At 38.5% G+C, this 144179-nt stretch overlaps 3 protein-coding genes and 1 non-coding gene across 11 annotated transcripts; 2 read left to right on the top strand and 2 right to left on the bottom strand.

Annotated features, from left to right (window-relative positions):
• Positions 1-26126: 26126 nt before the first annotated feature.
• On the bottom strand, positions 26127-47728 carry LOC124163085 (isoaspartyl peptidase/L-asparaginase). 2 transcript variants are annotated; one of them, XM_046539872.1, is made up of 8 exons: positions 47511-47728; positions 47186-47381; positions 47030-47107; positions 46629-46854; positions 39099-39229; positions 37184-37294; positions 35257-35377; positions 26127-26568 (listed from the first exon to the last, which is right to left on the bottom strand). In XM_046539872.1, the coding sequence occupies exons 1-8, from the start codon at positions 47631-47633 to the stop codon at positions 26487-26489; spliced, it is 1068 nt and encodes a 355-aa protein (XP_046395828.1). In that variant the 5' UTR covers positions 47634-47728; the 3' UTR covers positions 26127-26486. The 2 variants fall into 2 exon arrangements, with proteins under 2 accessions (XP_046395828.1, XP_046395829.1); XM_046539873.1 differs by having other exon boundaries at positions 47544-47728.
• A 169-nt stretch (positions 47729-47897) lies between these two features.
• LOC124163084 (acid ceramidase-like) lies at positions 47898-52920 on the top strand. The gene is made up of 8 exons (XM_046539871.1): positions 47898-48203; positions 48284-48324; positions 48407-48491; positions 49060-49343; positions 49681-49825; positions 51849-52070; positions 52214-52444; positions 52700-52920. Exons 1-8 carry the CDS (start codon positions 48072-48074, stop codon positions 52787-52789), a joined length of 1230 nt encoding a protein of 409 aa, XP_046395827.1. The 5' UTR covers positions 47898-48071; the 3' UTR covers positions 52790-52920.
• A 492-nt stretch (positions 52921-53412) lies between these two features.
• On the bottom strand, positions 53413-142642 carry LOC124163086 (elongation of very long chain fatty acids protein 4-like). Of its 7 annotated transcripts, none has more exons than XM_046539879.1 (10): positions 142456-142642; positions 97775-97973; positions 59212-59260; positions 56999-57103; positions 56728-56915; positions 56562-56642; positions 55639-55810; positions 54703-54830; positions 54397-54546; positions 53413-53556 (listed from the first exon to the last, which is right to left on the bottom strand). In XM_046539879.1, the coding sequence occupies exons 4-10, from the start codon at positions 57078-57080 to the stop codon at positions 53473-53475; spliced, it is 885 nt and encodes a 294-aa protein (XP_046395835.1). In that variant the 5' UTR covers positions 57081-57103; positions 59212-59260; positions 97775-97973; positions 142456-142642; the 3' UTR covers positions 53413-53472. The 7 variants fall into 7 exon arrangements, with proteins under 7 accessions (XP_046395835.1, XP_046395830.1, XP_046395834.1 ...); XM_046539874.1 differs by having other exon boundaries at positions 56999-57288; positions 97786-97973; XM_046539878.1 differs by having other exon boundaries at positions 97786-97973.
• On the top strand, positions 69330-69402 carry Trnar-ucg. Its single transcript has one exon. It is a non-coding gene; the product is annotated as a tRNA-Arg (tRNA).
• Positions 142643-144179: the final 1537 nt, after the last annotated feature.

Here is a 144179-nt window from a genome sequence, read left to right as displayed (position 1 = left end):
ACCTGCGAGATTGTTAATGAGATTAGTTTATCTTTTAGCTGAATTAAACGAGAGCTTTGAGAGAGTATCGCAGTAAAATACGATTCGGCAATTTCACCCATTTTGAGATTAACTGTTTCAGACAGTTGAATGGGTGAGAAACCAAGGGGTACAAGTAATTTCTCTTTTCTAAACAGAGTTTGGTACATAAATTAGGTAAAGAAAAGAAACAAGTTCAATTAGATATTTAGTAGTGTATTTGATTTTCCACTTGATGTCAGCACTGAACAGAGACTCACTCGTATCCCTTAGCAACCAAGTTTTTGTATTTTTCTTCTAACAATTAACTGTACCTAATTCTTTTTAGAAAAAAAAACTTTTACCCCTTGGCTTCTCAACCCCTCGAATATAATCGCACATTTTCGTCCGACCTAAATTACATAATATCCTTAAAAATCCTGAATATTATATAAAATATCGAAAAGGCTGTATATCCAAGAAAAACAGTTTTCATGGTAACTGCAAAGTGCATCCAAGAAATGTTTGAGTTGCCATAGCTCAGTAACTAAGGAGTTGCGACCCTATGCTTATGGACAAAAAATATTAAAATTATCTCCCCTAACACCTCTTAAAGTATTGCTAATTCTCATGTATTTGAGCATGTGTAGAGATATTTTCTTGGCGGAAATTCTATTCAATCTATCGATTTTTGTAGTGTATTACTTCCAAGTAGCCTAAAAACAACTGCCAATGTTCTCGCCTTGCACGAAAAGAATAAATTTTATAGGATCTTCAATTCAATCAATTTTCACGTGCGTAAAAGAATTTATCCATAAATTTTCCATGTGCAATATATCAGATTCAAAGCTAAGTTTTCTTCCCAATCGCGGGGATCCATAAATTTTATCCGCAAGCTCTAAAAGTGGGTGTTTATTAATTCACAATATTCTTTACATGGTCATCTGTTTTTCCTGCCGTATATGTTGCAAAGAGATCACGACGATCAAGCTACTCGAGTATAGGCCCTAAAGTGGAGAAACAAAAGAGCCGCATCGCAATAAAATGCGAGGAATAAAGAAAGTAATCTTTCCAGTTCATCAGTTATCTGGAGCTATCAAGTCAGATGAAAATTTATTCACCATGTTCAGATAGCTTCCTTCCAGATATGTTAGGCATCGTAGGGTATGAGAATTACTAGACTCCAAGATCATGAAAATGTGAAGGATTCCTGCGGGATAAGGATCCTTTTCAGACTTACATTCTGCGATAAATGGCGAAAATGTAGAGCATTAAATACTGCACTGTCCAGAATTAACCTTCTCATTCCACCAGGGCTTTTTTCCTCTTTTCTCCCACACTTATCCTTTATCCTCGGTTCCATCCCCTTTAACGGTATCATCATCCCACTAAATGAAAACCTATTACTACCTCTTTACCTGATTCATCCACTAATTCTACACTTAATTTCCTTCATCACTCTCTAGAAACCAATTCGAAGATCAATAATTGTCTCCTGTTACCTCCCTTCCGTTTCACTTCCCCAGTTTCTCATCAAACACTCAGCTCAAATGCCTCATTATTTCTCTCGTCTTCTCTCATATTAAACTTCATGATTCAAAATATTCATGTAACCTATAACCAGTACAATCTCTGCGATTCGGCCTTGCGGTAATCCGACATGTCAAGTGATCCGCCGTGTACTTCGGCAAGTATAATTTCGTCTTCTTTAAATAAAAGATTTTTCAATGCATAGTTAGTATTTGTTTTATTATTATGTATGCAGGTGTTCCTTAGTTCATAATTGGGATAAAGTTTTGGTTACGTGGCCCACTGAATCGGGAAAATAAATGTTCTATTACGAGTAATTTGGTTATCTACCTTGACTCACACCCTTAGCAGTAGGTAGAGTTGGCGTCACTATATCCATTTAATTGCAAAATTATACCGTAAAAAGCTTCGTGCGTTATGTTTGTTTCCTGTAAATTTCCAATAATCCGACGTACTCAATAATCCGGCTATTCCACGGCTGTACTACTGAATGTCTAACCTTTATGATGAAATTCAAGTAGTGGGTTTTGTTTTATTTATCTTTATCTATCTTAATTACCCCCGAAAACGGCACAGTAAAGTCTTTACATCGGAAGTTTAAAACAATCCACAACAGATGATCACACACACCCTTGTCCTGGAAGGGGCAACCTATCCAGGCGGGACTCGAACCCGCGACCTTCGGTATGGTAGTCGACGACGTTTCCCCGCCGCCACCGAGGCCGAGTAAAGACATTATGAGCGATAGACCCGATCGTGATATCTTTACTTCACTAGCAGCAAGCGTTGGCCACTAGACCACCACACTCTCCTAATTTTAACTGAAATTATCGATCGGCTCGCATGAATTCAACGCGGGGAACGTGGTGGCAAATTAGGTAAAGCGCTAGATTACTGATCGAAGGTTACCGGGTTTACATCCTTTTCATCCCCTTTGGATTAAAATTTACCCCTTGCTCTGAAATGACGAATCTAGCTCATCATGAACTTCCGGTGTCAAATCGCGCAATAACTAGTGTAGCTCGTCATCAGATTTTCAAAATTATACCACTATTTAGGATAACAATATAAATACTTTGAAAGTTTAACAATGCTGAAGCATCCCTAATGTACATAAATAACTCATATTCTACGAAATAGGAGAGAAGAGAAGCCTCATTAAAACCTTAAAAAGAAGACGGAAGAACCTTATGGGCCACATCTTGAGACATGATGGCCTGATGAAGACAATCGTCGAGGGACAAGTGGATGACAAGAACAGAAAAAGAAAAAGCTCGAACAAAATATATGGAACAGGTAAAGAAGGGTGTGATTGAGAAGAAATACGTAGGTGTGAAAATATTAGCATATGTGGGAATTCAGTGGAGAGCTGCGTCAAACCAGTCTTAAGGCGGTTTTACCGGTACACGGAATTGCGCAGGTTAGAGCTGCATTAATTTCTAAAATGGCGTGGAATTGCGCGAATGCATGAACGAAATTAGAACAGGGGCTATTTTGCCGTCTCGCATCCACGCATTCTCGCATGTGTTCTAGCAATTCACCGCTTTACACGACGCAATTTTGATTGCGCCTTCACACGTACGTCAGACTGCGCAATTCCGTGTACCGTGTAAAACGGCCTTTAGGATGTCAAACCAGTGATGATGATTCCATGAAATATGATGCATTACAAGCTGTACAATGATTTTGTACGAGTACTGAATAGCTGTGTTCTCGATGTATTTAATGTGTTCCTATGCACTAGTTATTTTTTCTCTGGTTATTTTTAAATGAAATGGTAGGAAATGAATTGATATTTTGTAGTTTGTAATCAACGTAGAGCAGTGAAGTAAACATTTATTATTATTTCATATTATAAGGTATGCATAGAGACTGATACTTTCCAATATGAAATAATAATCACTTTTTATTTCATTTTTCTACTTTGATTATAAACAAAAAATATCATTTCATTGCATATCATTCACTTTAAAAAGAACCACGGAAAAAATTAATTGAGGATAGGAGCAAGATATGATATAACAGGGGAGAATCTTGGGGGAGAATTCGGAGCGCGTAAACGAATGATGTGGCAGCGCTATACACCGCTTAACATGAGTAAGAGGAGACGTCAAATCGGTGTAGATTGGATGAATGGGGGTGAAGTGTTTCATCTTTTTATCATTATTATTATTATTTTCGCCACGCCTAACGGCTTGATGGGTGGAGTGGATCTCATTAGCGGATCGAGTTATAACAGACCACTTTGTAAGAGAGTGTTGTTATATGTGCTCAGGGTGAAGGGATTGGGTTGATGGATTGAAAGTGATGTGTACAGCCAGGGTGCGAAGGAGAGAGGAGAGGGGGGAGGGGTGCATGGCAGAGACTGAGAGGCCAGCGCATAACGAGGTCTCTTTCTCTTTCTTTACGGCTCGATAGAGGTCGGTGACCTCGAGAACGACCGAAGGAACTCACAGCGACACGTGCACAACACAAGAAGAAAAAAATATGAAGGATCGAACGCACTGACGCAAACGAAAATGAGTTATTGGTGATCCGAATCTGGACGTACTGCCTTCCTCATATATCGGCCATTTTCAATACAAAGGGTCCTTCGGTAATGCGGCAGATATCGGACCAAAGCACCAGTGGCGCAGCGAGGGGGGGTTTTGGGGGATAAACCCCCCAAGAGCTCAGAGTGATTTTTAATTTTAATCCATTTCCCTTAATTGGATGAATATGACTAATAGAATAGAGTGAGGATTGATAAAACTCCCTCAGAAATCCGTAAAACTCACCATTTTGAACCATTTACCTGAAAATTTTTCTAGGGGATGGCCCCTGCTTACCCTGGCGGTTATTCCACACCCTCATACCCCCCAGTATTAGTTCCGCCTAAAACCCCCCATAACCTTAATTCCTCGCTGCGCCCCTGCAAAGCACTGCTGGAGTACTGGAAATCACTAATAATGACGCCATTAAACGAGAGGAGCTATGTTTTATTGTACGCATACATGTATATAAAATATTGTATAATACACCTTATAAGCACATACACGCAATTGAAGTGATAAAGTAAAGTAAAACTACAATAAATAAAAATTAAACTCACATTACAGTAGTCTTGTTTCGTAGCAATGGTCCACTAAACTATTCGTCCCTGTAAACTCTACTTCCCCTATTTTATGAGTTAAACTAGGCTCAACTGCGAAGTAAACTACTCAAAATTACCATACACATCCAGTACCTACCAATGTATTTTATTTATCCTGTTTAAGATCCTGTATGAGTACTACTTACCTCATTACCTGGCTAGGACATAACTGTGACACCAAAATCAAAACAATTGTTATCTATAAAAAAATATTTTTATATCGTGACATTTTTCCTTATTTACGACAAGTCTTTTAATAAATCACTTTGTTGTAGATGTCACGCTTCAGTGGCCATTACAACATGTAAGTTGCAGTGGCGATTGGGTAGGTATAGAACTAAAATTTATTTACGGGTATCGTTATTCAGCTATCCATTACGTTACTTTATTTGCCGTTTAAGTGAATATACTATGTCTGTATTCATCCTTCCCCATGTTTTCTATAGTTGAGGTTATCCATAACCCTTATCTTCGTATTTAAAAACCAATTTATTCCTACCGTGATAATAAATATTCTCAATTAGAAGTAAAATTCCATCCTCCATGCGCTAGCTTCACACATCCAGTATCTACCAATGTATTTTATTGATCCTGAAAGCTTGAAAGTAGCTTTCCTGATTAATTTATGTACATAATGTCACACCAGCATAGTCTACATTCCTTCAAATGAATTCAAGGAGATACACTCTTTACTGCCCTCCCCAATGGAAGTACAAGGAACGGAAAATAACCATGGTCCTCTAGATAATATGAGATGCCCTGGCATGGTAGGAAGCCGAATCCAGTGAAATGGTCGGGCTCACAGCCACACGCTTGCCATTTGGCATTATGAATTGACGGGTGCAAGAGTTGCATTAGCCAAGGAGGTCTACGCAAATAGCTCCGTTTTCTAAGTAGCTTTAAGGCACTCATATTCGCCATGGGAGGTGGCCCTTAATCTCGACAAGAGCTTGTCCGAAATACATAAGCACAGCATAAGAGCGGTGAGTATTTTCTGAGAAAAAATATCGTCAGTTATTTGCGGAGCTCATTGGAATTTCACTTCAGCCAAAGATTTATTTTAAAGCAGCCATCACATATTCATGGGAAAAACTAAATTAATTGCAGGTTGGCTCAGTTGTTGTTAATAAACCTAGAGCTTCTTTTGAAAAGCATGGTAGAAGAACGGAGTGGCATAGAAAAAGAACATGGTGGCTGTGGCCCTACGGGGTGGAATGGCATTGGAGACTTCAGACAGTTCCCTCAAAAGGTATTTAACGTTCTCATTCCTTGCTTGCGAGTATTCGACAAGCACATATCGTTATTAAGATATCAGCAACTTGAGTTCTTACTTTTGGGCGCAGATTTGGTCCAGAGGGTTGATCTTCAAATTTCCAGGCATGGCTGTAGTGACTAAAGCCCACTTAGCAGTACCTATATTCTACAAAATCTCAGCCGTACAAGCAAACTACAGTGACTGCACAAATGTATACACAAAAAAAATCATTATCACAAAAACTAAGCTTCTTGACATTTGAGATATACCGCATTATATTCCAATCGTCAATGAAAAAACCTCTACCGATAAATAATTGGCGTTGAACTTTAAAGGATGCAAAGCACCATTAAATGAGCATAGAGGAAATTTATTGTTTCAATCATTTATTTTTTTAATTTTTTGGAGCTTGACGCAAGCAGAGCAAATCCATCACCTTATTACATTAGCATGATTGAATACACGGAAGAATTGAGTCTCTAGAGATACCGTTGAGGGATAGATGAAAACAGGTCTAATGGATCGTGGATAAGTAAAACGGAGTAAGTCTGAAAAAAACTGTGATGTAAAAGTAAATGCTAGCACGTTTCATCATGATAAATTTCCTGAAGTTTATCACCGAAATAAATTTGGAAAACCATGAGGACCATTCGTTTAATTTATAAAGAGGGCTACTGAAATTCATCATATTTTTTACCAACGATTTCACACCAATATTTTAGCCAGAATAAAACTGTACTCGGGCTGGAAGCGTGTGATTAAAGGACGATAATACCCCGAATACCTTTCTCAGGGACATTTTTCCGTTGGAAGAAATGGGAGATGTAAACTGCCTGCCTTTAAAATCAGTAATGAAGAGCATGCAATAATTCTGCAATTGCTAATACTGCTGAATATAATTTCATCCATTTATACTTTTTTATTGTGACTTGTTTCATCAGCCACCGTCGTAATTCTCTGAAAATATAATCATTTCTCGTTATTAGTCAACAATCCTCATATTAGATTCACGCAGATCTCCATTCCTCTCCCCTATCCGCTATATAAAAGTTGGAGTAGTTGTAACTCCTCGGGATAATGATGTGGTGGATTACCCTTGCCTTCCACATCGCAGTATTACAGCCGTTAAAGTAAATGTTACCAGGCCCGCAGTGAAATGAGTGTCGCTGTACTGACCGCAGTGGTCAACACCTTCATTCATATGAAGAAGAGCTGCTGCCCTCTCCCCCGGGAGATGGGAGGCATAATTTTTGGCGGCCTCCCATCGGCAAATCCCTCGGCATCTTCACAGGCTCAGTGAATCATTTAGATGGCTTTTCTTACCCAGGGATAGACCCGTATCACTTCGGAATGCCGTCGCTTTTTGTCCTCGACTGCTTATAATAATAATATAATATAATATAACTTTATTCCATTTATATTCAAATATGTATATTACATCAGAAAACACTTTAATAATTGTGGAATAGATAGGTACCCCTTATTGAATAGTTTTGGGGCTACCATCTTACACTTTTTGTACAGGTCTGGTGCGAACATACATGAATAGTAAATTTATTTCTTTGTATTCAGTGGTTTGTTATCTTACCGATTGCATTCACTTGTGATATTTCAAAAATGTACACATGGATAACGAACTTTCTTGCGTAAACGCGTAAGAATTACATACATACAATATACCTTTTATTGAAAACGTTTTTATGTCACCTTTCTTAACAGAAAATCTACTTCCTCATACCTCATAAGCCATTTTTTGACAGCGGATGTAAATATCCATCTTTTTTCCGAGTTTGCCACATTACTTGGCAACATACTAAATAATTTAGACAAGTAAAATCGCTAATATCGCAGCTAACCTTTATATCAAGAGGTTGACCGGCCATCCGAAACCCGGTGGACGCACTCGTTGGCACAAAGCTCTGCCGCAATAATGCAATCAATATCAAATAATTCAGATCTAGAATTTCTTGTACCACGAAGATTGCAGGCGCATTACATCGTCTTCCGGCGACGGCGGCCTGTCAAACCGAAGGTCGCGGATTCGAGTACCGCTGGATCACTTGACCACTGTCCAGGGCATAGCTATTTGTTTCGTACATTGCTAATGGCTCGAGGGGCGCAGCTAAAAATTAAGGCTAGGGGGGTTTTAGGCGCAACCAATACATAGGGGTGTGGGGTATTGCATACCCAGGTGTGAGTTTAGGGGGCCCTCCTCCAGAAAATGTTTAAGAATAATGGTTCAAAATGGCGAGTTTACGACTATCTGAGGGATATTTGATTAATCCTAACCCTATTCTATAAGTAATACTGATCCAATTAAGTAAAGGGGGGTTTTATGTATGTATATATGTACCCCCCCTCGCTGCGCCACTGATGGCTCGAATCCCCTAAAAGAAGTTGTTAAATGTTGAGAAGACTGTTTTATATTGTTTTCAGGGTATTTGCAAATAAATAATTAGAAAACGAGCAAGGCCACTGAGAGATCCACTGAGTGATACCCTGTTATTTTTACCTGCTGATTCAATGCTTAAGCTGCCAAATGAAATTTATGAAAGGCTTAAAAAAAAACCCTTTAAGCTAAGAATGCATTCATTCTTTACGGTTAGAATGGGTTGTGACGCACAAATTAGGGGTTCAAGCATGTCGTGAGGAACGAGGGTCACACCTCCCAAAGAGCCAGGCCCGGAACTAGGGTGGGACAGAGGTCGGCAGATATCAAAAAGTTAATTTTTAAAAAGTTATTGAATTTTTATGATCAAGTTATTTCACAATAATTAAACATTTATAAATTATTAACCCACAATATTAATAATTGAAATTGAATTATAAATAACAAATATTAATGATTCTAAATAGCAAACACGACGCGTAATTTCAACTAGCGCACCTCAAGAAATACCTTACGGAAGCATTATAAATTAGTGGTGGAGGAAAATGATCAAGAAGTGGCGGCAAACTGATCCTTGCCCCCCTGGCAAAACTCTTAGCTCCGGCCCTGCACAGAGCAAACACGCGGAGTTGGCAAAATTTTCGCAAGAACCCTCCCACGCAATTCATTTAGTTTGTGTACCTATTTAGTGCGGAGCTCGTCGAATTAATACGCGTGCTAACGGATAGGCGTGAGATCAGGAAGGAATGTGTGTATGTAGGTACGTAGAAGCGGTACCGCAGACTTCTCAGGGCTCCCGACTTCTCCCACACTCTGCCATGGCCGCTGCATCCCATAATTAGACAGCCGTTGGTGGCGGTTGCTCCTCGCAAGGCCCTCTCCAGGAATAGATTTCCCTTCTTCCCATCTCACCCTCCCTCTGCTTCTCCTCCTTCTGTTCCATGGCCTCGCCATACTCTTTCACCCAACCTCTCAATCTCTTTCCCATCTCCCACCTTCCTCATCCGCAGTCCGAACTGTCATCTACAAACTGTACGATACCCTTCATACTCAAGATACTATGACCAACGCTAGATCACAATTCGGCTACTCCACGGTAAAGATTCGTCACCATGATGAAACAAATAGTTTGCGGCGTTGCTCCGTGAATTTGGTGTCATAGAAATCATGGAAAATTTAGCAGCACTTTCTTTAATTTTTTTAACCTGTAAGTACTATAAGTTTTCCTAAACCGAAAAATATTTCAAAATTTTCAGATTCTTTTCTTACACATTCATCTTCACGACATTTGGGCTAATGTCATTCAGTGGCGGATACAGAAAAAACTCAAGGGAGGGGGGCGCAAAAGATATCTTGAGATACCTTTCCTTTTATCACCATAAAAAAATAATCAAATCACATGCAAAGTTTAAGAAAGTTATATTTAACTGATAATGCACAGATACAAGACAATGCCACCTTATGATATATAAAAAAGTACAGCTGTGGTTCTGCAGTATTTGGTAAGGGGGGTGCGCGTGCCCCCTGCGCCCCCTATATGTATCTGCCACAGATGTTATTATCTCTTTAAATGGTTCTTCATATACTGTAGGTCAAACGGCTTATAAACACACACTATCATGTAATACTGATGGTTTTAAAAGCACGTCAATAATTTATCGTGAAATCTTGAACGAGTGCTTTCGTTTTTTTGCGAGATATTGTTTGCCATTTATCGTGTACGATCTTACGCGACTTGTTATATCACATCATGAGTTTCGCGTTCATTAATTGCACATTGAATTTCACCAGCACGGCCAAGCGGTGCCTAGACCGCTCTGGACCGTTCGCCCGAGGAAGATTAATTGCAGATGTCACAAACGGCTCGCGGACATTTGATAAAGAATTGGCCCACTCCAAATGACGAGATAAATGACCATTCCTTGGCTCATTGATTAGGATGAATCACTGGGTAAGGTTGCCAATCTATTAAACTAATTTATTTTATTGCATAAGCTCTATTCAAGTAATAATTGAGATCAATTGCATTGCATCACCTGTCGCACAGATGGAAATATTTCACGTCTAAGGCCAATTTTTCATATGCCAACCGCAGCATAACTGATTGCGCCAGAATTTGAATGGAATAATAACAATGGTCCCATTTCCTAACTCAAATAAGTGGGAAATAGCATATTTACCTTCCTAAAACTTCCATGCTCTAAATATACTCCCATGTTTCAAAATAATACCATCAGCAACATAGAGATGTAAATTAGCAACTCAGAGATGAGAAATATTGTCTGAACAGAGCTGAATTTTCATGCATTGCGAAGCTAATTTCCAACATTCATTAAATTGAATCTATGATCTTGGGCTACCTACACTTGTAGATATTATCAGCAACCCAGGCCTACAGACAGGGGGACCTCCAGGTCCCCACCACGGTATCTGCTGCCCTTATCGACTCTCTTTTTCATGGTGTAATAAATAACAATTAGCCTGAGAGCAGCTAGGGACTCGAAGGCTACGCGCAAGCCTTAGATCGCTTGAGATATGAGAAAAAACATCTTTCGAGTCGACACGGAGAACACTATGTTGGAACCTCACCCAGTCTCTAGGTCCGCCATAAACAATAAAATAGATATTTTCCCGAACTGAAAGATTTAGGAATTCTTGCTTCCTCCTATAAATACAGGACTTAAATAAATTATACGTCAGGCTGTGGAGTCAAATATCTTCAAAACGTACTTTTTCAAATTCTAATAAAATTAAATCAGGACAGAAAGATATTTCAAGCAAGGCTACAAAGCGAAATCGTGGGGTGTTCGAGGATCTTCCAGATGTAGAGGAGACTACTGGAAATGAAGAATTTTATGCACCCCTAAACGTGCAACCAAAGATCTAGGATTCTACAGTAGGAGAAATTAGAGGAAGGTGTCAAATTGAACAGTGGTAGCTTTTCCTTGAATAGTGGGTGTAATAACGAAATTACCATAGAGATTCACTCTAGTTTCCGCTCTCAGAAAATGTTTTCTGGATACTATACGGTGCTAAATATATTGAATCTGATTGTATTACCAGAATGTGCCACCGCTGACGTATTTCCCTCTTCCGTACCCAATGTTTTATCCTTATTTTAATGCAGTACTTACTGTCGCACGACCATTTCGGTTATAGTAAACTAGCAGGCCACCCGGAGTTGCTCAGGAAGATTAGTACCCAGATAAGTGGAAAATTTGGCACTTGGAATTCATGGTCACTTAGCAGAATATTTTGGGGAAATGAGCAAAGCAACGATGGTATGATGATGGTGTAAATATGTAACAGTAAACAATGTAAAAAACGATTATCCGTGTACCACGCATAGTGTCAGTGGCGTAATCAGGAATTTTGTTGGGGTGAGGGATCCAAAACAAGGGGGAAAATTTTTTGAAAAACAGCGTACTAATTAGTGGGTTTTAAACTAATTTTAAAACTTTTTATAATCGGAAAAACTTCATTTGTCAAAGAAATCTTTCGTAAATTCATGTTTTTCAATATTTTGTTTTCTTTTATGAATGACAGTAATTGTATTTTTACATTTCGGGGGGAGGGGGGTCCGGACCCCCCGGTCAGAGTATACGCCGCTCCACAACATTGATCAGTGTGTGTGTCCGTACTTGCGCAAACCAAAAACGTCGCGTGAACTCATACCCCAGCAAAAAGGTTTTCACTAAAAGAATTAAAAGTTAAATGTAAAGTTCTTTGAGTTATGTTTATACTGTGTGCGATTATTTATCTACTCGGCAGGATGTCCGACCACAGAAGTTGCATGAAGTTACGCAACAAACACTGACGTCATGGCAAAATTAGCAGTGCCGGAACGTACTTTCCTATACTTTTTTTTGCATGTGAAATATTACTCTGTGTATTTTTTATTACTAGTTATTATTTACATTTTATTACAAAAGTGTTTATTTGACTACGAATGCATATATTAGAAATTTTGAAGCAGCAAAATTGATGAAAGTGTTATTTGACTTTATGTATTTTGTTAACCAGTGCCGGAACAGCGTTCCGGCACCATAACACCACTGGTAACAAACGGCAATGAGAAAATGACGCTAAGGACGCGTCGAACACAATCAAAAGTAGCACCACGTGCTTTGAGAGCATGAGATGCACCTACGTACTAACTTTGGTTGCAATCCGTGCAGCCGTATGGAAATGCATAACGGACAGACATCCTCTTTTATATATATATAGTTATACCAAGCTTTAAGAAGAAGCTAAAGTTTTTTGCTGACATGAATTGTTCGATCGAGAATATGGCATTTGTGAAAAATGCCCCCTTGACGTGTTGAGAGACCATCGATTGTGTATTTTCCGGCGATAAAGATAGGGAGATAACATTTGGCTGACCTTTCACCAGGACTTTTTGGCAACGCATCCTATGCCACGCATGGTTGGATCATCCCTCGGCCATTTATTTGGATGAGGTCTTGCCCTCACATTTACGTGCTTATGCGTTCACTTTATGGATCGAGGGAGAAAAATGAGGAGGATTATTTAGGAAAACGGCTGCAAATATTCCACTTGGCCTTTGAAGTCCCCGTTCCTGATCCTTGTATTTTCGAGATTGAATTGATGCGGGGAGGGGGCAAGAAGCGTTTATTTTCATGGAGGGCATACGTTTTTAAATATGATTTGTATCCCCACGTTAACGCAAAACAATCTAAGAAGGGAAGTTTAGTGCTAAGGTATTTTACTAACTAAAAATATTCTTGGCCTTGGAACTGGGTGTTGCCTTGTAATTATTTATTAATTAAATATTCTACGGCTTAAGGTAGGTTCGTATGGAGGAATTAAGAAGCATTCTGGTAGCCTCCAATTCCTATTATTTTTTTCAATTACCTAAATAGAAATATTATTACTTCTGGAGTACCCATTGCACGCTTTTAGATTTTTAAATGACGATATCTATTTTTCGCGATTAAATGAAAAGTGAAAATTGTCAAGCGCGCGAAAACGCGACGGCTAAGTATGCTGAGCTCTGTATCTCATGCATGCATTGGTAATCTCAGATGATGTAAAACTCCAGACTACTCGTATAGCATCTAGGTCAAGGGCGTACCCAGGACCAAAACTGGGAGGGGGGAAGCCATGGTTGTTCAGGTTGTAGGTAGGTATTTAGGCATGGAAAAGGTGAATGAAATCAAAATTTTAAGGAAACTGTAACAGCTCTTTATTAGTTTTTAAAATCATTTGCTAGAAAAAATATTTAAAGATATTTGCGATTTTTGCTTCTAGAGAGGGCAGCTGCCCCCTTCTGCCCCTCGCTGGGTACGCCCATGATCTAGGTCCCTGTGACGTCACGTGGAGTGGCATCGCATGGGCGCCAATCTGGCCTTTTTCAAATGAGGTTAAAGTTGACCATCAACATTCGTCTAAACTGGGATTTCTAAAACCAAATATGTAAGTTGTATATTATGAATACACTAATGGTGGGTAACGAATCGAAATCAATGCCTTTCGTTTTCTTTGATGAAGGAAACTACCCTATTCACAATAGGGCTCTCCTTCATTCTATCTTAAAATCTTATTCTCTTCCTTCCTCTCCCGTTTAGCCGACATTCTACCCTCTAACACTGTATTCAACATATCCTCCCCGCAAAGTACTCGCTCCGTCTTTTCCGCATCTCACCTAGAAGCTGCCTCTCGTCACCTACCATGCCCAGCACTTCGTCGTTTCATCTCCTTTCCGTCCACTTCACTTTGTCCATTCTTCTCCACACCAACTTCTCGAATGTCTCTAGTCTTCTCTCATCCTCTTTCCAAAGTGTCCTTGTTTCTACACCGTAGAGAGCTACACTCCAGGTCAGAATTTTCCCTCTCTTTCTGATGTTTTGCAATAGCGCCCCTAAAAAATTTTTTAAATCAATTCACCGGGAAAATATAAAATCCAACTCTTTATCAGCGGCAATTTTTCAAGGTAAAACCTCAGGCTTAAGGAGTGCACTAGAATAAAGTACGCTTACAGGTCACCTCTTGAGACGCCGAGCCACGGCAGACTTTTGTCCTCCCAAACATCCCCTCGATTTCTAGTGCACCCAACTCCAGCCGCAGGCGATCAGTTTTTTACAGTCGAATTTCCACATTGTTTTCATGAATAGTAAGCATAATACATAAGGTATAATGAATAATGTAACATAAGGTTTCAATTTTTGTCCTTAATACCATACGATTTCGCTTTCTAACCTTGTTTGAAATATCTTATTGTCATTATACCTTATTTATTAAAGTAGGTATGAAAAAGATCGCATTGAAGATATCTGACTCCTTTGTCCAATATCCTTTATTGATCAGAGGAAAAACGAAATCCTAAACCTTTCCGTTCGGCAAAATATCCATTTTATTTTATTGCTTATGTCGGACCTAGAGGCAAAATGAGGTTAGTATAACGTTTAACAGTTTAACATAAAAGGAAATAATACATTAGGTATAACGTCTAACAGTTAAATTTCCACATTGCATTAGGGAAAGCACGTATTTTATGCCGCTATCTTCTGTAAGCATTCAATAACGATTTTAAAAGCTGATACATATCTTTCCAATTTTGCACCATCGGAGAGTCGTATCGAAACGACCTTCAAAATACCTGAAATATCGGCACGTCGTAAAACTTCGCTAAAATCAGCAAGATTACCAGGTGAAGTGTTGAGAGAAGTATCTAAAAGTTCAAAACAACTTCGGCAGTATCTTGACTTATGCTGAGTGAAATCTCCGGGTTATTCTTCTTTATGGAATATTCTTCCATTTCTCTGGGCACAACTAGTCCGGTTACGGCGGTGGTACCTCACATTGACTTCATAACGGTCGAGATTCTCTCATCCCATACCCTCCCATACTTATCCTTACCACGGAGGCGTCGCGAGACGCGTCGTCCGGGCTCTCTTCGCCGGGGCGCCTTCTTTCCCTTTTTTGTCCTCCCCTTCTTGAAGTACATGGCCGAATAAAGCTTGAATCACCCGATGATTTTTCCGTCCCTCAGAATGATGGCTCAAGTGATAGGTTAACAGGGACCAAAAGAGTGATCCCTCGACCCATCATTATCTGAATCACACCGTCATTCCTAAGATCCTTTTTTCCATCACTATCCGCATTTACAAATGTCGTTCAATTAAAATACAAACGTGGCGATAAAATCGCTGTACAAAGCGGCCGTGCGTTCTGATCGGCCGTAGGACGGTGCCAGCGATTGTTTCAGCGACGGAAAAAGGGGCGTGCCTAGTGATTGAAAAAGGGATGGTATTTCCATTCCTGGAGGTGTTTGGTGATAGCTTTCCGGGTTTACACCGCGTTGATTCATGTTTTTGCGGACGACAGTTTCGGGCGCGTTCCAGCTCCCGTCTTCGGGTCCGAATGACCCGAAAAACCCGGAAAACTATCAACAATCAACTCACCGCGGAAGCCTCCGTAATAATCCTGGAGGTGTTTATTTATATTTCGGTATATTTGAGGGAGAATATTATTCTTTCATCTTTTATGATACTTTCATCGGGGAGAATATTATTCTTTTCTTTTCATTCACCATTTTTTGCAATGAATTGGATTTGTTCATTCATTGCAAAAGAAAAGCCCTGACGAACGTGTACAAATATACCGAAAGGTGGGCAAAAATTTGTATTCAAAATTCTTTAAGATCTACTATAGTGCAAGACACTAATCAACGTTAAACATAAGAGGTCAAGAGAAAGGAAAAACTGAATTGAAGTATTTTTAACTGCAGAATAAGTATTGATTGGAAAGATGGCGTGTGTAGCGTGCTTATTTTTGCGTTGCCATTTTGGGAAAGGTCTGGAAAGGATTGAAGAATGGCCGAATCCCTCTGATATTGCCGACTCGAGGGTTGCAGATTGTTGAGAATGTCCAATAAAGATATAAGAAATGCAGAATTATCATCCCCTGTCATCTCTGCCATTTAATCGATCTTTAATATCATTTCCTCCACTTGAATGCCTACTATTCTTGGATTCATTTGACTTGAATGCGCCGCAAAATGAACGTCACTCATTGATTAATATCTACAAGGAAGATCGCAAAGAAATTTTTTCAATCTAAAAAATACAAAATATTATTTTTTAGGGATTTGGCTATTCATCCTCGTTTATTCGCACATTTTTTTATACCGCTGCTTTGTACATGCTTTGTCACGAGGAAAATCCAACTCGCTGTGATCAGAAGAAGTCGGTAGAATAGCCTAAGTGAAGACAGCATTCCTCAAAAAGACGAGTGCTTTCACAGCTAACAATATAAACGTTGAAATTAGGCAGAAATTCACTAGATCTTACGTTTGGAGCATACTTCTTTGAGGTAGTGTACAGGCCCGGAATAAGGGCGGAGCAGAGGGGGTACGTGCCCCGTGCGGCAGATTTCAGTGCCGCGGCAAAACTTCAAAATTTTACTTTGAAAAGTTATCACATTTTTCTTATTAAATTACTTAACGATAATGACTACTTTATAAAATATTAAACAATATTATTAATAAAACGTCTTCGTAGCAAACATGCGGTGTGTAATTTCAAGCATCGCATCTCGAATAAATGAATAGCTTACGAATGTATTATATTTTAGTGTTGGGGAGGAAGAGTGGGGGAATCAGGGGAGGGGAGGTAAACTGATCTCTGCCTCCAGGCCAAACCCTGGTAATGAAGCATGACCATGATAGCAGCAGACAAATCAAAGCTGGAGGCTTTTGAAATGTGGTGTTATAGCAAAATGACTAAGATCAAATGGATATGTCGTTTGAGTAATGTGTAAGTTCTAAGAAGAGAAGTCTTTCAAAAACCTTTGGTAGAAAACGAGACATTTTAGTCAGCCACATCATGGAGCTCGATTAGAATAATAAAAATCATCGTTGAAAGACATATGGTAAGGGAGAACGGGAGAAGCAGGCTATAGATGAGATACAAAGAGTAGGCGGTGAATAATTTATTACAGAAAAATTATGAAGGTGTGCTAAAAGACTTGCCGATAGGAGAATAGGGTACTTTCCTATTAATTTATTACCTAAATCGAAAGATTATTACTCCTGCAGTATGTATTTCACCCTTTCGGACTTTTAAATGACGATATCTATTTTTCGCGATAAAATGAAAAGTGAAAATTTCCAATCGCGCGTAAAACGCGACGGCTAAGTATGAATGCTGGGAAAAGCCCGTGTGACGTCATTCTGGTTCCGGCCGCTGATGTGTGAGGCTGTGAGCGCCGCTACGATGCAGTCTGCTAGCAGGTAGTAGAGTCATATGCTAGCATATAGCGCTTGGCTTAAATAAGGATTGTTAATACCCTATCAAAGGAAGGAAACTTTCCAACCATAGGTAATTATTAAGAGATGTTTCTCTGAGCTGTGTGCCACATGATAATTTCAGACGATTTAAAACTCCTGACTACTCGTATAGCATCTGGGCTCCTGTGACGTCACGTGGAGTGGCATCGTATGGCCGCCAAACTAGCCTTTTTTGAATGAGGTTAAAATTGACCATTAACATTCGTCTAAACTGGGATTTCTAAAACCAAATAATTTGTATATTATGAATACATACTAATCGCAATCAATGAATTTCCTTTTATTTGATAAAGGAAACTACCCTATTGAGTGGAGAGCTACGTCAAACCAATATTAGAATCGATGACTGCTGAGAACAGACGGATCTAATGTCTGAGCCAAAAAGGGAAGGATTCGTTGGCAGAATTAATCACATAAATAATGCCATCCAAATTTCATTTACTTAGAAAATATTCGAATTTATATATAAGATACATTTCGCTGCATTTTTTACGCAAAAACATGCAGTTTAGAAAACATTTCTTAAAATCATAATGGCTTTCCAGAATTTCGTTGACTGTGCTGTTTAATTATTAAGACATCCATAAACCATTTTTTAATTTTGAGGCTTACTGGCAACTATAATACATAATAGATATATAAAAATAAAGACCGATGTATTTCATTCAAACAATACCTGGATTATTGAAAATAAAAATAAAGTATTCACATTTTCTCATAATTTGCATGCATTTTAAAGGCATTTAAATTCAGGCAAAAATTGTTTGCGGGAAAATAAAATGGCTTGCTGAAATAATGACAAATTTGAGATTAAAGTTCTGCGTAGACACCATCAAAACGGCAAAAATCTATTAATTCCAGCACAAAACTAGGTAAAAAATATCAAATTATTACAAATAATGGACTTATTTTTTTAAATCGAGGTACATTCATCTGAATACGGCTTATTGGTGTATATATGTATAGAATAAACTCTTCTTAAAAGAACGGGTATCAGTTAAGTGGGTCAAGTGCATTCATTTTTATCCTCCATAATTTTTACACCCGCGGATTACTGCACGGCTCGGATGACATCATTTTCCCTTACTCATCGCTTATAGAGTGCGGTGGGACTATCCTATGGGATATGTATTTTTTTTCTTTCAGGAACCGCTGGAACAAGTAATTTAATTTGTCCGTCCGGGAGGCGCCAGACTTGAAATGTAGGGCTTCCCTCCTGCGGTTTTACGATATGAGTCAAGAGCTTGCGTTTCAAGTGAACGGCCGCGTCCGAGGTTGACGTAGGCCTCGCCTCGTCGTAAAAAAAAACGTCTTACAAGAACGAAAGAAAATGCGTGAATAGATCTCCATTGTGGCCGGTGACACGCGACGGGTTAACAAAGAATGGAGAAAGAGTTTGACGGCCAATATATTTCGCGCGACGACAGAATAATGTGCTGTCACGTTTCGCCGATTTAAAAAAGTATTAAACATTATAGGGAAAGGGTCTTCAATGATGTAATCGTGGAGCATTTTCCTCAATAAGGTGATATTTTATCTTTCCAATCTGAAAGAAGCGAATTTAATGAGGAAAGTTTTGTGACAAATATATTTCTAAAGAATTTATGGGAATAATTTGCACCCTTCAGACATAACTAAGCACGATTGCGCAAATGGAATCAAGAGTTCGCAATTTTAACATTTTAAGTTAAAGATTTTTAAAGAAATTTAAGAAAAGAAACTTTAAAGCTTAAGTTACGACAAAAAAACATGAAAGAATCAGTTAGTGGTCCACTTATAGGTTCTTTACTGGATAGGCAGTGGCGCAGCTAGGGGAGGGGTCCTGGAGGTTCGGATCCTCCCCCCCCCCTCCCCGAAATATAAATACACAATTACTTTCCTTCATAAAAGAAAACAAAATATTGAAAATCATCAATTTACAAAAGGTTCTTTGACAAAAGTATTTTTCGATTATGAAGAGAGTTCAAATAAATTTAAAACCCTCTACATAGTACCCTGTTATTTAAAAAAAATTTCCCCCCTGGTTTTTGACCCCCCTCATTCCCCCGAAAAAAATTTCTGGCTAGCGCACCGTTGACTGGTACTCATCGACATTATTAGATACTTGGCTAAAACAGCTGTATGATAAATACCTTAGAATAAGCTTAATTCACATATGTGGGAATTGTATACGCTCAACAGCTTGGTTTTTCATCAATAGCATTAATAGTATTTGAAAAAATATTTCTGAAATTAAATTAAATAGCTAATAGGTCGTCAAATGAATTCAATTTCTGAGTATTTTCCTTAAAAATCTCTCGATTAGTATGTATATACTATCCTTTTTTTATGTTTCCTCAAGCGTGGGGGCAATTAAATGAATTGCAAAATGAATTAATTACTTAGAGTTTAAACGCAGTTTAAAGTAAAGTTTGGCATGAACAGTGGCGTAGGTAGGAATTTTTGGGGGGGGGGGATTCAAAACCAGGGGGAAAAATCTTTGAGAAGCATCGTACTAAGTAGAGGGTTTTTTATTTTCACACTCTTCATAACCAACAAAAACTTCATTTGTCAAATAAATATTTTGTCAATTCATGATTTTTTCAATACTTCGTTTTCTTTTGTTGCGCAAATTAAGTGTGCTTTTATATTTCGGGGGGGATCTGGACCCCACCCCCTTCGTTGCGCCACTGGCGATGAAAATATTCACGTAAAATTTCCCCAATATACTTTCTTAGGAATAAAATGGGAGACATAATTAGGCGGAGTGATGAGTTAGAGCATGGAAAAATTCGAGCAAATGAAAGGGACTACATTCTTATTTTGAAAATGGGACTAAATTTTGTTTTGGTAACGAATCAATAACGACGACTTTGAAGCTAAAAATCACCGGTTCCACTAGGGTCCAGCGGTGGTACCAATGCCAGCGTATGCCTTCACTAACTTACTTTGGGATGAAACCTCCAGAGAGTTCTCACGTTGATTTTTATTGAGCCTAATTAGGAAAACAAATGAGCAAAAACCGGGTGTAAAGGCCGGGTAACACTAAAATAACACGTACAAGTTCATGTACGTTTTCGTAAATGATTTTGGTGGACCGCAACGGAACATGTACGAATGCATGAACCAAATTAGAACAGGTCTATTTTCTGTGCATGCATTCGCACAAGTTGGGTGGTTACACGGTGCATTTTTTCTTTCATTCTCGCCAGGCGCGCAGCAAGGAATTAAGGGTTGGGGGGGGGGGGGTTTAGGAGCAACTAATACTGGGGGTTATGAAATACGGGAGGTGCGGGTACCCTCCCCCAGAAAATTTTTAAGATAAATGGTTCATAATGGTGAGTTTTACAGCTGTCTGAGGGATATTTTATTAATTATTACACTATTCTATCATTAATATTTATCCAATCAAGTAAAATGGATTAAATTTTACAATTTCTCTGAGTTCTGGGGGGAGGGTTTATTTACTGATTATCGCGTTAATACATTTAGACATTAACTCTTACGTGTTAATGTATCGTGTAGCCAGGTCTTAACGGTCAGTCAGAGACGCGTAGAAATGCTCCGAAATACGATCTCGAAGGGAGAGCGGCTAACTTTCTCTACGGACTACGCCCATGCATATCGTCAGCCAAAAATGCCTAGTCTTCCTTTTTTCACTTATTTCTTTACAATTTTCCCATCGAAGTGGGCTGACAAGGCTTTCGGAGGCGGGTGCGGTTTCAAAACCACGTGCCTCGCGTATCGGGTCTCGGCAAGTGTGAAGACTCCCACTGGAGCGCCGGAACGAATTGAGATAACATCGACTTGAGAGGATATCAACTTTAAAGGCCGTTTTACACGGGGCACGGAATTACGCAGATTAGCACAGAATTAATTTCTAAAATGGCGTAGAATTGCGAGAATGCATGAACGAAGTTAGAACAGGGTCTGTTTTGTCATCCCACGTCCACGCATTCTCGCTTGCGTTCTAGTAATTCAACGCTTAAAGGCCGTTTTACACGGGGCACGGACTTTTATTTTCGTTTCGTAATTTTTCATCCTGTTTTTATTAATAGTTAATTTGTTTCCTTTTATTAAAGCTTAATTTTCTGAGAAAAAATATATTTGTATGTATGGTAACTCTAAAGGCCATTTTACACGGGGCACGGAATTGCGCAGGTTAGAGCTACATTAATTTCTAATGTGTCGTGGAATTGCGCGAATGCATGAACGAAATTAGAACAGGGGATATTTTGCCATCTCACGTCCACGCATTCTCGCATGTGTTCTAGAAATTCACCGCTAAGGCACCATAAATATATTACACAGTTGGCACCTTACACGACGCAATTTTGATTGCGCCTTCACACGTACGTCAGACTGCGCAATTCCGTGTACCGTGTAAAACGGCCTTTACACGACGCAATTTTGACTGCGCCTTCGTACACACATTAGATCGTGCAAGTTCGTGCCCCGTGTAAAACGGCCTTAAGGCTCTGACAGCAATTTAGTTATTCTTCTCGGTGAAAGTTTAATGCTCGACATAAAAGCCGTTTTACACTGGGCACGTAATTGCGCAGGTTAGAACAGCATTATTTCTCATTATGGAGTGAAAGATCGCGAATGCACAAACGAAATTATAACGGGCTCTTTTTCCATCTCATGTATATGCATGAAAATGGATGGAAGTCCATGTATTTTCGCATGTGTTCTAGAAATTCACCGCTTTCCACAGAAATTTTGACTGCGCCTTCGTATACACGTCAGATTATTTTATTAATTATAATTGTGCCCCGTGTAAAACGACCCTAAGACTACCCACAATACCGATCAAGAATTTCCATAAGCTTTTTCGATGACCAAGTCTCGTTATCAAGAGTTTCTCTTCCAAAGTAAGGCAATATCAACGTTTTATTTTAGGATTTTTTTTTCGCTTCGTTGATATTTTCTATTTCCTCGGAATGTATCGATCGTGTGAAGATGGTCGTAGCCAGTCGTAGCGATTAAAGTTGGTTTAAAAACACAGAGAATTTTCGAATCCAAGGGTAGCAACCCACTTATCTTCAATCCGATAAGTAATATCAACAGGGATACACCAGACTCATATTCTTAGCAGACGCCTACAAGAAAAAAAAAACAATCGCAGCAGTTTGAAGAAAGACAATACGTAGTTCGACGAGTTCACCCGGGATACTACTTCATGCTGAAATCGTGTAACTGCAGGGCATGACAAAAGGACCAATTACGTCGCTAGTCCTCTAAAGGTTTAAATGAGCACCTCACCACTTTCTCTCCGATTTATAATGAAGAAATATATCGGAAATCGATATATCGGAGCCATCGAAATAACTTAGAAAACAAGACATCTATTGACCAAATCAAATTTTCCCCTTAAATTATTTTTTCAGGCAAATTACAAGGGATACTATCTTGCAATATATCATAAATTATCCACGATTCTTGTCTGATTTTGTTGCTTCCATTCATGATTTTTGCTAGAGAAAAATTCGTTCATACAAAAAACTTAACAAATGATAAATAGATATAGGTACTGCAAATGTTTGAAAGCTAAGCAGCTTAATCGGTATCATGAGTCTTCCACTACCGGATGCAAATAGGATAATTCTTCAAAAGTGACTTAAAAACTCTTTAAGCCATAAATAGGGTGGTTTCCTATTATTTTTTATTGCCTAAATCGAAAGATTATTACTCCTGGAGTACGTATTTCACGCTTTTAGATTTTTAAATGACGATATCTATTTTTCGCGATTAAATGAAAAGTGAAAATTTTCAAGCGCGTGAAAACGCGACGGCTAAGTATGAATGCCGGGAAAAACTCTGCATGATGTCGTTCTGCTTCCCGCTGCCGCAAGTGAGGTGACCTTGGGGCGAGGCTCTGAGCGCTGATACGACGCAGGATGATAGCAGGTAGCTGAGTACCATGCTAGCTGGTAGCGCTTGGCTTAAATAAGGATTATTAATACCTTATCAAACGAAGAAAACTTTCCGACCTTAGCCAGTTTTAATAGGTGATTATTAAGACATGTTTCCCTGAGCTCTGTGCCTCATGCATGCATTGGTAATCTCAGACGATGTAAAACTCCTATCCTCTTGTGTAGAAACTAGGTCCCAGCGACGTCACGTGGAGTGGAATCGCATGGGCGCCAATCTGGCCTTTTTTCAAATGAGGATAAAATTGACCCTTGCCATTCGTCTAAACCGGTATTTCTAAATCCAAATAATTTGTATATTATGAAGACACTAATGGTGGGTAACGAATCGCAATCAAAGCCTTTCGTTTTCTTTGATGAAGGAAACTACCCTATTGGGATGGTTTAATCTATACGTTAATGGAAATAATGAACACCCACTTGCAACAAGTAGTTCATGCAATAAGACAACTGTATATTTGATTAATAAATATCCTCCATATATACAGTAGATTCCGTTTAATGGGTCCACCGGTTACTTGGGGCAGCCGCTTAATTGGGGCAGATCTTGAAGAACAGAACCCAATAGAGGAATATCCCAGAGTATTATCCGCTTAATTGGGACAGCATGCCTCTTTATTGGGCCATGAGTCGGCGACAGACTCTATACTCGCAACGAAATTAAATTTTTTTGTTTTCAGAATATTATTACTTTATATTTTCCTCCTTTGATTCACTCTTATTTTTCACAAATTTTCCTATTCTTCCCCTATTTTGAAAGCTCTTGTTGTTATAGCATCTGCAAGAGGATAGGACTTTTCTTTAATTGGACTTAGTAAAAGACATTCATTCAGCGTCGCCCATGACTGTGAAGAATATTTTTAACAAAAATGTTATAATTCTTACAAATGAAAATAAATTAACTAAGCCCGCTGATTTATTAATCAAATTAATAGTTTAATAAACTTATATTGCATTATAAACATTCTTTAGTCTTCTTTCTACCATTTCAAAGTCTTTTATGCCCATATACAAGAGAGGTCGCCTAATCGGGGCAGCCGCTTAATTGGGGCAAAGTGCACAAGTCCCGACATGTCCCAATTAACCGGAATCTACTGTATTAAGTTTGTAGTGTGTCAGTCTGCCTGCGTTGAAGGTAACTTTTGTGGCCCCCTGCTTCGCATGATGGCAAGTGCCATGAGTGGCAGAAAGTGAATTCATGGATTGGAGTTGAAGTGGAATGTGAAAATAAAATGCAGACCTCCGATGGAAAATAGAACGACGCTTGGGCAACGGACGTTTTAACACATCACAACGGCAGGAAGGGAATTCGTAGTTGGAGTCGAAGTGGTCGGTGGCATTGAATGCAAACAAAAAATTCTCCCCCTTACAGGCACGTCGTGAGAGGAGTTGATTTGTGCCTGCATGACACAATACATACTTTCAAAAATAAGTTGTGTAGTTTGCGTTCGGCGTAGAATTTCTGCACGCATAGTTTAGAATTGGTCCCAGTGCTGTGGCTTGACATTGCATAAAGTTGCGGGCTAAAAAAACGTGCAAAAACTGACCAAAAATGGCCTGCCCACAACATGAGACACAAAAAGTGGTAAACCAAAATTAATTTCTACCTCCCCTCACAAACAGTTTTCCTTTACAAAACACTAACAAAGACGAGCCACGCGCTGTCATGCCACAATTAATTATATATCCCTCAAACTCCCTGTGACCATTTCTTGCGATAGGGTAGTTTCCTTCATCAAAGAAAACGAGAGGCATTCATTTCGATTCGTTCCCCACCATTAGTGTATTCATAATACATAAAATATTTGGTTTTAGATATCCCAGTTTAGACGAATGTTAACGATCAATTTTAACCTCATTTGAAAAAAGCCAGATTGGCACTCATGCCATACCACTTCACTTGACGTCACAGGGATCTATATGCTATACAAGTAGTCAGGAGTTTTACATCGCCTGAGATTATCATTGGATGCATGAGGTACAGAGCTCAGAGAAACATCTCTTAATAATCACCTATTAAAATTGCCGATGGTCGGAAAGTTTCCTCGTTTAATAGGGTATTAATAATCCTTATTTAAGCCAAGCGCTACCTGCTAGCTGGGTACTCTGCTACCTACTAGCAGCCTGCATCATAGTAGCGCTCATAGCCTCGTACCAAGGTGGACTTACATGGCGGCAGCAGGAACCAGAATGACGTGACACGGGCTTTTCCCAGCATTCATACTTAGCCATCGCATTTTCGTGCACTTGAAAATTTTCACTTTTCCTTTAATCGCAAAAAATAGATATCATCATTTAAAAATCTAGAAGTGACATACATACTCCAGGAGTCATAATCTTTCAATTAAGGCAATAAAAAAATAATAGGAAACCACCCAATTGGCCCATGATTCTCCCGATCGGGCCATGATACTCATGATTGGACCATGACAGGCAGCAACGTAACAACTGGTATATTAGCAAGGATAACCTGGGAGCAGTGCATGCAGGAGAGAATTGCTAGTCCCTCATTTTAAAAAAAAGCTTCCAAACTCAGGTACAATATAAAGCAAACTCTATTGAAAAACGAGGCATGGAATCACCAATTGTGTACACATAAAAACACTTGATTCAGAAACCGATTCAATCGATTTTTTTTATTTCTACTCATAAATTATACCAACCACTTCGAATTTATATTTGTTAAAAATAAGATAACCAACACATACTATGAATGTTAATTGTGCAAAAACAGCCACATATACATAATAAAAATTTACATTTATAAGCATAGTATTGAAAATCTAAATATGTAACCATCAAAAACAGCAACAAATAAAGACGGCTATCATTTTGAGCACTTTAGCACCAAAAATCTCACCTTATATAACACATTCCTAGAGGTGTACCATTCATCTCTCACTTTTCAAAAATATTGAGAGCTCTTTCAAATTAAGAGATTACGCATTTTCCATAGCAAATTATGCATATTCTATGAAATCATCTCCATGATCAATACCACTGTGGATGCAATCCCCTTGCTGATATGCCCAGGCCATCCTCCTAAAAATAATAATAAAAAAATTACAGCAACCTTAACAGTCATCTTTTCTTGCAAATCAATTAATGACTCAATCAAGACTGTTAAAATTGTGAGAATTTAACAGCTGATAAATACAAAAACTACACTTTCAATTACCAGAGTAATTGGTACTGACATATTATGCTATGCAAGCCAAAGCCTAATTGGAAATAACCATTTACATCCAGATTGATAAACTTAGGTAAATTGGTAACCAATTTCTGAAATTCTGAAAAATTATTACATGAATCTTCCCAAAAATTTCTTTTTAAAACTTGTTATTGTGAGACTTATCAACCACAATCGAAATCTTTGTGTAGGCAGTGTCTATACATATATCTACCAAGCAAACTTATTGCAAAAGAATCAAGGAGTTAATCTATACTTATCAAAACAGCAAAAAAGGTGAAGCTTTTATTAAACATATGCATTGAAGTTAATTATGTCCCCATCAAATATTATTATTTTCTTATGAATAACGGGCATATAATTATGTAATAGAATACATATAAATACAGTGTTCATACAATTTGCTAATATAATGATTTTCCCAATTACATACTTATATGAATAAATGTTCTACTAGATTACTTTTTTGCTTAGGACAGAATAACTTAGACGGATATTTAAATGGAAAAACCATTTTCCCTTCCGGAAAATAAAGTATGTAAAATTAAAATATATATAATTAAGACTAGAAAGCATTTTAAAACACAACAACATCATTTATCATGATGAATCATCATCACACATGTCATAACAACTACTCTGTTTCTATTAATTCAATAATGGTAATGTTTACCCTTTAAAAAATGTAAAAATAGCAAAAGCAAATGAAAGAAACAAAAATTCAAAACAATATACAGTTGATGACCTCAAATCCAGAAAGCTTGGGACTAAAATGTTTCTGGATTTCTAGTCTTCAGCACGTGGAAAAATTGGTACACTTATTTTTGAGAACTTTAATGCAACAAAACCATAGAGAAAGAGTTCTCGGGTTTCCAGCGGGGTCCAAGGGTTTTTCAGCACCGACGTTTCAAAGGCTAAGTCTGCCATCATCTTCAGGGTGAATGCCGAGAACTCTTCCTCCAGTCTATTCACCGGGAAAACCTTAGATCCTTCAACAAAATCATAACTTAGAAATTACATATGAAACGGATTTAGACATTAATTAGCATAAACCTTCTAGTAGTATTTTTATTTAATATATTGTAACGGTTAGCCACCAACCATTTTATTTTATGTTGTATGCTTTGTTTTGAACTCGCGGGCTATCGAATCGGATGATTCGATAGCATGGCTGGTTTTCGCACGCCGCCGTCCCTAGGGACGGCATAAAAAGGCACGGCGGGTGAGGACTGGGGACAGAAAAAGGAGTGCAACGATGTTGTAGTGAGTGGTGAGTGAAATAACTGAAACCAAGGAAAGGAAGTTCGACACCGCGGAGCCATACGGACACAGTAACGTCAAGGACAGAACGTAAATTATCTGCACTCCATTCCCCCCCCCAGTGAAGACCCCCCTCCTCGTACACGGTGAACACTGTTCGTGTGTGGGAAAAGGGATTTTTTTTTTTTTATTTCTCTTTGGTTGTTATAACTTGGTCCTTTCATTGTTCAACGATTTTTTTTTTATTTCTCTTTGGTTGTTATAACTTGGTCCTTTCATTGTTCAACATTTCTTTTTTGACGTTATAATAAATTGTTATTTCTGTATTGTAAGGTGGCTAACCGTCATTTCCATCCGAATCATCAGCGTATTTTACTCGTGGGCGAACCCCAACATCCATCTGGGATTTCAAAATTTTCCAATTTTTTTTATTTCTTGCAAATAAGCACTTCCTTGGGACGTAGGCATCAGGGGAAGGGAGGACCCATTGAACGGGCTGGTTACAATATATATCCCCTAGAAGAACATTCGTTGCCTTATATGGATTCAAGTACATACACTATATTGAAGGAGGCAAAAAACTTGCCAAATAAGTCATCAAATCACGACCATAGCTTACGCAGCATAAACTATACCTGCTTAATACAGGATGAGAGCGACTAATAAATACATCTTTTTCTTCATGCTCAATAGCTTTCGTTGATAGCATTTGCTAGCAGACGTTGTGATACCTATCGATACCTTCCTTAGTCGGACAGTAAATCTGTGCAAATGCTTCTACATAGGTATATTTTGTTAATTAAATAATTTATAAATGTGTTCAGGATCTTGTGCTTAATATTTGAGATTCCTCAGTGCCCCTGACTAGGTTCATAGCATGTGCTTACTTCCTCCTCGATCCAGAACAAGGCTCAGAGAGTGGTGCCACATGGTGGCAAGTCGAAACACTACACAGAGGAATTTTCAAACATTCTGGATTGGAGGTCCTCAACTGTATGTACTAAAAAAAGTTTTCCAGGCTGAGAAAAATACATGTCTCATACAAGCATGCCGTAAACAAGCCATCTTTCTTGAAATTGCACTTTCCAATAAGGGGATTGTTTGAAGACCATATGACTGATTGACTGGATAGATGCCTACGGCCATTTGACTTCATAGTTCGCAGACTATAGCAAGACATACTTCCTCTGGCGTCAATTAAAGTATCTATACTAATTTTTATAGGAGGAAAAGCTATTTTCTATTTCCACTGATCAATACATGTGTGTCAAAAAGTCTTAGGTAGTGGATTAAAGGTATCTTGAGAATGTTTGGCCAAAAAAAATGCCTTTTTTGGGATCAAATTGCCAATTATGGGAAAAGTTGTGTACTTATTTCCGTCTCATTTCAAAATTTTTTCAACATTTGGATCATTTTAATCACTGCTGCAAGAGTTTGAAAGTTCAGAATGTTGCAAAAATGCAGGTGGAATTTTGAGGCAAACAACTTAAGAGAATAAATCACTGTAACTAAGCCAATTACAATAATTATCAATGGTGAACTTAACCTTATACATTTTATTGACAAAAATCAAAGTTTATATATTTAAAGAATTTTATGACTTTGCGAGGAGGAGAATGATCAATAATTATCTAGAGTACGCAACCCCCCCTGCACCTATAATGTCTGGCAATGTACATCGCCTCACATTTTGTCTTTTGGAAGCCAAATTGATGAAAATGAAGTACATACCTACTTTTTCCAATTCTATCCATTTATAAATGTCTTCATTATCCATTGCAAGGAAATAACTCTCATAATGAATCCTTAACAATAGTTAATTTCGAAATTATTGGATAACCCCGAATTGGATTGGCCCGAAATTTCACGCTCTGAAAAATGTTTCAAGACGTGAAAATATAATTGCAGCGAGTGCAATTGGATTCTGGTAGTTTTAGCACATACATTTAGAGGTCATATGGTTTATAACAAGGGAGAGGTGGAGCTATAACCAGGGTTCCCACTCTAACTACATTATAAAATTCACGGTTTTTTCCAGGTTTTCACGGTCTAATGTCATCAAATTCACGGTTTGTAGATAAGGCATTTTAGGCAGAAATATTGATCACGTAACAATCATCGACCGCACGTTAACTACAAATGTAAAAAACACAACAGATGCCTTGAATGCAAACGCAGCAATGACAGTGCTATCTCTTATGACGTCACCTATCGTACGCAAAATTCATGTCCGTCTAAAGGGTGTGAGTGGGAAAATGGAGAGAGCAGGGTGGCAGTGAAGTGAAGAAGTACCTGATTTTATGCCAGGGTTAACGTCTTCCAATCGCAGGCTTAAGGTCAATGTGCTATCATGGCACACGGACCAATTAATAAGTGCGCTTTCCAATACACGTGTGCAGGTAAATGCGTGGACAGTATCTGCACGTGACTCGGCCTCGAAACATGATCGAAAAATCGATTTTTCTTTAGTTCCGTCTATCGTAGTTCTACAGTCAAGTTTGAGAGATTTCTAAGGTTTTATGGCGAAATTCACGGCTATTTCAAATTTTTTTCACGGTAGACGAAATTCTCGGCTTATTCACGGTTTTAAGGTTTTCACGGTTGAGTGGGAACCCTGTATAACTGAGATGGTGATGATGATGCTGTTTGTGTCCCAAGTGAAGCTGGTACTAGCCTTACCTCGCAGTGACAAAATTCTCAGTCACTGTCAGACAGTCACATTGAAATTCAGGTTGTCCTTTACAATTTAACACTGAACTCACAAACTCACTTCTAAAAAATCATCTTAACGATATGTGCATTACATTATGTTATTCCCGTGAGGATTTGCACACTACCAGCACAATCACATCACTTGCCATCACAATTAGAATTTTGAGATATTTTCCTCAAATGTAACGGCTAGATGTACCACTAAGTTAGTTTCTTTGAAAGTTTTTTTATGATGCAGAAAAATTGCACCTCAGTGATTAATATTATAGGATTTTGAGAAAATTTCAGACCTGAGAAAACTTGACTGCTAGCAGCAAATTTGATCACAAAAAAAGTGTTTTTCGGCCCACCCTAACGTTAAATGGTAAGCGGAGAGGTTTAGTTGATTTCCTAAAAGCATATGCTTTCCAGAAAATTTGACCTGAAAGATATCAAACATAATTTTAGGTTTTACATAAATTTTTCTGGTTAAGCAGTTCGAGGCTACAACATTTGAGCCAGTAGTACATATTTAGATCAGTTTCATGGTAGGAACAATTGGCTTGGCCTAAATACGGCTAATAATCACTAGTGCACTAAAAAAAGGCATCACTGTACACATTTTGGGGCTGGAAGTTTGATAGTGAATATTACTTACCCAACTGAATATAACCAACCCAAGTATAACTTATCTAAGAAATATTTTTGGGAAATACCTTTCCCAGGGGCACAGCTAGGAATTAAGGCTAGGAGGGGTTTCAGACGCAACTAATACTGGGGTCACAAATGAAAAAACGACTTCGTTTTCTTCCACTAATTTATTTTCACGGTACGACATGTTTCGACCTTGAGCGGTCATTTTCGAGTACAAAGATTTGTCAAAAGTCAGGTAAATTTATACCAGGAAGGGACTTGGGGAGGTTGGAGGGGGAAGAGGTTGTTAGGAGGGGGGGGAGTAATGGGTGGCGGTTATGGTGAGGGATGGGAAACCACTGCGAGGACAGTGTTGATGACTATATGCAAAAGGGTCATTGGTAAAGGATTAGGGTGGATGTGGGTTATCAGTAGGTGTGGGGTTGAGTGGGAGGTTAGGGTTTTTACGTCCTTCAGTGTAGTTTAGAGATACTTTTAGGAGGGGGGAAAACCTTTCAAATAGGACGTCGTTGAGTAAGGGACATTTTCCCATATTCTTCCTTATTTCAAGCTCTTCTTTCTTGTCCATCTTTTTTCCTTTGTTCTCGAAGTGAAGAATCTCCGGTATGAAGTCGCTTACATGTTCTTCTTCCCAAAGATGTTTTGCGAAGTGGGACTGTGAAATATTGCAGTACCGGTAACATCTTTCATGTTCTTTAATTCTGCTCTCGAATGCGCGTCCGGTCTGTCCCACATAAGTCGCTTCACAGTCGTTGCACTTTAATTTGTAGATACCACTTCTTTCGAGAGGTTGTATTTTGTCTTTAGTGTTCACTAAGAATTTTTTAAGGTTATCACTGTTATAAAAAGCCACTCTATATTTATCTTTCGGAAAGAGGTTTCCTATTTTTTCCGAAATCAAGCCATAATATGGTAATTTACACCATTGCAATTTTTCACTGTTCACTTTCCCTGGATTGAAGAGTAACTGTTGAGCTTTGACTGAACGTTTCTTGAGGAGCATCTTTTCAATTGAGTTCACATTGTACCCGTTTGAGATGGCTATTGTTTTAATTGTTTCAAGCTCTTTGCTGTAAGCGTCCTTGGATAGGGGGATATTCAATAACCTGTTGAGAAGGTAGTGAAATACGGACAGTTTTTGAGAAATGTGATGTTGGGAGTCAGAGGGGATGACCTGGTCGGTTGCGGTGGCTTTACGGAAAATTTCAAATTCGAAATTATTGTTCTTTTTATACACTGTCACATCAAGGAAGTTTATTTTTCCGTCTTTTTCCTTTTCACAAGTGAATTTCACGTTTTTGTGTTGTGAATTTAGAATTGTTAGGAAATTGTCCAATTGTCTATCCGTGCCAGTCCAAATGGCAAACACATCATCCACATATCGGAACCAGCAATAAATGTTGGTGCACACAGAGCCACAATTAAGCAAGTTTTGTTCCAAGTTGTCCATAAACAGATCGGCTAAAAGGGGAGATAGGGGGGAGCCCATCGCCAAGCCTTCACTTTGTTTGTAATAATCACCATTAAATTTGAAATAGTTTTGTTCAACACACACTTTCAGCAGAGAAATAAAATCCATTGTGATATTAATGTCCGTTCCAGTATCTCTTAGAACTTTCTCGGCAACATTCACTGCTTCTAATGCTGGAATACTAGTGAAAAGATTCACTACGTCAAATGACACTAATCGGTATTTTTTGGCTGGAGGAGATCTCTTGAGTAGACGGTCACAGAAGTCTTTAGTATTTTTCACTCCAAATTTTGGCTGGAAATTAGTTAATTTAGTTAGTTAATAGAATAGTTTAGTTAGTTAATAAAAATTTGGAGTGAAAAATACTAAAGACTTCTGTGACCGTCTACTCAAGAGATCTCCTCCAGCCAAAAAATACTGATTAGTGTCATTTGACGTAGTGAATCTTTTCACTAGTATTCCAGCATTAGAAGCAGTGAATGTTGCCGAGAAAGTTCTAAGAGATACTGGAACGGACATTAATATCACAATGGATTTTATTTCTCTGCTGAAAGTGTGTGTTGAACAAAACTATTTCAAATTTAATGGTGATTATTACAAACAAAGTGAAGGCTTGGCGATGGGCTCCCCCCTATCTCCCCTTTTAGCCGATCTGTTTATGGACAACTTGGAACAAAACTTGCTTAATTGTGGCTCTGTGTGCACCAACATTTATTGCTGGTTCCGATATGTGGATGATGTGTTTGCCATTTGGACTGGCACGGATAGACAATTGGACAATTTCCTAACAATTCTAAATTCACAACACAAAAACGTGAAATTCACTTGTGAAAAGGAAAAAGACGGAAAAATAAACTTCCTTGATGTGACAGTGTATAAAAAGAACAATAATTTCGAATTTGAAATTTTCCGTAAAGCCACCGCAACCGACCAGGTCATCCCCTCTGACTCCCAACATCACATTTCTCAAAAACTGTCCGTATTTCACTACCTTCTCAACAGGTTATTGAATATCCCCCTATCCAAGGACGCTTACAGCAAAGAGCTTGAAACAATTAAAACAATAGCCATCTCAAACGGGTACAATGTGAACTCAATTGAAAAGATGCTCCTCAAGAAACGTTCAGTCAAAGCTCAACAGTTACTCTTCAATCCAGGGAAAGTGAACAGTGAAAAATTGCGATGGTGTAAATTACCATATTATGGCTTGATTTCGGAAAAAATAGGAAACCTCTTTCCGAAAGATAAATATAGAGTGGCTTTTTATAACAGTGATAACCTTAAAAAATTCTTAGTGAACACTAAAGACAAAATACAACCTCTCGAAAGAAGTGGTATCTACAAATTAAAGTGCAACGACTGTGAAGCGACTTATGTGGGACAGACCGGACGCGCATTCGAGAGCAGAATTAAAGAACATGAAAGATGTTACCGGTACTGCAATATTTCACAGTCCCACTTCGCAAAACATCTTTGGGAAGAAGAACATGTAAGCGACTTCATACCGGAGATTCTTCACTTCGAGAACAAAGGAAAAAAGATGGACAAGAAAGAAGAGCTTGAAATAAGGAAGAATATGGGAAAATGTCCCTTACTCAACGACATCCTATTTGAAAGGTTTTCCCCCCTCCTAAAAGTATCTCTAAACTACACTGAAGGACGTAAAAACCCTAACCTCCCACTCAACCCCACACCTACTGATAACCCACATCCACCCTAATCCTTTACCAATGACCCTTTTGCATATAGTCATCAACACTGTCCTCGCAGTGGTTTCCCATCCCTCACCATAACCGCCACCCATTACTCCCCCCCCTCCTAACACCCTCTTCCCCCTCCAACCTCCCCAAGTCCCTTCCTGGTATAAATTTACCTGACTTTTGACAAATCTTTGTACTCGAAAATGACCGCTCAAGGTCGAAACATGTCGTACCGTGAAAATAAATTAGTGGAAGAAAACGAAGTCGTTTTTTCATTTGTGAACTTTAACTTCCACAAAGTTGAGCCTGACACCATTGAACGTAATACTGGGGAGTCTGGGGGTATGGAATACCCACCAGGATAAGAAGATGGTGCAGGGGCCCGCCCCAGAAAAAATTTTAGGATAAATAGTGGGTTTTATGGCTTTCTGAGAGATATTTTATAAATCCTTACACTATTCTGTAAATAATATTAATTCAATCAAGGAAAATGGATTTAACTTAAAAATATCTCTGAGCTCTGGGGGGGGGGGGTTTATCCCCCTAACTGCCATAACTCGCTGCGTCACTGACCTTTCCCATCTTGAGTTACAGGAAGGCCACCAAAGTTTGGAATTCTCAAACTTATGGGATAACACTCATTCCTGAATATTAACAGTTTAGTGGTAAATATAATTAAAACTGGCATCACTCTAATCACTATTATTCGTCACCTTCACCAGGATCAAAAGAAAAGCATATAGTTAGCATTCTTTTAACATTACCGTGAATTGAAATAGATTCCAATTTCTCCATCTTTAGATATTGTAATAGCTCCAGCTGTTTGCCCAGTTTGTTTTGCCATTGCATCAAGGACTTCTTGAGTGGCACTCTGTGCTGATTCGCCTGTAAAAAAATATCAAATAAATAATTTGAATTAGAATATTTTAAGCATTGTAAATTGGTACTACATTCCAGATGCAACAAAATGACATGAAAAAGTTTTCCTAGCCTAATTTTTTAGGAAAGTTGACCACACAGGATTTGTATGCACTGCTTGCTCAACAAACACTCCAAGCCAGCAGGCTATTTTTTTGAAGAGGTAAGGGAATAAAATTACCAGCAACTTGAGAAAATGTGGTTGATATGAAATGTTCGTGATTACATACTTGGTTTCACACACAGATGCAAATTACAGGAGGATAGGAAAGGAACATGTAATACCACTGTGCATGAGGAGATGGCAAGGTAGCAATACATAGCAGACTTTAGAATATGTTCTATGAAGTTTTTCCTTACTTATAAAAATAGCAAACGTTCACTTTCCTTACAACAAGCAAATATTCTTCTGCTATAAGAAACATAAGAATCCAAGATCCTTAGTCGCCTTTTTACTAGCTATTACTTATTCCATTGCTTACTATTGCAGTTTTAATTATTATAACACCACTATTGTGATTCTTGATTTCAGAAATATTTACAGTGGAACCTCGTTAAAGCGAGTACGGGCTATAGCGACACCCCCGCTATTACGAGAGATAGCCGATGTACCGTCAATTGACCCTATAATGAGCGTGTTAAAAAATTCGTTTTTACGAGACCCTTTCGGTGTTGGCTCTCGCCATAGCAAGGGTTTCACCGCCGGAAGACTTTCATCAAGACTCCTTAACCTCTGTAACCTCTAGCGATCTGTTAGAAATGAAGTTAATGGAGTGCTCAGTCTCAAATTCATGTGGTAAACTGTCGTTCGATAAATATATTGATTGACGAAACAATGCTTTGCATGATTTTTATTCAGTGCGGCGCTTATAAATTGTTTGAATAGTTAGTCGTTATTTGAGTAAGGAAATTTAGTGATGCAAAAAAACATCGCCTTTCGTCTGAATTTATGCTTACGTTTATCGGATAGATGTTTATCTGTCGCCGCACCACTCCTGTTCCTGTATATCTTTTCGCAACAGGTATATTGGCTATTATTTGCTCCACCTCCGGTAAAGCGACAATTCGCTATAGCGAGTGTTTATTAGTGCACCGTGGGATGTCGTTATATCGAGGTTGCACCGTAGTACATTATGAGTTACAGAATTTGCCAAAATGTCAGCTTTCAATATTTACTTAATATTAAAAACTACAAAGAGTTAATCCTCCATTTATCAAATGGGATGTATGCAAAACCCAATAATGTTTCAATGCTACTTATTGCAATCCATTTTTGGGGTTTCCAAAAATCATACCGAACATGTGATGCATCAAACTCCCTCAGGACAATTGCAAGGAGACCCTTGCTATCTTAGCATATAATTACAGAACTCTCATCAAGGTAAGATACATCAATAATTTTTCCATAGTCAATTCCACTATCTTAAAATATCAAATCCACTGCTTATAAACTATTTGGAAAAAGGGGCAACAAATAAAGAATAAGCATAAAGATGATCCTTCTGAATAAAAGCAACTCAATTGATGAAAAACATTTCATAAGGTAACAGAAGGAGTGACTTTCAACATAAAAGTTACTAACCTATTCAACTAAAAATAATACTATTTCAGAAAAGTAACTTTTATCTATGTATAAAAATTTACTTTTGCAGACATTAATTTTAGCTTGAATCAGTTTTTTTTTTTAACTTTCCAAAGTACCATATTACCATTGCATTCCTCACATTTCATGCATACCAAGCCAGCCAAAGAACAAAGGAATCTTAAACAAACCTAATCTCATCTTCTGAATGATTCCGAAAGCTACACAGTGCCTCATGATTGACTCTCCATGACCAGTTGTTGACACTGCTCCAGCATTATCATCGCAGTAGCCTCCACTTCCTGAAAAGAACATTAATTTAAAGTGAAAATACTCATTAAATTGATATACCAAAACAAAATATCTCTAGATGCTCTCAAATATGTATCTTTGTAATTTTTTTTATAAAATTGAATTGTCTGAAAACTTTGATGTCTTGATTGATTGATAGTGTTTCGCTGATACTCCCTCTTAGTGACCAGTCTCACTCACCAGCCATCTGACAAGGGTGCAGCTAGGAATTAAGGCTAACGGGGGTTTTAGGCACCATGGGCATACCCAACGAGGGGCAGCAGGGGGCAGTTGCTCCCCCAGAAGCAAAAGTAAATACAGTTCAAAACGAAAGTATTATTTTTATACCCAAGAAAAGTGATATTAGTACATATAAAACATGTAATAATAATAAAAATATTTTTTCGAGCCAATAATTTAAATAAACTACTGTTATATATCTTTTGGTTTCCTTAACCTTTTCTGTGTTACAACTTGAACGACCACGGCTTGCCCCCTCTATATTTGGTCCTGGGAACGTCCTTGTTAGGCGCAACTAATACTGGAGTGTCTGGAGGGTATGGAATACCTGCTAGGGTAAGCAGGAGGTGTGAAGGCCCTCCCCCAGAAAATTTTTGAGATAAATGGTTCAAAATGGTGAGTTTTACGGCTTTCAGAGGGTTATTTTATCAATATTTACACTATTCTGTAAGTAACATTAATCCATTTAACCCTTTCGCGCCGGACCTTCGTTGAAGGAAATTCTTCCTCAATACGAGTCTTGAAAGTTTTCTTTACTCCTCTGTACGAAGCCTTTCCGCGTCGACTAAAGGCAGTGGGTCCCTCCCGAAACATTTTTGGACCCAACTCTGTGGGGCGCCGATCCTTTTTCTCGGCCTCTGTCCCAGGCCCTAGAGGGATTAAAAGCCCCTTCCTAGCACGAGTCCGCGGTCAACTAGCTAAAATATTAACGCAGAATATATGCAAATATTTGTTGTTCGTATCGATTTTTTTAAATTCAAAATGAATTTCGTGTTTTTTTTCTGAGCGTGCAGAAATTTTAAACGAAGTTCTAACGCTTATATAGACGGATTTAGTGTATTTACTAGTTGTTCTATAACTCTGTTGATATTAACGTTAGAATTTCGTTTGAAATTTCCATGTGGTCAGAAAAAAAGGATGAATTCATTTCTAGCATTGGATTTCAAAATTAAGCAACAAAAATTTTTTTGGAAAACACACTGCAAATAACAGTAGTTGACCGCGTGGAGAGGATAGAAAAGGGTCGACCTGAACGGCCTAAGAAGGGGCTGGGCTCGCGCTAAGGCGGATCACGAGGGGCGACCGCGTCCTTGGGTCTATTGTGTCCGCCATGGTCACTTTTTTCGACCTGTGCCGCACAGGCGCGGCATTCGTTGGTTAGGGTAAGAACATTCAGGACGCACTGGTGTGGCATTCGTAGTTGAGGAAAAAAAATCCTCGCCGCACAGGTGCGGAATTCGGCGCGAAAGGGTTAAGTAAAATGGATTAAACTTAAAAAATTTCTTGAGCTCTTGGAGGGTTTTTATCCCCCAACCCCCTCTAACTGAGCCACTGCGCCCTGATACACTGGTCTTGCAAGAATGGCATGTTGGAGATCTATTCTTTACTGCTCAAGCAATCTCAGCTGACCATTTAAGAATGATATAGAAAATAAAACAATTTTATTCGGATACATGCCAACCATCAAAATTATTTCATTTTTAAGCTAAAAAAAAATAAAAATCCTTTCCTAAAAATTCAGCACTTACATTTTATAACAAAAATTGGTTTCACTCCCTACAACAATGATCCTACCTGGAACAGGAGTATCCCCAACTCTTCCAGGCAATTTGCCACAAGTACCACCAGTAGAGGTTGCCACAGCTACATGCCCATCAGAGTCAATGGCAACAGCTCCAACGGTACCAACTCCTCCGGGGACAGAACTAAAAATATTAGCTAAATGGTTATACAAATTACAAATCAATTTTTTCCAAGAATCATAGTAAACTGTAATTCATGGATTTTAAAGCACAACATGCAATAATAAGTACTTAAAAACCTTGCAAAGCAGTGAAGTTCATCAATCGTCAAATTAATAATTTTTTAAGAGCAATATAAAATATCCTTAGTTCAAAAACTAAAAAAATGCTTACGACACATCAGTAATGTCATGCAGTTGGTGCATCCACCTTATCATAACACGAACATGAAATGCTATTTGATGCCAACCAGTGGCGGATCCAGAATAAGGACAAGGGGGGGCTAAGTAGGGGGTAACCTTCCAGCAGGATTGCGGGTCCAAACAGAATTACCATTCTATATGGTGTAAAATGGATATTAAAGGGGGCTATAGCCCCTTTAGCTCACCCCCCACCCCCATTCATCCACCACTGATGCCAACCTTCCTCGCTTTTCAGTGACTAAAAATATTTATTCTATATTGTAAGCATCTTAAGCATGAACATGTTAATATCCTAAAAGTGATTAGTTCTTACTCAATCCGATAATGAGTGACAATAAAGTAAAAACATTCCATAACTAAGATAATCAAGTAAAGGGATAGAGCCTAATCATCAAAACACCATTAATCACTCACAATATTAGTAAACCAAAAACATTAGCAGAAATTGTACATGCAGTGTTCGGTAGCACTTCATCAGTACTCCAGTTGAACAAATTAAGTCATGGCATTAACAAGACAAATTACAGTCACTGCATAGAATGAAATAAAATCACTCTGAGGTAAACACACCAAATCAAACATAAGAATAGCATACATAAAATAGAGGCAGCAAAGATATTCTACAAAATGCTTCAGGAATTTGCCAGATAACAGATGGTATAGGAAAGTAAGTAGTATTGGCAGAGGAGGGATTCTCAAAAATGAGAGTGACAAATGAGCAGTTTAAGACAGGAAGGAGACAAATGGACAACTAAAAGTGACTGCAGGCATTCAAGACACAAACTCTATGGAGGATGATGGAGAAAGTGAAATTAACCCTTTTGCTGCTTCAATAGATTTTTCATCGGTTCCATTATTTTGCCTATTATTCAGAAAAAAATGAATTGAATCATTCATTTGACGTCGCTGAATGTCGCCGCACGAATGGACGTAGTTCCGCTAGAATTTCGAGCAGATGACAGCACCTACGACCGAAGGGAGGGTTTTTCGAAAACGTAGATATTTACCCGCATGTCGTGTTGAAAGGAAAAGTTTTTTGAAAGTCGTGGAATATCCCCGCATGTCACAGGCAATAACCATAATGTTTCTTGTGGGTATTCCCGCTTGTAGCAGCGAAAGGGTTAATGGAAGAGATGAATAATGAAGAAGCAACTACATACAACTTGGTCATTGATCCTTAGACTTCGGGAACGTTTTCATACGTTTTGCACGCTGACTGCAGGAAAAAATATTTTAAATGTTTGGCCATTACTCGACTACCTGCAGCAGTTTACCAACATTTTTATTGCTACTCAAATATCTTGCACTTGGGCACTTTCCCTCACCATAGGGATTGGTAAGGGGTGTAACTATCCCTGGCCACCCCTCATGGCAGGGGTGTCTCCTGAAATTTCCTATCCTGCTGTCCATTTTGTATTGTTTCCTACCTACTCTACTTTGTTAATATGTCTACGACTTGTGACAAAAAGTAGGCCCATCTTTTGGTAAGAAAGAAGGAAGAGTCATCCCAGATTAGAAGGGTTCACTCCCGGCAAAACCTCGGCCAGGCTAGAGGGAAAAATATTTCCTGTTTCCCTACCACACAGGCTGGTAGCTAATATCATGAACACCCACAGCCTTAATTTACTTATGTGGTGCCAGGTGACAGGGTCGCAGCTAGGATTTAAGGCTAGGAGGGGTTTTAGGCAGAACTAATACTGGGGTGTCTGGGGGTGTGGAATACCCGCCAGGGTAACGGGGAGGTGTGGGGGCACTCCTTCAGAAAATTTTCGAGATAAATGGTTCAAAATGGTGAGTTTTACAGCTTTCGGAGGGATGTTTTTATTAATTTTTACACTATTCTGTAAGTAATATTAATCCAATTAAGTAAAATGGATAAAACTTTTAAAAATTTCTGAGCTCTGGGGAGGGGGGGGTTTTATCCCCCAAAACCCCACCCTTGCTGCGCCACTACCAGGTGAGAGACATTGACCTCCTCTTCCTCTGCTCCACGTGCTTAAAATTTTAAACAGAGAAACATTGGAGAGGAAAAAGAAAAAATAAAGGGTGAAATGAATAGAAAGCTTATGGGTAAGAGGGTGCTGAACTCTGCAACAGAAGGGAGGATATTGCAAAAGAGCAGAAGAGGATGTAAGAAAACTAAGCTTATGATTGAGTAACAATATACATAGGAAATTAAAACATATGTAGAAGTACGGAAAATTTTTATCAGAACTTACATTGCGAGTATGCTTCTCTACGGAAGTGAGGCATGGACTATGACAGCCGCAGAGAAATCTATAGTCCAGGCCTATGAAATGTGGTGCTACAGAAGAATGATGAGGATCAAATGAATCGACCGAGTTAGTAATGAGGAAGTCCTAAGAAGAGTAGGAGAGAAAAGAAGCCTCATGAAAACCGTGACAAGTAGACGGTACATACAGCCGCATAGGCCATATCTTGAGACATGATGGCCCGATGATGACCATTGTGGAGGGACAATTATATGGGAAGAACGGAAAAGGAAGACTTCAAATAAGGAAAATATGGAACAGGTAAAGAAGGATGTGAAAGAGAATAAATATGCAGGTGTGAAAAGATTAGCTGATAGAAGAATTGAGTGGAGAGCTGCATTAAACCAATCTTACGATTGTTGACATACTATATTTAAGAAAATCCTGCCGGACATGCAATCACAAGCAATTTCAGTGCATTGCCACACAAATGAACATTCCTTAACCAATATATTACCTCTAATAAAAATTCTCTCTCATTTTATATCTATATGAAATATCCAGGAGATACTACATTCATAGATGATGGGACATTTGGCTGTAAACATGAACGGATTAAACAGCTATTAAAATCCATTCTGTAAAGATAAAATAAAAATTAACAACTACATACCTATAAAGGATACAAAATTTAAAGTACATATTTCATAAAATTAGAATCTTATGCCTCACAAAAACTTCCACTACCCAGGTGCTAAAAAGTCAGCTAACTATAGTTATAAATGGAGTCAAACTAATCTTCAGATTGATGATGATGATTACCACTCAGAATTCAGTGAAAATTTGTTAGCAACAACCTGAATAAAAACCATAATGCTACATTTTTAGGAAATCTGTACCTTTCAATCATAGGCTTTAACAGCAGTTCACGTTTTTACTGATTTTAAGGATAAAAAATCCAGCAAACCCAAAAATCCCGCTGAGATACCAGTATATTACACGTTATATTTAAGTTCTGTCAAAGGAACAGTGGTGAATTTCACAGTAATTGCAGTAAATAAAAATTACTCTGAACCAGGATTTGAACCATTGATCTTTGGCTTTCTGGGCCACCATGCAGACCACCACGCTATCCAGCTTTTTTGTTTCCCGTGTCAATTCAACGAGGTTCAGTAGATTAAATTACAACTATTTTTATGGATTACAGGCTGAATTCTGTAAATATATACCATTAAAATGCAGCCAGAAACATTTTGCAATAGAAACTTAATACCAGATCAAAATTACCACTAGCATAATACAAAGAAGTTTTCTTCAACACCACAATAATGTATCATTGGCACCAATCTCCAAAGGTTCTGTCTCTCTACTCCGAATGATCTCAGTCATGTTAATTCTTTCGTATAAGCCAACTATTAGGAAGTAATATATTATTAAGGAAGCAATAGAGATCTGCCCCAATCCCAAAAATTTCAATCGGGACACCGGCTTTCATCTTAGCAATACATGGAGACCTGTATTCAGCTGTATAAAAAACATAAGGGAAGAACATATAGGATTTCAAAAGACCGACAGCCAATCAGACGACACTTGAGCTGTATTGTTGTACTCGGTAAACGGTTGTATTTGTTCAGTGTAAAATTGGACTTCCCAAGAATAACAGGGCCTTGAAGATGGGAGACAAGTGGTCCTTCAAAACGTCAGCTTATATGAAAGAATTAACCTGGCTGAGAACCCAAGAAGAATTCATCAATGGTAAACCATTAATTTCCCTTTGAGTCACCGAGTGCTTTCTCAAATAAGCAGAAGGGAACCAAGGTTGTGAAAATATTTAGCAGCAAGTAACCAAAATTTTGAGACAGGATTCCAAAGGACCATGATTTGTAAATATATACTGAAACAACTTTTTATTTTAAAAAACCTTTTTTTCATCCCTTGGTATTCTTTAAGACCCTGTGACGAAGCATTCACACCGTGGCGACAAGTAGTGTAGACACTAAGTGGCATATTTTCTTATTGCCACATCAACAAAACTTGAAAAGTTAATTTCAAATTCTAGTGTAGTTGCAATTGAGTTACAATACCAACAAATTATTTGTATTAGCCATATATAAATGTATTAATTTAAGTGTTATTAAAGAGTTTTTCATAAATAAAACTACTTCATACCATATATGTATAAAGTGTGTAATTTCAACTACCAAATCTCAAAAAATAGCTAACGGAGAAATTATGTATGTTATAGTGGTGGGGGAAGGAGGGAGAGAGGGGGATAAGGGAAGGGGAGCAGCAAACTGATCTTTGCCCCCCCTGACAACACTCAGTTCTGGCCCTGAATGAGACTGTCACTACTGAGCATGTCTTTTAAGACATTGAGCCTCCCTTGACTTCATGGGATCTCTCTCTTTCGTGGAAGGAAGATGGGATATAAGTGCCTCGCCAGCCGAGCGGAGGTGAATGTGCAAGGCCCACAGCAACCTCCATGAATATTGCCGGTTTGCCTCCATGAATATTGCCTCCACTGATTACATTTTACAAAATTGTCACGGGTCTATGGTCATGAAATACAAGGACAAAGTGCACTAAACTCAACATCCTTACACAACAGGAACTAGATTAAGTAGGCAATGCATATGTGTAAAACAAGAGGACAGAAATGTAACATCAATTAATATTTACTTTCAGACAGCTCAGTACAGAAGAATTCTTTTTCAGGCAGTACTAATAGATTTAAATTGTCTCTCATGAGAAAATCCTAATAGTATGCAAGGATTTAATTTTATAACGTTTAAAATGCATAGCTTGATGACAACTGGCTGAGAAGAATAACATATTAACACAGACTTTTGGCAAATAAACTTAACAGCTGTTTCATTTTATCTTTAAGGCCACAATTTAATGAAGGACAGGATATGATATACAAGAGTACAGCCTAGGGGTGTTAATATTATTCAAATGTTACTTGACCATAGAACGTTTATTATTAAATAAGCTGAGTATCATTTCCAATTTCTGGCGCAACAAATTATTATTATAGTATTCCACCGATTAAGGTAGGTTTCCATGGAGTATTCAAGAAGTGATCTGGGAGCCTCCCTGTCCTTCCAGCACTGCCTTCTTCAATTCACTGTAAGGCCTACTCCATTTCAATCTATCTAAAAATCCTATTATTTTCCTACCCCTCCCTCGTTTCCCTAACATTCTACCCTCTAACACCATTTTCAACATCCCCTCCCTGCTAAGTACTACCTCCATCCATACCTTCTGTCTCCACCGTATCTCATCTTTAAGCTGCCTCTCCTTGCCAACCATATCCAGCACTTCGTCGTTCCTTTTCCTCTCCATCCATTTCACCCTCTCTATTCTTCTCCATACCCACATCTCGAATGCCTCCAATCTTCTCTTGTCTTCTTCCCTCAGTGTCCACGTTTCCACCCCGTAGAGAGCTACGCCCCAGATCAAAATTTTCACAAACCTTTTCTCTAAACTCTTACATAACGATCCTCTCAGAAGCTCCTTCCTGTTCATGAACGCCTCCTTTGCTAGTGCAATTCACTTCCTGATGTCCTTGCTACTGTGTCTGTTTTCCTCTAATGTGCTGCCCAAATATGTAGTTAAATTGCTCAACCTGCTCAAGTTTTTCCCCACCTACTTTTATCTTGACTCTCACATTCCTCGCTTGCGATACTTTACAAAACCGCATTACCTTAGTCTTCTTGTGATTAATCCTCATCCCATACTCCTCGCACCGCTCGTCTAATGCATCCACTAGAGCCTGTATTCCCCTTGCTGACTGGCTAATCAGCCCCTTATCAGCCGCGAACCTTAACGATTTAAACATCATTCCTCCCACTATCACTCCAGCTTCCAACTCGTCCCACGCTTCTCTTACCATCTCAGCGTATACGTTAAAAAAGCAGCGGTGATAGAGGACAGCCTTGCCTCACACCTCGGCCAATGCTTGCCCACCCAGATTCTCTGTCTACTTCCCTCACTTGCGCAGTCTGGGTCGTATAGAGATTACGTATCAGTCATCTATCCCTCCAATCTACACCTATTCTCTTGAGAATATCCATGAACTTTACCCAGTTCACCCTATCAAACGCTTTTCCAAAATCCACGAAACAGGCATATACGTCCTGGTCATATTCTAGGTTCCTCTCCATGAGGGACCTCATTATTACTATTGCATCATGAGTTGACTTTCCTTTTCTGAAACCAAACTGGTCTTTGCACAAATACTCGTTTGCCTTGACCTCCATTCGTCTGTTCAGTATCCTCAGTACCACTTTTGCCACATGCGATGTTAGGCTGACAGTCCTATAATCTCCGCATTCCACAGCTTTCTTCTTTTTGGGAAGGAGAATTAAAACCGTCTTCACCAAATCCTCCAGCCAACATCCCTCCTCATAGATCCTGCGCACTAGTGCGAAAAACCTTTTCTTACCTTCCTTCCCTAGATTCTTCAGAAGCTCACACGGTATATTGTCCACGCCTACTGCTTTCCTAGCCTTCATATCACGGAGTGCTCTCTCTATTTCCGAATCTAATATCTCCAGCCCAAGATTGTCCTCCTCCACTGCACTTTCCTCCTCTAGAGTCAATCTCTCTGGCCTGTTCATTCCGTCATACAGGTCCTCCACGTATTCCTTCCATCTACTCTGTACCTCTTCTCGCTCATATATATATATGAAATATCCCTATATATGGGTGACCCTACCAGGAATAATTTAGAATTAATCCCACCAGTGTAGCTCTAGGGGTCCTAGGAACGCGCAAGCCTGTCCACCGCGACAAGGCTGTAGCCCAAGGGAACATGGCGCAACGAATATCCCATGAAAAATAAGGCATGCAAAAATACACAACTACCTTTCACATCCATCAACTAGGACATTAATTATGTATAAACCACGTCATCCCACACTGAAATAAGTCTAAAACATTTACCTCAACTCCGTGATGAATGTTCCCAATTCGCCACTTCTTTTACACTTCTCTAAAGACTCTCTAGCAAAATCTGTCACAAGCCAGTCTGAGCCAACCATTGGAACCCCCATTTCTGCAGCAAACTTATTTGCTCCAGGTCCTGCTAGCATTACATGAGGTGTATTTTCCATCACCAAACGAGCGAGAGATATTGGATGGGATATATTTTTCACTGCAGCAACACTTCCTGGATAAAGAGGAACCTTTCATTAATTCGGAAATTCCAGTAACTTTAGTTTCCAAAAATACTGTCAATTTCATGACATTAAAAGGAATGGACTAGAATTGAAACTTAGTGAACCGATAAAGAGGTTCCCCACCCCTTTGCGAAAATAAAATGCACAAATTGTGTATATTCCAACCTATTTTCATATTTTTTCCTTCCATGATGATGGCGTCCATTTCAACCTCTCCGTCCAAATTCAAAACAGACCCACGGCCTTAAAATGAAAGAAAATTCAATATATTAAAGCTGAACATAATGGACATTTATAGAATGTAATTAAGGTATTAGGTACCAGCATTAAACGCCTCATCATCTTCCATTATTTTCACAGCTATTTCTACGGCATCGATTACTGATTTGTTTGGATCTATTAGAACTCGATATCCTTCCCTGGCGGCCTCCTTAACTCCATTTAATTTAGGCTGCACACGATCTTCGGATATATCACCAGCTCCTCCATGAACAAGTATTATGCTTCGCCCCATATTCTGCACAATGAAATGCGTCCTTTATTAGCTCCAGTAATTAACTTGCGCATAAATGAGACAAAAACTTCGAGAAGTTAGGATATATATGTTTAACATCGGTAAACAAACATAAATGTCAACATCACCCACAATCAAAAGAATTTGATTCGTCCGACGACAAACCTTATCGCAATCAGAAGATCCCGATAGATTAAACAAGATAAGCACAAAAACATTAAAAAATGTTGAAATGACATCCATTTCCCGAAACATTTTTACTTTGACGCATTATTTTAAATGTAAATATATATGAAAACCCGTGCGTATTGAAATTCCTGGTCCTTTTTCAAAGGAATGCCGAAAATCAAAAAAACATCAACAGATCTGCTATCTTTTGGACAACGAGAGAACTACATGAAGAAACAGCAAGCGCCTCGCCCCCCTCTCGCAATGCAAGCCGCACAGCTGTTTACCGCGTTTGCCAGCTGTTTGGTGTTTACAGCGCAGTGCGTTAATTCTGCGTAGAAGGAAGGAGGGTGATTCATTAGTCAAGGGCAGGGTGATTTTGATGTGTACCTATTTTTATTTCATTTTTCCACTTCGGTGGCTACATGCTGTAGGGTAAATGAGGTGAAAGTTTTCAGTGTGTAGTGTAGTTTTCTTTTCCCCAAGCAATATTCTATGAAATAGCATCATAGGAAATATATCAGTATGCGTAGTTGTAAACACTTAGTGGACGTTAAAGTTGTCCTTTGTTTTGCATTTATTTTCGCACAATCATCATGTTCTCGAAAAGAGAGTTCGATCGAAATTTTTACACCTCCTGCCTCGGAGTTTCCTCCTGTGGGTATTTAAGTCATAATTATTTAATTAATATGATTTTGAAATGAGCATTCAACCACTGTGTCTTTTGTTACTTACAGTTCAACGGCTGTGTGACCACTGCTCAAAGAGCACCCTTACGGTACAATAATTTTTATATATTACTGCCCAATGGATGAATGCATGTTACTTTTTAAACATTGTTTGTTTATTAATCCATTTAGGGGTGAAATCTCCATGTATAAAATTGATCTCGACGTGCCTCCCAGGAAAAGATGGACTGCCTTGTTGAATGACTACAGGAAAGAGGTACTGTGATCGTTTTACTGCTCTTACCAGTCCGTTACCTTTATTTTTTCGCTCACTGGAAAATGGGAAGGACATAACTTATGAAAGACATGTCTGTTGATGCCTTGAAACTTACTGTAATTGTATCATATCGTTCATTTCATCAGGAGTTTTCTCTCTAATAAATTGTTTTGGTTGCCAATTTTCCTAGAGTGTCGGTAATAACTGGCTATTCAGTAGGCACATCTGCTTTGGACTGTCAGTGTCAATATGTAGTCTATGCTTCCCCAATTTGATTTGTAGCCGATGGAGGCACTGCCAGCTTCATAGTTTTTACTTCTTGTAGTGAGTACCTGACCACCCTGACCACATAGGAAGTAGGTATACCAGACAAAATGCTTTGTGCTTCATATAAAACTTTGAATTATTCAATTTTATTGCTGTTTTTTTTCTAATGTTTAATTCATAATCTTTTTAAATGTGAATTTTTTCTTTTTGAAATTAACGTTGATGAAGTCCTATGATTATGTTACAGTCGGCAATAATGTTATTTAATCATTTATTTTTTTCTGGAAACTTGCAAACCTAGGTCTTGGATCTGATTGGTACTATTAAGGACGAATTTGTTGGAATTTTTGGAGAAAGTTTCTATCATCTTTGTGATAAATATTTTCCTGATTTGGCAAAAACATTACCCGAGGACTACTATGAAGAATTACTTGGAATTGCTGAAGAATTGGATCTCCATTTGAGTGATGTCACTCTTTATAATGTTTTTTACGAATTATTTTCTGTGTGTACCTCAATAGTTATTGAATCTCCTTCTGGAGAAATATATCATGGAAGAAATCTTGATTTTGGTTTATTTATGGGGTGAGTTTTTGGCTATCTATTCATGGGCGTACCCAGCTAGGGGCAGCTGCCCCCCCCAGAAGCAAAAACCGCAAAAGTCTCTAAGAAAAATCAGCAGTGAATTGAAACGAAAGTTTTCAACAAATTTTCTTTAAACCCACGAAAAATGATATATATTAATATAAGATACATAACTGAAATAAAACTTAATTTTTCAAGGAAATAATCTCGCAAATCCCATGGCTTGCCCCCCCCCCCCCCTAATTATGATCCTGGGTACGCCCTTGTATCTATTAGTAGTTATTGTTTATGGAAAGGTGTCAGTGACCTTAATTCTCTTGTTGGGTTATCTTCTCAGGTGGAATATACAGAATAAGACTTGGATTGCCCCAGAATTACTCAGAAAACTTACTGTGATATTGGAATTCCATAAAAAGGGGCATGTGATTTACAAAGCTGTGAATTTTGTCGGATATACCGGCATTCTTACTGGAGTAAAGCAAGTGAGTACCATAATTCCCGCTAGATTGAAATGGTGTTAGCACATCATAAGATAGAGGGGACGTGGGTTGTGAATACATCACGAGAAGAGGGGAAATTTTAGCAGCTGCCTTGGAGCTGAAAACATTTATAAATTGTGAAAATAATTGACGTTCTATCATTATCATGCTACACTCCATTCTTTCTAGTTCACAATGATCTGTTTTATTTAATTTTATTGTTATTTTTAGGAGATTCAGTCTGTCATAATTTTACAAAACTGTAAGAATGTGCAATATTAATGCTTTTCTTTGGCTAGGGCTTTTGTCTGAAGACTAGTCTTCTCAAATAAAATGTTACGACTTGCCAAAGACTGGCTTTTCTCACATGAAATAATTCAGCATTTATTTCTTTAAAACACTCATGTATTATTTACTGCATGATTATTTTCTTTTATTGGCATACATTTTTGTTATTTGATGGTGGCTCCTTCCTATGACGATGGAGACCACCTAAAACTCCTTCTATTTGCTGTCTTTGTTATTTAGCTGTAAAATCAAAATGTAGGAGTAAATAATATTATTAGGATGGTATATTCAGAGGGCTATCTCCATATGTCGACACTCAAGACTGTATCTGAAGATGTGGCCAGCACAGGCCGCAAAACGTCATCTTGAAAAAAATACTACACACATTTTGCTTTCCTCTCAAGGCATCAGTGTTTGAATTCATGATGCTTGGTGTTATTAATTCAAGCGTCAAAGAGTTGTTTGCATCCACCATTGTTAGCTCTATAATGTTACAACTATCCTTCATTCTTTCAATAGGGTGGTTTCCTATTATTTTTTTATTGCCTAAATCGAAAGATTATTACTCCTGGAGTACGTATTTCACGCTTTTAGATTTTTAAATGACGATATCTATTTTTCGCGATTAAATGAAAAGTGAAAAATTTCAAGCGCGCAAAAACGCGACGCGTAAGTAGGAAAGTCCGTGCGACGCATTTCTGGTTCCCCCTCTCTCCTTGTGAAGTGACCTTGATCGAGGCTCTGAGCGCTGATAGGACGCAGGATGCTAACGGGTAGCTGAGTACCTTCCTGTCTGGTAGCGCATGGCTTAAAAAAGGTTTATTAATACCTTATCAAGCGAAGAAAACTTTCCGACCTTAGCCAGTTTTAATAGGTGATTATTAAGACATGTTTCCCTGAGCTCTGTGCCTCATGCATGCATTGGTAGCCTCTGACGATGCATAACTCCTATCCTCTCGTGTAGAAACTAGGTCCCTGTGACGTCACGTGGAGTGGAATCGCATGGGCGCCAATCTGGCCTTTCTCAAATGAGGATAAAATTTGACCCTTGCCATTCGTCTAAACCGGTATTTCAAAAACCAAATAATTTGTGTATTATGAATACACTAATGGTGGGTAACGAATCGCCATCAATGCCTTTTGTTTTCTTTGATGAAGGAAACTACCCTATTAATACCTACGTACTGAGAGGCACTTAAGGATAAAAAATTTTGCAAGTTCATTCCACATTGTTTTTCCATGTCAAAATAACTTTAACTCCCACACTCTAGAATATATTAGTTGCACGTATACCTTTTCTGTGGCCCTAGGCTCCCATCTGTGTTTGAGGTAAAGTTGAAGAAGTGGTCGGCGAAAACTCAGCACTCAATGGAAAAAAGTTTTCTAATGATGAATAATTTTTTTGGGATGATTTTGGGGAGTTCAAAGCATTTCTTAATTTTTTTAACTATAATCTTTTTCCGTTTAAGTAGCTTTTAAGTTTTTTTTTGCATTTTTTGTTTGGCTTTTTGCACCAATTTCAATAATGGCTGAAAAAATGAAAATTACAGAGGAAATGAGTGCAAGTTTTCTTTCTTTCCATTCTTATGCAGCAAAATACATCCATTTATAATTTTAATGTTAATTTTATCATAAATTGTTTTATTTTCAGACTTTGTTACTTGTGTATAATGTGTTTTCATTGTAATAAATTACTCTTACGTGCGTTATTTATGATCTTTAATTTTTAATCATCCAGGATGCATTCTCTCTGACCATTAATGAGCGGTTTCGGCTGAATGGGGGATTTGTAGGAATTACGGAATGGATTATTGGTCTCCGCAAGGAGAAATGGCTTGGGTTACTCACTCGTGAAGTCATGGAGTATGCAGATACATATACGACTGCTCAGCATTTATTGTCAACTCCTAAACTTGTTGCTCCTGTGTACTTCATTCTGGCTGGGACAAAGCCTGGAGAGGTAAGTATGCTTCAAGCATTTATCATATACATACTTGGTCTCATGGTGAAGGTTTTAGTTCAGGTATCAGTGATTAAAAAAAGAGTTAAAATCATTATTGCTTTTTATTCTTGAACTTAACTGAATTGAAAAATATTTGCTAGGGGAGTGTCATAACAAGAGGACGAGATAGTAGTGACATCTGGCCATTAGGAGGAGAAAATCAACGAAATGCTTCATGGTACCTAGTCCAAACTAATTCGGACCATTGGAAAAAACCACCATTTTTTGACAATCGTCGGGATCCAGCCGAATACTGCCTAGAAAAGATTGGGCACAAACATCCAGAGAAAACACTGCAGAGTGTTCTTTCCACTCGTCCCGTCTTAAATAAGGTAAAAGTCCACTTTCTCTAACAATAGACGAACGTAGGATCTAGTATTAGTTATCACATTTGAATCTGCAACATGTTCTAGGTCATTCACTATGCTGTATGCTTTTTTCTTCTGTGGATTTATTCTTGGTAGAAAATTATTTCAGACAATAATGCCTCCATAATCTTGTGTAGTAGCATTAGAGCATAGTGATCTTCGGATACAACTTGTAGGTAATTCACTTTTGCTAATTGTCTCATTTTCTTGCCAATATAGCTCACAGTTTACAGTGCCATAATGCAAGCAGCCAGTGGAAATCTTAATGTTTGGCTACAGGATTGTGCTGATCCCTGCTGGCCATGGTAGTCATTTAAATATTAAAAGGAAATTTACAATGACTCAACCGAAAGGTATTAGTCAACACTTTTTTATAAATTGACACAATATATTTTGTTTAAACTTTTCTACATTCATCCAAATAAAGAAAATAAAATTGACAACATGTTTGTATTGAATTGAATCTCTTCAAAGCATCGAGTATTTTACTGGAGTATTAAAGAATCTAGCTTTTATCGGCCCACAGTGTAATCATATCCCTTGACCAATTTTATTAGTTTTACAAAAAATGGTCCTGTTTGTGAACAGAACTATATATAAACATTTAATTTTAAGTACATGCCAAGGTAAGCTACCAGCCTCTTTTCCACAGGAAAACATGCTGTTACAAATAGGCATTTATCACCCTGATGCACTACACACATGGTTTATAGGTTTCATTATGACATTTCATCATTAACATACTCACACAATAATCCACTCCCGACAAAATTATGTATCTATAATTAATTTTCATGATAAAATATCAAATGCAAGCACATTTTGTTGAATGATTGTTTATGGTAATTTGCTTGACTTGTTCGTTTCACCCGTCTCTTATAAATATACAAAAAAAGTCATTCATGAGATGGCTAATGCTTTTTTTAAGGTGGTAGAAATGCTAGGATTCCATTGGTAAGAAAATTGTCCTCCTAGAGGATAAACCATTGTTTTCAGTTTTCTTTTTTATAACCATTCATGTGCACGGCCCTAGATTTCACCTTCTTAGATGGACTTCCATAAAGAACTTGCTTTCCCTGGAAATAGTAAATAAGTACTATGAAAATTACATGCTTAAGTATGTTGTAAGGAAAGATAAATTAATAGGTAAAATTTATGGTCTCTTATATAAATTATTAGTAGCAGAGATTTTGATTCCAAAATGAAAGAAAACTTAGCACTCCGTGAGTAGTATTCCATTAAGAGTAATGTAAGATTATTTTAAATTATAACTGTTCTTCATTTCCCTCAAGTGATTTCAAAGTATAGTAATAATTTCTCATTAAACATGATTTTTTCATGAAAAACGTACAAAATCATGCAAAAAATCCACAGAGGGAAAATCTCAGTCAAGGCGAATGATTTTGTTGACCAGACATAACTATAACATAGGATATATGTACTACATACTATTCATTTTGTATTCCTTTCATATACATAATTGATGAGTCAAAGTAATGCTGGCATCTATTACCTTTCATCTACACTTTTAATTTTTATACACTCTTGATCATCAAGCTGATTAAAGAAAATGCCTCGGAAAATGAAAAATTATGCCTTAAAGGATAAGGCAAGGAATATCTTTTCCACAATTTTGTGGTGTTTGCCTTCCATTAAAAACTGCTTACAGACTTGCACGAACATTTTTTAAGGAAAAAAATTTAATTCTGACACCCATTTTTGTTGATATCAAGGATTTCAATTGTTTTGATATCATTTGTAATTACATGCATCACTCATTTATCATTACTGTCTGTCACAATATGTAAGTTTCTTAGATTACAAGAATGAATAGGAAGCATCTTTTTACAGAAATACTCAAAATGATCCCAATAAGGAGCTCATTTTTTTCTCTATCAGTGTTATATTCTACTTACTTTTTCAACATATGCTTTGGCATAGAAGTTTCCGAACAAGACGATGAATGATACCATGTATATGACTAGAGCATATTGCATCCATAATGGGAAGTCACATCCATTTTTAATGCCATTAACACCAAGAATTAAGGCAGTGGTAAACTGGACCTGAAATTTAAATCATAAATGTTAATATTTCATTTTTGACTGATAGATGCCTTAATAACTTTTATGCTTAGTCAATAATTGCATTGTGGTAAATTAATATTTATTTTCATTTTTATTATCATATATGCATTACACTGAAGCAGTATTTCAACATACCAGCTGCAAAATGGTCAAATACTTCTTCCACCACAAATATTTGGATACATTTGGTCCAAATGTTGAAAGGCCATAGTAAGTGTACATCAAAACATGGATGAAGCTGTTTACCATAGCAGGTAAAAAGGCTGAAAATGAATTCATAATTATCATATCATAAGGAAATACATTCAGTTTTGAAAGTAAAAAAAGCAATATCATTAAATATTTTGGATTGCCTGTTAAGTTAGCATAATGGAAATTGGACAAGTGGAATTTTCCTGGAAAACCTTTTTTTTTTTTTTCAAGATTACTTCAAACATCATACTAAATACCAAATAGAATTGATGGCAAGAATCCTTTTGGGATAAGTATTTTGTTAAGTACGATTACTCATTATTACTCATGAGTCATTAACATTAAAAGGACCATGATAGGTGAGCTACATAGAAGAACCAAGTCCCATAATTTTGACAGATGTAATGTCTTTTAACTATTTACATTTTTTGGCTGTACCCATTTATTATATTATTTAATGTTACTCTTAGCTTCATTTTAAATCATACATGATTGATTTACGGCGAATAGTTTTTTTTCCGTTAAAAATTTTTAATTTAGCAGTGCCCTTCTTCACGGTACAGAAAAATCTATTTTATGTGAACATCGCCTAAAATAGATATAATAAAATGTATATGTATAAGCATAAATAAAGTTAACATAAAGAAGTAGCAACAAAGAGACTGGAACATAAACGCATGACAAAGTGGTGGCGTGGAGATGGAATGATGACCAAAAACAGAAAATCTCACTTCGACTGAGAATCCAACCCGATTTATTTTTCCTTCAACATCATTCCATACGTTTATATGTTTTGCAAACGAGGGTTTTATGGAGTGGAAAAAAGACTGCAAAACAGGCAGCATGTGGACACAGGAAAAAGAAATTAAAATTACTTACTTGATCCACTTGGCACCCATTTGATTCCTATCCACCACAAAGAAAACATCGTGGAGTGATGATAAACATGGAGAAAAGTTAACTGGTTTTCTTTTTTTCGTAAAATAAAGAAAAATGTATCACAGAATTCAAGCAGTTTTGAGAAATAGTACCACCAAACAGCATGTGTTATCTGAAAAGAGAATAGTGAGAGTTAATAAAACTACATGAAATAATTAATAAATAATTTATATTAATAATAATCAAGAAGTTAGTATTTCACACCAAAATAGTGCAAGTAATTTACTATTAATATTTTGCACTTCAAGATAGTACATACTTTACAGTGATTTCCCTCAAGGTAAAGGCAACCATGCACTTCCAACGTAAAAATATTTAAGGGCCATAAAATCTCATGATATTGCAAGTTTGCTATGAAATAATAAAAAGCCAAAGCGAAAAATAGATTTGATTTGCGGAAATGTGTGCAATATTTTATGGTATTGAAGAATTTCTTACAATGTAATTATGTACTTACAACCACTGGTATTATCACTTATTAAAATAAAAAAAACTTCTAGTGCATGCTATGCCATATACATTGCCCCAGAAAAGTTCATCTGCAAGTCTCACAAGAGATCAAAAGGTGTAAAGTGGTTTTATGTGACAGTATATTTATGTATTAAAAATCAAGTAATGTTTAAATATTGGTAAAAATTGGTGACATTTTATTCAACTGACTGGCATTAAATATATGTATTGTTAAAAACTCTCAAGTGCCTTTGGTAACATTGGAAATGATCAAAACATTTCGTACTTCCTTTTCCTGTCATTTTGGTTAACAGTGGAGTTGACTCAGTGTTATTTTTGTGATGATGGCCACATCTTATTCAAATCCTCATTAAGTAAGTTCATTTTCTTTCATAGGAGCATGTTATCCTTACCCGTATCTCATCAGGATGCATGATTTGTGTTATCGGCTGGCATACATAGCTGTATCGTAGTCTTGTTGAGGCAATGAGTAGCTGAAAAAAGTTTTAACAAAATTTTAATGAATTTGGAGAAACTCCATTAGCTCAAATTCATTTGCCATTGAATAATATCCTTTACCTCTATGCAGATGTATAAGTTTAGTGCTGCCATTGATAAATTATAAGGAACAAGTGCAAATGTTAATTTGAAAGGTTTCCTCTTTTTCATGAGCTTGGGGCCAATCCAAACAATGAACAAGTACACTGCAGTGTAAAGTAGCGTGGGCAGTGGGGAATCCACTAGTAGCCATCCTTTTGTTCTCACATCTGAAAAATTAATCATATTAACAATCTTACCTAAAATTCTGTTGTAAATCAAAACAAAGCGTTAACTACAAAGTTTTTTTTACCTGCCAAAGACAGCGTCCATAGATAATAGTTGTACAGGCCATATACAGTTTCCTGTGTGGAGTTGATGACACTTGCAGACATACTGATTCCTTTACTGAATATATCTGTGAGATACGGATTCATGATTTATAAGTTTGTGTTAACAGTTAAACATTAAATTTCCTTTTCCAATGGTGTTAATTTCTTTCAGTTAGCCTCTCTCTCTAAATTACAACAATGCATATTTCCATTTCTCCAGAAGTAGATTAGTTAGTAGGTTATAGCTCCAAAAACAGAAAAGTGCCGAAGTCTGAAAATCCAAGGTGAAAATTGAACCTTTAGATGAAATCAGATCTTGTTTGAAATTGTGCATTTTCCAACCAAGGATAATTAAGTAAAAAGCAGTGGTAATACCAGAATACTAGAAGAAAGCAATTATAGTAGAGGTAATCGCTCTAGTAGCAATAAACTATTTCCATGCATTTCCTGAGGAAATTACGTAGCGTGACGCCAGAACCCAATTTTGCAAAATGCGAATATACGTACTATATATTACATGTGTTGTACTGATATTAATGAATAATTGTATTGATTGTTTAAAATTAATCCATCTTTATAAATTATGAGTGAATTTTGGCAAAAAAAAGAGGACAGGTTAGGTATATGGGTGTTGTTTCAGGGGGCATGGATTGCGTGGCCCCCCTAACTTAAATGGTAATTTGTCCAAAAATTGTACATTTAAGGACATTGAAAACAAAAACATCAAAATTTTAAATAAATTTTAGTCTGCGGTATGACTTAAACTGTTTTCAGAGGCTAATTTAAACAAATTTTCCAGGAACACTAAGGGACAATGGAATATCCCTTATTTCAAACCCCCAGTAGGTTTGTTTCCCCTCCGACATAAAACTCTAAACTTCACCCATGGTTAGGTATCCGTTTAGGCATAGGGTAAGTATATACTTACTCTATGGTTTAGATGACAGTGATGAAGGGAAAGTGATCATAATTTTCAAGAGGTTATTGTTTTCTAGAAGAATTCTGGTTAACTGTCAACCCATTATGACCCATGTTGCTTCTAGGTAACATCAAAAATGTATAAATTTTCAGCTCTATTTTGGAAAAATCTACACAACTTGTTATTGGTTTGGTAAAGTTTCATGGCGAAATATTAAGCTGCCTCGATGATTAGGACTAAGTAGAAAATGTTCACTTTTTCAAAATGAGAAATCTTTAAATTTGATTTTTACCAGAAGCAATTCTGGGTTAGAAAGGTTTAATGAAAGAATCAAGCAATCCGTAGTGCATTTGAAAATTATAACCCTAATTATGTGTAATTTTGTGATTCATCCTTCATTAATGTTCTATTGCAATGATAATGATATTTTTAATGGACGCGTTTATACCCGTAAATAACATTACATATTATGGTTTACGTGACAGCTGAGCGGTTACTGAGGCTGACGGAAACGGTGTTCGAGTGTGACCCCAAATTCATGCATTCCGGGAAGGTAGGTAATGGAAGGAAGACAAAGAGAACTATAAAGGAGCAAGAAAGTGGGCCCAAGCGACCCAGTCCCCGTAAGGGGACTCCCATTCTCTCATTGACCTTCTCCCCAACCCCCGGCACCTTCTCCATTACGCGCGTATTATTTTTGTGCTCAAAGCCACCAACAAACTGTTAAACCTGCGATTTTCCCGTTTATAATTGCTCATCGAGTGATACGGCGAAAATTCCATGTGTTTCGCGGACTTTTTCAATCGATTTCGCGGTAGTGATGTACTCGAGAATCATAGCGTTCGCCTCGAGGAGTAAAACGCGACCCGGATTCGAGATCACGGGGCCAAGCAATTTGTTGATTGCGTTCACAGTGACATGAACAGGTGGTCTACCGGAACAGGTGGCTTCTGGAAGTTGTGTCTTTAAGTTACAGAGGTTGGTTCCGATTTAACTTCACGTAGTGGGCGCAGAAGGTGGAAAACGTGCATGGGTACAGGATGCAATTTTTTTTTTCAAATAAATATATCAGCACGAACCAAAAATGCTCATACATTGGTGAGATACTAATACCATTTAATAACGATATGTATATCTAATTCCTCGAGGTTGTGAAGGGTGGTGGTATCTGGGTTCTGATTGTTGGGTGGGAGGGTTTCGATCCCTGGTTATCGGAAATGCGGTGCTCATGCAGAAAGGGTGAAGCCAAGTCCAAACAAATTATTTCTCACTCACCAAATTATATCAAGCTCTCATGAAAAGGGACGTAACATCCACGGCGGGCCTGTAGGGAAGAAGAAAAACATTCATTAGCATCTCGTCGAAAGATATAAACAAGCTGACTCACCAGCTAGTTTCCACTCGTAAAATCTCGCGGTCAAATGGGTTTGAGGAACGTTTCTGCGCGAAGTAATACGTGGATGGGGAAAATAGCGTCGGGTTCACTTAAGAAAACAAACCAGAAGCCTCCAGAGTCCAAGGGGCTTCAATTATTGGGCGGCTTCTCAGCTCTCCCCTTTCTTCAAGCTATCCCGCTGAGCAATCAAGTCCATGCGTCCGAGAGATGGATTGCTCATTGAGGTGAGTATTTAACGGTTTATCTCCGACGAATATCCTAGGCTACAGCGTTCACCACACCATCTCAAAGCTTACTTTCGACGGAGAGCTGACTTATAATCGTGGGGGTCAATGGCGCCATGAATCACTGGACTGATCCCCGCCCCGCCTACTGGTCGCACACATGGAGCGGAAATCGATACCGTCCCATGAGCCAAGCGTCGCGACGCCCTGTCTGCCCGGACGCTCGGCGCCATATTCAAAGAGTTCCGAAAATGCATTACTTCGGGTAAAACATTTACTTTTACCCTGATCGCATTATCGATTGATTATCGTCACCAAACCGTTGCTGATTTCAGACGTAAGTTATTCTTTTCACACTTATTCCAAAAATATTTCGGAGATTGATTTATTATTTACGCCACAGTGTTCATCCCCTATTAGAGAACCATGTAGAGTAAAAACTTGTGCTGAATGAGTTTAAATTGGAAACAATGAGGTAAAGAAGAATCATGCATGATTTACTCTTTATGCATGATGTAATTAATAAAGCTAGTTGCATGGAATTGGCTGGAAAATTGAACTTTTTAGTCCCATCAAAAAAGTAAGGCTAAAAAGTACATTCTAAGAAGTGTAAATACAAATTATTGTATGAATGCACCTATCAATATAATACGTATCTCATTCAATGGACTTTCAAGCGAATTAAATATAAACTTACATAAAAGAAATGTTTCGGGGACAGATATCGTCGATGTTAGCGACGTTATAAATTTTTGCAGAATTATTTTATGTGGCACACAGCTGACCTTGACTGTTTTGCTATAATATATTAAGTTCTTTTAGTATTATGATTGTGCCTAATTATGATTAATTGTGAAAATAGTTCACCTTATTATTGTGTTTTCTTGCTAAGTGAAATTAAATTATTCAATTAAACTAATAATACAGTAACTTTTTTATTTTCCAAATGTTTATGATTACCAGAAATCTACCCGTTTCAACGCGTCAAGCGCCATTTTCAAAAGGCAAATACTTTAAGTAAAACTCGTCGCCTTTTCAGCTATATTAATTTCCTATGAACTTATAATAGCCTTTGAAATGTGATGCGTGCTCTTAAATCTTTTAAAAATCGCACTTGATGCATTGAAAGCGGTCGTAGTCAAGTAAATATAAAAGTGAGGAAAAGATAATGCTGAATATCCCTACTGGTTGAAAGCGCTACGGAGTGAATTAATTGTGTAAAGCTTGGTTCAAAGCTTGGGGTACTTCGATGAAGTTTTGCACGGGTAATAAATGTGATACGATCTTAAAAGGTATTTCGAGTAGATATACCAATTCCTGGAAGAAGATATTTATTTTCAGCCACACCCATTTCCAGCCAATAAAATTTGAAAAAAATGAAGTTGCGATTGCTAAAAATTATTTTCTGCGTAGGTGCTAGAAGCATCTCATTAAACTCGAGCAAGCACCCTGGATTACAAAATCACCAACTCCATCAGCTCCTACAGAAAATGATCAGTTTTTTCGAAAGCTGATCGGGTTTTATCCCTCACTTCCATCACTCAGGATACGCGAAGCTCATTAAAATAATTTACGCAGAAGCATTTTTAGATGCAGGATGTTTCAGTAAGGAAACTTGATTTCTCTTTTTAGCTCTTTTAATTTCCTTTGAACTTAACTGGAGCTTTCCCTTAAAAGCAAGTCTTCTCCTTCATCGCGATCAATCCTTAAAAAACGCTTTTTCCCTTATTACTCCACCAGATCATCCGAATGGCTCTAGGTATCCCCCCAATCAATCGAATCTGTCAGACTATTGAGCTATGCCAGTCGTTCTTGGGAAATCGTCCCTTCCCCCTCTCTCTCCAAAACGTAGTTTCAACAATAGCTGAATATTTAGGCAAAGATTTTTAGCTAGGTAGCTGTTTCTAAACAATGTTAACGCTCTGATTTTTTCCTTACCATAATAAATGTAAATTAATTCACTTTTCAAATGGCATATTTGTACAAAATATTGTTTCTGTACTAGGTTAGGAAATTGCCTTGTTTAGTCTCCTTTATGACTTTATCATTTCTTGTTTAGTTTGTATCACTTGATAAAAAATGGTCCGCTAAATACTGGAATAGTTGCACAATGTAAATGATTATTCTTTTAAATTTATAGAATCCTTATATGAGGCTAAGTAGCCTCCAAGTATGTATCAATATTTGTTAAAAATTCTGTATTGGGATTGCGAAATATTTTTTTTCTCTCTCTCTCTGTTCATACAAGAATAATTGTAGGTACATATAAGACGGAGAACCACGACCATAAGGGTTTATGCTGATAACTCATTACCAGAATAACATCCACGAATTCTGAGCGCACGATGCTGCGATGAGCGATCGAACGATGAGCGTCACTCCGTATATTGCGAAAGAATGGCGGTCGTTTTGTATAATATTAGAATGATAATAACCACGATCTGCGGCTTAACGTAAGCAGGCCCGTGCTGGACCCCTTCTTAGGGCGAAGGGCAGTCATTGCTAGAGGGCGCCAGCACAATGGAGGGAGAGGACAACCGGGTGTGCGTCTGGGGGTTATGGAATATAACAAATAAATTTTGAAATTTTAATCATTACCCTCTTGGAATCGAGTCTTACGAGATTGATTTATATTAATTTTAACAGGGGCGCAGCCAGGAATTAAGGGTGGGGGGGGGTTTAAGTGCAGCTAATACCGGGGTGTGTGGTGGTGTGGAGTACCCACCAGGATAAGCGGTAGGTGCGAGATTATTAAATGGCGCAATTTTAAGATAAACGATTCAAAATGGTGAGTTTTACGGCTTTCTGAGGGATATTTTATTAATCCTTACACATTTCTATTAGTACTATCAATCCAGTTAAGTAAAATGGATTAAACTTAAATATTTCTCTGAGCTCTGGGGGGGGGGGGGGGGTTTAACCCCAAACCCCCCCTCGCTGCGCCGCTGAATTTTAATAATTATTTTCTTTACTCAAGACGTTGTTAATTGTGCTGTTAAATGAGACATCATTGAAATCAAGTTAAGTGCTCAATGTTGGTATTCTGACTGCAAATTCTGTCAGTTTCGGATCAGGAGGGCGCAAAAGATTTTCACGCTGTTGGGCGCACGGGATACGTCCCGGCGGCCCAGCACGGGCCTGAACGTAAGACAGTGACGCTGAATAACAGCTAACAATAAGTATAATTATTTCATCAGAGGCAGAGAGAGAGTTACATACTAATATATTTATAGAGAACTTTAAAAACTTATCGCTATATATCTGAGATAATTATCCCAATGATCGGGTCATGAAATTTTATAACTATTTACAGTAAAATTCCTCTTCATTTACATAATATTTGCCGATATAGTAGTGAATAGGAGGTCATCTGAATGTTTAACTGAAAGAAGACTCTTATCGAATCCTTATGCCTGAGGTTTTATAGGACTGGTTATTGAGGTTTAATAGAGCACCCTAGGCTATCTTATGAATTTTCCATTCTGAACTCATGATTCAATGGTCACATCCTCGATTAAAACATACAAAGGTGGTTGATTGGACTGTTTTTAGACGTCCGAAGGTATTCCACGTTCAATTTGAGTTTTCGTGTCATTTGAAATGACGCGCGAAAGTAGGTATAATCATCCATCAAAAATGATGGGAGTTGGCAGAAGAATGGGACGTCAAGATGGGTGGGCAGAGGGTGACAGCTCCCTTCCTGATGAACGGAGATGAAAAGTACGAATCGAGGTCAGAGAAACGAGTGTACTATGAATCATCAAAAAATTATGATTATTACTTACGTCTTAAGGCCGAAGATGTTTCTGCGACCAAGGGTTAAAAAATTTAAGGATGAATCTTTATGCTCACAATGATACCTACGATTGTGCCAATAAAACTATGGTATGCCAAACAGTCTACCAGTGGAAAACAAGCAGTGAAATTCCTTTGTGTGGTTCTCAATGTTATCACTTATAATATCACAAGCTAGATCGCCAAAGAGAGAAATTATTCACTTCGAAACAGTATCTATCCGTATTATGTGTTCAAGGAAATAATATGACCTCAATTTATTTCATCTGATTACAGATTATAACACCTTAATCGCCTTAACAGATTGTAATAAAGCCAGATACGATAGTTCACAAATATATGTTCATAATGCAGTGGCGCAGCGAGGGGGGGGGTTTTGGGGGATAAACCCCTCCCCCCCCCCCCCCCCAGAGCTCAGAGAAATTTTTAAGTGTAATCCATTTTACTTCATTGGATTGATATTACTATTAGAATAGTGTAAGGATTAATAAGATATCCCTCAGAAAGCCGTAAAACTCACCATTTTGATCCGTTTATCTTAAAATTCCGCAATTTAATAATCTCGCACCTACCGCTTATCCTGGTGAGTATTCCATACCCCCACACACACCGGTATTAGTTGCACCTAAACCCCCCACCCCCCAGCCTAAATTCCTAGGTGCGCCCCTGTCACCATGAATCATCTCAAATAGATGATTTTTACTTACGTCCAAGGCCAAAGATATCTCAGCAACAAAGATTAAAAAATTGGAAAATTTTAAGAATGAATACCATTGTTGACAGAGATATTCATGTTTTATTTCACTTACTGATCGCGATTTTGATTACCTTTCTTGTAGTACTGAAATGATTCCTTTTAAAATAAGCAAAAGTTTGAAGCATCATTAATTATTTAGCCTTGCTAAATATGATCGGTTAATTTCAGCTCTCTTCCTTTTTTACGTCTCCACGGTCAATTTACTTCTTCTCTAGTATTATCTTAGCTATGTGAGTGAGTCACCTTCAATTTTCTCATGGAGCATCCGACCCACTCCGTTCTGTCAAATTTAATGTGCCTCAAATAACGGTATCCACAATGATCTTCTTGAGAGGACTCGATAGAGTTCAATTTTACAGAAAGCTGGTTTCGAAGTATTAACTTTAGTTTTTAAGGCATTAAGTTAATGTATGTACAATGGACCAAAGCTGCTATTATGAAAACTGTAGGGATTTCTTTTCATTAGACCAGTATTGCACAAGGAGCAACGTATAGAAAGCCGGTATGATTAATTTTCTTCGAGCTTACTACTATCTTATTCAGTGTATTTGCCTCATTATTCTAAACAAGATAGTTCTAGTCACTAAGCCGTTCTTCTATTAACAATGCTGGTATTCTCCTACTTTTGAAGCAATACATTGTCCTGCAGAGTAGTTGCTCCATTTATTTCTAGGTCCGGGAGGACATAAAATGAAGCTGATGAAATATAAAATATCAAGATGAGCATTTTTAGCATGCTGATGTTAACGCTTTGCCTGCTGTGGGTGTAATTTTACGCCACGTGAAATCCTTCGATTTTTGCTACGGGCGTAATATTACGCCATCCGTCTTTCGAAAAAACGTAGTTTGCCATTTTTTAACAAAGCGGTAAACCTTTCAATCTAGCCTCTAAATAAACAAATGAAAAAAATAAAAGCAAAATTTATTCTTTAAAATGATATCAAGCACTAATTACTTTCATCAAATGTTAGTTGTTAAGAAATTACACAAAATTATTGAAAATGGACAGCACTGAAGTACTGGCCTACCCCTTTAAGTTCAGCAGGTAAGTGCCATGGTTGTCAATTACGAAGGGATAGAATGATACATTCTAAGGGAATACAACACTTCCGCGAAAAAGATAACAAAAACGTCATGCAGCTGGTTCCGGCTATCGGAGGAAAAATCGGGATAACAGCAGGTTCCGGTGAGAGTTCAGCAAATATTATGTGGTCATGAAATCTCGTTCTGACATAACGTTGGCCACGAAAAATCTTCGTTTGCTCAGAGAAACCTGTTTCTTCACTCTCGCCTTCCCAAGTGCAAGTTCACAAAACCGGATTCAGCTGTTGGGGCAGGTTTTGCGAGGCACGTCATCATTTGGTAAGAGTTGATTGGTGGTCTTTTCAGATTCCGTATCTAGATCTCGGCACGGAGTCATCGGAGAGAGTGAAGATCCTCCGAAACCAAAATAAACACAAGGACAGGAAGGGGTTTTGTTTGCCTCACGTCCCTCAAGTATGCGAATTACAATCAACTCGCATTGCTCAGGTTTCACAATGTACAGTAATTTTTCCTCATAGTTACCCATTTAAACAAATAAACCGAACGTTAAAAAACTGGGTGAAACTCTTATAGCTCTTATACTCATTGTATTCCCTATGAATGTATCGTTCGATTCCTTCGTTATTAACAAGCGTGAATTATTAACATCAGCGTACTATAAATGCTCTCCATTAAATACACCATCTCTAACATAATAAGTCTTATTGCAGCGGTTTGCGAGGCAATGTGTAAGTGTTTGAAAACACAAAAATTGAATCGTTATGCATGAAGCTCGAAGTTGTCATAAATTATTTCAGCCAGAAATACGCTCATTTGATTCGATAGCCGTAAATAATTTATTGTGCTGAGGCGACCAGCGGGAATAACCTATCGGTGCATAGTTATCGCCCAAATTTAAAACCCATTTTTTAAAAGACTCGGATACACTTGGGCTGACCTGATTCCGACCTGAAACAAAAACGAGCCGAAAATCTTAGTTGTTTCAAACCCGTAAAAATGCGTTTAAAAAACGAAGAGGAAAAATTCCTCCGTCCCAGTCGATGGAACGCCACGTCTCGTCGTATCGAGGCTTCGGTTCCTTTCGGGGGGAGGGGCACAACGGTTCCGGAGGGATGGTTATAGGTATCATCCGAAAACGCTCCGAGGGCTACTCGCACCGTGGACCACGAGCCTTCTATTTCAAATTGATGATCTTAGCCTACTTATGCGTGAAGGGGAAGGAAGAATGAGGCAAAGGCACGCCGCGGCGTCCGATCACACCAAACGCCTCCCTCTCCACATCTTTTCCTTCCCAACCCTTTCTCTTCCGCGCCGGCAACTCAGGGGAGAATGGGGAAAGAAACCAACTCTATACGGTCATCCCTCACCCACCCTACACTTCATACATTTTCTCCCAAGAACGGACAGCACTCTCAAGTCGTTTTAAAGGTGGGCCTCAAGGTGAGGTAGAAGAAACGTTGGAAATGATACATGCTATATGCATGAATTTGACTAGAGAAAAAACTCTCCTGTCCCGGGATTCCATGCGCGGCATTAAAGGCCGTTATACATGGAGCATATCATTGCGAAGTTAAGCAAAGAAAACATTTTTCAAATTGCGAGAATTAGAGCAGGGGCTATTTAGCCATCTCTCATTCTTGCAATTCACCGCTTTACGCTACACAATTTTCACTGCGCCTTCGTGAATACGTCAGATTACGCAATGACGTGCCCCGTGTAAAAAAACCTTAACGCAGGTTTGAGGCTCTCAACCGGATGTAGCTTCATTGATGTCCTGTATCCCTCGCGTTGCCATCCATGGTTGATCACGTGGGCGTAACACATAGTACTTGACACTGACAATGAGCCTCGGTACAATTGCCATGGGAATTCAGGAACCGTGGTGGTCAGCGCAATGGCCCGGAAACCAAAAGGTCCGTGGTTCGTTTCCAGGTTTTTTCTCATTGCAATTCATGTAAATTCTATCGCCGTTCACGTGGTCAGGCTTCGAAATATTACTGATGCATACGATGTAGCTGAACCCGTGTCTCTTGAGAATTCAGGATTGCGGTCTTTCAAGCATTAAAAACCTCCTCTTAACCCACCAGAATTCCAAATACGTCACCTGCGTATGCCTACGTATTACTTCTATCGAATTTTCTACAGCCATTTCACCCCACCCTCCGAGCTGATACCTTATCCATGCCTCCGTCACCAAAATTCTTTTTCAAACAAATAAAGTTTTCTCAGTAATGTAAGTCGTCGGTTTTTATAAAATTTACAATCGCATCGGAACAGTTCCCAGATTTTCCGTCGATAAATCGCTCCAATCTCACCAAACCTCGACGTTCGACTCTGGCATCGCCACTATATAGGCAGCCCCTCTCTTCCGAAGCAGATATAATGGCGAATATGGAGCCCTTAGCCCGCTTAGAATCTCTAGAAGAATCTTGCTAAATTTTTGACGGGGTTTTCACTGGATGTTACGCGAATTAAAAAAATAAACATTTCCGATTTAATCTCGGCTAAACTCAGCGATAATTCCTCACTTAAATCTCGGTACAACTAGCTTCATTAGTTCCAAATATTGTACGATGACAATTCCTTCTACGATTCCTTATATGGTTGATTGCCGAGAAATAAAACCATTCTTCTATTCTTACAATAGGGTGGTTTCCTATTATTTTTTTATAGCCTATATCGAAAGATTATTACTTCTGGAGTACGTATTTCACGCATTTCGATTTTACATTACGATATCTATTTTTCGCGATGAAATGAAAAGTGAAAATTTTCAAGCGCGCGAAAACGCGACGGGTAAGTATGAATGCCGGGAAGTCTCTCCGTGTGACGTATTTCTCGTTCCCGCTGCCGCCCTGTGAGGTGACCTTGAGGGAGGCTTGAGCGCTGATACGACGCAGGCTGCTAGCTGGTAGCGCTTGGCTTAAATAAGGATTATTAATACCTTATCAAACGAAGAAAACTTTCCGACCTTAGCCAGTTTTAATAAGTGATTATTAAGACATGCTTCCCTAGGCTCTGCGCCTCATTCATGCATTGGTGATCTCAGACGATGTATAACTCCTAACTACTCGTATACTCTACTAGGTCCCTGTGACGTCACGTGGAGTGGCATCGCGTGGGCGCAAATCTGGCCGTTTTCAAATGAGGATAAAAATTGACCCTTGCCATTCGTCTACACCGGTATTTCTAAAACGAAATAATTTGTATATTATAAATACACTAATGGTGGGTAACGAATCGCAATCAATGCCTTTCGTTTCTTAGATGAAGGAAACTACCCTATTGCAGAGCATATCCATCACGGCACGGCCCCCCCTGCTCAGAATCGGTGAAGGATGATCAGTTTCACGTCTGATAATGAAAAAGCGAATAGGTCGCGCGCTTCAACTTTTCATGCAGAACACAGGGGGAAGATAGAGTAAGGAGTGAGGGAAATCACAATCGAGACGGAGGGCAAAAAATAGAAAAATCGCGGAAATGAAGACAAAAAATGTTTAAGCTCCAGCTCATTCTTTTGTTTTTGTGCTGGCCAAAGGAGATGTAATAGTTAACAGTGAGCTTCTCAGAGAAAAAAAATTCAGCGGAAAACTTTCGGAGGACGGATGGTTTGAAAGAAGAATGATGGTTCGAAGACGATGTAAAAAAAAAAAGCCCAGAAACCTTTCCCTAAATTTGAGGATGGTTCCCCATCGAATGGTCCAAAGGGTCTCGCCAGAGGGATTGAGTGCAGAAAAATGAGCACATTTGCCGAACGAAAGGATTCAAGAATATATCGGAAACAATTTTAGAGATTCTCTTTGAAGATGTTTAAGCAGGATACGTAATCACAGCTGTAACCTCCATAGCGAGATGCAGTCAAAAATTTATAAATGGCGCGATTTCATTACGTTAACGTATATTTTATCCTGTAGTACAGCTATTATCTTTTACAGGAAATCCATGCTATAATAACCAAAATGTTTTAGCAAATGTTGAGAAATACTTTCCCTTCAATGCGATCAACCCATAATACAATAATCTCTTGATACATTACTAAAATATTGATGGCTGTTTATTTGCGCAAGAAATATATTTTTCAAACTCACCAAGAAGAGTAACAATAGACCTTATTCTTATCTCTCGTCATCAATACTACATGAAGTAAGAAAGGAGTCAAGTACGATTATCCCAACATGACCACGTGGCCTAATGGATAAGGCGTCGGACTTCGGATCCGAAGATTGCAGGTTCGAGTCCTGTCGTGGTCGTCCTAATATTTTTACCGGTCTCTGTGCCTGCGGAGTATTGTCCTTGCCTAATTCTGAATTTGCGACATGCCGACTTCTTACTGCAGTATCTACTGAGGTATTTAAACTCTTTATAATTTAATTTTTTTTCAAAAGAAAAATAGCCTACAGGATTTCTAATTAATCCAAATATGCAATCAAACGCCAAGTTTTTCATCATATTTCATCATCATATTTCCCACGGCATCAATTTCTTCGAATAAAAATATCGCAAGAATGCTTTTTTACGAGAGTCATGTCAGTTGGCGTTTGAGGATCGTATTTGCTACTCCGAGGTTATTTTATTTTTCGTTTATCGTTTCCCAACAGGTCTCCATGAGACCGCGGAAGAATATGTAAATTCCCTAAATTCCCTGCTGCCAAGAACTCGCGTCGCTAATTGTGTAAAAATACCACTAAATTTTTGAGCCAACTTTATGCTGTTTCAACACAATATTAATAAGGCCGCTAAATTCTGGCACCAACGGAATAATTGTCCTTAACGCATATGCGACTATTCCCAAGATTTGTTTTGCGTATTTTCAACTATATCACAGCCAAAATGTCACCATAATATATTTCTTGCTTTTAGGCATTCATTGCCGAAGCGGAGGTATTTTTTATTGCTTGAAATACAGTGGAATAGTGTGGAAAACTTCAAAACACAAGCTGGTTGGTTTCCCTAAAGGTATGAATTCAGTGAGTCAAAGAACCTTGGGTCAACTGAGCAGGAATGGCTTGGCCATGAATAATACAAGCGAGGATTCTCAAGTCCATCTCTACATGTGTTTTTCACCACCGCGCATTTAAATGGGTTTACTGAAGTCTCCACTCGGTTCGCTGACGGACAAATTGATCCGAGTTTCTCGGAGAAATAAGATATAATTAAGGGTGCTAACCGAAATTTATTCACATAATGATGTGATATATCAAATTCTTAAATTTTCAATGATATTCCTCGAAATTAGAAACATTATACTGAAAATTATATGGGGAAAAAACTGGATCGCATTGCACTCATCACCGCGCCGCGGACATTTTTCAAAAAGGATTAAAACGCGACCGTGGTGGCAACAGAAATCAACCTTCTACGGGATGGAATTGGACCTCTTCTATGGAGTCCCCTTGGGCTTGGCTTTTGCAAGGTGAATTATCGTTCGGTATTTTTTTCTCAGCCTTCTCCGCAGATATAGTCTTGGTTTCATCGGGGACAACAACCGGTTCGGCTGGTTTCGCCATCGCGCGGAAAGTGATTGAGTAAGCGAGGTGCGAGGTAAAGTTATCGCGTCCAGACGAGTCTGCCTTCAACCAAGAATTTCCTACAGGTGTGGGGAGGTAGGCGTGAGAAAGAGAAATGGCATTGTGCTGATTTATCAAAAGAAAATAAAAGTGGTTTGACCAGGACATCAGGTGCAGGAAGCTCTATGACAACATCATGATAAAGTGCTTGTATTGGATTGCGAAAAAGGGCGTTTTACGTCACTGGGAACGTTTTTTTTTTCGACGATTACGAGGGCATTTAATTTCTCAATTGTCAAAGCTATAGGTGCACGGGAGCAATACATTTCTCCGATTAAGTTTCTGCAATTGCCTCGGCCGTGATCGCGAATTTCTAACGGTGTTGCAAAAAAAAAAGGAATGCTCTTTTGTTCTCTCGCGCGCATGAATCATAAACTTCGCTTGACCGGTGCGCGTTTCAGGAACTTTATTGTAGCTTTAAAAGCTCGTAAAAGGTACAGCTACGCCGATGGAGATTCTGGGGAGGGGGAGGAAATTGTTTCACGGTTGAACGGTTTTAGTTCTCCCTTAAGGATAGATTACGGGGTGAAGGAAATGCTCCACAACTGCCACTGGAACCTACCCATTAAGTGATCGAATTCAGCCTCAACGCTAAATTTATTTATGACATGCTGCGAGGGAGTCAAGCTAATTTTTTGCTGTCGTCGAAAATAATTCGGGTAGCGGTAATTTTGCAATATTCGCAGGTTACTTGGCAGGTAGCAAAGTCTAAATTTAATGAAGTTTTTTCTCATATAGAATAAGCTAATGCCACATTAGGTGTTCTAGGATTACTATAGCATTCATGATTCAGTATCTCAATTGAAAATACCAATATCGAGTTGATTAACCTACGAAAGTACCTATGAAGTTAGGTATGCGAAACAGTCTACCTTTGGGACACAAGGAGTGACATTCCTATGTCTAAGTCTCCATTTTATTAATTATTATTTCAAAAGCAAGATCGCCATAAGGAGAAGTCTTTCATTTCTAAACAGCATGTGTAGGTATTATGTGTTCAAGGAAATAATAAGTCCTCAATACTGTCTTTACAGATTGAAATGAAGCCAGATACAGTTGAAGTCGCGAAAAAAGCGCATAGTTAACCTTTTTGTAGGTAAAAAATTAATCTAGTCCCTATCTTCGTAGAAACAATAAATGTAACGCACACAGAAAAAATAGGCGCATATTGTTCGCGGTTGCACCTCTGGACATTTCAACAATTAATTTTCAGTTGTACAGTATACTTATGCCTGATTTAAATGAGCATAAAAGTAGCTTCGTCAATATTATCTGTTTGCTATTTACAATTATTTTCTTGTCTTGCTTATCTTCTTGACAGAAGATCTGGCAAAGTTTTTGTATATATGAAACTGTCTTCAAACACGCTTTGATGTTGCCATGATGCGTGGTGACTCACCCCCAAGCAGCTCTAAGTATTCATTTTCTGGTAACGTAACTCTTACTCTAAACTGTCACGTTGGCCCTTGCGCGCTTTCTTCGACACGTACGCATATTTGCGCTTTATTCGCTGTGTGCTTTTTGCGCAAAATCCGCTAGTTCACAAGAATATAATCTCTTCGGAGAAATTAGGGTGTAAGCGAGCGATTCTGACGGGAAAAGGATCAAGTAAATGTTAACCCCTGAATTAAGATGAAACTATTCCGGCCAGACTTACAAGTGCTTACACGTAGCAGCAAAAGCCTCACGCACAATTAGCCGAGTAAGATCCACCGCTTGACCGAAACGCTAGTAGGTTGAAAGGAGAGAAAAAAATCACCGGAGGATGAAACGATGTGGATGTAGGTCAAGAATCATTGCCAAGGCTTCAACAGCGTGAATCGCAGAATCCCGTTCACGATATGTATGTGAAAGCAGGCTTCTCCGAAAGATTGGAATGAACGAGGATAATAATCTATCGACAAATGGTACGTAAAAACTAAATAGAGATGACTTTCGCCCAGAACTCATACTGCTGTGCCTGGCTCCTGTCCTCACTAGCTGAGCTTTCTTTTTGCGCCACAGATTAAAGGTAAGTAATGTAACTGAAAGCATTCGGGTGCATCGGAATGGAAAGTACGTGTATGAAAGTGAAGATTTGTTATACGACACGCATCTTTTTACATAAATTACTAATTTTTTATGGAAGTTATTTTTAACTCTCCGGTTATTAAGTTCAAAGGAAACTTCAATGTCATAAATTTCAACATGGATAACTGAATAATTAAACAAATAAAAATATACATAACGAAATGGATGACTCATCAACGAATTTTCATTTGCCCGAAGCAGTGAAATCTCCCAAAAGACAACATATAATGTGACGCCAGTCAATGTTAATGATCAAAGAAGTTTTCCCTGATAGACTGAAGAAGGTAGAAATTTTTAAGTTCTCCCCCACAACCTTCAATATCCTCACTCCTCACCCAAACCCCATCCTCCACCTTACCCCCTCCCTTCAAGCACCAAGTCATATATAAGGTGGAACTCTTTAAGACTTCCTTGATAATGTTATTTGCAGTGGCGCCGACTCCTTGGGGCTTGAGGGGGCCCGAGCCCCCTCAAAAATTCATTATGGGTGTGAGGAAAAAATGTGTCAGGCTTGTCGATTTTCCCCGGAGTGACCAGATATCGAGATTCGAGTTATCAGGGTTCTAATATTGATCATATGACTCTTCTAAAATGCTTAAAAAACTTAAAACTCACTAATTATAAAATTTCCCGGGGCAAGATCCCCGGTTTGGGGCCCCCAATGTTTTTTGTAAGTCGGCGTCCCTGGTTGTTTGTAACGACGAAACGCGTAGTGTCATAATAAAACCCAGTGGAAAACTTGCGATGTCTTATTTTACTAATATTAATCCATTTCACTTAATTTGATTAATATTACTTATAGAATAGTGTAAGGATCAATAAAATATCCCTCAGAAAGCCATAAAACTCACCATCTTATGCCATTTATCTGAAAAATTTTCTAGGGGAGGGACATCGCACCTCCCGCTTACCCTGGCTGGTATTCCACACCCTCGGACACCCCAGTGTTAGTTGAGCCTAACCCCCCCCCCCTAGCCTTGATTCCTGGCTGCGCCCCTGACCGAGACTACCGTCTTTTATCTCCGTGGTAAGTCATGCGGATATGTGCAGGCTAAGTACAAGGTATAACCGATACCTTCAGGCTTTACTTCGTGAAACCTTTCCATATTGGAAATAAAGAAATAAAACTTTGTAAGGTTCATTATTATTTAATCATGGGCACGACCCGGGTTTCGTAACTTGGTTACATCGTCAGGAGTAACATATACTTGACGATGAAACCAAGTTACGAAACCCGGGTCGTGCTCGTAATTAAATAATAGTGAACCTTACAAAGTTTTATTTCTTTATTTCCAATAAGTACAATGTGTTTCTAACGCTACGTCCAAAAATATACCATGTCATATCGGGAATCTTGATCGTAACAATGACCAACCAGGCAAATAGCGAAGTGGTTTGGAGGCAGACCAATTGTGTGCAGGACCCGGAAAACGAACCTAATTTGTGAAAATATGGGAAGAAGCCGAGCATACTATAAAGATGAAGCAGATGACACACGAAGTGGAACAAGAGGATGAAATGGGGACTCATCTGCTCATGAGCATGTTAGAAGGCTGAGTTCAGGAAGCGTGAATGGCTATTTCAACGCCCGAGGGAGCTTTACGCGAGTACCTTCTGTACAGCATTAAAAATCTCTGGAATTTACAGCTGACTTTTGATTGCCAAAACATAACACTGTGGCCCTCGACTAGACGCCTGATTTTAATAATGAAGGATTAAGACAGACGAGAGTATGGCTTCCTTCGTAATTTAATGCATTGAGTAGGTACTTAAAGACAGTAAAAGTGAAGATCTAGAGTTTCAAAAGCTTCCCCATCAAATATGTTTGTGATTTCAGGGGGGGGAGTACATCCAATAGCCTCTTTCGCGCTATGCAAACAGTTCGAGAAGATTTTACGCCGAATGGAACGCTAGGTCACAACGTCGTAAGCTCAACAGTGATCATGACTATTGGTACATTGCATCATTTGAATTCATGGGAGATCAAAACGGTCCTAGTGATTATAAATAAGACGTCACAATTCCAAAACTAAACTATATAGCCAACAAGGTAAGATATGATCAAATGAAACCAAAAGTTTATTGATTTTAAGATAGCCAACTAAAATATAAGTAATAGATAAAAAAATTCTGAATGAAAAAAGTGACTTCTTGCGCAGTCACGCTCACAGTTTCAAATTTATATTCACCAAGAATGAAGTTGTCCATTAAAAATATTTATCTTAGCCGGGAATCGAACCCGGGCCTCCCGATCGAAATCACCGTGGTAACTGAGTATGAAAGGCGTATAAAGTACTAAGTTTTAAGCAAGGATGGCAATCGAAGGTAAACGAAAGTCAAAACCAGTAAAATTTTAATAGTTTCGTTCCCGGGAGTGAAATGTAGAAACGAAAAAGAATCAAACCCGGGGAGCTAAACTCAGGGCTAAAAATCGAAGTCAAAACTACTTCGGGTCGAAACTAAAGTCCTCTGGGATCTAACGAAACCTACTCTCCTACGAAATCTACTCTCGGACGAAACGAAACACAGATAATCTTTCGCACCGGAGGGACCACGTGCTTCACCTTCGAACAGTTTAGTTTCGACCCACACACAGGGTACGAAGTATGGTTGAATGAAGTAGAGGTTCGGCCTACCGCAATTAGATGCATGGGGCACTCATATTTTTACCACTAACAGGAGAACGGTGAACGCAAACTGACCATTCGATTTTTAGCTCGATGTTTTCACCTCTGCACACGCATGTCAAACATAATGGGTCGAAACTATTCCCTCTTATCCCCCTCCACTCAACTTCTGGGTTCGAAACTTAACTACGAGCAGCGGTGCTTCAAATAATTTAGTTTCGTTCCCGGAAGCAAGTTTCGCTGGACTGGCAATCGATATATCCGGGTTCCAATCTTGGCTAAACCAAATATTATTTTCATGGTGAATTTCATCCTTGGTGTGCATTAAATACAATTTTTGTCCAAGAAGCGAAAAGAATTATTGAATGAGCTCCTTCTTTGGCGCTTGAACAAGGTCCGATACGTAAAACTGCTAGAAATATCTTCCCCAATCGCAAATATGAGTGACAGGAATTGGGACACGCATGCACACGACTGATGGAGGAAAATGTGATGACTCTCGCTAATAAGCACCGCAGATTTTCCGACGGCAAACATACCTCGGCACTTTTCTTCTTGCATCTCGCACCCTCCGACCTCCAAGCCACACAAAACGCCTTCGAACAAACGAAGCTGTTCCGAGACACGATATAGGTGGTGTAAAGAGGATGTTGCTTGCTTTCCGTTCCCATCCCACATCGAGAAAATACATGCATGCACATTATACCTTTCTCCCTCGAAGGCGTGACGGTCAGAAAAGCGGACGTAGTAGGTGGGTAAGCTTGAGGAGCGAATGACTAAGGAAAATTAAGGCACATTGCCATCCGATGCGAAGGGAAGTCTACGAGTGCGTTCAAAGCGTGGAATGACTTCGAACCGTGAGCGTATCCTCGCAGAGCTCAGGCCAACAGCTAAGTGGGACAACGGGGCACACATCTTGCCTGCGAGAGGATATGGAAGATGATTGATCAAAAATCCATATGAAAACACTGGCGCCCCCGATGCTAAATCCCCTCGAGGGATTTGCTGAATACTTGATAGACCTAGTTATTCCACTCAATACTCGTGAATCCAGGGAATAAAATTACTTTTTAGAGGAAATTTAGCGAATTTCAACTGTTCCGTCGAACTAAACTTCATAAGTGTTCATGGTGAAACAAAAACCAGTGCTGTTCCACAAACTTTTTATTATTAGCTGTCAACTAGTTACGACGTCTATACCGTCATTATCAAGACTAACCAAGTCTTGATAATGACGTCGTATCAAGACTAACCAAGTCTTGATAATGACGTCGTATAGACGTCGAAACTAGTTGACAGCTAATAATAAAAAGTTTGTGGAACAGTGCTGGTTTTTGTTTCACCATGAACATTTCATCGTTCGACCAAGTAACGCCCAAATCAGTTGATTTTAAACTTCAGAATATTACGAGCAAAAGATGAAAAGAATACGATAGAGGTCAGTGGCGGATCCAGGATAGGGAGAAGGGGGGGGGGGGGCAAGTGGGGTTAAAATTCCAGCAATTGTGGGGGTCGGAAAAAATTACCATTCTATCTAGTGTAAATTGGATACCCAAGGGGGGCTAGTGTCACCTTAGCCCCTCTCCCCCATAGATCCGCCACTGATAGAGGCGTTGGCTGTGAGAAGATGGGTTAGAGGTGTAATTGGCTCGGGTTCGAATCCCGACAAACCAAAACCAAATATTATTTCCAAATATATATATTATTAAAATATGAAAAACTTATACCAGCGCGCGTGAATGCGTACAAAGTCACTTATTTTATGCAGCGTTTTGAAATTCGTCGCCTCCGAATAGCAAGAAAGTAAGGTCTCTTTCTCCAACAATGGCGTAGTTCTCACCGCCTACGTCGCACGTACCACCAAGTGAACTTGTGACGTCAACACCTTGCTAGGTAAAACCATAGAGTAAGTATATTCTTACTCTATGGTAAAACCCATCACGAAGTTCGGTCTGAAAAGATGGATTGGTGGTTTAGTTGACTAGTACGCCTGAACCGGAAATCGGGAGATCCGTGTTCGAATCCCGGCTGTGCCGAATATTTTTTCATGGCGGACATCATCCTTCGTGGATGTAGGTCAAGAATCATTGCCAAGGCTTGCACCATTGCCACCACCGTACCCGTTGGTTTGACTGCGTACTGGTCATTTGTTTCATGCAGTGCTTTACAATAGAGGAGAAATATAGGTTATATATTCTAGACTTAGTGAAAATAGTAAAAATTACACACGTGGGAAACCGAATATGAAGAAATCTGACAGGGAATCGCGGACTGGGTACCAGAGACACCCGAAAGAAAAAGTATGACATGAGTGAGCACACGCCCTTGAGAATCGCTGAGGTGAGGATGGCTGGAAAAATTAGGACAAAAAATTAAAGAAGAATAGGATTCATGAACCGTGGGGGGGAACAATAAAAAAATCAGCTGCGGAAGAAAGCCAAATTTTTTGAGTTTGAGGGTGGGCCAACTGAAAATTAGGCCATAGGGGTTTGATCTTGAGGGGAGGGGACTGCAGACATCAGCTTCATGGCAGGGTAGGGATGATCATGAGAACACGCACACACATCCCCATATAATTGAGCGAGCTGTCTCGGCAAGCGTGAGATACTGAGAGAGCGGTCATTATTAATCGGTAAATAATTGTCCTTTCCGCTGCCCAACCCCACCCAACATTTTTTTTATAATTCGCGTGAGGCCCACGCGTAGCGGCGTGGATCGAGAGTGTTCGGCGTGACTAATAGGTGCACGCCGACGAAGCGAAATTTGTCACCTAGTTATCCTCTCCTCCGCAGAAGAAAACCATTCCATACGTTCGAGTTTTTCGGAGATCGGGATTGGTGTTGAGGACGGTAGGGGGCCATTGTTTCGTGAAACTGGGACTTTTGGACGATCGAAATTTTTGACCCGATTTGACGACACCCTTTTTTTAATGCTTTCTCCAACAAGTGACAGTCGACGACCGAAATATCAACGAAATGCGGTGGAATGATACAGGGTCGAGAAAAACAGTGTCACGAAATTTTAACCTTGGACGGGTGATGCCAGTAGGAATTAAAATTACTGAACATTTTTGGGTCGACAATGCACCATTTTTTAAACTGCTGAAACTTTGAACCAATAGCTCCGATTGGCCGCGAGTTTTTGTGAACTGTTTAATACCAACAAATATAATGTTTAAGGAGAATGATGAACAAAATTCTCAGAGCAGCAACACCATAAAATATTAAAATTAGGTTTAAATTAAGGTTAAACTGCGATAAAAATTTTGAATACACTTCATGAAACGTGTTGCCATTTTTCATTTCAGTGTTAATGTTCGAGAAATAATGAAAATAAGACGTTCTATGAGGATGACATAGAGGGAAAACTGTTCCCCTACAATCAAGTGCTTAGCCGTCATAAAAGGACTGAAAGAAGCTGGTTTGAGATCATGATACAAATGAGTGTTTTGACAAATCAAATTTTCCGACCGAATAACCCTTTCAGCACAACAGCTGAAGGACTACTCCGTGAAGTGAATGAATAATGACATACAAGCAGCGCTTTTCCACAATCTCATTAAACATGCTGCGCGTTTAAGCCACACGCTACCCGTTTATGCTACTGTTGGCTGATCTCGTTGCGTGTTAGATAAAATAATCAAAAAACAGTTCATGTAAAAGTGATACGCTCAAGGGCGTACTAAGGATCAAAACTTGGGAGGGCAAGCCGTGGAGGTTCAAGATGTAACATTTTAGCACAGAAAAGGTTAATGAAACAAAAATTTTAAGAAAAATATGACAGAATTATTAGTTTATAATATTAGTTTCTAGGATAAATAATTACTCTTATTATAATTCCCTATCTTATGCTTATATAATATTTCTGCGAAAGAAAATTTGTTAAAAACTTTCGTTTTGAACTAACTTTATTTTTGCTATTAGGGGGTGCAACTTTTCCCTCCTGCCCCCCGCTGGGTACGCCCATGGATTCGCTAATATTTTTCTAAATGCAGAGTGCGTTAATTAGGATTTTGGAAACTTGTTTCATGTATTTCAACTGTGCATACCTTCCGCTGCATAAAGGCCAGATCTGTGAATTACGACTTAATCATGCGATAGACGATTTTTCTTGGATTCGGTTCACAGCCTCATGAAAAATTAGGACAACCTCACGCCTCGGCACAGCTGTGCCCTCGTCCTAGTGTGATTTTGCGGAATGCCTCCATTGTGTCCGTTTCGAGAATGTCGGACAAAGGGTTTAAGTACGGATGTTGTGAAGGAGCTGGACCGCTGAGCCACCCAAAGCCATTGGAGACAGTCTAGCAATAATAATAGCAATGATAAGCCGTCATTCATATGTTTCTTTCTCCCTTCCGCGAAGCAGAAATTGAGTGAAAGTGGAGATGGGATCAATCGGGATGTGGGAGATCTCCTCTCCCTCGCTGAACTCAGCACATCATCGACGACTCTTGAGTTTTGTTCTACGGCTACGAGGTCGTTGGCACGCGAGTGAGCGGCGAGTTCCCCGCACTTCGCTGCTCTTTTTTTGCGGGAAACGGGGAGTCGCCACCGTTCCCCGAGATGTGTGGAATTGACTTTGAGGATAGACACGAAGGGCATCGAACCTGAATTATGCACATTCTTTCGCTTTCTCTTCACTTCCATCATGCCAACGTATGGTTTAACCAAAAACTTGTTTTATAACACAACCAAGAAACCAAGAGATATGGATAAGATATAAGAAAACCAACTTATTAGATATACGGATTTGTAACTTTTTCGTAAAACATGTTATATATCACTTGTTTTTATAAAATTTCCGTTTTCAATTTGTAGGGGTTTTCCCTGATTTTTAGCCCGATTTTAAAGTTGTATCTTGGGTTAAAAGTTACACATAACATGTTTTACGAAAAAGTTACACAGCGGAAAACCGCTACGAGTGGGAAACCGACAACTTTTTGAATAACATGAATTTTTGTTGTATATCACAATGTTATATTTAACATGTTACACGGATTGGTAATTTTTTCCTAAAACATGTTACATGTAACTTGTTTTATATAACATGTTACGAAGTGTGAACGCACCCTTAAGATTGCCCTTACTTTATATCCATTACAAAGCAAGTTTTACTGCGAAATAAAGTCAAGAAGTAATAGAAGACTGAAGAAAATTTGTTCACATATTACCCAGGTTGCTAGTTGGCTAGTCGGCAGACCAGTATTACTTAAGCACACGGCGTTTATTCATTCCGATGACCTCAAAATTTAACGCCGAATTCTGAACCGCTTTTCGAATGATTTCCTGCATTCCAGAGTCATCTATTTAGAAAAATGTTGGAAACTGATATGGTCGACAATTTTCATTCAATATTTTTTCTTTTCGCAGGCGATGTCTTAACTTCTCCTGTCACATTCTCGATCGGTAGCTTACAAGATAAAGCGTAATTTCTAAGAGGTGTAAAAGCATTCCATGAGAGAAAAACAGTAACTCCTTGAAAAGCCAATAGACTACTAAGTTTCACTCAAGGCTATATATTTTTTTAAATCGCATACCTCCTCAATTTACTACGTACAAAAAATATGAAATAAGATCCCAACCGTGAAACAGATTCTAAAAATTGTTGTTCCATAAATTAAGGCTCTAATTTACTACCCAGCCGGATTTTATCTCCCATTTTCCATAATGTCTCGATATTTTTATCCACGCAGACTTTCGAAAGCCTTATTTTTCGATATTTTCAATTGAGGAAATAACGGAGCACCTTTTCCTCGCCTTCTTGGCAACAAAAAACCACCTCTTTGGAAATCAGCTTGGAGTCTTATTATAACTCAGCACCTTAGAGCGCTCATAAAGTTTAATATTTTTCCAGAAAAGACCACTATGCTGCATTACCCCCGATAAACTATGGATTTAAAAAAATTTCAAGACGATTAGGTCGACGATGTATTCAATTGATGGTTTAGGGTTCGCTGATTTTTCAATATAATATTTTACATAAAAGATGATGGGGCTAATTTTATAGCATTGAGGTACACATGAATAATTATCATTATATTGTAATTGAAATTTCTGTGAAACTTTAGATACATTTATAAACGCCATATGGCATAATTTTCTTGAATTACAACAGAATGGATTTTGTATGGAATTACTCAATATGTCTTAATAATTATTCCCAAATCCGTTAAATAATATTTCTAGTGAATATAAGTTGGGCTGAGGCATTTTCTAAGTCATCTGACTTTAACTTCAACCATTGGAAGCTAACATATTTGTTTGATGGATACTTATGATGGTGATGGATCTTAATATTAGAAAATGAACTTAAATTTATCGTGTAGCCATTACATCTATGAGCAATAGTACCCACCTAAGTTCACGGATACCAATGCTCCGCCTAAAATCAAGAACCTATTGTTAAAGCCACCGTCGCGACAAGCGTAAAATTTAAGTAACGAGGTCCTTATGGTCGTGCGATATCGAGATTTGAGACCACCAGCAACAATTGCAAAGTTGTTATCCACCGCGACCTAGCTCATGTAGGCAGTGGCGGATAAATATGGGGGGCGCAGGGGTCGCCCCCCCCCCCTTGTGGGGCCGACCGTATTGCCAAACATTGCAGAACCACCATTTTAACTTTTTTATGTCATAAGATGCCATTGTCTTGTATTTTAATATAATCATTTTCATGAAAACCTTCTTAAACTTTGCATGTGACTTGATTCTTTTTTTATTACGATAAAAGTAAAGGTAAAACAAGGTATCTTTACAGAGTTTTTTTCCTATATCCGCCACTGCATGTAGGCGCACGAATGAAATCTGAGTTTTATTAATACAGGTGGTGTGCCGGCATCACTTTGATCTCCATCTGTGGAACCAAACAAAACTCCGAAGCACAAGAAATCCGCCTTCGTCGCCAACTCTACACAACAATGGACTGGAATAGGGCGTCACTGTTGGGGAATGGGGAGGGGAGTCTCGTCGGTGTAACTTTATGAATTCCAGGAATTCCAAGGGCTCGATTTCTCAGAGTTTTATTTAAATGGAAAGTGACCCAAAATAATCCAAGCTTAGCTGTTGTTGAGTGAGACAACTGTCTTACGTCTCGGCTGAGATTTGTCTCGTTTCGTAGATTCCATCTAATAAACTGTTATCTAGCATATTTATATTACTCACGGAAACGAGGATTACGAGGAAAGACGATAACTCCGGACCTCTAATTTTCTACCCCGGTAGTAAATTAAGTTAGACAGAAGATTTAACTACCCAGAAAAAGAAATCTTCAGGTTAAATCTACTTACATGCTGGGTTTTTACCGAGTCATAAATCCATAAATAGTATCTTCATCCGCTGGATACAGCTCTGCCTTGATCAGTGCACTTGTTACGCGGAGCCGTAATGACAATGTTGATTTCCAAGGAAGCCAAAGGAATCGTATCGCTTTGGAAATCGAGGACTGAATCACCTACTCACTAAAAATTGCAAATAAATGTAAAAGGTGACATGGCTATGTTGTCTAGGCTTGATCGATAGAAGGTAATATTAAAATAAGTAAAGTATACGAATTCAAGATTTCCCCGAAGTATTTACGTGTGTTTCATGATGGAATGGAAAAGTATACCAACCAAGTGTAGAGATAATACTAATAAAGTATATTTTAATTATGACCATCTTGGAATAAAAATATGAAGATGTTATAAAAAAGTCTAATATAAAACTGTGGGGTATTAATATAATGGAGACTGAAGTCATTAGCTGCTGCAGTTGAAGCGCGATTGGGATACTCTGATTCCAGGCCGCAACTGCTTGGACTCCATAACATATCCAACTATTAACTTTTTTCATCCCAAGGAGTATATATCGCATGCTAGTTTACAAATTCTAAAAATTGTAAACTCAAAAAGCGGAAAAACCTATGGGCACCTGGAGCAGTCGGGGAAGAGACAGTTTGAAATTTGGTTTGAAGCCGATGAAGACTTAGAACTGCTAAAAGTAGAAGTCACACTCGCCATAAATAAAATATATTCTTGTGGGACCATATTTATCATTCGTCCGTTCCTTCTAAACCTGCAATCAGGTTTGAAGGGAAATAATTCCAATTACTCATTATTATTTAGTCATTAAATTATCAATTCATATACTACTTAGTGGTCAAATGCAAAAAATAATAAATATCAAAGAAGGAAACGGCTTCTAAAACTTTGCTATTTTTTTTACTTCGATGAGCATACGAGATGACATTCCAAACATTTTGACAAGGCATTCAAGATCAGTGTTTAATTTCGGCCGGAACGGCTTGCCGGCACCTCTCAAGTAAAATAGGATCGGGTTAAAAAATTTCATCATTTTTTTCGGTAAAACATGATTCCTAATTGCAACTTTTATTGCAAGTTTTCAAAAAATCGTAAGCTTTTGGGGGAGTGGCTTAAATCTGGAAATCGTGTGGTTTAAATGTTTTGGTACGCGCTCCGGTACCTAAAACATTAGAAATTAAGCACTGTTGTAGATTTTAACTTTGACTGTGTTAAAGAAATAAAATGGCATTGCTACTACAACCCATCAACATTTTCTGCTCAAGCCTAACGCATCTGGTCGAAGAAAACAATGATTTGACTAAGAAAACATTTTGTCAATGAAAAACTTTAAAAAAATTTCATTCTTGTTTGGTGGCTAATGTTTCTCATTGTATATTCCGTCCCGTTCTTCATTCAACAGAGAACCTTACGCTCAAACAACACTTTCACACCCGAATTGGGTAGCTCAGAACTCGTCTACCATCTCCCCTTCCTCCTCCCCACGATGCACCGTCCTTGTTAACGGAAATGGCTCCGAATTCTTTCGGAAGATCGTTTGGGTCACACCGGGCGCATCTTTATCATCCTCAACCCCAAGGATTTTTCCTCACAGGACCTTCAACCCTTTACTCCGGTGCAACTGCACCCCAGAAATATAGGTCACGGTCGTCTACTCTTTTTCAAAGCCTCCTCTCACGTGATCAAAACATGAAGGTCCTGTGCCCTCAAAACGCTTTATCTGAGCTGCATCAGGATGTAAATTTCATTGACGACCAAAAGAGGAGTTTCTTCAGTTGCTACTACTCGCTTTCTTCACCAGAGGGATATGAGGGGGATGAGATGACAAGGGATACACGTGATTTTTTCTAGACACAGATTTAGGTACAGATATTAGGTAATGAAAACTAACTAGATCAACTAGATATTTATTATTGCATTTGATTTTCCACTCGACGTCAGCACAGAACAGAGACTCACTCGTATTCCTAGGCTACCAAGTTTTTGGATACTTCTTCTATCAATTTCTGCACTCAAGTCTGTTTATAAAATAATCACTTGTACCCGTTAGCTTCTCACCCATCATATCAATTTTTTGGGGAGTCATTTTGATTCGTGGCGGGATGAAAACTATGTTCGCCGAAAACTCTGAACAAATCAAGTCGAAAGTATAGCGCGGGACATGTTCATTGCGAGCCACTCTTAAAAACAAAAGGGCATCATGCGGCGTACAGATCGCGTGATTATTCTGCTTTAATATCAAACAGCAAGCAATACGATGCCATGGAAACTTTAAATTTATAGCAAACCTCGTCAGATCCCACGGTAAAGAAAAATACTGAGAGCTTCACGTAAAATTTTAACCCTCATGGTAGGATCACATTCTCCGCTTTCATCTCCAGTGCTGTACTTTCAATTAAATATGTTTCGATGGTCTATAATGGATACCTGTTTGGGCTAGGTGGCCTTTAGAAACACCAACCTACCTAGTACACATTCAAGTCAGATAAATCAGAAGCCAAGGGTATAGGAAATCTGTGAAAATATAGCATTCTTAATGGTTCACTTAAAAAGAAAAATTGACTACTTGTTTACTATGCCCTCCTGCCATTCAATAGGTGCTTGGCCCTTGTCCTTCCCGATTTACATGATAAAACAGTAATGACGCGGGTTTGGGGTAAGAAGCTGCATTTTTTCGTGTGTTAAATAGAAACTTGAAGCACGTGCGTGGTGGAAGGGCTCCATATTAATAATTAAAGCCTCTTGCAGAACCAATAAACATGTGGAAGAAACAAAGTGTCTTTCATTATTAATATTTTCGTGAGTTATCAAGTTTTCTAGGATTTTGGCTGAAGTGGTACCCGATAGATTGGCATGTAGATCTTAAAAATATCTCATATTGACTATTGACCTAGTTTTCATTGCATTTCGGTGATACGTAGTGCCACTGGAATGAACATACGATTCTCATAGTGCCAGTGAGTCTCTAGGTCCATGTTTTTGTGAGCTTCAGCGATAGAAAAGGTCCGCTTTCACTCCGTGTGATCAATGCAGGGAAAGCGCTTTTTACTCTAGGCTAATTACTGATTTTCCGCCCGCTCCCATAAATAGGGTTTCACCGTGACTCGATGCACTCGAAGTGCAATTTGCAGACGGTTTCAATCAGCCTTGGGACATGTATACTATGAAGCAATTGCTGACTAAGTGCACGGTCAAGGTTCACCACGTCCTCATTTACGGGAAAAGGAAATTGAAAATTCTCATTGTTTTCTTTCGTTTAGAGATCGCTTGACTATGAATAGCCTCGCGACTATGATTCGATTTCTTTATTTTGAAATGGCCCAACATTATTTTCTTCTTCTATTTAGATAAATTAGTCCAATAAATTGAAGACTACTAAGACAAAGCATCTGATAAAGGGTCCTCTTGATAGCTTTATTAGCTATAGACGACCAGGCCCGGAATATACTCATAGAGATGCCGAATTATTTTGTCTCTGAGAAACATCTTTGTGTCATAGTATCCACGACAGTGATAGTAAAGCACATAAAAGATGATAATTTTCACTTGTGGGATAACAGAATAATTACCTACAGCAAAGGGGACTCACGTGTGACCATGCTCCAGAGTCATATTTCTTACCGTAATCACAGAAAAGATCTTCTGAATAGAGAAACGTGGTTTATTATAAATATATGTCGGGTCATTTACGCATATCCAAGTCCATGAATTGAAATAAACGCTCAACTACGATATGAAAATCCTGGCTCAGCTTTATCGTTCAATACAGATAAGATTTTCGTATAAAACCACTTATCAGAATCGAATTTTCTAAGTAAATCAAATTATGATTAATCGCGATAGTGGAGTTATTATATCTTTTGAGCGAACAGTAAGCGAATTTTAAGTCGAAAAACGGGCCAGTTAGAAGTAAAGATGCGAAAATCGACTCCTATAACTAAAGAGCGCTTATTATAATTTTGTTCAGGTTTAGAAATGGTGAATCCATGCCCTCGGTGAAAGAGTTGACTTTTCCAATAATAAATTGTGCACAGTCTTCTTGAGCACATGTTTAAACCCACGATGTTGTGTCTTCCGATCGTGTCGGGACAGATCTCAGGAGGAACGGAAACTGGAATTTTAGGTAACGGAAATGGAAATGAATGAATAAGTCATTACTTTCACTCAAAACATCGCAGAATCACGCCTTCGAAACCCATCCCCATTTTGGAGATTCCAATAAACATCTTGTCTGTGTTACACTGATTGGATTTCAGTGATCGCCGCTCCTTTGAACCATTCTCACCCCTTTTATTTGCTGCACAATGGCTCCGCATGGGAACCGTCGTCGTCATTACCATCTATTCGATGGGTCTTCTTCCGGCCAAAAGGATCGAAGCGTGACGCCCAATTACGTCAGTTGAACCTATTATTGTCCGTGGACCCTCCGCGTCACGAACCATTTCGGGCCACTTTACGATTCGTCGCGGATCCTATAACGCGAAAATTCGTTCGATTCTTCCCTCTTTGACTCTCCCGTTCCTAAGTAACATTTATCAACTTACCCCGACGTCGAAGCGAACGGTTTGCTTGGTCATGCTTCACCCCTACGAGAAAGGAGACTTCGCTTGGATACAAGAGCGCAGTCGCCACAAACTTTCGCCATAGTCTGAGGATGCGATGAGATGACTGTTCAAAAAGACTCAATAACAATGCCATTGGCACTCAAAGTAGGTTAGGTAGCTTAGGAGCTCGATGTTAGAGGTCTACGTGCCAATTCTAATAAAATACGCATCCGGGAGGGAGTCGGGAGACATTACAGAAACGGGACTGGCCGTAAAGAAGCGAGGGAACGTGAATATTTATGTATTTTATTACATGCTCTATTCATCCCTTTATGTAATCAATTTAAATTAAAAGTCAATATGGATTGAAAGGATGGAGGTGGTAGAAAATTTAACAATAGTACGATATAAAGAAATGAGCTCTATCAGGCGTAATTCATTAGCAACACATCAATTTTTTAAGTTTACACATTAAATACCTTTTGAATCCAATCAACATATCGACAGCTTAGCTAAATTCTATTGCCAACAGTGCTTTTAAAGTGAGTGACAGAGATGAAGATACTTCCACAGTAAGCCTGCACATTCAAATAACTAATCCACAAAATGAGGTAGGTTTCCGCTAAATCTTAAATGTTGCCAGCTTCAAAGAATGCCCACAATCAGGATTCGAAAAAATTCGATCTTCAGGTTTCGACATTATAATTAAGTTAGAACATTATATCATTTGCTTAATTTTTTCAAAAATTTAACTGCCAGTGGTTACCAATGCCAACAATAGTTTTTCAGACAGCATTCCAAATTACTGATAATTTGATGTTACCTCCTCGTTTAAAAGGATAAGTTTTATACTTACAGGCCTGGTCTATTCATTCTACTGCCTACTGCACGAAAGTCAACTAACTGCTAAACTATTTTCGAAGTTATTTCGAATTCTGAAATTCTTCGCTTCATTCAATAATAGCCCAGTTTTATAATAATTTATAATAATTTAATTGGATCATCAAAAGTTTTATTTATTATATGCACGGATTTAATATCATTAAAATAGTACGTTTAAGTGTACCGATAGGACTGGTGGAGGATCCAACGCGGCAATAGAAAGTTCTCGGTTCGAGACCCAGTCAGCGCAGTATCTGGCATCGAAAGTCAAGAATAGCGAGTACAGTCGAACTGGTCGGAGCAAAAAGATAATATAGGGGATACAATCACTTTTTAAATGTTGCATTTAAATCTTCATTTTCAGTTTATCTTTAAAGGGTCATTGTTTGTTGAACCCAGTAAGTTTTAGTTTGACAAGCAACAAATATAGCAAACGAGCGACTGAAAAGTTTTTGCCACCTTGATCACGTTACGGTAACAATGCCACGGTCAATGAGTTACATGACTAAAAACTTAAGAACGGAAGGAGCAAATACTCTAATGTCCTTCTGTGATAGATGCACTAAGAATTTCTATCTGAAAAATCAGTTCAAAACTATTATTGCTATCCATTTGGTTAACTTAACGGACAACACGGTATCCCGAGCAGCTGGAATAAAAATTATGGTGACCCCAGCTGATAGAAAAGCAAATAAAATTTAGCTTATGTAACTTAAAATCAATAAGGTATATCAAATTATGTGATAATAATTATTTAAGTAACCTACTGGAAAAAGAGCGAAACAATATAGCGGAAATTCCGAGTATTGAGTATCATTCAGCTAAACGCTGGCTTACAGGAGCTTAAGAAAAAGGAACTGATATTTCGAAGTATATCTGGTGAAGGCTGGTAATAATGTCAAAACTAGCGGATGTGTACAGAAATTCTCAAAACGAAAACAACTTACATACCTAGTTTACCTTCCGATTTTGGGGATTCCCAATCAGTTTACCTAATTACCATAACGTCAAACACGATTAACGGGAGGTATCCAATATGAACCTCTGCACAATATGAGCTCTTGTCTTAGAAAGTGGAATTCTCGAGGAAATTTTTTTCACGTTAAAAAGAGAATAAGCACAATCACATATTAAGCAAACAGGCCGTTTCCAGCGAAGCTTCTTTTTTTGCTGATAAGTTCCCAGAGAAAGCAGTGACTAATTTATTCCCCGTGAAATTTGGGGGAAGATTTGCTAAAATACGAAACATTGAGGAGTGAAATATAAAACGCAGTCAATGTTTTAGACTTGTGAATATTATTATATACACTTTTAAATAGATCATAAATAAATAACTTGATTAGATTTAGATTTAGAGATAAAATTCATGGTTATAATGCTGAAAAATAGATTTTCATTCCATGCTGAACCATTTACACTATGGAGAACGAGAAATAACTGGCTTCTTAAATGAATATAAACTCCCCGTAAAATAGAGCACCCCAAAATAAAATCCTCGCTGTGAGGTTTTCTGATTGTCTGAACAACAGGTGGGGTTTAAGGAAATGCCCCACCTTCTGTCTGCACGGAAATGGGATTCACCCTAACCTACCTGACCAATCTTCGGGTTGACACAGTCGTGGCAAGTGACTGACAGATAACACGTTAAATAGGGAGCCTCACACCCACTCGAACCATTTTTTTTCGGAACGCATAGCTTGTTTAAAAATAAAAATATTGATATGAAGGCAAATATTAATAATAGTCTACTACGTACGCCCTCTACTTTTAAGATTGTAGTTAATATACCTAGGACGAAATTCCCCATAAAAATGTCATTTGACTCGGCTGGAATTCGAAACTGGATCTTCCAATTGCCGCTCATGCTATCATCGTGGACTTTTCAGGTCATTTATCAAATTTATTATATTTCTGTATCAATGAAAACACCATCACTTAACATCGTTTTTTTTTTAAATTAACAATTAAACTTACTCGAAAATCCATTCCTGGATAGTTGCATCCTACCAAGGCGGGACTAGAACCCGCGACCTCTTGCTTGGTACGCAAGGACTTTACCCTGCCGCCACCGAGGCCGGGATATTAAGAAAGCCTTTGCAAACATTTACCTGAATCCCAAATTGGAATATTTAATACATGTATTTTCTCGGATTTCAAATTGATATATACATGTATTTGATATAAAGGCAAACTTTTATTAGAGCCTACTCCGTACGCCCTAAATTTCCAAGGTGGAAATTAGTACCTACGCCAAGAATGACTTTCACCATGGAAAAATCATTTGGCTTAGCCGGTATTCGAACGCGGATCTCCCGATTGCCGGTCAGGTATTCTACAACTTACACCACCAAGCCATCTTCTTCTTATGCGGATCTAAGACTGGGCTGACCCAACAAGGTGTTGACGTCTAAGTCTACAAGTCTAAGTCCAGGAGACGGAGGTCATGCTTACTAAGCCACTTTCGGAGAATAAACCACTCTTTGTTGCTATTCCGCGACAGACGTGTTCAAGTTTTCAAGAGGAATACGTCACGGACAATAACTAAGTACGACCGTTCAAGAGGGAGTGATTCGTCGCTATAACTTTCAGAAATAGCCTTATAAATATGCACATCTTTGCATGCGAGATAAACTTCTAATCACAGAACTTGGGCGCGGAGTTGATGCTGAAATTGAATTTGATGAACCCACAGTGGCAGTCAAAGAATCGAATGAAACCTGATGAACGGAAACGAAAGACTTCCATTTCCCACGCGGGGAAAATAACGGGACAGAAGCAAACTAGGATGCAAGAAGAATTTAAGTGCCCGGCGGTCTATGAAGAAGTGGAGTTAAGTAGTTACAGGTGAGAGTTTCAAGGATGGAAAAGCCGCAGATAATTTGGCATGAAAATCTGAGGGGGGTGGGAGAAAGGTGGGGTGATTCCCTTATTCCTCCACATTTCCTCCCCCATCTGCGTACCACTCTATAAGCCTTTCCTCCCCTCTTGATTCCCCGCAGACAATGAATGTGAAACCGCAGGCCGTCGTCGCCGGCCGGAAAATGACTCCAGGACTAAATTCACGGACTCAGTGGACGCTTCCCTGATCCAACCTCTTTCTACAAACGGTAGTAGTTTCTCCGTCCAGGGCCTCCGTGACCGGGCACACTTTCCACCCATTCATGACCGTTGTCTACGAATGAGACCTTGGCTAGGCCAGAGCGATGTATCGAAATATCGTAATATCTTTAGATACATCGAGAATGCGTTATTGAGTTTTGAACACAGGATATACCAAGCTGTATATACAGGGTAGAGAAAAATTTTGTCACGAAATTTTAACACAGCATAGCTGATGCCGGTAGGAACCAAAATTGCCAATAATGTTAAGGTTGAAACGCACCATTTTTAAATTACGGAACATCTGAACCAATCGCTCCGATTGGCCGAATCGCCGAAGGCGAGTTTGCCTTGTTGCCGGATGCCTTGGTTGCATAGCAATCTCCGGTGGGCAAGTATTCGAAGTCATGAGTGGTCCAGAGTCAACTTTTTGGTTAATATCGACAATTTTTAAGAGTCCAGGAAATAGTCGACTTACAGCAACTAATTTATATATGCATAAAATATCGTGAATTCTAATATAATATATATATACTGTATCTTGAAATTTCTATCAAGTGCGATAGTTGAGTTTTGTTTTCGAGCGAAACATCACAAATTTAAAGGGACTACCAAATAATATATTCCAAATAACTACACCAAAAATTCATCAGACAAATTTTTCAATGTGATTTAAATACTCAAACTGTTATTAAGTCTTTCCTCCATATTTCTCTAATTTTCAAATTACTCTCCTATTTCGCACTATATGTTCTTACCAGCTTCAGGTAGATATTTATGTTAATTACCCACCTCGAGTAATCACTATAAAACTTCTCTTTCACGTTTCAAGAAGGTTTTAATTAAATCCGTATTAATTATAAAATTTAAAAGTGACGAACCGCGCGCTATAAATGGTAGCTTAATCAACTAGCCAATTATTCGCTCAGTACCACAACGGAAATCAATCGGATTATATATCGAGATATTTTATCGGGCGGCTTTTAAAGGGTGATATATCGCGATATTTTTTATACCTATACATGTGTAAAATATATAAGTATATGTATAAAATATCCCAATTTATCTTATATTTATATATGTATGTGTAAAATATCGCGATATCTAATATAATATATATACTGTCTACATCTTCATCTAATTCCGATGTATCCACTACATACATCGGAATGTCTGTATGTACTACATAAATCTTCATCTAATTCCGATTCTCAAACTGCCTCATTTCGATCCTGCCCAAATAGTTGAAATTGTTTTAGTGTTTCTGCCATAAGCATAAATAAACCACCATTGTAGATAATTATAAACACACGTTCGTGGTTATAGGTAATCTTTTTTTCATTCCACTCCGAGAGATGTATATGATGGTCAATAAATAATTCCCCAGTTATCAAAATATTCCGTTTTAAGCATCAAATTATTTCAGAAATACATGGAAGAAATATGTCAAGATTAAATATGCCAATACACAAATAATTTTTTAATTGAAGCAAACCATTGCCTACATGTTATCCTTCTCATACCTCAAGATTTCTCTGCCTCTCCTCAATAACAGCCATTATCGCCTCGCTTAGAGAAGGTCTTCATAACAGCAGAATTAATTCCGTTCACTCATGCCGTGTTCCAGTTACCTCAATGTTAGAGGAGTCTTTAATCATAAACTAAGTAGCAGATAATAGTCAGTTGAGCCTAGAGAAACCGAAGCTCACTAAATAATTACTGTCATCAACTATGCGGTTTCACTACACGCTTGGTAACCCCAAAAAGTGGGTGAAAGCATCATTGCTTTCTCAGTGGATTCAAAATGAATTTCTAAGAGTATGACATTTTTATGAATCATTTTACATATCGATATGATTAGAATTGCAGCGATAACTTATGCACCCTGCATAAAACATGATAATCCATATTTAAGATGCGACATACTTTATACGAGAGAACATAATTTTCTTTATCTAGGGGAAAATATTGCGGTCTATGAAAGGATCAGCAGCTAAACTGTTTCCAGGTTGAGAAATATATTATATGAGAAATAACAGAGTTGTTGAGTGGTTATTTTTCACTGAACTGATTCACTATCGCACGGTACGTTTTTAACTTATATCCTCAAACGAAGACGGTAACACATGAACGTGCGGTGACCGTATATGTTGCCATCATATTTTGTATTGTTGCCAAGGACTCCTGGAGTTTTTTAAATGTATCTAAGTTAGTGACTGTTATTGTAAAGAGAACTAGAGAAAGAGATCGCAAAGAAATCTATGATTAATATGAACTTATAAATTAATTAGATCGATGTCTATGATGATGAACTAGATAGATGGAGCTATTCTGTATTATTCATCTCCACAAACGCTTTGGAACATTGCAATGGTTTGAGGCGTTACTTGATGAAACTCTTTCATGACTGTCGGAAATGAAAAAACTTGGCTAGTTCTGCAATATGTTATTAACTTGCGACCGGTTTCGATACGGTGATGCCAGAATATGATGCATTTTATCGAATCCAATCGCAAGTTAATTAATTATTGTGCAATTAGCTAAGTTTTATTCTTTTATGACAGCCTCGGAATATTGCTTGAAAGTAAAATAATGTTTATAAACGAAATTAACAACAATGCAGAAGGGAAATGAGATAATCTTGGCTGTCATCTAGTTCGGAAGCTCTAAGAACAACACAGATCCTTGGAGGTTGATGGCAAGCGTTAAGTAAGAACAGGATATTGATTTCACCAGGATGTGATTGCCCTTCATGATTTGATACAGCATCTCTTTCAGCTCATGCCGTAGAGATTCGCGGGATTAGTGGACCATTGCAACAGAGAGATCTATCCTAGTGAAGACGTCTCTCACAATGGAGAGAAAGTACATTTTTTGCGACTCGTTTCTCTAAATTAAGGAGCGCAAGAATGCTAGAACAAGAACATGATTTCACGCAGAAAAACAAGATGCATGAGCAATTTCATTTTTGAGATAGGGAAACAATTTATCTATCTATTTTCCACTGCGTGAAACCAATTTCAATATGTCACATAATGATATCTCTTTCCTCTATCCAATACGTCCCTTCAATGATAACCACGTATTATTATTTCTACCTAACTTTTACTCAAAACAAATCTTAAGGTAGAAGGCTATACATGAACTACTAATGTAAATAAATTGGACAGCATGAATAGATGTCTTAAAGCAATAAAAAATTCTGAAAAGGGGTAGTGAATGAAAAGTAAATTACACACGGAGAAATAAATATGTACAATTAGTCATCAAGAAAAATAATAAGCATAAAGGAAGAGCTTCGCTTTCAGATTTCATTTTTTATGAAGCGTTTATTTATTTTCTAGCATCCAATTGATCCAATACCGTCTTTAAAAATAGAAGCATCAAGTAAATAAATTTACGGTAGAGGCGATAATAAATTATAGTTGTATCCCCTGAATTGCATATTTATAACTATGGACGTTCAACGTAAATGATTCCGTAATTATAGCATCATTCCGGGCTTTAACATGCAGTAGAGTTCTCATTGAAAGTTTGATTGTCTATTTCTTTCGAATCATATCACAAAATCATCACTAAAAATGTATTTCACTCACTAAAATAAAAATATGGATCCCAAACAAAAATCTTTCAACTAATATGCCACGAAAACTCACGTTTGAACTCCATGCCAGCTCAATGCATAAGAGGATGTATAATTTTACTTTAATTTTGAATTATTTATCTCGATTACCTAATTGAAGCCATATGACCTTTTTTGTTCGAATGATGTTCTCTCACTAATTATGGAGCATTTGAATCCTTCGTCGTAAAGAGTTATGTATACTTGAATGAAATAACAGGCGAAGGAAAAGAGAAAACTTGTCCACCAATGAAGTCCGTGTTTCCACTGAAGATGATATTTTTTCTCGCCACTGAGAGCAGATATCACATTGTTATAACTACCGTATGAATTTACGCTATCTACCATTAATTTATTTCTCAAAAATACTTGTACTACATTTGAATGAATCATGCTGCAGTCTTTTCAGGCATTTTTTCAGTGCCGAAATCTCCTGTTACTTTTCAGAGATGACCATGAAATCATTTACTAACATAGAACTTGTTGATTCACGGCCGGAATACAAATGAGTAGTCTCTTGTGATAAGTTAGCCTCAGTTTTTATTAGTTCCCTGATATTCCATGAAATGCAAGCCGAAAAAACTTCAAAATTTCCAATAAAACTGTTTATGCAGCTACTGAATATAACGCTAAAGACATGGAAAGAGTAATATTATGAAATTTCAGAGCACTGAATGAGTTTATGATACCAATTCAAAACTCGGTGCAAAATTACATTCACATTCAAAGAAGGCGTTGAAGTACCAGAAGAGAGCCAAAATCGCACCGCTATGCTAAAACCCGAACTAGGGAAGTTATTCCAGGATTTATTTTGTTGAATTCTAACATATTCACCTGGTGTTAAAATAAAATGCATTGAAACCGGTCGTACAATTACGTATTAGTGGAAAATTTTCAGTAACTTTGAATGTTTAACCAAAGGTTCAAATTTTTCATGATTAGGTCAGAGCTTACCATTCGAAAAAAAAGTTGTATGGCTTTAACTAGGAAATCGAAATAAATAATTCAAAGTTAAAGTAAATATGCATCCTCTTATTCATTTAGCGTGCTTGGAATTGAATCGTAGATTTTCGTGGCATATTTGTTGAACCTTGAGTTGTATCAACGGCTCACAAGAAGCAAACTATTTCTCAGGAAGTATTCTTTCACTGTCAATCACAAAGAACTGGATTGTTATAGTATTCTGTATATACCCGAGTCTCCATGGATGGAAAATTAACCATTTTTATGAATCTAACTCCTGGGAAGTGGAAAATACGGATGGTATCCTCGCTAAGGCATATGGCCAAAAGATAAAAGAGTTCCTACTAATTGACATACGTCTGAAGACGCGACGAGAAGATGCGACTCAGGCCAACTCAACCAGTCAATTTCTTATCAATCACGGACGCGAAGCTCTCAATTACAAGGCCTTCAACATCCACTGGATACGAGGGTAAATAATGTAAATAAGTGTTTGTGATGATGAAGTTAGGTTAGATAGCGAAATATTTTCCTTAGTCCATACCAGCGTTTCGAAATATACTGTTACAATGTTACCAAATTAATAAGAGCCTTGGCATAATGGAACTAAGATGAACGTATTGAACTCGTAATGGCGTCCATTGTACAGAGACCATCCAACAATATGTTACTGAGCACTGTAAGTTCAATAAAAATTCTCTTAAATGCAATACGTGCATATTTTCTCCATGGCTCAGTACCGCGGTTAACTATTATTCCCCGCAGCACTTCAAGCTCTATCTGTGGGAAACATTACGATCCAAAGCTTCATTGAAGAGAAAGAAAGATTTTTTTATAAAGCAAAACATCTGTAAATTTATTTTATATTTTAATTATTAAGTAGATAATTTTAACGCAGCTGCGATTTCCCTTCAAACGCTTTAAAAAATTCAATTCAATGCGTGAGGGCCCGTTATTCAGTCCATGGGAATGGGTTTTTCTCGCCCGTCGATGTCAATTGAAAATCATCCTCTTAGGAAATTTTTTCTCCACCCCTAAAATTCGAACAATAATGCGAATTGGAGAATAAATTATTAGCATTCCATACCACAGTTTTTGCACCCAAAAACGTACTATCATCACATTCTAATTACGCTCATTTTCTCATCTAGCATGCGTAGTGGTCGGCAATATCTGAGATCCTGGGCTGCTTTGACCGTGGATTCAACTAATCCAGTGCTCAGGTCATGGCAACTAACATTGCATTGTTTGCGTCCAATGCTCCAAAATCCGTTTCGAGTCACGCCAGGGTAGGTAGCCTTTATCCTAGGAATGCATGCTCGTGTGCGTTTGAATGCTAAGTTAAAAGTCGCAATGTAAAAGCCAATGGTGCTGTTTTTGGTGGTACAGAAATAAATAAACATCCCTTCACAATCAATCAAAAAGAACTGGATTGGTAAGTATTGCGGATTTCCGAGTTTCCTCGAGAGAAAAATTAATCATTTTATGCACCAAACTCCTGGAAAGTCGAAAAGACGAATGGTATCCACGCTAAGGCACACGGCCGAAAGACATGGAACAACTTCTAGCAGGTCCTGAGCTGGCTTGACCCTGGATTCAACCGATCCAGTACTCGGATCATAGCAACCACCAATCCATTTTTTTGCGTTCAGTGCTCCTAAATCCGTTTCGACAAAAAAAGCCTGCTGTCCGTTCGGACAATAATGCAACTTCGAGGATAAATTAGTATCATTCCATACGACTGTTTTTGCTCCCCGAAATGCACTATCCTCACAAACGGATTTTCGCTCGTTTTTCCATCTAGCATATGTAGCGGTCGGCAAGGTTGGAGGTCCTGGGCTTTCTTGACCCTGGATTCAACTGATCCAGTACTCGTATCGTAGCAATCACCATTTGAAGTGCTCCTAAATCCGTTTCGATAAAAAATAACAAAACCATTAATCCCGCTGACCGTATCCACACCTGGTGCGTTGTGACTTGCGGCCCTCCTGCCTCTTTGCGGCCCCGTGGCTCCTTCTCCACGGAAATTACAGCAGGGACTCTCCGCTCCGGATACAGGGATCCCAGTCTCGTCTTCCTTCTGGCAGCACAACCAATCCTTCTGCTTCCTCAGTCCACGGAGCTCGACGACGACTTCACTGGGCAGATCCCTGGCGACAGAAACGGCAAATGAGGAACGTCTTAGGGGACCACGGAGGACCAGTGCCTTCATCAACGACCGATCACAGAATGCCTCGTCTCCATAGAAACACTTGACGGACTATAGGACCCCTCTCCCCTTTTTTTTACACCTCCTCATACCCCCCCACCTTTTTTAAAAACTTCATTTCTCCTCCTCTCTCTCCACCAGCCGACCATCTCACTACCCCATTTGGTTTCGATTCTACCCGGACTCTCTGCCCCATCCCACGCGGCAACAATAAGCCCCGTTTCCTCCTCCTCCCACCGCGGGACCAAAAACTAACCCACACCCCCTACTCCACACCGTTACCGTAGGCCGCATCGCATCCCCACCACGGTTAACCTGTAACAGTTTTCCGTACTGAATCTTCTCTCTGTGAGACGACGATGATGCTTTGGGCGAAGGGAAGGGTGGGTGCGGTGGGATGGGTTCCTGAGAGGAGCGTGGGGGAGGACGGAGGGAGGGGAGGGACTACGGGAGGAACAAGGGGGATGAAGATGCTCCCGGTGGGGCAGTGGGGTGCGTCCCCGGAGGAGGGGCAAAGGAAGACGGGTAACGTATTTGGGACACCAGGCGTCTCCACAGGAAAGATTTACGCATGCAGGTGGGAGGGATACGGAAGATGATGAGAGTAGGAGAGCTTATTTATGTTTACGGATACATTTATTTGGCGAAATGGCTAAGTGTTTCAGAAAGTATTCTTCACAAAAGAGAACTTAATCCAATACGTACAATGGAATCCGGCTCAACTATGTGGAATTTGATATTCACAAATGAAAAGACGACTTCGTTGACTTCCACTGATTTATTTTCTTGGTACGACATGTTTCGATCCATAGAAGTCATTTTCAAGTATCTATGAAACTACTTACGTAGTAATAAGGTTCTTGAAAATGACCTCTAAGGATCGAAGCATGTCGTGCCAAGAAAATAAATCAGTGGAAGTCAACGAAGTCGTCTTTTCATTTGTGAACTAAATCCAATATCTTTTGTGAGGAATCCATTTGTAATTTTTGTATTATTTTACCAAAGTATTCCACTGATAAATGTATTCCTGACGATTTGATACAGAGAAATGATGAAGCATTTAAAAAAGTTTACTAATAAGTTGATTCTTTTAAATTAAATCATTTTAAGTTCTCTCCCTTTCACTAACAATAAGTGGAACAGCATCATCCTCCAAAGGCATCTCAATACAAAAAGAGTGAGTAATGGGGATTTGTCGTTTCACCAGTTGGATGAATTCTTACCAATCGATGGCAATGATTCCGATCTGAATAATCAGATAGTTTTATAATACAAAGGAGTATTTAAATTTATGAATGAAGAAATTTAGAAAAAATTGTTTTCATAGTTAAATTTCTTGCAGTATTCTCAGTATCCATACACCAGTCGGGCATAGAAATGGAAATATTTCGTGAATACCTACACTCACTTCAGCCTATTTATTTTCTACCAATACTCGTAGAACACGATACATCAACCATAAGCTGCCCATACCTCCGGAAAATAAGAGTATCCTGGTCGTGCCGATTAAACATTTAAACTAATGAACCTTCATCATAATCATTATTGGTTAAAAATCCTAAGATTGGTTTGACGTAGCTCCCCACTCTTTCAGATAATCTTTTCACACCTACGTATTCCCTCTTTTTCACATCCTTCTTCCTCACTTGTTCCATGTATTTTGTTTGCGAATTTTAATAAAATAGAAATAATCTCTCAAAATGGAAAAGTTTCACTGCGTGAAGTCGGACGCTATCAGTAATACTTCATTTCTCCGTTTCTCATTTTCCTCTGAGCTATTATCTTCAAATGAGCATCGTGCACTTACCTACATTCACCGCTCCTGCATTGAATCATAGCAGATTTTTAACTCATGCGCATAAGCTACAGACTGGAATGGCCGCAATTGCTATTCATCTCAAAAACATTCCGAATTAGTTCCAGCCGAAATTAATCTACTACGTGGTAATGATATGATTTTTTTCCTAATTTTAGTGAGCAATGAAGATCAAAAGCTTCCACCCCACAATTTTGTTGCACGTGACGCAAGAAATATGTGCGAATCGGCTCTTTTTTTTAATCCATCCCGTCGCTCTCATTTTTGTGGCCGCGAGCGATTTTTGGGGTTGAGATGAACCTATGCTACATGAATTCTATCTTGCGGTCATTCATACTGTCGCAACTGAGGAAGTACGTAAAAACAGCGTGTTATCCGTCTGCTGCATCTTCGCTAGGGAAAAAAATGACGAGAATTCTCGGCATTCGTGCGTAACGTCTAACACGTTAACTCCTTCCGCCACACACCTATCGAACACACAGTTGCGGGTTAGTGCTTAGATGTAGATAGATGTGGAAGACTCACATTCCTTCCAACTTCCCCTTTGCGCAAATAGGGTAGTTTCCTTCATCAAAGAAAACGAAAGGCATTGATTGCGATTATTTACCCACTTTAAGTGTGTTCATAATATACAAATTATTTATTTGGTTTTAGAAATCTTACTTGATTCCAAGTCTTGTCGCCGTCCAAGTATACCATTAGTAGGTACCCATGAGTTAATTACTCCCCAGAAGCTCTGGTCCTTTCACGCATTCGCCGTTCATTCCGGCATTATAATTTCAGTAGGATTTTTATTTATTTCACTGCGTGTAGCCTGAAGCTATTAGCAATCTTCCTATCTTCATTTCTCATTTTTCTTCGTGCTATTATGTTCAAATGAGCATCGTGCACTTACCTACATTCACCGCACCTGCATTAAATCATACCGGATTTTTAACTAATGCGCATAAGCAACAGATTGAGATGGCCGCAATTTTTATTCATCCCACAGCATTCTAAATTCTTTCCGGCTTAATTTCATCTACTACGTGATTATTTATTTTGTATTTTTAGTTTGATGAATAGTAGGCTAATCCAACTCAGGCAGTCAAACATGTCACAACGCGTTCATAGATTTTTTTAGAGTTCTCGTGAAGGTTAACGGCTGATGCCTAGACATGCTCCATACCAGGTTATTTAAAATCCTTTTAACCCTCTGGTCCGGCAGTTCTTTTTAAATATCCGTCACTGAGCAAAACTTCCATCAGATTTCTGGAGCTAGTTTAAAAATTAAAATATTCTATGAATGTCATACTCACAAATAAATTCAGAATCTCTTTCTGGTATGATACTCCAAGAAACATTTAACATTTTGGAGTGGAACGCCGCAAGTTGAGCACACATGCCTAGTTTCTATTCTCTCAATACCTATAGTATGGCTTTAAGCCCGTTTTACACGGACACGTAATTGCGCAGGTTATAACCGCATTTCATTCTCAATACGGCGTAGAATTGCGCGAATACACGAACGAAATTAAAACAGGGCATATTTTGCCACCTCACGTCCATGTATTCTCCCATGCGTTCTGGCAATTCACCGCTTTACACGACACAATTTTGATTGCGACTTCGTACACACGTCAGATTGTGCAAGTATGTGCCCCGTGTAAAACGGCCCTAAAAATGCTTAAGTTGACCGTCCTAAATGAGGATAATCCTTGTCATCCGTCAGCTGCATCTTCGCTAAGGAAAAAAATTACGAGAATTCTCGCCATTCGTACGCTACGTTTAACACGTTAACTCCTTCCGCCGCACAGCTATCGAACACACAGTTGCGGGTTAGTGCTTAGATGTAGATAGATGTGGAAGATGCGTATTTCTTCCAACTTCCCCATTGCGCAAATAGGGTAGTTTCCTTCATCAAAGAAAACGAAAGGCACTGATTGCGATTCGTTACCCACCATAAGTCTATTCATTATATACAAATTATTTGGTTTTAGAAATACCAGTTTAGACGAATGTAAATGGTCAATTTTAACCTCATTTGAAAAAGGCCAGATTGGAGGCCATGCGATGCCACTCCGCGCGACGTCACAGGGACCTAGATTCTATACGAGTAGTCAGGAGTTTTACATCGTCTGAAATTATCAATGCATGCATGTGGCACAGAGCTCAGAGAAACATCTCTCAATAATCGCCTATTAAAACTGCCTAAGGTCGGAAAGTTTCCTTCGTTTGATAGGGTATTAATAATCCTTATTTAATCCAAGCGCTACCTGCTAACAGGGTACTCTGCTACCTGCTAGCAGCCTGCATCGTAGCGGCTCTCATAGCCTCGCAACAAGGTGGCCTCACACGGCGGCAGCCGGAACCAGAATGACGTCACGTGGGCTTTTCCCAGCATTCATCCGTCGCGTTTTCGCACGCTTGAAAATTTTCACTTTCAACTTAATTGCGAAAAATAGTTATCACCATTTAAAAATCTAAAAGCGTGAAATACGTACTCCAGGAGTAATGATTTTTCGATTTAGGCAATAAAAAAATAACTGGAAACCACCCTATTCACTTTCCTATCTAGCCACGGCTTCGTCCCCACGGAACGTAATTGATTCAGAGAGACATCCGTGGGCGTACAGAGCCACCACAGCGCAAAAAGAGAGACGCGTGGGTGGGTGTGGACCCCACAACGCTATCGGAGTGTGGGCGAGATAATGCGAGGGATCCGCGCACCGCAACCCCAAAAACACTTCGATCCACTGAGAGTGAACGAAAGGACAGTCTCCTCGAGGGTGTCACATTACACTCCAGCCTCAACTACCGCTCGCCAAGAATCAACGAACGCGACGTCGAATGAATACAATTTCGAAGACAATTACCTACTGCTCCAAGGGCGGATCCAGGATTTTTTTGGGGGGTAGGGTGCAGTTGCGTAGTTGGGAAAAAATTTTGTCGGTACTCACCAAAAATTGCCAACAGCTGAACATGTGTTATAAATCTGGCCGCGATTGAAATGTCAAACTCCAACTCTTACGAGGTGTGTTCAAAAAATATCGCGACTTTTGTGTTTTTTCAAAAATAATTTATTTATTCATGAATATCTATGAGTTCTTGCCACAGGGTAGAACGGTCAATAAGGAATATTACCTGCAAGTTATGCGCAATTTGCGCGAAGCAATCCGCCAGAAACGCCCGGATTTGTGGAAGAAGAAAAATTGGCTTTTGCACCACGATAACGCCCCTGCTCACACATCGTTGCTTGTGCGCGACTTTTTGGCCAAAATCAACACACTAATGATGCCGCAGCCACCGTATTCCCCAGATCTGCCCCCCTGTGACTTTTTCTTGTTCCCTAAACTGAAGAGACCCATGAAAGGACGACGTTACGCTACGATTGACGAGATAAAGACGGCATCGAAGGAGGAGCTGAACAAGATAAAAAAAATGATTTTTTGAAGTGCTTCGAAGATTGGAAAAACCGTTGGCACAAGTGTATAATATCTCATGGGGATTACTTTGAAGGGGACAAAATAGATATTCATGAATAAATAAATAATTTTTGAAAAAACACAAAAGTCGCGATATTTTTTGAACACACCTCGTATATTAGTTCCAAGTAGTGCCACGAGATAACGCTGAAAAAGTTAATAATCATCTCCAATTTTTCTTTCTGAAATCCATTGAAAAATTTACAGTAAGGCTATTTTTTACAGATTTAAAAAGGTACTTAGTTTAACCGGTACGCTTATAACGAGTTTAGATTTTAGGGAGTACGCCATACCGGCCCAAATACATCACTGGTCTTCAAGCAAACGGTCTTCCCATCTTTGAGATTAAAAACTAAACAACACGTAACTATTACTGTGCGAAATATTCTCTTTATTTTAGTATAAAAGTGGTGAATATGAAAATATTAATCACATGCACACATAATAACGACAGTTTTCTATTATGCTCCTTTCAGACAGCTTATCCTATTTTATTGTTAACTCGCGATCAATAGCTGATAAATCAGTAGGGATTACGTGTTTTCATCTTTGCATAGGATGATCTCTCTGTCGCCTCAATGATTTTCTCACTTTCGCGTAATAACACCACCTCGGTTCGTTACATTCTTTTTTTATTTTATTAGAGATATAACTTTTGGTACTTGAATTTACGTGCAAAAGAAAAGTTTTTCAAGTACCGTCTACATTGAATTCTATTACTGATTACACAAAACAGAACGAACGTAATGATAACGGAACCGTATTGAAAATCTTGCCTATTTTTTAAGCATCTGGGGGGGGGGGCACGTACCCCCATGCCCTTCCCCCCTAAATGCGTCTATGCTTACTACCCAGCGTTATCCTGGTATTAGTTATATGCTATACTTAGTTTATATGTACTCACTTTTGTGCCATTTCGAACTTCTGCGGTCATTTTTTTTTACGTTAATCGCTGTTCACTACATTTGTATATTAGCATCGTGTCACAGCTATACTAAGCGAACTCGACGACGACAATGAATTTATTTAGCCTGACCTCTGGATAAGTAGGCTTAAATTTGTAATATGGGAACATTTTTCCGAGCTACCACTTACCAATACTTTCCGCTAACCTTTTTTTCCTTGATGAAAATAAGATTTAATCCTAATCAGATATAAAATTGGGCCATTCTACGAGTCACAAATGGTACTGACTAACAACACGGAAATTCCTAGCTCCATTAATGAAGTCAACTTTACTTTCAGATATTATAGAACAGCATATTAAATGATACAATAAAAATCGTACTGTCCACTAAATTTTAATTACACAAATTCTACCTCTCCTGTTTCGATTGGCTTTCAATCATCATCAGAAGAAACAGTATAACTTCATTATAACGTATTTGTGAGACCACGCAATTATTAACGCTATATCAGAGTGACACTATAAAAGAATTATGGAACTAATTGATCAATAACACTGAAGAAATAAAAAGCTACGATTTTTCATAAATACATGCTCTAATGAGCTTATTGGTGTAAAAACAACTGAATTTAAAACTAATAATGTTTTGCTAATGAAGTTGTGTGTAAAAAAAGTCATCAAAATGAAATTTTTATACAACTAATACAGTATTATGTTTAAGTACAGGCACAATACCATATTTAAAAAAATTCAAAGCTTACAAGCATGGTTATATGAAGTCTTACTGAAAGAAATCTCTATTTTCTTTCAGGCAGTCCTTTGTTGCCTGGAGTTGGATTTTGTTGATGTTATATACGAGGTTTTGGAATATTTTAACGATGAATCTCAGGTTTTATCAATGATTACCCTTTTAAGTTTGGCGGGACTTAAAAACGAATGACGTTACACTCGTCTTGACCTTACGGCCGAGGCCGTAATAAACAAGTTGCACTTTATGTATATGTCTGCCTGGAATTGAAAAATGTTAATAATTAATGAGGACCATAAACCAATTGAAAACGTCAAGTTTGCGAATTTAAAATTAAGTTGACTGTACGATATCTTTGTGTGGCATTTACTCCACTAATGTGTCTTCTCCTCGGATTTCCTACGCTAACCTGGGGCAGCCAACTGCGGATAACCACGGCATGGCTCTTCGGAAGCTAGACCGAAATACTATTGACGCGAGTCTTCATCGATCGACCGAGATACCACAATGACGACCTCCCCATTGATCAGTGAGTTTCTAATTTTAAGTTTACCCAGCGGATCCTCGACCCTTTCCTTGAAATTCACAGGGGCCAATTAGCCATCACAATTAGGCCTCGAGAAAGATATTTACCCACAGACATATAGGTGTACTCTCTCATTTCGAGCTGTGGAGCATTAAATTATGGTATGCATAACCGCCACCGTTAACCGCGAGATTTGTAAGGGATAATTGCACTCATCAGCCAGAGCTTATTACGCGAGAAGTTACACATGTGACGCGAATCAAAAGATTACTGGAACGATAGCTTCGTAACATCCCATGCAGCGGGAGCAGCAAACTTAAAGCAAGCGTGCAATGAGCAGTAAGCGCGCGGAAAGATTAACAGTTGGGCAATTACACGAGCAATGGAGGCTTACGGCACTTCTCTCAATTAGGGGTTAAGTCAGTATTTATAACGCCTACCACTCACACAGTTTTAAGTTTATAGATCTTGAAGAATTTAAATTAAAATTTTTGCCAACATATTTATATGCCTTCATCAGGGTTATTTTTGCAATGAATTGGATTTGTTATTTGATGTAACTCATACATATTAGATAAATAAATGTATATTTATACATGCACAATGTTGTGGAAAAATGAGATGCAGGTAGAACATAATTATAAATGGTTCAAGCCACTATCACTAAAACATAGATACATAAAAAGAAAAACTCACACGGGAAAAATAAAACTCGGTGCTTTCGGAGTTGTAACTTCTTTCTCAGCCAGAGAGTCATTTTATTTTCTGGCTGAGAAAGAAGTTACAACTTCGAAAGCTTCGAGTTTTGTTTTTCCCGTATCAGTTTTTCTTTTTATGTGTCTATGTTTTAGTGATAGTGGCTTGAACCATTTATATTTATATATGCATGTATAAATAAATATCTCAATATGCTCCTCGATGAGGTATATAACACAAATATATACCAGGTTGAGCACACACAGTACAGAGCACAATTAAACATACAAAAGACTCACGTAACTAAATTTTCGGTGGCACTACCACCTTTTCCTAATTCCATCCTCAGTATTTTTCCTCACTCTGAGGAAGGTGATAATGCCACCGAAAAACTAGTTATGTGAGTCTTTTGTATATTTAATTGTGCTCTGTACTGTGTGTGTCCAACCTGGGATATATTTGTGTTATATAAATAAATATATGCATACATGCACAGTAAACATTGCGACAAAAATTATATCATCAATAAACAAATCCAATTCATTGAAAAAACGCCCTGATGAAGGTGTATAAATATACCAAAACTTTGGCAAAAATTTGCATTTAAATTCTCCAAGACCTATACTCCAAGACACTAATCATCGTTATACATAGAGGTCAAAAGGAAGAAAAAAATTAATTTATTCGAATAATGCTCTATGCCAAGGAAAATCACTGCATGCCACAGACATCCCCGCGCGTAAGATTCATTAAACTAATTCAGAATACGGTATATAATTTTTTTCCTCTTTTTCCGTATTTCCTTGGGTCTCCTTTTATACACGCTCCCTTAAGAGCCATATTAATTCTTTATTTCTTCATCATAAGGAGTTCGTGAGTTTGCCAAAATATCGCATTGTTTAGCATCACATAAAAATGCAAGCCATGGCCGATTTTCTCATTCTCCTTAGGGTGCTATCTAAGAATGCATCACCTGAAAAACGCCTACGAGTACCATTAAGTAGAAAAATGTTCGCCATGAAAAAAATATCATGCACTTGAAAGAAAAAAATAATTCTCTTATTTTGAAAATTAAAATCAGTTAACTTTTCTTTCGTAATAAGTTCTGGAAAGGTTTATTAGCTCCAAACCAAATGATTCGTAACTTCCACCGCATTTTCTAGCGATTAAAGCTTTTTTCCATACTTCGATCTTAATCGTACATCAGAAAAATCCTTAACCGTTACCAGTACTGTGTAACTTTTGTAACTAATAGGGTAAATATATTTATGCCAAAGGAAACAGTACCCGTTACGATAGAATCATTAGAACCAAGATCATTTTCTCGCATGTACTTCCTCTGAGGACGATACCTATCTACTTTGAAGGATCATCTCAGTCAATTATCTACTCATTTTACAGCGCTCTCGGTCCGTTGACCTCCATTGTACGGGCTAAAACAATTCTTTAGTCCAATTAACTGTAATTATGTGCCCATTGATTTTTTCCAGGTGGGCGCAGTTGCTGATATTAGTGGGGAAGAAAGATTTATATGACCACAGAATGTCAAATAAATTTTAATGAAAATGTCTATTAATGTATGCAGCAAAAGGAAATTGGCTCATGTTAAATAGGCAAAGACGCATAGTGAAAAAATCTGCTACCGTTAAATTAAAAATGAGTAAAATATTACGGATACCCTCAATAGCTCACTGTTCGCGCAATTCTGTGTATATCTTGCAAAAATTTCGTGAGGGATAAGTACTATCCCCTTCGTCATACGCAATTCATATGATTCGAAGCTACCAATAAAATAAACCAAGGTAGGGTATAACCTCTAAGTATATCGAATACAGTTCACTCCATGGACTGACATCAACGGACCTAATCAACAAGTAATTTTCTATCAAGTGTTCAGACTTCTTTTGGTGGAACCACAGATCTGTAGTGCGAAATAAGCACTTTTTAATTTTCCACAAAACTTTTTTGAGAAAAAAACCAGGGTCGCAGTAGTCAAAAAGTTTTGCGGAACGTTACGAAGTGTTTTATTTCGCACTATAAGTAATTTATTTTCAACTAAGCGCCAAAATTATCGTACTCAAGGGAATCAAAGTTTTCGAGTTGAGGAATTGCAGTATTATGTATTCCATATGATTTTCATCCATGTAATTCAGGTGGTATGTCATATCGATCTACTGTATGAACATACATTCCGAAGTTTCTCGTTAATAGCGTAAACTTTAAATTGTAAATACGCGCATAAATCACACGGTATGAACGATCACGATCGATGCATCATCTTCTCTCCGAGGCATAGAACCAGTGAGAAAATCGAAAACTGTTATAACTGAACATAATGTACCATTTACATTGAATTTCAATAAATTTGATTGGGGATCGGGTTGGTGTGGTGGGTCTAAAAGTGTTGGCTTCCCACCCCGTGGGCTCGGGTTCAAATACCGACGGTGGCCGAAAAATTTCAGAGACTAAACGATTCCTTCTTGGATGCGGACAGAAGGACATTTTGAGCGCAACACTCCGTCCGTCGGATGGGACGTCAATCCGTGGTCTCCTTGGCGCCTTTCGTTAAGAGGAGGCTAATTCTGACGCCGTATTTCCTCCACCCATTCTTTCATTCACTTCCCTAAGGAGAACATGACCTCAGTTGTCGGTCCCCTCCTCCAAATACCACCCGCCATTAAGTCATTTGAAAGAATTTTATGCTGGGTGAGCTCTTAGGGCGCCAAAAATTTATTTATTTTGCGTTGGTTGATTATTTGCGAAGACCTGTTTCACGGGCTGTGGGTTGATTTTGGATTACTGAGTGATGTTCTCGATTTTTCCTGTCGTCTTTCATTGATGAGTGGGGTTTCTGTGAACCAACCAGTCTCCCAAATTCCCCTCGGTCCATCGGGTCCGTCACACTGATGAGTCGAGCCGATAGCTGGGAGAGGTAGCCTTTCGCATAAGGGTGGAGGAAACGGATGAAGAAACAAGGCCTCAATACGCAGATGGCCTAGTGTTTAAAGCAAGATCTACGAAGAACACGCCGCAAAAATAATAATTCTCTGTCAACTATTGTCTTCTGATCTCATCAAAGGTGATGACTATTTGTGTATTCTTAAGATGTTTGATTCTCGGCAGTGATTTCTACGATTTTAGTCAATTGCAATTTTGTCCTTATTATATTCTGTCCAGATATACTCGTATTGCCTTGCATATTTACATAGCCCATAGAGATCCTTATCATATTCAAAGGGATGGTTTCAGCGACGGAAAAAGGGAAGTGCCGAATGATGGAAAAATGGATGGGATTCCCGTCCCTGGAGCTATCGCGGAAAATGACCGGGTGAAACGGGCATTTTTCCGCTATCATTGGAGCGATCACTGGGTCATTCTCCTAAAAACGTACATTTTCTACAGGAAAATTTAAGAAAAAATAATTTTTGTTTATATAAGAACCAAAATTACAGTTTGTCATGCATGCAACCTAATGACTTAAGTTGCAGAGATCGTTGGTAATATTTACACTGTTTTTTATAATTTTTACTTTTGCGTTGGCTACAGACATGATGTATATATGCACACGGATATGGCAGAAGAGAAATATTGTGTTCACTCACGAGAAAAAGTTTGTTTTATAGTTATAGTGTATCATCATGTCCGTTATCATCTGTCATGACCGTGGACTGCAGAGTTCACGGACATGATGTCCACGGACATGACGATTTCCTCTAAATTAAGTTATAGTTTGGACTGACAATAGGTTAGCACGCTGTCCAGACTACATTGAACTTGCATCTTATAGCCGTAAAAGACATCTCAAATGTTATTATTAAAAGGTGCAGAGTGACTTCTTTTTACTTGTCCACGGACATGACTAATGATCTAGGCTCTTTCACAGAACTGAACTAAACTTTTTCTTCCAGCATTATAAACTTCACTAAACCAAGCATAAACTAAAAAACCCATTGTAGCTGACAATCTCCTTCCTACAAATTGGATGTTCAGGGCTCCCCCCATTTCCTGTGAATAATTTCCCATTTTTCCTGTGTTTCCACGGACACTGCTTTTTTGGGATGGATAAATGTTTTTTTATTTTATAAAAATTAATGAAATAAAAGCAACCCAAAAAGACTTTTTTGGAATGTTTTAGCTTGTTTAATGATATATTTTCAAACAAATTATTTAGTAAATGTTGTTAATACAATATACACCTCTTCGAAAATCTATATGGGACCGTCCACGAACATGACGAATCATAGTCTGTGGAAATTAAATTTGGGGAATGTATTTATTTTTCTTCACTAATTTCTCTCTATAGGTAATAAAATGGTACATGAAATCATAAGCCGGTTTAGTTTTGTTTTAATATTAATGTTTTTTATGGTAGCCCAAGGACATAATTTTGTACGATTACGGGAGAATGACTTCGCTGTAGCTGTCCCCTGAAAGGGATGGCAAAAAATCATCGCCTGATTCTGGCTTAAGAAAGCATTGAATCTTAGATTAAATATCAAATCCATGCATTTCAGTCAACTCTCAAGTCAGTATTCAGAGGATAAAAATTATAAAAGCCGCATTGGAAACATTTTCATAACTCAGTGTTCTCCATACTCCGCGACGCGGTCTGCTTCCGTATTCCTGCGTAAACTTTATCGTCCCCTGGGGTAAATGCGCGCCGAGAGCCGTATTTAAGGGTGGTCAGAACAATGGGAGCTGTTGCTTCTCACCTCTTCCACGGGGAAATCGTAAAACGCGTAACATTGTCCAACAATCGATCCCCTGGATTTCTGCCCTCAGCTGTCGGTAAAAGCATTTTTTCTGGACCTTCAACCCAAAGTAACAACGGTGGATTAGAAGGGTGTGCGATTTTATTCGTCAGATGAAAATTCATTGTTCTGCAAGTTAACAACGAACTTGATATGTAGGTTCGAAGATTTTATTGGCGTTGATCAAATAATGCATGCATATCAATACGATTTTCCTAAAAAAATTAGAATGCATATCGAATAATTCATCAGTAAACGCATTAGCATATTTATGTTCAACATCAAATTTCATTTAACCATTTAACCTAGCCGTGGTGGTTTATTTTAGTTGCAATATTTAAGTATGATAGTTCGCGTTTTCAGAGAATGCCTAGGTAATGAAAAAAAAATACTTCTGCATCGTCTTCAGGTCCGCGAAACTATTTGTCAACAAAAGCCAATGGACGCAGTGAGAACCCGAAGAAAATGCAGAAAACAATGAGTCATCGGCATGTCCGCATGATCTCTATGAATCAGGTACGAGAAGTGAAATTCCGATGGGAAGAATAGGAAATGCGAAACGACCCGACGCGACGTTCAACATAAGAATAAAATAAGTCGATAATCCAGTAAATGAAAAAAATTATGAATGCATTTAAATCGTTAAGGCCTTCGTTATCACAAACCACTGAATTAGTGAACTGCACAAGATCCTCAGAAATAAAAAAATAAAACTTTGTAAGGTTCACTTGTGTATTTAAATAGGCAAGACCCGGGTTTCGTTAAGTCCCTGAGAGCACAAAGTTTGCAGAATACCATATGTAAACCAGATGTAGACGTCTATATCTGGTATGCAGCAAACCTAATGGCTTGCCGACATTTGGTCTACATCAGGTCTACATTAGGTACAAATGTCTTCCTTTTTTGGTCTACTGGTAACTTATTATGGTATAATTTTGGTCTGCGGTTATACCAAATGTAGACGTCTATATTTGGTCTACATTAGGGGCAAATGTCGCCCATTTTTGATAATTTTGTTCTACGGTTATACCAAATGTAGGCGTAATTTATTTTACAAAAACATACATTTTATACTGCTAATCTTGTAGCAGTCTGTGTGATTTTCAACTGAAATGAATTTATGGCAATTTTGATGATTATCTTCGAAGAATTATCAATTGTACCTATTATTAACATAGGATGCAATGCCTAATTAATACTGCTTACGAGCCATGCTGTTGAATTTGTTAACGCCGCATTAGCGGAGAAGGTATTCCTATCCCTCCGAAAATGCTAAAAATCCATCACGAATACTTAGGAGAACCTTAATTACAGACAAAAACACTGAACTCCTATGAAATAACAAATTATCGGTTGCTCTGCATTCTTTTCGTGTATGTAGCGGGGTTTGGAAAGCAATAATGCCAATTCAGGGAGCAATAGAAAACGCTTTCTAAAATAATGAAGAATAACTTTTAGGCAGTTATCTATGAAAGCAATATACAGTTAAAGAAACACAAGACATGCTTTGACAGTTTTTGTGTGCTCTCAGGGGTGGTTACATCTTTAGGTCTACCTGAAGATGTAACTACGTTAAGAAACCCAGGTCGTAACTGTTCAAATACACAAGTGAACCTCAAAATAGAACCTTATAAAGTTTTATTCTTTTATTTCCAATATGGAGAGGTTTCACATAATCAAGCGGAAGTTATCAGTTATATCTCGTAAATAAAAAACAAATTATAATCTTAAAGCCGTTGGTGAGTGAGTTGAGAGGGTTGAGTGAGTGAAGTTAAAAGGAGATTTTTCATATTTCCCTGCTGTTAATACCCTTCTTTCTCTTTATTCAAAATAACGACCTGAGATGACTCACTGACTAACGAACTGCAATTCCACTCAATGCTCACATATTTACGTGCGAACAGCGTAGTACCATTCCTGTTCTCTCTGGGTTTTGTGACTTGCAATTTTGACGTGATCCCGTGAGCTTGACGCAAAGGAGAAATGGTTTCCATGTCTACACAATTAAATCGAATACATTTGAGTAACGCCATAGATCCATGAGCATTGAGGACAATGGTAGATGGCCGGCATGTGAAAGTGTAACAACCTAAGAGACGCACAGAGGGCTGAAATCGAACTAAGCTTGCCAAAACCTCAAAAACGATTTTTCTTTGAGCCAGGAAGTCGAAACTTCGCATAAATATTCTCCAAAAAATTTTGAATAATATTCCCAAATTATTCTTTCCTGTTCTCTCATGTTAACAATATATATATATATATATATATATAGTTAAAGTTGAGCAAATTTAGTGAAAAACGATCAGTCGTCGACGACGACGAAAACGACCGCTACGTAGCGTCGCGGGCGGGCTCACTAAGGGGAATCGATGCTAAAAGCATCAAAATCACGTCTACGGCATTTTTTTTTTCAAAACCCTACTCAACATCTTTCTTCCGCCCTTTTAGCCCAATTTTCTTCTAAATCCTTGTTTTTTTACGAAGTGTCGTGAGAATTGAAAAAAAAATTATTTTACCGTTAATGTCACAGATCAAACTGTTGATTCCGTGACCTTGCCCGTCCTGTAAGTCACGGTTAAGGATTAAGATCAATTTCTTTCGATGTTAAAACAAAAACGGGCAGATTTTGGAGACATTTTTCACGGTACCACTACTCTGCAATGACTCGTAAGCCATGCAGCTCAATAGAATAGTGTGGATTTTCACCGAACGATCACCGAATATGCTACTGTTGTGGAATATTTGATCCCCTTCCGCAGCTGGTGGACATCATGAAAGCTCAAATTAATATAAAAATAATTATTTTCGATACGAGCGTGGACGTAAATGATACACCATAGTATCACGTTCATGTAAAATGAAATGTGAGCCGACTCCACAATTTAGGCTTCGAACCAATTAACCTGTATACCTTTAATAAATAAGAGCAAAAATTCGTTGTCCCGGGAGTGACTTCATGGAATTGACTGAACATAATGAAATGTAAAAAAAATTGTAATTCCAAATAAATTCCACTGTACGACCTAGATACGACGAAGTCTTGCAAGTTTACCAGAATAAGACGTGCTACGCTGAAAACTAGGTCGTAGAGCATTATTTATGTGGAATTATAAAGATTTCTAAATTTCATTATGTCAAGTCATGATAGAAATTTCCACAACGCAGGGTAATTCACAAATAATGTCCAGCTGTTAAGTAGGTGGTAATGATGAAACTTTAAGCTAGCTATATCCCATGAACTGAGACCAACTGAGGCGGAACTCCTTTACCGAGCTAAGGCAAAGAAAAACATCTCCTAATATTTATTTACCTGCCTGCATACAAGCCAAAATAACAGGCCAAATAGTATAAATCTAGAAAGATAGTAAAAGTGAACTCTTGAAAGCCGAAATCGGGGGCGTGGTAGTCCAGTATGTCGAGCGATGATAGAAGGTTACTGATCGAGGGTCTCAGTTTCAAATCTCGAGTGTAGCCAACGGAAAACATCAAACGAATATCCGCGAAGTGAGCAAAGGTCCAGGGAAAGGAACTGGCCCTCCTGAATGTGAGGTATCAAACCCTTGTATCTTAGTCCAGCGTGAGCCCTACCGAAACCTATCCAAACCAAACACTGGGGTAAACTTTCTTGAACTTGAATCACCAGGTTGAAAATTTCCTTTCAACTTCACTCACTGATTGAGTAAGTGAAGTTGAAAATGAGATTTTTCACCTTCCTTTCCTTGGTGTTAGCTTATTAACCTCAAAAGTCATCAATATCTCCCACCCTTATGGGCGTGAATTATCTTGCAAACAGGTTTACGACGTTACCTTTAGTCAACATTGGATTGGCAATCGAATTTTCCAGATTTTCTCTTTGTGACATTGGTAGCCTAATACTATAGCCGGTTGAATAAATGAATCCACCAATATAGGATAAAATAATAGGAACTTGATGGAAAATAAAGTCCCGTATTCCGCCAACTGCCTTTACTAACAACCAAGAAGTTGCAACAGGTTACAGAGATTAACAAACGAACTGTTATCATTTCCATTAGTAATACAACTTCTTCAAGTTGATAAGCATTTATTTTACATGTGTCTATCTTAATGATCTTCGATTGAAATCCATGGTAACGAAATTGCAATATTTACACAGGTGTGGAGGCTATAAAAAATCCTTAGGTATTAGCATTACCATTCTCACTCTCAAGGTTTAGAAGTTGCCCGCAAAACCTTTTCGCAGGATCGTCTAGGAAGGCGAGACGGACCCATCTCCAAGCATGACACAGCAACTCACTGGAGCGATTGTGAACGGGTGCAAGAGTTATAAGTCTGCCGAAAATTCAGCTTCGTTAACTCTCCTACCCAAGATTAAAATCAAGCCTGGAGAAGATGAGATTCAAGGGAAGGGAATCAGAATGACAATAGGGAGTAAAAATGAAAGAGCCTCAAGAGATTAAGGATAATGCGTATTTTTAGGGACAAGGTGGGTTGGCAGTGGATGGGGTTAATGTGACGGGGAGAAAGTCTTTCGAGCGCGTTGTCCATACGCAATGAGACAATAGCAGGTACGTCTGGCCCCAAATTAAATTTCAATGTCATTCGTGAAAAGGCCAACATCACCCTCCATGTAAACAATCAGTGGCATTGTCGACATGGATACGTACTAGTAAACTTCACCAACAGGGTGGGCCCATTTCAACAATTGATTACAAATTAAAGTGAAAATTTTAATTACATTTCGTCCATCTGTAACCTTGAATAATTGTTATGATCAGCATTTTCATCCAAAAGAATTGAAAATTTTTGAATTGAAATACAGAAACAATTAATTATGCCCGCATACTTGCATAATTAATTATATTCGCACTATATTAACAATTAAATATAATCTGAAACAATTATTCAAAAAATCGTTGAGAATCGTATTATTGCGCAATCGTATTGTTGATACTCGCTTAAATCTCTTGTTTAATTAAGCTCAAAGATTCGTCGTTTCAGAAAACTATAATCGGACATTTTCGTTCATCGTTAACTATTTAATGTCCTTAAAACTCCAGTGTGCTAAATAAAATGTGAAAAACGCTGGTTACCCAAAAAAAATCGCTTTCATGGTAACTAAAAAGTGCATCCAAAAATTCCCAAGTAGGCTTCCGCGGAGGTTATGATGGTAGGCAGCGATTATTCCGGGTTTCCTTCCGCGTTTATCCATTTTATTGGACAATATTTCGCCAATGTTCCAGTTGGCTTCCTCAAGTACACTGAAAAGTCGATGCAGAAAAGTGTCAAAGAAGTGTCAGGTAGGCAATTGAAATCGCTAAAAAACCCAAGAACTTCAACCGTGAAGACGATTACACTCTCGCCAGCGCATGGAAACGGGTCTTTAAAGATCTCGACCACTCAGGGAACACCTCTACAATATCCCTCTACAAGGCACCAAACAGGGTGTATACAAAGACGAGCAAATTTCTGCATCGACGCTTCAGTGGATCTGAAGAAGCCAAATGGAACGTTGGCGAAATATTGTCCAGTAAAATGGATAAACGCGGAAGGAAATCCGGAAGAATCGCTGCCTACCGCATCCAAAAAAATGTTTGCGTTGCCATAGCTCAGTGACTAAGGAGTTGCGACCCCATGGTTATGGATAAAAAAATTTACAATTGTCTCCCCTACTACCTCCGGAAGTATTGGAGATTTCTTCTGAAACACCTTGTATAAGCTGTTTTAGAGGTAATGAGATGGGCCGATTGGAGAACCGAAAGATGAGGAGAATGTTACAAAGATGAAGGATGCAATCGTGAAATACATGCAGACCACTGTGTAGAGATGATAGTTATCCCCGATTCCAGAAATATTAACGCCACCAATTTAAAAAAATCCTTTTAGAAAAAATAAAATCGATTTAAATCAACGAGAAAATATCCGATACTTTATTTAGCACGCAAGTCAGCGCGAACATCCAAAATGGCGAACGTTATTCATTAGCCGCTCTGGTACACGATGCGGGAACGTAGAATGTGCGGCTACCCCATTGTTGAGGAGCGATTTTTCATCCCAATTTTTTTCCTCCACCTCTGCCGGTCCAAAACCACGATTGTTTCATTCTGAAAAACAAGAAGATAACAGCAAAGCGATCGTGCGTAAAAAGTTTCCACCTCCTACGTCATCTCACAAGGGGGTCCCTTTCACCGCGGCGACCCCCCTCTTCTCCACAAGAGGCAGGCATTCTTCTGGAGAATGATTTCCTTTCATATGCGACGACGACGCGACTTCTGCGTGCCGGCAGTCACATACTACCCAATGGAACCCGATACGAAATAACGGTGAAAATGGCGTGTGCCGCGAAAAATCGTAGGACGAACAATAAAAAAGTACATATCACAGGAGAAAACTGAAGTGTCAGATCGATTGTTGACGGTTTTACTTTGTGGAAATTCATTTAATAAAATGCAAACTGCTGTAGTAATTTTAAATTATATTTAATTCACTCAACCGGTTTCAAAGTTTATCCGTCATTATCAAGAGCTCTCTCCAGACAGCTCTTTATAATGACGTGCAACTCTTTCAATGTTTCTTTTGACATTCAAACGTTTTTAATGGCGTGTAAAGATTTCTCTTGGCAGCTCTTGATATTGACGTGATAGCGTTGAAACCGGTTGAGCGAACAAAATAATATGGAAAATTACTACAGCTGTTTTTATCCTATTATTAAAACTGAACTGTGTAAGTAATAACAACTTGTTCGAAGCAAGAGAGCAGCAAGGAAGAATAGTCGTACCAACACAAGTCAGGAGACCAAAATTTTTCAGTTAGATAGCAGTAACAGGGTGACGAAGTTTTGGTTTACATTTTTTAGAAAGTTGTAGCATTTTCATTTCATACATCCAGGTCAAACCTTTGCATAACTTGAAAAAAGTCGATAAAAAAACTTTTTCCGTCAAATTTTATCGTGTCAAGGATCATGAATGTCAATGGATGAAGTAGCCTGAAGAATAATAGGCAAAACTTTTCCTGTATGTAATATATGCATTTCATTACTATTAATAAATGTATATATTAAACATTTATTCCCACCCGAGATAAGATTTTTCTGAATAAACTCATCGTATTACACGCGGGATTACGGGAAGTCCGGTCAAATATTTTTATTTATTTTTTATTTTAATTCTTCAACGAAATATTAGCTCAAAAGAGGTTTTTGTGCAATGGTGAGTTGGCGCAGTGAATGGATGTGAACAGGGATGTTTCAGGAGGAATCTGCAATACTTCAGGAGGAGGTAGAAAACAAATTTAAGCATTTTTCGTCAATGCATATGCCGTCGCAAATCCTTAATTACTGAGCTATGGCAACGTAAACCTTTTTTATGCACTTTGCAGCTACCATGAAAACTGTTTTTCTCGAAAGATTTTTCATGGCGAACTACATCGATAGTGGGTATAAATTTACACCTGTGCGCGTGACTGCATACAAAGTCACTTGCCTCTGACACCTACGTTAACGATTAATCAAGAATTGCCGGTATTTTTCCGCTCACCTTTCGAATCACTATCTGTCATTCACCTTTGTTAGCCGGCAACTCAAGGAACTCAAGTGTCAAATATTCGATCAAGCAAACCATGCACATGGGAGGGATAACTGGTCTCGTCCAGAAGGATAGCAATGCGCTATCGATCATGCACGCAGGAAGTGTGTCACCACGAATTAAGTTCACAGATTATCAAATAATTTTTAAAATACAATCTTGGAAAAATGAAAACTCCTCCGACGTAAAAATTACCGATACTATAACGAAGCAGTCAGGTAAATTACGCACAGGCGCCAATAATATCGCCAGTTTTATCCACTGTAAAAATTATGTAATTTTGTGTAAATGTTTGGCAAAACTTTAAATAATTTCCATTAAGCTTTTACGAACGAATGATGTTGGTAGCCATGATTTGACGTTAGCTTGCTATAAAGGAGGTTCCACTGTTTCACACATTATATTCCATTTTCATAAAGTTCTTCAATGTATGGCATCCTTACTGTGCTCTATCTATTGGCGTTTAAATGAGATTCCACGCTTCTAGGAGCAAAAAGTTGGAATTAAGGTAAATGTTCTGAATCACTTAGGTATTTTTAGTAAATTTTCCACAATCAAAAGCTCATTGTGGGCAGAGCATAAGAATATACGCATCCTTCAAACGACAGAGATAAACACATAAAAAACTTTCTAATTGATTTTGATAATTACTCGCCCGAGATTAATTTTCTAGCTAAGGGTATATTGTTGATTTTTATATTAAACCCCGCTCTGATTCCTTATATAATAGTAAAATATGCCATTATTATATATTTTAAATGACACAATAATATAAGGACAACGTATCCAATATTCTTACGTTTATTAAAGGCCGCGATGTATAGCTACCTTCATGGGAAGACACTAACGATATAAAACTCAGTCAATGAATCTTAGAATTTATTATTAAAGAAAAATAAAAAATAAAAAGATAATCAAACAAAATTTTTAGTTTTATTAAAAAGAAAATATATTTAAAATCCAAAAATCGCAAAAATAATTACCATCGCACACATTTGCATTATTTTATAATCATTTGTTCCTGTGATAATTCCAAATAATTAGTTTTAAACTTCCTCGTCACACAAGCAGCATTTTAAACGACAACGGTACATATGAGCCATTAAAATTTATTGCTGTAAACTGGCTGGTTGAGGTAAGGACTTACGTGTACGGCCAAGATTATTACAAGGGAGGATCCACAATGCAGCTTCTAACGGTCTTGTATACCATCGTGCATTTAAATGAGCTTACAGAAGTTGCTACTTGCGTCGCTGACGGGCAAAGTGACCCGCGTTTCACGGAGAAATAAGATATAATTAGCGGTTTTGACCGAAATTTATACACGCGATGATGCGATATTTCATATGCATTCATATTTATTTCATAAAAGCTCAATACTATTCCTCATAATTTCAACATATTACTGTAAAATATTGGAAAAAAGTTGATCGCAATGCACTCACCATTTTTGAAAATGATTAAAATGCGACCGGAGTAGCAAAAGATTCCTATGATTCCAATAAAGATTACACCCTTCTATGGGATGCAATTGGGCAGTGGCGTAGCCAGGAAATTCGTTGGGGGGGGGGGGTCCAAAACAAAGGGGGCAAAATTTTTGAAAAATAGGGTACTAAGTAATAGGTTTTAAACCAATTTTAACTCTTTTCATAATCGAAAAAACTTCATTTGTTAAAAAAATATTTTGTAAATTCATGATTTTTCAATATTTTGTTTTCTTTTATGAAGGAAAATAAATCTGTCCACATATTTCGGGGGGCTCCGGACCCCCCCGAGCCTCCCCCCCTGGCTACGCCACTGCAATTGGGCCTGATTTATGCAGTCCCTTTAGCTACGGCAAAACTGAATGCGCCTCAGGCGCGGCCTTTGGTGTGAGTCTTAATGAAATTTGCAACCCGAGCTACCACGGGTTCTGGTATTCACCAATTTCTTAAGTTTATCCAATGTTTTACGGAGAGCCACTCCTCATCAACTTCCTGGAAAGGCAGGAATCGCGGCTCTTCCCGCATGAATTCTTCTCGAACCGAGAAGGAAGAAACGTCAGTGAGATATTCAGCTGACTACCCACGCCATTCCTCCAGTACCCAGACGCACAAAAGAACCTCAACTTGCCCCAGATAGCGATGGCAGGACGGCCGTCATCATCTTCATCCTCATTTCTCTCCTTTCCTCAGGGTATACCCTTTCTCTCTTCACTCCACGGACACACCCACAGAATGCCACAAAAGCGAAAGACTCTTCGACGACACGTGAGACCTGGTCATAATAGGTATTTACAGGTGGGATTCCGCGAGCCTATATAACTTGCCTATAACGCATGACTTACGGAACGTAAAAAAAATGCTTATTGGTAAGGGCATCAGAGTCTGACAGGCAAACGATCTTTTCATATTTGGGATTAAACACAATTTGCAGCAATAATTCTACGAAATATACTCTTAACTTTAATATAAAAGTTATTACTATGAGTGTATTTATAACTTTTATATTAATATATTTATTTATTTAATATTTGTATTAAAAATCTCGTCTACCATTTGAGCGTCTAGGGGAGGCACGTGCCCCCGTGTTCCCCCCTTATTCCGCCTATGGTTATTGGAATGTTTATCGAGTCTGAAAACAATTGACGAAAATTGATATTTACTTCCTGAACTCGGTAACTAAGATTTTCAGCATAGAAAGAGGCCTTGAAACCAAAATTTGTAAATATTAAAAAATTTCGAATGGAAAAATATTTCGGTGCCATCAATCCATTGCAAATATATTTTTAAAATGCGTAAACATAATCACTACAGCATGAGACTTGACGTTAAAAGAGAATAAAATATTATCTCAAGCATATAAAACGAAGTTTTTTTTAATTATCAAATAATATACCTTGAGAGATGCATATACAACGTCGAAACTAAAGTTGAGAGGCAAGAATCTACAAAATAAAAACCAAATACCTTCACTGGAAAGCGTACAGGGACAGAAACACGCTTGTGATACCAGCTCAATCAGTTGTAGAGGGCCTTTTACATGAAAAGGGAGGAATTTCTACTTAAATTAAGAAACATTATTACGCATACTATTCATGAACTTCTCACTTTCCCTTTTCAGTCCTTCATAATGACCATTTTTTACTCCACCGATGCAAAGTCCTGTTATTGATGAATTTCCGGAAATGTAGGCATGAGCAATGAATAAGTATTTAAAGAGAAATAGTGGCAAGGAAATGGTATAGGAAAGAATATTTGACGGAAGAGATTGCCGACACAATGGAGTTTCTTAAGGGAGCAATTCAACCACTTCTTTTGTCTGCCAACGGTATTGTATATTCCTTTCGTGTTTGAGCTTCTTATGACGCAGTTTCCGATTGTCGCAGAGATTTGAATAAAACGCCGGCGTGCGAGCCTATAATGTTTGCTTAGCTAATTCAAGGAGGGGTCCTCCTATGTTTGCTTGACCGTAAACTTCACAGATGTGCGCATTCTGTACCTGTGCTCCATTGTAGACTCTGGAGAGAAAGAGAGAGTTTTGAGTCGTTCTTTATTTTTTTACTCGACAGCTCGAAGGAGAGAGTCACCTTCGGAGAAATTGAAGTTTTCCAAGGAGCCGACACGAACTCTCGCTTCGAAGGTGAATACTTAATTTTAAGTATGCAATGGCTCGATAGTCTCCGACATTAAAAAAATCTGCCTCTCCGACCTTCACCGCCATTCAAAATAGGGAAATAGGATACCCAAGTGAGGCAGGCAACGGTTTATCCTTCCGCCGATATTTGTTTTACCTTTTTTCTTTCCGAAACAAATATTGATCGACTATTTAATTGCATAGGTCATTCAGAATCGGCAATGGTCAAGTGGCAAAGTAAGCTTACGGCAAAATATACCCAGTGAGTCGTAGAATACAAATAAAATCAAAATTATATAATAAAAAACATCGCGAAATATTATCATGGATATTAACATCACGCATCAAATTGCATGTATGTGAGACTTGCATAAAATATCTGTGTAGATGTACATTTTCCCTTTCAAGTTGTGAAAAATTTTTTAGATCAGCTTAAATCCTTAAGCCTGAACCACACGATCATTTTTTCGTCCCTCAGAATTGTGGCTCAAATGATAGATTTACGACTCATCGGGTGGTTTTCCCAGTTTTATTCATAAATTCTCGATTGCAAAATCCGAGCAACTACATAATAAACTCGATTTTTTTTATCTACCCGACAGCTTCGATTGGGCAATAAAGGACTGTCGAATTGGAGTGAGCTCTCTAAGAAAGCCAACTGAAATGCGTAGTCATGATAAACGAGAAACTGCTCCCATTAGAAGCTGGTCATCTTCACCACCTGACTGAAAGTGAAAATTGGCCTTTGGGCTTTCCGACTCGCATCCTAGCAAAACAAATTATGAGAAAGGAAATTAAAACTTTGTCAATTATCGCGGCTCCGTCGAGATAGCACATCAAAAGACGGGGTTGGATATACAGGGCGGATAATAATTGTGTCATGACATTAAAACACTGAATAGCTGATGAAACCAAATTAATAACAAAGTTCAGGTCGAAAGCGCTCCATTTTTAAACCACAAAAATTTTGCGCCAAGCGCTTCGATTGGCCGCGAGTTTGCCCTGTTGCCGGATGCTCTGGACAACTCATGACCTCGAATGATTTTCATGCCGGAGATCGCCATGCATCCAAGGCATCCGGCAATAGGGCAAACTCGTGTCCAATCGGCTCTTGACTCAAAGTTTCTGTAGTTTAAAAATGGTGCGTTTTCGACTCAAACAAAATCAGTAAGTTTGGTTCCTGCTGGCATCAGCTATCCAGGGTTAAACTTTCGTGACACAATTTTTCTCTACCCTCAATTACTTCACCGCATTTCGTTGATATTTCGGCAGTCGACTGTCACTTGTTGAAGAAAGAATCAGCCACGAATATTACAAATGAGAATCGTCAAGTCTGTCTCTAAATGCGTTGTCACACTCCGCGCATTTTAATGGGTTTACAAAAGATGTGATAAATCAAATTCAGAATTTTTCAATGCTCTCACTCGCAATTACAAATATTATAATGCAAAATATTGGAAAAAAGTGGATCGCATTGCACTCATCACCGCGCCGCGGACATTTCTGAAAACCGATTAAAATGCGACCGAAGTGGCAACAGAAATCAGTCTTCTATGGGATGGAATTGGGCCTCCTCTACGCAGTCCTATTGGAATTAGCCGTGAACTGCCGTGCCACTGATCCGTGAAAAAAGCCGTGAACGCCATGCCACTGATCTAGCGAGATCAGTGGCACGGCGCCAGTCTTCCAATCTGGGGTTCCAATCCGCTGGAGTCTCTAAACAACAATTTTAGAATCATTAGCTACGAAATTTTATTATTCTGGCCTTGCGAACCCATTTAAACCGTGTTTCATCCTCACCACCTATCTGAAAGTGAAAATTGGCCTCAAGGCCTTCGCACTCGCAAAGCAAATTATAAGAAAGGAAAGTAAAACTTAATGTCAATTATCGCTCCGTCTAGATAGAACATCAAAAGACCAACGCCCATACAATAGCGCCAGAGGCGGAAGATTGGCGTAAAAGTCGACGATGGCCACTCATAGTATTTGAGAGACGTACATGATGGAAACAGTGAAATCGAGAATTGGAACGCAAGGGATGGAAAGGCGAGGAGGGGAGGGGATGAAAGATGAAAGTATCGCGCGTCCCCCATGTTCATTTCGGAAGAGTAGACTAATTGCGCGGGCATTTAGTCCTCCGGGCACCTTCATCTGGAAGACTGCGTCTGCCAGCGACTCCTCCGTGGTGGGGAGAGAGAACGAGTAGCTAACCCAAGCACCAATTGAGTGAGGGACCGCGAAAAATATCCCGAAAAAAAAAGTTGAAGAAAATTATCGCCTCCTTACGGCGGATCGCCATAACTGTTGCAGGCCATTACGCGTGCAGTGATGCTCGTGTGGCGAATTCCAATGCTGGAGACCATGCGTGCGAGCGAAAAGATGTTTAGAGGTCTTTAGGACACAAGATAGATGACGCGTGGGGAATCAGGAAGAGGTGGGGGATGAATGACTTCGAAAAATTCCAGAATAGGCCACGATTTTTCTTACCGCAGGTTATGGATCCGAAGTATTTTTAATCAATTTTCTTTCGCCTACGAGTAGACATAATTGAGGAATAACTCTACAGATCGGCTTTGTAACCACTTTCACGAGGTATGGGATATTCTGCACCTTTCAGCAGGCAAGAAAAGACTTGTGATAACTACAAATTTTGTCTACTCAATTCTGGGGATCGGGTTGGTGTGGTGGCTAGAGATTTGGCCTCCCTCTCAGTTGGCCAAAGTTCAAATCCCGGCAGTTTCAGAGATTTTTACTGATACTACCCGATCCTTGAGTGGGTGCTTTGTGGAGATCACCTCAAGTGCAACACTCCGTCCGTCGAATGGGATGTTGAGCCGTGGTCCCTTTGACGCCTTTCGTTAAGGCCAGGCTAATGTTGACGCCGGGTTTCCCTCCACCTTTCCTTTCATATCCTTCCCTCATGGCGCAAATGACCTCAGCTATCGTTCGCGTCCTATATGTACCATATCACTCCATATGTCCGACGATCAACGAATGTTCAGAGTGCAAAATGGGTAAAGATCTTGATCAAACCAGCCCCAGGATTGTTGACTGATTATTTAAATCTCTCCCAATCGTACTTGAACAATCCGTTTTTTTCCTCTCAAAAATTTGCGTTTAAATCTGCGAATATTGCAAGCTTAATATTCAACCTATGCGGCGGCAAGGTAAATCCTGCCTAATAGAGAAATTCCAGTCTTCCAATTTGGGGTTCGAGTCCGCCGGAGCCTCGACACTTTAATTTTATTTTTATTTTATTTTTAAGTTTTACTTTCCTTTGGGTATGACGGAGTCGGAGATTCGTATCTCTTATCTCCTCTAGGATAATTGATAATGTTTACAATCAGTTATCGCGTAATGAAGACATTTTCTTTCCCAAAGAGGATTGTTATCATGGATTCTTGTAATATCAGTTTGGAATTACATACCATAACCAAACCTCAATGAGGGCCATTTTCTTGCGCAATATTATTCTTCTATTATCTTATTTCGAATATTCATGAATTAATAACATGGTATTTTTTGTGAATGTTGTAGAGACCGTCTATTATTACTTAAGCTACCTTCAATAGGTTGCTAAATATGCTATCGCAAATTTTTCCTGTTCCTTTCTTACGCTAAAAAATGATCAAGTGCCATGCAATCTGTGAACGGTCACACAAGGGAATGTTACGGCAAACATTCAACTTTTAACAATTTTCCTCCGAAAAAATAATGTTATCTCAAGTGATCGGCTCTAACTACTCAGGCAAACACCGTGCAACAAACTGTAAACAAGTAAAAGTCATTTTTGGCCACGCGATAGCCACTTGGACAGCCACTCACCTCTGACAAAAACGTAAACGTAGCATAAGAAAGACCGCCCAAATAAGCATCTAATTGGAAAAACACTCAAACTTGGGGTAGGTACTAATTACATAAGAAAATTCCTCCAACGCTGCACTGCTTCAAAACTGTCCGAAACGGTGTGACTTACGGAAATTGAATTTGGCGACGATGCCTGCATCTGTGACATTCGCGAAAAAATATTGGGTGATTTCTACATAAATATTCAATAAATAGATTAAATTGGATAAACTTAGTCAATTAAAATGTTTTCGAGGGATTTCTTCCTAAATGAGCTGAGAAAAGAATGTGGCATATTGAGGTTGGATCAATAAAAAAATAGGTATAATTATAGCAAAAATTCGAGGTTCATTGACCCCTCTACGCCTCTTAAATAACCACAAGGTAAATGGCGAGTGATGATACCGCTTCGTAGGGAAAGGCAATTAGATAACTGAATAAGGATATAGAAAAACAGATTACATTTTTGGCGAATGCCATTACAACCCGCGATTTATCCGCTGACTCTGCGAGAGAAATTTCGCAACGCATAGTTTCTTTTTTGTCTCAAACAATTCAAAACAACTGGTACGAGCTTAATACGTGGTTCATTAATGCAATGTGCCACTACAAAATTACTCACGAATATTGACCTCATTCAATGTATTAAAAATATCATTGTGAATTGAATTAAATCTCGGTAACAGAGGACATATGCCGTCAAGTTATGAATAAATTACACCCATTTACACGTACTGAAGACGTAAACAAGCATGAGAAACCATGGTTATAGGGACAGAAGAGTAGCCGGAAGAACGCTGAGCCCCAATGGGTGGAGATGATGACAATAGCAACTTTCCGACATCATGACATCGATTTTGCATGTGTGTGTACATAACGGTAAGCCAGTGATGACTCGCTCATCCTCATTCAAGAAACCCATATTCAGAAATGGATTCTGGCCCTCAATTCATATTTTCACAATTGTTACCGATGAAGACGTATTTTCAAGAATGTGGTAATAAAACACCAAGAGTTTATACAATACGTGGAAAAATCAGATACCCCTTTCCATATCCTTTCAATAATTGAATTTTTTTCATTCTCTTGACCTCTATTTCTAACATTGACTAGTATCTTGAATTGCAGATCAAATTTTTTCCAACGCTTCGCTTTTTTATACACCTTCATCAGAGCTGCTTTTGCAATGTAATTGCAAGAACTGTAATTGGATTATTTGGTATTGGATTAACAAATCCAATTTATTGCAAAAAAAAGCCCTGATTAAGGTGTATAAATATACAAAACGTTGGAAAAAATTTGCGTTTAAATTCATCAACACCTATACTCCAAGACACTGATCAACGTTAAACATTTCCACAATTGCATTAGATTTGTTAGTAGTTTTTGGGAGCACTGTAATTGGAAGCCCGTGACCTAGAGCCAAGTGTTAAAACCTCAAGTCAAGTGTTACTTCAAGGACAAGTTTCGCGATTGTGCGATTAAAAAATATTTATTATTATTACTAATAAACGCGTATATCATAGAATCCAATATTTTTTTAAAAAATAGACGACAAATATAGGGGATAAAAATTAGGGTTAGAAAACTGAAGTAGTATAATGCAATCCTTATACGTTTTAAGGATGTACTTTTTCCAGCTATTTAAGCCGACCGTACCGATATTTTCATGTGAATAACACGATTTCACTTCAATTGCAGCCTTCATTCACTTATAATTCAAGAAGTAGTCCCTCGACGGGTCTAATTTAAATTTTTTTCAATATTCGTATGGCATAACGATATTTATATCAGTTTTTACCAAAAAATACATACAGTTATAGGTATATTTTAACAGTAAACAACATTTTTCCTTTACTTTGGCAAATGTCGATATAAGGTCCGGTAAAAAAATCCTTATTTTCATATGCTTTTTCCAGAAATTATAGCACGGGAAGCCTTTTTTCCCCCAGCCGATGGAGTATAGTAGAAGAGTATGAAGAGATGAAATTTTCGTAAAAATGAAATATATATTTCATTCCTTGTAGCGACCTCCTTAATTGTGACATTTTCTTGAAACTAATGAAAATTCGGAATTCGTTCAAAGATCATTTGACCAACTACTGTTCTTTACATCCCACCTAATTTCTAAATCGGGTAGAAAAACTGCCAAAATATACTTGTTCATCCTTTTGAAAGTGGCTGTTAACTTCGGCTAATTGCAATCAAAAGGAATGCAGAATTATTCTCATAACTTTGATAGCTAAATGAACCAGAATGTTATAATGTTTTAACGTATTTATTCCAACTTTTAAGCATACGATTTTTTTCATGTCCTTCACTGATTGATGAGAATGCAGCCTATGCTTTTATGTATATTCAAGGTACTTGTTTTTTTATATTGCTTCAATTAATTATTTTTTTATTTTTTTATATACATATCGTATATGCTGGATTTCCTGAGATGAACTCGATTGAAGCAAAGAAAAGACTTGACCAGCCCGACATCCACTGACCATTGAATGTCCACGAAGCTGAACCAAATGTACTAAAAGAAGAAAATAATACACACCGAAATCATATTTTGTACTGCAAGAATTAACTTAAGTACCTATGTAAGAGAGCTCTGGCTCGGGGGAAGAGGGGGCCGGATTGTGGCCTCACCCGAGCCAGGTAAAATAAAACAAAAGTCAAGTCAAGCTGTTTTTTCCACTAACTGTTCACCAAGTAAGCGAAGAAAACTACAGCTAAAAGGTTTTCACTCCCGATATAATAGCCCAACTTCCCAGGTGACAATTTCATTTCGTCAAGTTTCTAAATGAATACAGTATATCTTTGTTAAAACTATCGAGAAAAAATCAATAATTTCCCTTTTACCATTTTTCCTTTCTCGTTCAAAACAAAGGAGAACTTAAGAAGGAGGAAATACCATTCTTAAATATGTAACGTTTTTACCATTTGAAGCGATGCATAGAAACTAAATGGGCCAGCACTTGAAAATGTAAAATTAATCTATCTCAATGCCATTTGAAAGTATAGCAAATTCATCACGTTTACCGTCACAATACATCATATCTCTCATAAAAAATTGGTTATATTCACGAAAATAGCATGCCTATATCAAATTTCTTTTTCCCTCCTGTCCCCTTTAAAGAATCGTTTATTTCTTCAAATCGAGATCTGAAGAACAATAGTAATAGCTATAGTCCTAACAACTGAAAAAAATATAGCGGCGCTCCCAAAATTTTTTTCACCTCATTCCCAGACACCATTGAAAATCAATCTAAACGACCATGACCCACTGTGGGCCACGATGCATCATCAGTGTGCGAAAGCTCGTCGGCCATTTAATACTATCCGGAAGTATCGTTACTGACTGACAGACACTCAATCTTCGTGACGAAGCAAAAATTTGCTCAGCCGGAACCATCCAGAGGTTTTTAGGGAAGGTCTTCTTTGTACTCCGATGCCTTAAAGATGACCACGTTTGTATTACTCTCCGGTGAACACCAACCCACCCTTCCTTCACGAAATGTGAGTCCCAAATGAACAGTTACAATTACCTAGACGTATTTTTACGAGCAACAAAACAAGTGTTAAGAGCCTGGTACGTGGTTCATCAATGCAATGTGAGACTATGGAAGTATTTACGAAAGCAAAACAATATCTACCTTCAACTTTACTATGGTGCGAATATAACGACGTTGAAGCAGTTCTTAAGCATTTTCCCGTAAAAGTATCGAAAATTCACTTTAAATTGGGAGGTATTTCCTATAAACACGCTTTCAGAGTTTCTGAAGCCGGCTTACATCCTAAGCTGTAAATCGCCTTCTGTTTTAACCCGTGACTTCTGTTTTTTGTCGCATATAAATCAAACTAATGTGCCACTATTAAGTCATAAAAAACTTACATCGTACAGCTTAGTTCCTCGGTCCTTCAACCTCGGAACCCTAGCTTGGGCTTCGTATGGGAAAATAAATACTTCATTCACTCATACAAAACGTTAAAGGGAACATTTCTTATGCATTTTCATTTATCACATTAGATTACATTTTTACATTTATAATCCTAATTAGGACCTTGCTGTTTCTGGGACAATATAAGTATCTGCCCCAAGTCATCCCTTAGATTTCCTCACGTTACCCCCAGTAAAATTCTCCAGGAGCACCTAACTATCCCCCAAGGAAATAATTTTTCAACAGGATATTAAAAACATCCCTCTAACAATAACCACTCTTCTTTCAGCTCCGCCTAAAAAAATTAAAAGGAATGTAATATTTTTCTTGGCTCTCTCTTCAAGGACAGTCACTTTTCACGTGCAGTACACGGTGCAATATAACTAAATTGCTTCTCCTTACCAGCCACGCACAAATTCGCTTGACCAGGGAACAACTTTCACACCATAAATAAATCACTTGCTCTTATCGGTGAGAAGAAAGGATGTTCGATTACGGCATCGAGGGAGTAGAGGCAGAATCTTTCCATCAGGATGCGATCACTCAAGACTCACGAAGAAAAGAAAAACTTGCACGTAATATTATTAGAAGTTGACGAACGACTTTCGGTTTCTCCAAAAACAGGTTTTCGAAACTGGTTAAAATAGCGTCCACTTGTGATTTCCTGGCAAATTTTTTCTCTCTCTTTCTTGGACCGGTATCTCACCGGAGAAATGCGTGTTCTGAATTGCTTTTACCCATGGTCAAGGTCACGCGTGTGAACTTGGTAATCACAATTACCGAAGCAATTAGTCCAAGCCAAAGTAACTTCGGAAATAGTTTCAAAGGGGTGACCCAAAACTGAGCTAATAATTTTCGCAATGACGTTCACAATCACGGAATGTTTCGTGTGAACGCCTCGCGTAAAGCAATTTTCAGGTTCACTCTCACTTACAATTAGCACTGAGAGCTCATACCAGTAGCGTAGTGAGGGGGGAGGTCCGTGGGATTCGGACCCCCCTCCCCCCCGAAAAATAAAAACATAGTTACTTCCCTTCATAAAAGAAAACAAAATATTGACAAATCATGAATTTACAATAGATTTCTTTAAAAAATGAAGCTTTTTCGATTATAAAAAGTGTTAAACTTAGTTTCAAACCCTCTACGTAGTTTTTCAAATATTTTTCCCCCGTGGTTTTGGCCCCCAAACCAAATTCCTGGCTACCCCACTGGCCCACATCATAGCCCACAAGCAAATACTTTCCGCTCGCTTTTTGTCGCAGAATTACAGTGAGTGCTAAATGGAGTACCTGCACCATGTTTCAAATATAGTAAAGAACGCTCTTTTTACCCAATGCTTTTACTACCACCGAGTAATTTTACTCGCTTGCAAATATATTTTCAAGCATTTGAACAGCACTTTTAAATTACAAAGATTGACTTTGAAATTTCTTGTGGTATATATTGCAGAATGCATAAAGTTCATTTATGCATAAAAAATAAAATTCAAGACTTATTTATTCTTATCGCAGAGTAAGATGGAATTCCCTACTCATTACTACTACATTTCATATACAGTATGGCATGATTTAGCTAACCTTAACGGTTTACACTCAGTAACATGTCAAAAGTGACAATGACAATATATGAATGTATCATGTACTTATTAAAACATTTTTATGAAAATGAGGATAAGTGAAGCGCGAAGAGATAGGAAGTGAACTGAGAAAAGACATCAGTGCACGGGCATAACCAACGGGGGGCAGAGGGGAGGCAGCTTAGAAGCGAAAATAAATTTCGTCCAAAGCGAAAGTTTTGAACAAATTTTATTTTGAAGAAAAATTGGAATTTTAATAAAATTAAAATAATTTTTTTTCAAGAAAATAATTTTTTTTTTCAAGCAAATAATTTTATAAACTAATCAAGCGCTGTCATAATTTTCTTAAAATTTTGGTTTCATTAACCTTTTCTGTGTCACAACTTCAACGGCCACGGCTTGCTCCCCCCCCCCCCCTAGTTTTGATCCTGTGTACGCCCATGCATCAGTGTAACATTTATTGAAGGCAAACTGCTTGCTCTGTTGATTTCGAGTCTTGCAATTATTCCTTCTAAGAAAGGCAATCTCTGTCAGAGTAACAGCTCGAACAAAGGCACAAAAACTAGAACCAAGACCCGCAAGATAAATACCCCTGCGTCACCCATGGCGCGCCGTCAAAGAGTTCGTGCTCAAATATGCCCACAAAGCATAGTGGTGAGTATATCGACCTGAATGAATGTCATAGACCATATGATCAACCGTTAGATGCTCTAAAACACCCACGTACGGAAATGGTGAAGAGGTCATGCTTAGATTTTCCTCTTTCTTTGTTTTTTGATTGTAAAAATTCGGAATGTCATGCGGCACTCACGCCGAAAATGAAAGTTTTCACCCTAATCACTCATTGAACGCACGTTTATGAATCGAGCACTCGCTGGGGTATTTTAAAATGTTGGATCAGTCCCGTTTAAGAGGACGGATCACTCACCGGTCGCATTTCATCCTTTTTGTTAACGGATCACTATTTTAAAACTTAAGGAATTATCTTGGACGCGATCGATTCTCATTTTAAAATGCAATTAAATGCATCTGCTGTCGGACATAATAAACCAATGTCACTTTTGACATGTTACAAGTGTAGCCTGTTGGTATGGTACGGTATTTGGAGGAGGCGACCGACAGCTGAGGTCATTTACGCCATGAGGGAAGGGTTAGGTAAGAAAGGGTGGAGAGAAACCCGGCGTCGGCATCAGCCTGCTCTTAACTAAAGGCGCCAAGGGGACCACGGCTAAACGTCCCTTCCGACGGACGGAGTGTTGAGCTTGAAATGCCCTCCACGCTTCATTGAAGCGGGGATCGGGTAATCTATGAAAATTTTCTGCCACCGCCGGGTTTTGAACCCGACCCCACGGGGTGGTAAGCCAACACTTTAGCCACCACACCAACCCGATCAGTAGCCTGTTACATAGCAACAATCATGCCATGGTGTACATGAATGAGTAGGAACAATATTATACTGCGATAAGAATATTTAAGTCTTGAATTTTATTTTTTCTAAATAAATGAACTAAATATATCCTGCAGTACATATCACCAAAATATCACAATATACCAATCACTAATTTCAAAGTCAATATTTGTAATTTAAAATTGCTATTCCAATGCTATTCATATTGGTGATAGCATAGAAGATGCCCCATTTCATCCCGTCGAAGGTTAAATTTTGTTTCCACTTATGGCGTATTTCAATCAGTTCCTAAATATGTCCGCGTGGCGGTGATTGCAGAGCAGTGCTTAATTTCAGGTGGAACGGCGTTCCGGTAGATACCACTCAGGGAAAATTGGGTCGTGTCAAAAATTTTCATCTTTTTCTTTATATTTTCCATGTTAAACCATCATTCCTTTGTAAGTGTAACTTTTATTACAAGTTTTAAAAAAATCAGAAGTTTTAAGTGGGGGGGAACTTATATTTGACAATGGTGTGGATTAAGAGTGGTGATATGCGATGATGCATCTGGAATTGAGTGATTCTTCGTTAAAACTTCCGCGGGTACTCGTAATGTTAAATGAGATTCCCTTGAGAAAGCGACTAGCATCGGTCGGGAAACGTAGGGGCCACCATAAAATTGACGCGGCAACATAGCCCAAAAGTGTTTATTTAGCATGGTACTGAGTGATCGATATATTCACAATGTATGCAATAAAAATTTGTACTCGCAAGGCAGAGAAAGAAATACTCGATAACTCTAATTTGCCTCTCTTAAGGTTCCTATTTGCTAAGACGCGAAGTAAATTTAGTGTCTGATTATATTTTTTATAAAGATTATGTAAAACATGGAAGAATGGCGAAACTCATGCCGGCAGACTGAAGAATTTTCCATTATAATTAATATTCTCGGCCACAGCATAGCAATAACGTAACTAGGAATATGCTTTGGGGCAGGGGCGCAACTAAGAATTAAGGCCGGAGGGGATTTTAGGCGCAACTAAAACTTTGGGTTGTGGGGGGTACTGCATACCCGCCAGGTTAAGCGGGAGTTGCTGGGGCCCTCCAGAAAAATTTTAAGATATAGGTTTAAAATGGCGAGTTTTACATCTTTCTGAGGGATATTTGATTAATCCTAACACTATTCCATAAGTAACACTAATCCAATTAAGTAAAATGGATTAAGCTAAAAAATTTCTCTGAGCTCTGGGGGGGTGTTTTTAACCCCCAAAACCCCCCTCCCTATGCCACTACTTTGGGGGGGATGGCATGACCTAGGGTAGTGACCTCCCCCCTGGCAACAGTGAGTCCGGGAAAAGCTTAGGCCCTTATTAGACGAGGTAGCCTGGCGACGTCGCCAGCGACGAACCTGGCTACCCAGCTTGTCGTGGGTCATTGATTCTTATGGGCCTTATTACACGAGGGTAGCCAGCGACGTAGCCACACTTTGGCGACTGACTGGCTACCGAGCCCCGTCGCCAATCCGGTCGCCACTGGCTACCCATACTGGCGACGCTGCGTTGTAGCATACGGAGCTTATTACACGAGGTCGCCAGGCTACTCGGTCAGTACACCTCGTTGGTAGGTACTGCTCAAGGTTGTGTTGTGTTCTGTTGTGTGTGGGTGAGTTGTTCAGTATGTCCACGCCAGTTGAGAAAATGCCTACATCTTCTGATTCAGTGGAAGGGATACGCGGAGAGAAGAAGAAAAAAGAAGAGCCGCAGAAAGACGACCAAAAGAAAAAGCATTAAGAGCTCGTGAAAAAGTGCCAGAAGTTGGCCGACGCAAAATTAAGATAACGTTACCACTCACACATCGCACTCCACTATAGTTCACAGCAAGCTGAGAGAAAACGGAAAAATGCTGGCTACTGAACTGGCTACATAACTGGCTACTAGGTTTGGTAGCCAGTGGGTCGCCAGCTACCGTCGCTGGCGACGTCGCCTGGCTACCTCGTCTAATAGATGAATGACAAGCCTGGAAATACATTTTCCATCATTTTGGAATGAAAGATTTAACTTTAAGCGAATGTAGTTACTGCATGCAGAGATGGGCAAAATACTTGTCAAATGTATTTTAGATACAAAATACAAATTATTATTAAAATCTGTATTTCAAATACAAAATACAAATTACTTCTAAAAATTGTATTTTCGATACTAAATACAAATGTAATTTCAAAATACTCTATTAAAATACAAAATATATGCCTTCACCGAAGTTCTTACCTATTAAAAAATTAAAATCAATTCAAATATGAACTAGTTTTAGAATGAGAGCCTCAAACATTCTTACAACGTATTTATAGGAAACTGGCAATTATACCATTATCCATGGCAAAATGTCTTGAATAAAATGAAGAAAAATGTCTCCTGCACCTTTTGAACAGCGTCAGATTCTACAAGTCCCCTCCACAAATTACTCAATGCACAACTTCGTTTCGCAAACTACTCCACACGCGACTGACTACGTTTTGCAAGTATACAAGCGCCTATGTGTGTTACAGAAGTAAGTTAAGGGGAAATTTATTGTCCCATAGACGGCAGAGTAATACCGACTCATTCGGGATCCCTGCCATCTTGAAGCACGCTCTTTCTATTATGCACAAAAACATTACATGTATTTTTATTTTGAATGTATTTTTAAAATACCAACTACTCTTTATATGTATTTTCGTTACAAAATACAAAATACTCTCAGAAAATGTATTTCCGATACAAATTACAAACTACAAAAGTATCGAAAATACGTATTTCAAATACAAGTATTTTCAATATTGCCCATCTCTGAGTCTGCATGCCATAACTAGGCAATAGTTTTAAATAATTTTTTCATTTCTCTGAGGCTTTGGGGGGGGGATTTATCCCCTCATCCTCTCCCGCATAGTTACGCCACTGCAATATAGTATATCGTGCGACTTCCAGCGTGCGAAGGACATCGACGATGGAGCGATGACGTTTTTCGAACTCCTCTCGGCCGGAGAGCTACGGGAAATGGGACAAAAACCCAATGCCCATGTCCTTGACTTCTGCGTCCGATTTTAATGTTACAACCGAGACGCCTGAGTGGCTCCGTAGGGGGAGAGATTCTGATGGCTCCCGTCTTATTGGGAGCGTCATCCTTTTCTTTTCGAGGGTACTGGAACCCGGGAGAGGGGGGTGGGGTTTGGGGGTTGGGAGAATTGGGACGAGTGAACGGGTAAAAAGGGGAGGGGGGAGGTAACATCCTCCTAACCACCCCTCCCACCCCACCCCAATCTCCTACTTTCTCCTAGGTCGAACTCCACACATACATACATACACACCCCCTTCCAACCACCTGTTTTGCCCCTTCCCAAGTTGCATCTCTTTCTTTTTTTTGTCTACTGTATCCTCCGCGCCGCTCCCATCCCCTCCCCAGGCAATGTCCGTCAGCCCATCACCAAGAGAGACCCCCTTTCCTTCCTCCACGTGTCTCCACCTCCTCCACACCGCAAGAGAGACGCGTTCCTCGCGGGTTTGAGCACGAAAACATCCGAGAGTCGAGAGGCGTTCCTATTACTCATTTTTTTCGTCACTTTCTCCCCTCTCGATCTGAAAGATCTCTGGGAGTGCGAAAACTTTTTCTGAGGGAAAAGATCGGCAAGGGTGACGAAGCGTCTGGTCGTTTCAAAATCCTAAAATGCGAGGGGATAAGCCGCAAGTATTTACTAATTCAGTTAAACTTCTCTTAAGGCCGCTATACACGGCGAATGATTTCATGCGCATGATCATTCAGCATGATCATGCGCATGACCATTCACCGTGTATGACGAAAGTATTCGCGAATGAGCCTTCATGCGTATGATCATTCAGATAAAATTAGGACATGTTCTATTTTGCTCGCATGATCCTGTGAATGATCATGTTATCTATCATTCAGCATGATCATTCGCATGATCATTCACCGTGTACAGCGACCTTTATGTATGAGTATGGTGGAGAAAAATTGTATCAAGAAATTTTAAACCTGGTTAGCTGATGCCAATATGAACCAATATTGCTGATGATTTTTAGGTCGAAAACGCGCCATTTTTAAACTAGAGAAACTTTGAGCCAAGCGCTCCGATTGGCCGCGAGGTTGCCCTGTTGCCGGTCGACTTGGATCCACCGCGATCTCCGTCATGAAAATCATTCGAGGTCATGAGTTGTCCCGGGCATGCGGCAACAGGGAAAACTCACAGAAAAATATGAGTTGTCCAGAATAGGTGGGAAATGCATGAAGGAAGGGTAGGCTTCCATAATGCTTTTCAACCCATTTAAACCCAATGTTGCTTCTATGTAACATCAAAAATGTATACATTTTCAGCTCTATTCATGAAATGTTTTAGCTATGTGTTCTTTAGTGCTGTGAGGTTTAATGGCGAAATATGTAGCTACCACAATAATAGGGTAGTTTCCTTCATCAAAGAAAACGAAAGGAATTGATTGCGATTCGTTACCCACCATTAGTGTATTCATAATACACAAATTATTTGGTTTTTGAAATACCGGTTTAGATGAATGGCAAGGGTCAAATTTTATCCTCATTTGAAAAAGGCCAGATTGGCGCCCATGCGATTCCACTCCACGTGACGTCACAGGGACCTAGTTTCTACACGAGAGGATAGGAGTTATATATCGTCTGAGGTTACCAATGCATGCATGAGGCACAGAGCTCAGGGAAACATGTCTTAATAATCACCTATTAAAACTGGCTAATGTCGGAAAGTTTTCTTCGTTTGATAAGGTATTAATAAACCTTTTTTAAGCCAAGCGCTACCAGCCAGCACGGTACTCAGCTACCCGCTAGCATCCTGCGTCCTATCAGCGCTCAGAGCCTCGATCAAGGTCACTTCACAAGGCGGGAGGGGGAACCAGAAATACGTCGCACGGACTTTTTCCCATCATTCCTACTTACGCGTCGCGTTTTCGCGCGCTTGAAATTTTTCACTTTTCATTTAATCGCGAAAAATAGGTATCGTCATTTAAAAATCTAAAAGCGTGAAATACGTACTCCAGGAGTAATAATCATTCGATTTAGGCAATAAAAAAATAATAGGAAACCACCCTATTATGATTGAGTAGAAAATTTTCAATTTTTCTCAATGAGAAGTCTTGAAATTTGATTTCTCCCAGAAACAGCTTTGGGTTAGAAAGGGTTAAGTACTCCATGGAATCAGTGGCGGATACAAATGGGGGGCGCCCCCCCCCCCCCCCGTTGCGGGGCTACCTGTCAAATAAACTTGCCAAATATTGCAGAACCACTATTATAATTTTTTTACATCATGAGATGGCATTGTCTTGTATATGTGTATAATCACTTTAATTAAATATTTATGAAGCTCTGCATGTGACTTGATTATTTTTCATTCACAAATCAGTAAGATGGATTTCTACAACGTGAAGGCCTCTACTATTCAGTGCACTTGATTATTTTTTATTACGATATAAGTAAAGGTATCTCAAGATATCTTTTGCGCTCCCCCCCTCCTCGAGTTTTCTCTGTATCGGCTACAGCATGGAAAACTGACTTAATCAGTACAATACTTTAATAAAAATAATTATTAGGCTACGTTTAATGTTCTTTATACAGAATTTCTCTTGCACGTCAACCTAACTCATTTCAACCATACCTGAATTTTCTGTCGCATAACCAATACTTCTATAAGTGAGCGAGTAAGTAAAAATGGCATTCCAAGTCCAGCTGTAAGGATAATTTCATCTTTTTTGGAACGTTTTTACAATAATGTCAGGTACAAAAAATACTGGAGAGAGAATAGGAACAGCGTCCATTTGTCTTCCCAGGAGGTGGTAGGAGTAATTTTGAAATTTACGATGTTTAACACAAATGGACATAATAACCAGTTGATTCAAATACTTTAATTACGTCCGAGTTTTCTAGACTCCAACGTTAGACATGGCTGGATGAGAATCTCTCAATGAGAATAAGAAGGAACGCGCGAGCGAAGAGTAGGTTGTTGTATCTCCGGCAGCTGCCATATTCCGATCGTAAAACTAAGTCGCCCAATTTCACACCAAAATATCGAGGGCGTATCGTTCCGGAGCAACAGACAATTTTGCGGATGAGATGAAAAACAGTCTCGAACGTTAATTAACCGTCCAGCCATGACCACAATTAAAATTTTAACTTTCTGACTCAAACGATAAAATCACAGGCCTCTGAATAATTATTTATGTAGCTGATCGAAGTGGACTTACAGCCAGACACAGGCATAGGAAAGGTGATAAAAATTATTATCTGTTTCAGCTTATCGAAGGAAAATAATTATTCTGCCCAGCAACGTAAACTTCATTTCTTTACATGAAAACCGAGCTCTAAATTCACCTTGCATCTACATTGCAAAATGACGATAGTATATACGTATTTCGGCAATCACATCTGTTTTTAGTTTTTAGTAGGAGTTTCTAATGTTTTAATCGTTTTATTATCGTGACAAAAACACTAGATAAAAATAAATGAAGAATGGTAGGAAACAGTACGTAAGATAGAGCGAATACTACACGGGCTTAAAACCATGGGAAGACTAGACGAGAATAAAGAACGAATGATGAACGTCCACACTATTTCATTTGCCATTTGGAGTTAACCATTTTTTTTGTTTATTTGTAAGTTTTATTGAAGTTTACCATTCGTTATTTATTCTCATGGAGATCAAAAATTTCCACCAAGTAGTGCTGGATACTGTTACTTACATGGGAGGACTGTTAGGGAAGGAAGTAATGGAAAGAATGGGAAAAGTTTTTTATAGATAGAATGAAAGGGAAGAAGCCTTTTGGTGAATTGAAAAAGGAAGTACATTGAACGGGATAGTAAAGCGCAAAACGCCACATATATACCTATAGGTATATATGTGGCGTTATACGTATACGTTAACCGTTAATTTAACAAAAGGTTCTCTTTCTCCATATAAATTTCGTCATCCATACACAGGGGCTATTCATGCATTCATGGTTATTTCTCACTATAGCCGAAATAGCGTTTCTCACATCTCTCCCAACTCGAAATCTACCCAGCTATCGCAATCAGAGTACCAACGGGAACAAGTACGTGCATACAAAGCTTATAATCTGCATTTTGAGGACTAGAAAGCCAGCAAAGAAGGAAAGATCGAACTCCAAGCACTGCAATTCCCTGAGGTGGTCAGATGATCCACCGTCGGAGGTGAAAGTCCACAGGGAAAAGAGACTTCAAATTCCGATTCGCGTATTTTCCATAATTTTAAAGGGAGTAAAATTTTCCATTCTTCGTACTGGCGGAAAATGCAACTTTTTTTCGCGGAATAATGAACTGCCAATCACCCGATGAAAATCAACAAAAATATCAACTCCCAAATAATGAAGGTGTGCACCGAACAAAACCTAACGGAAAAATAACAGAAAATACTAATTTAAACCTACGATTGAATTCGTAAGAAGTCTCGTTAGAATATTCCCTATTGCTTAGCTATTGATGTACGAATCTGCATAATAATTTACCAGCAAAGCTCTACATGTAACCTGTGACTTAGTATGCAGTCAAGAGCAGGAGTGCAAAGTTACATACACCAAGGATGAAGGATGTTTTCATGGCGAACGTCATCCATGGTATATATATTTACCAGCATTTACACCAAGGTTGACATTTTCCATGAAAAAAAATAATTTGACAAGCACATAAGTGGGGACACAAATCCATACGAATCCTGGAACAAAAATCCTATTCTATTTCGGAGCATTTGTTTAAGATATGATTCGCGTGTATAAATGCACTTCGTAAACAAACCTTGATGATTTTTCTGACACAAAGTTAAAGAATAGAACAACTAAAGGATCTTGATCTGCTTATGATCACGAATTCTGATTTATTGCCATTTGTACTTATACCCTCCTATAAGTACTGTTATAAATACTGTATAATCTCCAATCGTGAGTTATGTTAAACATAAGGATCCTTGTAAATGTATATATTCATCAGAGAAAAGTATCATAAAAAAACTAGGGATGTGCAAGACAGCAAAATTCAACGAGACCAAAGAGAACAGTTGCTCACTCTCAAGGTCTCAAGGATTTGGGAGCCCCCTTTTTTATCTCACTAACGCATTACATTATCTAAGGGAGCATTTGAGGAGACAAATTACAATTCCGCCACTATCACTACGTAAAGAGCGAAGCGGAGAACCCCACCCCAACACAAAACGATGCATTTTTAGGGAGAACTTTCGGCGATACATGCCGCCTTCTTCAGAATTATTTATAAAAATTGTCAGGTTTTTAATCTGATTCTATAAAAAGGTGTAAAAAAAAGAGGCGAAAACTCAAAATAAAAGTGTTTTACTTTTTTGTGTGAAGGTTACTTAAGACCTTTCACTGCGGTATTCATAGAACCCACATAAGTTTTTATTATAACCAGGCAAAGGCAGTTAACCAGTCGGACTTCCACAATTTATTTTGTTTTCTGCTTTTACTGAAGAATTCCTTAGCGCGTATGGGTCCCGAATCGATCAGACGAGTCAAAGTGTTCTCACTATAAATAGGTACGAGTATATTGGCGCTTGAATTCATCAATCGGGTAATTAGTGGTAAGGAGACAGATTAGTGTCACGAATGGTCGAATATTGTGTCCATAAGTGGTTAAAAAAGCGAGAAAAACACTCACAATAACGTTTAAATGGATTAAATAGACGGAGAGTACTCTCTTTCGCCCCTCACCGATACTTAATGTCGCCTTAGCTACCACTCAGAAAATTCAAGTGAAATCGTACGTAAAATAATTAAAGCATTATTTCCATTTACTTTAAATTGAAAATAGATGTCGTTATTATATGAACACAAAAAAGGGACACACAGCATAGCGGACAATAAATAATGAAGAATTGACAGCCTTATAAAACTTTGTTAATTTAGAATCCGTGCAAAACCACGAAAAAAACAATAAAAAATGGTTCCTAATATGCTTCCTTTAAAACAATAGGTGATATTTGATGGTATCGATATCTCTGTGAATCGATTTATCTTCACACTAAAGCAATATGGATAATTATAAATGATATGTTGCACGAATATATTGTTGTCCAAGTATACAGTATAAATTTAATTTCCGCAGCAATAATAGTGACGCTGCTGCGTGCATCTATCGAATGTATAATTTTATCAATCATAATTTTAACTACATTATCTGGATTTATTAAATGTAGTTCAAAACGAAAGTTTTGAAAAAATATCTTTAAAGCCAAGAAAAGTGATATTATTACAAAACATGCCATTAAAATTAAAATATTTAATTTTTGAGCAAACAATTTGAAAAGAGCGCTGTAATAATTGTCTCGGAATTTTAATTTCCTTAACTTTTTCTGAGTTACAACTTGAACGACCACGGTTGGCCCCCCTCTAGTTTTGATCCTGGATACGCCCTTGTTTGTGACAACGATATTGTGTACACCACCAACCATTATCTGCAATTATCTCCCAAAAATTTGCGCTTATCCCCTTTGGCTTATTAGGTCCTCAATTCATCTTCTGCATTTCGATGGCTAAAATGAAAAAAATTATCACTTACTTTTTTTTAAACTTTCCGTAATTTCCCAAGCTTCACTGGTTCTCCAAACTCCGCTTCTTTACACAAGCCTGCCTGCAGCACTATCTCCAATTCCTTACTAGACTCGGCGACGGAGAGTTGGTGAACGTTGGAAGGCCTAGAGATTACTGGCTCAAAGCAGCTGCTCAGAACCTGGGTGAGAATATTGGGCGGGACAACCGAATTCGCGCAAACTGCAGACTCTCTGCATTTACGGAGAGAATATTGCACACGCAACATTTCCGTTACCTCGCCCGTACCCCTCACTCTGATTTCAGCAGGAAAAAATGCAGATGCAACGCTTCTCGTCAGGACTCTTTCAAAACAAGACCCCGACCATTTCCATTGTCTGTGCGTAAATAAAGCCGGCGAAATTGTGACACAATTTGCTTCACCACATTCCGGTAAGGAAGACCTCCGCAAGGCCGCAAACGGTAGCGTACAATACACAGTCGCCAAGGAAACTATTCCAAGTATCACCTGCCATTGTACAAAGAAATTGGTACGCTAAGGTAACATTTTTTTTAACTTCAGTAAAACTCGCTTATGACGATCACACATATAACGAAATCCCGCCTAAAACGAGGTGATCTCCCGGTCCCTTGGACTTTCTAATGATCGCATATGTTAATTTCTTTGTATTCAATGAGTTCGGATGATACGAATCCCCGCTATTATGAACTATTATGTGGTCCCTCGGGGAATTATTTCCTCTTTTATAAAGAAATTACGGCTATTTTCGCTACTTAACCGTTCCTTAACTTATCATCAGCTGTTCTCACGTGTGGCCATCACCACAAACTTCTACTGTTGATCTTTAAATCCTTCCCTTTACAGCCGTTTGATTAACAGGGTGGGACGATGTTAAATTTTTACCGATCTGTTGCTGAAATGAAGAGGATTTACGGAATATTAGCCAGCAACACTGTTATGTATTTGGCAAAATCCTTTATTACGGATATTACGAAATTCGGTTCATTACAAAAATAGTACGATGGTCCCCTAATTTTTTTTACTATCAAATATTAATGCATATGATTTATAATTCATCAGACAGTACATCTGGAGCATGTTTATTTATGACAGTGAGGCTTGGATGATGTCGGCAGCAGGGAAATCAATGGCAGAGGAATTTGAAACGTGGTGCCACAGAAGAATGAGAATGAACATATGGACCAAACGAGTAACGTACCAAAGTGAGTGGGAGAAGTGAGAAGTCTTCTAAAAACACAGAAAGGTATTCTTTACTTCAAAATTCTTAGTAACTTTTTAATATTCCATTTTCAACAACGAAGAGAAACAAAACGAAAATGAAAAAAAATACAAGACCCAGGTTCAAGGCCATTGCCTCAACGTCATCAATATTCAAAATACCCGCTTGTTTTATTGATTTTTAGGGGCAATGCTAAATTATTGTTTCATTTTTATTTGCATGACGTCGCTTAAAATCTGTGTAATGTTATAATTACTTTCATAAATGAGGGTGGTATTACATTCCTCTTTAAATATAAAATTATTGGTTAACGAGAATTCATGCCAATATTTCCTCACCGTGAATCACCTTTTCACCACTCGAGATACGTAATCAAAATCCAGCACCGTCGAAAAGGCTGTATAAAAAATGAAGGTTTTCCAAAATTTCATGCTTCCTCCAAATTCGATGAGAAATTTTCATAAACCTACAAAAACTCATTGGGAGCGAGTAT

This window comes from Ischnura elegans, chromosome 7 (genome assembly GCF_921293095.1).
Source record: "Ischnura elegans chromosome 7, ioIscEleg1.1, whole genome shotgun sequence".
Taxonomy (NCBI): domain Eukaryota; kingdom Metazoa; phylum Arthropoda; class Insecta; order Odonata; family Coenagrionidae; genus Ischnura; species Ischnura elegans.
Note: the sequence above shows the minus strand (reverse complement) of the source record. Positions and strands in the feature narration are given on the sequence as shown.

What these genes read in the sequence shown, in the direction of transcription:
- LOC124163086 (XM_046539874.1), bottom strand. Translation starts at nt 57,122, where the DNA reads ATGAATCCGTATCTCACAGATATATTCAGTAAAGGAATCAGTATGTCT. An exon ending in ATGGACGCTGTCTTTGGCAG is followed by an intron (nt 56,916 to 56,998) that starts GTAAAAAAAACT and finishes TTAATTTTTCAG; the next exon opens with ATGTGAGAACAAAAGGATGG. An exon ending in ACTTATACATCTGCATAGAG is followed by an intron (nt 56,643 to 56,727) that starts GTAAAGGATATT and finishes AACTTTTTTCAG; the next exon opens with CTACTCATTGCCTCAACAAG.
- LOC124163084 (XM_046539871.1), top strand. Translation starts at nt 48,072, where the DNA reads ATGCGTAGTTGTAAACACTTAGTGGACGTTAAAGTTGTCCTTTGTTTT. An exon ending in CTGGGACAAAGCCTGGAGAG is followed by an intron (nt 52,071 to 52,213) that starts GTAAGTATGCTT and finishes AATATTTGCTAG; the next exon opens with GGGAGTGTCATAACAAGAGG. An exon ending in CTCGTCCCGTCTTAAATAAG is followed by an intron (nt 52,445 to 52,699) that starts GTAAAAGTCCAC and finishes TTGCCAATATAG; the next exon opens with CTCACAGTTTACAGTGCCAT.
- LOC124163085 (XM_046539872.1), bottom strand. Translation starts at nt 47,633, where the DNA reads ATGTTTCGGGAAATGGATGTCATTTCAACATTTTTTAATGTTTTTGTG. An exon ending in AGGAAAAAATATGAAAATAG is followed by an intron (nt 46,855 to 47,029) that starts GTTGGAATATAC and finishes CTCTTTATCCAG; the next exon opens with GAAGTGTTGCTGCAGTGAAA. An exon ending in TGGGGATACTCCTGTTCCAG is followed by an intron (nt 37,295 to 39,098) that starts GTAGGATCATTG and finishes TGTTCTTTTCAG; the next exon opens with GAAGTGGAGGCTACTGCGAT.